General features: G+C 36.0%; 1 protein-coding gene across 2 annotated transcripts; it reads right to left on the reverse strand.

Moving 5' to 3' along the window:
- Positions 1–36,544: 36,544 nt before the first annotated feature.
- LOC129254266 (GPI ethanolamine phosphate transferase 1-like) lies at positions 36,545–95,786 on the reverse strand. 2 transcript variants are annotated; one of them, XM_064115714.1, is made up of 20 exons: positions 95,521–95,786; positions 89,873–90,106; positions 89,050–89,171; positions 88,540–88,638; positions 87,868–87,974; positions 86,657–86,912; positions 84,413–84,529; positions 82,340–82,533; positions 81,115–81,249; positions 78,438–78,517; positions 71,042–71,287; positions 63,681–63,876; positions 59,235–59,326; positions 54,504–54,821; positions 53,683–53,773; positions 53,144–53,292; positions 50,292–50,367; positions 49,326–49,495; positions 45,809–45,925; positions 36,545–36,970 (listed from the first exon to the last, which is right to left on the reverse strand). In XM_064115714.1, exons 2-20 carry the CDS (start codon positions 90,097–90,099, stop codon positions 36,961–36,963), a joined length of 2,802 nt encoding a protein of 933 aa, XP_063971784.1. In that variant the 5' UTR covers positions 90,100–90,106; positions 95,521–95,786; the 3' UTR covers positions 36,545–36,960. The 2 variants fall into 2 exon arrangements, with proteins under 2 accessions (XP_063971784.1, XP_063971785.1); XM_064115715.1 differs by lacking the exon at positions 36,545–36,970 and having other exon boundaries at positions 42,895–45,925.
- Between the last annotated feature and the right edge of the window lie 22,084 nt (positions 95,787–117,870).

The raw sequence follows: 117,870 nt of genomic DNA on the forward strand, positions 1-117,870 counted from the left end.
CTGCCCCCCCTGACGAGCCTGAAAGACCTTTTATGCCCCCCCTGACGAGCTTGAAGACCTTTTTTTTTTTTTTTTTTTTTTTTTTTTGCTTGTCAATTTTGTCTCTGGTACAATAACCTTTATTTTTGATTGAAGACCTTTTTTTTTTTTTTTTTTTTTTTTTTTTTTTTTTTGCTTGTCAAATTTTTTGGCGGCCGATTTTGCCCCCCCCTGTGGAAAATCCTAGGTACGCCACTGATACTGAGTTACACGTTGAGATTAGTCAACTCTTCAAAAACTGAAAAGTAAAAGTCTTTTTAACAAGGAAAATCAAAGGATCTCATTACACGCCAGTTGTTATAGAAATTGATTTTTGTTGTTTGTTGTTTCTCAAGTTGTTGAATAATTGTTTCTTTTTGTACGAAATAAAAAGTGGAATTATGGACGATCACCGTTATATGATCTGCAGTTTCAACATCAATTTCAAATCAGAACTTATTTCCGATTATTTAAAAACACAGCATAATATAAAGTAAGTCCATTGTGTCTTTCATTTGGCCATAAAAGCAGAGAAAAATATACCTAAAGCAATTACCTTTAGCAGATGACACAATATTAGAGAAAACACCTTTGACAAGCAAAAAAAGTCCTCACTTTCAAAGGGGGCGCACACTTGTGTTCAAACGGCATGTTTACATTAAATTTTAATCGTGCCTCTCAAAGGGGAGGGGGGCACGAGCCGGCTGTCCCCCCCCCCCCCGTGGATCCGCCAGAAATTGGATGTCAAGTTCCATGTAAAATCTGATCTTACGATGTTTTATACGGCATCCCAGGAGGCATGCTCCCCTTATAAACTTTCACGTGATGAATCAATAATGAAGAAAACATTGATGTTTTCCATGTAATATCTGATTTTTTACGATCTTTTCATATACGGTATCCCAGGATGCATGTTCCCCATTTTTCACGTGATGAATCAATAATGAAGAAAAATATTAGAACCCATGAGAAAGCATAGGGAAGGAAGAAAGTATTAGAAATAATGTGCTAGGTCGTGTAACTATCATCATAATACATTATTTTGTTCATTAAGAAAAAAGAAGGTCACGCTGCCATGTCCTTTATCAAAATACATTGGCTTCGTCACCGAATCAAATTAGTTCTTTTTGGGAAATCTTTCATCAAATTCACACTACATAATCAGCAATCTGACAAAAACTTTTACTAAAAAAAAAAAAAAATCAGAGGATGTTGTAATTTTTAAGAATTAAAACAAACAACCGTTGCTTTTTAACACCGGTAATAATCTTCATTTGTTCATTCCCTTGGGTTCATCTTTATACATTAATGATACATTGAAAATAAGAATTTTTATCGTGTTTCACGACACATTTGAAAAGTACCTCTGATCCCAGTTTATATCGGATACAGGAATCTGTACTTGGCTTTTGCACAGTTGGGCTTTTTAGTGTCAGCGAAACCGATTGGCCTACAACTCTGGCGTGTAGATGTGGGGAGCTTTGGGGCCATGGACCCCCCCCCCCCCCAAAAAAAAAAAAAAAAAAAAAAAAAAAAAATCCGCAAAAAAGCGAAGAGAAAGGGTAAAATGAGATATTTTCTAAATATTATGTCAAAATCTATTTTTGACAAATTTGATTTTTTTTTATTAAAAGTAACAAAAATTCCCTCGCTCGCAGGTAGGTTTTTAGCATTTTTTTTGCCTTGCCATGTCTGCAACCCATTTTTTTTTTTTGGGGGGGGGCTCATTACGCTAAACTGGTCTGCAACCACTTTCTCTATACTGCCTGTTTGGTCTCATTCCACTTATGCTAGATGGGCTATATACCATTTGTTTCTTCAACCTGTTCGCCTGTAACCTAAATTTGGTCTATTTACAACTTACTCTATTCACAATTTTGTCTAAATCCATTTTAGCCTCTATACGCATTTTGTCCAGTAATACCCACTTAGTTAAACACCATTTAGTCTATATTGATAGACGAACTGTCCATGAACATAATTTTAATTATGACAAAGTAAACATAAATTATAATAATTACACGAAGAGGAAATTAGACATAATTTATATAGACTAAATAAGAATAAGTGGGTATTCGACCCAGTGTATAGACCAAACGGTCATTATACCAAATTGATAGTAGACCAAATAGGTTTGGCTTATGTGGTATTGGACTATCTGGAAAATGGACCAACTGTTTGTAGCCTATATAGGGACCAAGTGAATATATATAGGCCTACACAAACCAGCGAAATCATATACCCACTGCATGCTGAAACCAGTAATGACATCGAACTTCTTCAGAGAACAAGTGTGAGATTACTATGAATGAACGGCCGTCAGATTGGAATGGTATGCTTCACCCTCGGAGTCCACATTGACACCATGATAGAAGAAATCCTGCACAAGGTCATGACTGAGGTGAAGGTCATTGGTAGGGCGAACAGAGAGACGTGTCTCAGTCAGGTCCAATTCCTCAAGCTCTTCAAGTCTTGATGAGAGGGCGCAAGTGTTTAGTCATGAGAAGAGTGTGTATAAAGGAACTCATGTCATACGGCTTTGCTTTACGGGGAAGTACTTCAACCCACCCAGGATTTCATTCATGCTTCATCTACTTGAAGTTCATATTTATTCATTTTATGGGGATATTTTTTCTCTCTCCCATTTAAAGTAAAATCACGAATATGGTAAAATAGACATGTAGCTTGTTTATTCTAAAGCAACACCCCCCCCCCCTCAACCGGAATTTATTCCCTTTATTAGAGAAAAGTGAACCTTTATTATTGTTGTATTTGCTTCATACCTGTGTAACTTATTTGTTTCTTTGTTTGATTTTGTTCATGCATGTCTAATGTATATTACACCAGTGGAAAACAAATTTCTTTGTAATAATGTTTGCGAAGACAAAATAAATATCTTGTATCTTGTATCTTGTATCTTGTATCTTGTATCTTGTATCTTGTATCTTGTATAGACAGGTAGACATATTTATGTTGACCCTAATCCCATGTGCAGAGTGCATATCCACCACACCACCATTCTTGGCTAATAAATCATAACAATAACGGTCAATAAATCATAACAAAACATAAGAACTGTGCTATCAAAATCATTTATTCAGAAATTGATCGAGGCTTATGCCTGCTTTTAAAGGCTTCTTCCACCCTAACAAAATTTTACTTGAATGACAAGAGAGAAAAAAAAACTTTCTTCAAAATTGGATGTAAAGTCTTATGACATTTGAAAGTTTCGCTTATTTAACTCTGTCTTATGCAAAAGATACGATGGTGTTACTCACTTGCTATTTCGTTTTGTATTTGATCGTTTGAATTACACAGTATTTCAACTTCACAGTTTGACATGAGTGAGACTTTTAATCATACCAAATACATACGATATAATATAATTTGATTTTATTCATTGGTTAACTTCATTTTCCATTGTTGATCATTTGAGTAATTCGGTAATTACAAATCACAATTGGTCACAACAATAATAATTCCAAATTAGGCCCTGGGGGAAATCAATTTTGCTTCGCTGTATAATAAGGAGAAAATCAAAATATTTCATAACACAAAGAAATGTGAGTGTGTGTCACCATCGGTTCCTATACATTGACACACTGTCCAGGATGTGCATATCATTGTTTGTTTTTGTAAATTTAAGCGAATTTTTGAGTAAAATGTCATGAATTAATTTTAAATCCGATATTTACGAAATGTCTATGTTCGAATCAACTTTGTGTTTGTTGTATTCTCCCTTTTAAAACTGTTTTCAACGTTCTAATCGATTTGATAATGTTACGCTTTTCAACCAAACACCCCAATACTAGAACATATACAACACCCACACACACCAAGTTACACAGTAAAACGCTGTTTAAGATTTTATACAACGCTGTTTACTATATGAACCTTACAGTATTTGTTTTACCGTTTAAACAATCATGTTTAATTTATTGAAGATTAGATATTGAAAATTAAACTTTGTTTCTCAAGATTTAAACACTTGTTTAAACTGTTTAAACAATTACTGTAAGGTTCATATAGTAAACAGCGTTGTATAATTTTTTTTTACTGTGTAGAATCAAGACAAGTATAACAACGTCTTGACAGGTGTATGTATATCTGACGTAACACTCCTACTGTCATAATATACAGAAACACACCCACTTGAAACAGTTTCCAATTCAAGTGGGATTGATTTAGGCTATCTATAAGATCACTTTGTCAGAATAATGAATTCAATCATCCAATTCGATTGTTCTTTGAGGGGAAGCTATTGTGACGTAGCATCAATTGAAACAATAGAAAAAAATGAATATTCTTCATTGTTTTCGACGGTATCAAATTAAATAATCTTTATGGAATAACAAATAAAAAAGCAGTTGCTGATAAATTGTGTTTTTGAGTAACGGGTAGTTATCGATTTTATCAAATTTCATAAATAAATTGTCAAATGATGTTATGTCGGAAATAGCCGTACATTAAAGGACAAGTCCACCCAAACAAAAAACTGATTTGAATAAACAGAGAAAAATCCAACAAGCATAACACTGAAAATTTCATCAAAATCGGATGTAAAATAAGAAAGTTATAACATTTTAAAGTTTCGCTTAATTTCTCAAAACAGTTATATGCACATCCTGTTTGGTATGCAAATGAGGGGACCGATGACATCACCCACTCGCTATTTCTTTTGTATTTTATTATATGACATATGAAATATTTTGATTTTCTCGTCATTGTCATGTGAAACAAAGTTTCATTCCTCCCTGAACACATGCAATTCCAATATTTTAACATTTTGTGGTTGCATCAAGGTGTTCCTAATTGTTCCTAATATTGTATAATTCAAACAATAACAAACAAAAAAAATAGTGAGTGACATCATCGACTCTCTAATTTGCATATCACTGAGTTGACCATAGAACTGTTTTGTGAAAAATAAGCGAAACTTTAAAATGTCATAACTTTCTTATTTTACATCCGATTTTGATAAAGTTTTCAGCGTTATTCATGTTTGATTTTTCTCTATTTATTTAAATCAACTTTTTTCGGGGGTGGACTTGACCTTTAAGTTACACTGCAAAAACGCCGGAGTTAATTTAACACCAGCCTGGTATCTATATCGATCCACACCAGAGAGGTATTGAAGCAATACCGGTTTGGCGTAAGGCTAACACCAATTTGGCATATAAGCAACACCAATAGGTATCGGTTTGATTCTTAATTGGTGTTGTTTCAACACCTCTCTTGAATTAATACCGGCGTTTTTGCAGCGTATGTTTTCATGACATGACTTGTTTTAAAAAGAAATACTGGCTGTAATTAATTAAAGTGGAAATGGTGTTTTATCATATTAAACAAGCTATAAACATGATAGACAGATCTATATTGACGTTTCAGGATCAGAAAAGAAAAAAATCCTTACTCTCCCCCCACTGCATCTATCTTTTCTTTTAAAGCTTCATTAAAAAAAAATCTTTTATCGAAGTATTCTTAAATATCACACCTGCACGTTCACCCACTTGCACACACACGCACACTTCATTTCCTGATGATTTGTGACGTAAGATTTTCTTCCAGACCTAGAACTATAAATTTGTCACATTACAATGTACTTTCATGTCATACTATGATTATGTTTATGTATTGTAAATTTATTTTGACTTTACAATAAATGCAGAAACTCCTGCAAAAAAAAAAAGAACATGAATGAATGAATAAATTCACTCATTTCTATAGTTAAATTAATCACTTAATAAACCAAACTGAAATGAAATAATTCTATATCTATAAATGAATGTAAATAAATGAAATAATTTAATCACAAACAACAGGCTGATTCCCGATTCCCCGAATGTCGAAATACAAAATAATAAAAAATGAGAAGCGCACTTTAATTTGAAAATGTGTGCTTCAGAGAGGCCTGTGTTGCGTTCATTGGTCAAGGTAAATTCGTCTGTGATCATAATTGTTCCTCTACTCGTCTACTTGCTACATTTGTCTAAATTTGGTCCGTCATAATTATGAACAGACTTTGGAGGAGAGAAACATCTATTTTGAAAGGTACAGACGTATTTCATGGAATCATCTTGGCGAGGCGACGGAAGCCCATCCGTAGCCGACATCGTGGGGGTAAAAGAGACCGGCATGTCCGCAACGCACCCTTCAGCGTTTGACTGGCTATCCGCACATCGTATGTCAGGATGAGATTAATCGCTTCCCGTTTCATAGGCCGTGAGGGAAAGTGCACTACTTCATAAATTACTCTAGACGACTGCTATGCCGTGTTTATGAGATTGCCTGAGGATACTCTATACATCTAACAAACACTCAATAATATCACCTTTTTTTACACCATGCACGAGAGGGCGAATACTTTTCTTGTGGATTGACGGGGGTGAATGACGATGGTATATCAGGGAATTAATTCATCATTAACGATGACGTGTTATTTTCTTGAACAAAGTTTACATATTTTGTAGAACTGTTTTAAGGGAAAACCTTCATGAATTATGGGCGTAACCGGAATGTTTATCCTGTAATCTTGAGTCATTTTAGGATTAATATTTCCGTTGGTTTTGGTTATTCAAGTAACACATAGACATACCTTTTTTTCACTGAAAAATTGGCAAACACCGTCCTTTATGCTTTGGATTACAACTTCTGCGCCTATAAATTTTAAATTCTCATAAAATCTGTTTTAACGAATAAACCATTTTTCAAATTTTATCAAACATTTTTGCCCGTCATCGTCAGATCGTGGGCTAGCGGTTAAGCCATTTTAATCGGCGAACCAAGCAAAAGGTGCGGCCACGTTCACTCTTTAAAAAACATGGTCAGATTGACCCTTTCTGTGTCACCATGGTCACATCTGATCTTATTCCGGATCATTAAAGTTCCGACCCGTCTTTTTTTTTAAAGAGAGAGACCGATTCTTAGCGGAGACATATTTGCAACTTTTACATTTTTAATGGCAGGACAGCTTATAGGCGTTCTTCGATATAGAAATATACACAAATATGAGATTTAACCTTTAAATGGGCAATTCCTTAAAGGACAAGTCCACCCCCAACAAAAAAGTTGATTTGAATAAAAAGAAAAAAAATCAAATAAAAAACATTACACTGTAAATTCCATCAAAATGGAATGTAAAAATGATAAGTTTTAAGTTTCGCTTAATCATGTTAATTGCACAGAACAGTTGCAAATCCTGGTCGGTATGCAAATGAGGGGACTGGTCACTTAACACTGTTTCTTTTGTGTTTTTTTTCCTGCTTGGACATGTGGAATTACCATTGTTTCAACACATTTGGTTCAGTACAGTGTTGGTGCTTATAATCAAATTTGTAAAATTGAAATATTGTATAATTCAAAATATAGTGAGTGCTTGGGGGACATCATTGACACTCTCATTTGTATGTCAATGAGTTGTGCATAATAACTGTTTTGTGAAAAAATAATCAGCGAAAATCTAAAATGTCATAACTTTCTTATTTTGCATCCGACTATGATGAAATTTTGAGTGTTATGTTTGATTTTCTCCGTTGATTCAAATCAACATTTTTCTGGGGTGGACTTGACCTTCAAAGTTATCCAACTTTTTATGCGCCCGTTTTTCTCAAAATATGAGAGTGTTGCACCTTTAATTATTTGATAAATAAAATCTGAGTGAAATCAGTTCAGGAAGGTTCTAGAATTGGACTTACCCAGATATAGTACTACGATGGATAGAAAAAAGGACGGATAGAAAGATGGTGTTCAGGTAGTCGGGGTGATCAATTATCACAGCTTTCGTTTCCTTCTTGAATAAATTTCTCAGAATATGAAAAGTTCTAAGCTTCTAAGGGAAATACATGAAACCAAATCATTTCCGTTTATAAATTTTCTATTGAGGAACGAATTATTGGTTGCACCTCCTGTATCGGGTTTAGTGTAACACATTTGCAAATACAGTTATAAGCTACTGAAATCCTTCAATCTGATTGGCTGATAGTAAATTTATTATAGTGCATGTGTTATTGTAACAAGTCTTTGTGAAACAGGACCCAGATGCCTCAGTCACATTGGCTGAACCGGTTTATTTCCAATTGGTCTAATGCCAATTCGACTAATTACCAACTCGTCTACTATCATTTGGTCTATCATCAATTCGTCCACTATCCACATGGTCTAATTGACACTCGTCCATTCACCACTTCGTCTAATAACCAATTGGTCCATTAGCCATTTAGTCCATAAACCATTTGGTCTAATTGGATAAGTGTTAACTGGGCGAAATTAATGAAAAGAAAATAGGCATTAGACCAACTGGTTATTAGCCGAAATGGTCATAGACGGACTGGTGATTAGACGAAGTGATTATTGGACCAAATGGTTATTGGACAAATGGATGTTAGACGAAATGTTGATTGACGGAATGGCATCGACTAAAGGAAGGTATACCATGTGATGAGTGGACGAATTGGCAATAGACGAATCGGCAGTTTACCGCTAAACCGACTCCAAACCGACCGATAATAGTTTGTCATTAAACACGGACCCTAGGGTCAATGTTAGAAATAACGCAATAATTTTGGTCGGTGGAGCATGTTGAGTCGTATTCGTTTGGTATGACTGCCATGACTGCATAGCATAAAGAAAGAAAAGAACTGAAGTAAAAGTGATGCAAGGAATGAAGAAATTGGAAATGAAAGAGGGTCCGAGAGATTCATGGAGAGAGAGAGAGAGAGGAAAAGAGAGAGATACACAGAAAATTACACCCCAAAAAATGAAACATAATTTTATACATACAACGAAATTCGAGATGAATCATGCAAATATCAACATTACTTGAAATAGTATGAGGTAGACATGACTATAGAGGGAAAAGGAGCTCCAGGAATTGTGTTGTATTATTTTGATTTGATTGTCATTTTATCAACATTTTATTTTGTTAGGGATTGTGTTCACTGTTGGGGAATCTATCATGTATATAGGCCTAATATAGGAAAGGGTCTGTCACACAAAAGAAATGATCTTTAAGAAATTATGAATAAGGTGGAACAAACAAGAAATACGAGCATTAAAACCGATTTTTTTTTTTAATAGTGTGATAAAGAGTTGAAAGTGAAATACAGATGGTTACTCTTCTCGGAATATACTTACGATACTTGAAACAAGAAAGTTATCTAGGTTTACCATATTTACAAGGATCACAGACAGAACTCGGTAACCTTTATACGGTTCTACCTGTTTACCAAACTTCCGCTTGAAGTTCATCTTAAATATCAATTATCTATCAACAACAAATTTTGTTTCTTTAACGATGTAACATCTTTAATAGATTTCGACTGTGTTTATTTATTGTATTATTGCCTTGCATTAGTTTCGAACATTATTATTATTAGTAGTAGTAGTAGTAGTAGTAGTATAGTAGTATTATTTGTAGTATTGGGTGACCATGGATGGACAATTATTTTAAACATGTTTAAGTTTTAAACAATGTAATTAATAGATGCGGATGTTGGATTCTCGAATAATAGTTTTCATAATAATTAACTTACCTATTCACTCCACTTGTTGTTTTAGAATAAATACTCATAAGATTTAACTCTTGACCAGTTAAAATCTGGATTTGATTTGAATCCTATAGATTATGCTTTAAAATCTTTCAGATTTGACGGAGTGTAAATCCAGTTTTCGGCTGGTCACTTCTACCACAGTATAGCTGATATGGACTTCTTTCAAATCCTTGAAATTCATGATGTTGCAAAGATTCAATTGGATATTTTTTTTATTTCAACAAGATCATAGTGTCATCACTCAAATATCAGCACGGACAGCATGCTTTTCGAAGTGACATTGTCTCCCTCACAAACATTCTGAAATGAAATTTGAAAGTCAAAAGTGTTACAACTTTGATTTACCGACAGGGCTATATTTTTTTTAATGTCAATGAAATGTTATATGCCGTGCAAAATAATATCTATCTTGAGGAAGGTATTTTGTTTTTTGTATCAAGATGTTCTCTTGTAAACTAAAATGGTCTTACGATGAAATCGTAGGATAAAAATTTCAACTGATTCAATTAATTATAATTGGTCTGATTATTATTAGTAGTAATATAATTATTAATATTATTATTATTTTTTATTATTATTATTATTATTGTTGTTGTTGTTGTTATTATTATTATTATTATTATTCTCATTATTCTCATTAATATTTCTATTATTATTATTATCATCACCATAATCACTTTTGAGAGAGGCAAATATTAGAGAGAGGACGAGGGGGAGGAGAGATGGGGAGAGAGGGGAGGTAGCCTGATTGATAGTGTGGGGGAAGTTCAGGCAGACTCGTCGATGAATATCCGCTCAGAAACAACTCTAACTCCCATTTCTTACGAGACAAGATGGGAGACGAGATAAAATGCTTTCTAGACTTCATTTCGTCATCAACTCATCACAAGGTACCCTGGTTACATCCTAGGGACATAACCCACTCAATATGTGACGTCATCCTTCTCTTTGTTGCCCGTGGTTATTGGGGAGAGAGAAGGTGTCAGGGGTTACCCCCTCCTTCCCAATTTATGCGTCGCCCTCGCCCCCTTTCCTGCACTGTCACCGTGAATCATAAATCAACTTCTTTATGATAAACCGTCGAAATCGTCATCCAAATAATGATTAATCAACGCGTACGTTGTGATAAGAAACCCCCTCATTCATTGCTTTGTTGATGAAGCAAAAGAAGGGGAATACCATTTTCAAAAATAAGAAGATGCCAAGTCATGATAGAGTAGGAAAGTTGATATATCTAGTGAGTGATTCATCCTAATCACTAAGTAGTCAAATCTTGTATTTTGTTTGTGCTCATTAGTTTGCGTTTCCATCTCACATTCGTGATCTGTGATTTCACGGTGTCATTGCATCAAGATTTCATTCACTATAGTTACTCAAACCCCTTTTCTTTGCATGTTTGAGCTGAACTGAATCTATTAACAAACTTCATTCACTTGACATGAACATTTTGTTCTACAATATAATGATAACATAAAAATATTTATAGCAGTATATCGTATAAATCAGTAATAATACATAATACATTTTCAATAGATTTCCAATAATTGAAATAAATATATATGCATACATATATACAAAGAGAAATAACGTATTGAAATTTAATATAGAGAAAGTATAGCATAATGCAATATAATGAAACATAAATATGTATATCTACTTATTGAACACAAATTAGAAATTAACTTAGAATTTCATGTGTAGTCTATGATAGAGATATATATTTGGTATACATTGGATTTCTTTGGGATGATCCTAGCACAATACATTTTTAATTATTTTACGACGTTATTCACTCAGTTATCGCTGCGTGATGATAATTTAAATGACTTCAAAAGAGTCATATGGATTAAATCATAAAAACAAACTTGTTTTCGACGACTCTGTGTTTGTTGTTAACTTAAATAATACTGCAAATTCGAATCCCCATCCATGATGCCTGAACCTATAGGTTATAATAATATGATTACGTTGTCCATTATAACGCACATACTCAAAATGATTTTGCCAATTTTGAATCCTCTTTAAAGGAGAATGAAACTCTTGGAGCAAGTTAGCTTTTGTGAAAGCAGAAAAATCAAAGAATAAGATCAACAAAACTTTGAGTAAAATAGGACCAGCAATAAAAGAGTTATGAGCATTTGAATGTCGAGATCACTAATGCTATGGAGATCCTCCCATCGGCAATGCGACCAAGATCTGTGATGTCACACACGTACAACTCTCCCATTTGGACACTGAAAATATACCCCAAAACATATCTTTTTGCTCATTCTAATCATATGACAAACAATTCATCAATGATATAATGTTGTGAAACCTCTGTACTTGTCATCTCATAAAGAGAACACCTCACCTTGTGATAGACTCTATAAAAGTGAGAATATACGTGAAATAAGTACTAAAGTAATGAGGGAGTTGTACGTGTGTGATATCACAGATCTTGGTCGCATTGCCGATGGGAGGATCTACATGGCACTAGTGATCTCAATATTCAAATGCTCATAACTTTCTTATTATTCATTCAATCTTCCTCAAACTTTCAACAATATGTTTCTTTGAATTTTCTCTTTGATATGGATTCAGCTGGTTTCAAGGGTTTCATTCTCCTTTAAAGCTTTGCAGATCAGGTTATACAAGTCAGTTATTGTGCAAATTTGTAACGGAAAATTGGTGATTAGAAAAGTGATTATATTAATTATCACTAAAGAGAGTACATGGCGGATGTTGCGATGCATAAACCGACATTTTAGGGATATAATAAAGGATTTTTGAAATGGTTAAGATGTTGGACTATGCTTATGGCGGATGGGTGATCGGATCCTGGTCTATGAAATAAAGGGAGATCACCAACTATGACTTGGCCAAAAAATTTGAATTGGATTACAATTTCAAGTACATCGTTGGTTAAGATTTAGTGAATTTGAATATTATATATTGAATGCTAGATGCTAATCTAGTTTCGCAATATTTAAACTATACCAAAGCTCAATACGCTTGGACAGCCTTGAACAAAAGCTCATGTGCAAAAGGCAATGATCACATATACAAACCATGCAAACGAAAGGAATACACTGAAAGTAGTTGCTTGTAGCATTTGAAGAGATGCGCTGCATGTTTTGTAGAGTACATGGACCAAAGTTATTCCACTGACAGATATAAATTTCCATCTCTGATTAATGTTTTTGAACAATTGAAAAAGAAATAGAAAGCGATATCTAAATTTATAAGGAAAATATTCATGTGTATAAGGATCTTCTAAAAATAAATCGAATATTAATGGCTACGGATAGTTCCTCTAATTATTCAAATGAGTTCCTCTTATTATTCAAATATTGCTGAATGATGCTAAATGGTGCATGTTGTATGGATGGAATATGCACGCACATGGGTCTAATTGGAATTCCCCTAACACATAATATCGATAGACGTTTTGCTACATGTTGTAGTAGCTGACAAGAATTGGAATGCCATCCCTCTTCCAATAAAAAAATGCAGTATTCTAATTGGCTTCAAATCTTCCCTATATAAGACAATACTTATTCCTCAATAATTCTTCTTTTACATTCTTTTATATTCATCTTGAACGACTGAACTGTGTTTATTAATGTAAATCATTATTAAAATCATTTCATACCTTGTAGTTTGTACTCGCTATTGTACTTCTTGTTTTAGCGCCTCTGAATATTCATAATTCATAATGCATTTCATTTTATTTCAAATAAAACATTTTGTCTTGACAATTTTGCAATTATAGAGAATTCTGTGAATCAATCGATTTTAGATGTTTCTTTTAATTTTCATTTCCATTCATAAAATATGGATGACTTAGACTATAATAAACATGATAAATAGGCCTATATTTCTTTACTTGATTATATACAGTATATCATAGCAAGTTTTGGCTTGTTAGATTTTGTTCTTCTCTTTTTTATATTTTACTTAATTGATACTTTAATAATTTGTTATTGTCCATTCTGCTCATAATATGATTATATGGTTAAAATATGTTTCGGTTTGTCATGTTTTTCAAGCATATTTTTGCTTACTATGGCAATCCATCTTCTGCTATTAATTTTATGCTAAATGGTTTATACCTGATTATATTAATTATAATGTATGAGTCTTGTAGTGTGATAGGTGTAACACCCATGTGGAAATTTACCGGAATAATTTCCCCAAACCATTTCTCGTCATTTCCCAGTAGATTTGGTTTGTCGATTCAGGAAATAAGTGACAATACTGTGAAGATATATAGATCACAAGATAGAAGGAAATAGAGGGGAATTTTTAAAACAGGAAAATTTCCAAGGATATACATACAACACTATCTTCATTGGAAAAGTGAAATATAGAAGAAAATAGGGATAACGCTTTGACAATGTTCTTGTGAAAACGACCTGCTTCTCCGTCATGTTCAATTATTATCATCAACTTCTATAAAAATGGGTTGAAATCTGAAAATGATTAATTTAAAATTTTGAATTCTTTGTCAAATAAAAGTGAGTTATCATATATTATACCGGGTGGTGTTCTCGAATTTATTCCGGAATTGAGTCCATGTGGTCTAGTGGTTAGAGCATTTGACTCATGATTGAAAGGTTGTGAGTTCAAATCCCAGCTCTGCCATTGTCTCCACTTAGAGCAAAAAAGGGCTTTAAAGGTAATTTCTGTCGTTTATAACGGTCAGCCTCTATGACTGATTAACCTAGATGTAAAATGTATAGGGAATTGGTGATACCAGCTTGGCGTTGATGCGGCGAAAAGTTTCTTTGTCATGTTTGTCGAGTTCCTTGACGGGAGTTACCTCGACAGTTAAGAATTCTAGTCCATTTTTATATGGAACAATCGGTATTATGTTATCAACAACAACAAATGTAATGTTGATACTCTTAATTATGATTTTGTTATATTATTTTGATTGTTAAATTTATTGTTGGCATACTGTTGACTATAGAGTGGTGTATAGGGTTAACCTAATTTATTAAAATTGATATGCTATGAGAATATAAAACATTTAAATACATTCAACCTTAACTGTAATGGGGAAAATTTACCATCAACGTAAAAGCAATTATTTTGGTATCCATAGAACCAGTTCTACGACATGGAATAATTTTCACGATATGATATTTGTATAACTTTCTGATATAGATATGTAAAATAAAGTTTTCAAGGAGCCTTTATAAGAGAAAATAGGGAAAATACTAAGTTCGTTTTAACAGCTAAATTCATGTAATTTTAAACAAACAAAAAATCAATCATTGAAATGTGATATAATGGTTACTTTTATCAGATTTAAATGTCAAAATAACTATTATACAGTTATTACAGTATAAGTAACATTATTGAATCTTTACCACAATATCAGAGAATGGAGAATAAGTTTATATAACATTGAAAATGTCACAATGACCACTGTAAAACTGAACATTTCAAAGTGCGGCTATAACTTTCAGAGTTTAAACAAATCAGAAATTATCACGTGAACCTATACCAACTGTTAAAAAAAAAAAAACGATTCCCCCCCCCCCCTAAACCATGGAATAGCTGGTAATCCAAAAGAGTAGGTTAGTTAAAACCTTTTGGAGAGTGAATAGTTCCTATTCGGCCGTTGGCTGCCACTATAAAACCAAATTATCTATTTTGAAATGTAAAATTCAAGTCATATTATGGGATTTTGGACTTGTTACATACAAGGCAAAATGAGTATTTTTTAGTGTCACCTGCGATCCAATTACCAACTAATTGTAGAGAAACTATCGGGGAAAAAAACAGCTCTCATATTTCGTTGAAATGAAGCTTAATAACATCTTATTATCAAAATTATTAAAGAACTTACATCCTGTTTTAAGAGTTTTAGAGAGTAAAGAAACGTTGTTATTATCGGCTAAAGCAAAGTATGACAAGCATTTTAGTCTGCTACCGCCTGTACCACGCCCTCACTTTGTCTTTGTGATGTCACAATATATTAAAACTGAACCATCTCTGTATAATCATCGTTGATCACGCAATGTCAGAAGCGAGAATAGGGGGTAAAAGATAAGGATCTCTTCTTTAATTATTCTTATTTCCCTCCTATATGATGTTGGCACTCACCGTCTACCCCTTTATCCAGCTCTCCCTCTCCTCGTTGCACAAATTTCTTTTTTTTTCTCACTTTGATAAAAAGCTTCCGATGTTAGTTTTTCGACGTCATAATAAAGCATTCCGAAGAGTCTTTGCCTCCCTTTTCCTCGAATTCGTAAAAATGAGTGACGAGGGTGTCAAAACAAATAAATCCTTGCCAATCTAATTACTCTTCCTATATTCAACAAAATATAAATTACTCTAAATTGTTTAATCTTCATCAAACGTGGATTCAATTAAGGGTCAAGAGAATGATGGATAATGATCATGGTTAAATTCATGAACTGATAAGTGATGGCAAGTTATATTTTCATCGATATTTGTCTCATTATAAACTCTCTTCACCTAGTTGCATTCGTATCATAGTTTGATTTTTGCATTATTATCATCATTAGCATAGAAGTAGTCAATAGAAGAAATAGTAGCAACTGTAGTAGTAGTGGTGGTAGCAGCAGCAGGAGCAGCAGCATTAGTAGTAGTAGGCCTAGTAGTAGTAGATGTAGTAGTGGTAGTAGTAGTAGTAGTAGTAGTAGTATAGTAGTAGTAGTAGTAGTAGTAGTAGTAGTATTAATGAGCATTATCATGATATTAATATCATCTCAATAATTATTCCATTGTGTTAATTTAAGGTTGAACCCTGTCTGGCTTCAAATAATTTGTAAAGTAAGAATATCTTTTAATGGAAACATCCTGCTCGTATCTTAGCCGACGTGGGAATGGAAATTTTAATCTTGAAAACATTTATCGTGAAAAATAATGGAATATGAATTTTTTATCGAAACCTTGTCTACGATATTTTTTAATTGTGATTACAATAAATTGTACTTATTTGGAGCCCAGTATATATTTGCAGTCCTTTTTACAAATAAAGTTAAGCTGTGTTTTTTTCTTTCTGCCTAATTATCCATCTATATATCTATTCAACCATCCGTCCATCATCCATCCAATGCATCTATCTGTTTATCTATCTGTCTGTCAGTCTATCTATCTTCTATCTATCTATTTATCTATCTATGTATCTATCTGTCTGTCTATATATCGATATATCCATCCATCCATCTATCTATCTATCTCTACATATATCTGTTTGTCTATCTATCTATATATCTATCTATCTATCTATCTATTTATATATCTATCTATCTATCTATCTGTCTGTCTGTCTGTCTGTCTGTCTGTATGTCTGTCTGTCTGTCTGTCTGTCTGTCTGTCTGTCTGTCTGTCTGTCTATCTACCTACCTACCTACCTACCTACCTACCTACCTATCTATCTATCTATCTATATATCTATCTGTCTGTCTACATGTCTTTCTTTCTTTCTGTCTGGTTGTATTTTTGTCTTTCTCTAAGTCTGTCTATTCTTCTAGTACTTTTTTATTCTGAGAGTGATATATATTTCATTTATGCCAATGATTAGGTTACTTATATTAAACCAGTCATCCACTTCCTGACATTGTAATGATCACCACCTTCATGTGAGAAATTCTTGTTATTAACTTGGTTAGATCTTTCATAGTATATTACCAAACTGGAAATGAATAAATATATTTGACTTAGCAAGCCAATCTATAATAAATTCTATTCCATTGTCCATTTAGTGTTTGTGGTGGATTCGGTGTTTGTATCCTTCCGTTTTCCGACATCCCTGCCAGAATAAAACAGAGGGATTTCATTAATTTCCTCTTTTTGCCTAAAATACCACTTTCATACAAGTCATGTTGAATTGAAGACTACGTCATCGATTGCGTGGAGAGAGACAGACGGGTGTATAGACAGAAAGGATGATATCATTTATTTTGTCCTCCCGATCCTTTAGAAAGTATCTGACCGGCAAATGTATCACGGAAATCACAATGCTCAACTCATTTTAAAAGATCAGGATAAATCCATTGATATATATCTTTGAGAGAAACACTGTTAAATGAGTGGGATGTGTAATCATATACATTGCCAAGTTGGGTGACCTCTTCACAAGACTTTTATAATTATTCCAAATCAGATTTTTTTTAATATATCAAATATGCAGGATTTACACAGTTGTCATGGCAACAAAATTACCAACAGAATTCAGTAATACATCTCATATCGTTCCATATCGAGGTAATCTCTGTTTTACAGAGGGCGATCAAGAGATGGTTGGAAACTAACCAGTAATGAAACCATGATTATTAATCGATATATGAATCACTATAGCTGTTGAAATGATAGGAAACCCCTGGAAGAATAGAAAGTATCACTGACTGTCGATACATAAATGGGATTTCCCCTATTTTGTTTCTCTTTTATCCACGTGTTATAAATAAACCTTTTACCCTTTCATGAGATAAGTTCTTCTTTATTTCAAGACATTTCCTCAATGAGCGGTTCCAAGGAACACGAATCAATAACAACTGATAAAGACATATATCATAAGATAGATATATATATAGGCATATAGTTTTGAAGTAAGGTATATTCAGGTCAAGGTCACCTTAACTATTGGGTGTACATAGTAAATTTCGCATGATTTACACGGTGTTTCAAATAATCAAGCTTTGTATATGTTTCAGCACCTTTGCATGTTCACAATGCACGTTCACATAATAATCTAATACATTGTATTCATATTGTGACACTGTGAACATGCATGAATAATAAATGAATGAATGAATAAATAGATTAATAAAATTGAATTAATAAATGAATAAAAAGATTAATATATTAATGAGATAAATGAAAAAAACAAATAAATACACAAATGAATAAATGAATAACTAAATAAAAATAAATAAATAGATGAATAAATAAATAAATAAATAAATAAATACTGTACTGCAGGTGATAAGTGGTAATTCTTACCGAGGGGTGGGGGGCTGGTGTACTACTTATTCGGCGAATCGTTGGTTTGAGTGGACAAGACAGCTACAAGTAGCAGGTATATAGCTATATAAGTGGTCAACATTATCTATAATAATAACCCGTTAAACCCCTATCTGACAAGGTGCGGTATGCCACAAACCCCTACTAGAGATTGTCAAACTCCCCTGACCCACATGCCGGCTTCCAGTCATGGTTGGTTAGGATGAGGTTAGCTCCATACTATCGCTGACAGACAATGAGGTTTAAACGCATTTCATTGTAATGCTGCAACGTGCTTGCACATAATTGTGATGATAATCGAGCTTTATACTTATTTCTCAATCGAATTTAGTGTGGTAAGTTCATGATCCATTAATGCTAAACCTATAAATAGTGTTCATTGTTAATCAGTTGCGTATACAGTGTATATGCATGCCTATGCCTATCTGGAAGCCTCCAAGCCTGTAAATTGTGCTTTTCATTGCTGTGACCTTGTAGGCTCTGTTTGGTTCTTCTTGTTGTTGTTGTTGTTGGCGTTATTATAATCAATCAATATCATTGTACCATCAATACTCTTTTTTTTCTGCACAACTTTACCATTCTTTTTCTCTTTTTTTTGGGCTACAATTTACTGCATGCATAATAATGAGAAACTATTTGGACTTCATTCCTGTTAAACCTCCGTTCATTTCTGATTCTTGTTTACATAACATTTACCCCCTATATGTATATCTATAACGAGACAAATTTCGGTACGTCTTGTCTTTGACAAGATATCTAGATAGACCTTCATCCTTGAAACTATGTTTTAATATACATGCCTATAAACATGATAAACCATCAATTGAACCGGATCCTCTCAGCACAACAACTCTAGACAAAATCCGCTAACGTTAAAGGGATGGTCCAGGCTGGAGATATTTCTATCTCACTAAATAGAGTAAAATTCACAGAGTAAAATGATGAAATTTTTTATCAAAATCGGATAACAAATAACAAAGTTATTGAATTTTAAATATTTGCATTATTCCGGTGAAACAGTTCTCGACATGTCGTCATGAATATTCATTAGGTGGGCTGATGATGTCATATCCCCACTTATTCTTTTGTATTTTATTATATGAAATTAGGTTTATTCAATTTTTCTACCAAGAAATAAAACAATTTGATTGACGACTGATTAAGTGCATTAGATATTTATTGCCGCAACTTATTTCATCATAACGGAGACACATCATTTACACCTGTATGAACAAATGAAACATTTATGATTTCATGTAATAACATAAGAAAAAAGAAAGTGGGGATGTGACATCATCAGCCCACCTAATGAATATTCATGACCATGTGCATATAACTGTTTTCACAAAATATTTACAAACTTTAAAATTTAATAACTTCGTTATTTGTTATCCGATTTTGATGAAATTTTCAGCATTTTGCTTTGTGAAATTTACTCTATCCATTTAGATATATATATTTTCAGCCCGGACCATCCCTTTCATAATATCCCTCAAGGTTGCCAGTCTGAATAATGTTAGATTTTTCAACAATTAAAAAAATGGGGAGGGGGTGGGTTCAATCATGGCGTCCTGTTGCACCCACTGTTCCAATTCCATAACAATATATCGATGGTATTGATTGTCATTGAATATTTTAGATTTTTTGCAATTATGGTATGGAGTCGTTAACTTAACAAGCATTATGTACACTGTTACTGGGCATGCTGGAATAGTGTTTTTAAAGTACTGAATGGTAAGGATGTAATGTAAGCCGGTTATATCCGGTTGATGATGAGCCGTTCAGATGAATGTAAAATCCGTTACTCTGTCCGGTTTTGTTGGTGTCGTTTTTGCTCCCTTGTTTGTTTTGATTTGATTTGTCATTTTTACGCAAAATCGGCGAAAATATCGAGGGGATATTAATAATTCCTCCTTAAAGGGGAATCCAGCCTTGGCCTTAAAATGTTGTGTTGGGAAGGAGAAAAATAAATTAAACAGAATGGTGAAAGTTTGAAAGAAATCGGACAAGCAATAAGAAAGTTATAGCTGCTTTAAAATTGAGATCACTAATACTATGTAGATTTCAAATTGGCAGCTGGGTAAGTAAATTATGACAAGGGCAAGGACAACTTTCCCATAGGCCATGTACTTTATTATCAGGGGTTTGTGGTTTTCTCCTAGGTACCAATTCCCCCGGGGCAGTAATCTAAATATAACCCAGGTAGTATATTGTCTTATGTCCTCATGAAAGAAAAATATAATTTGAAATAAAACTTTTGGGAAAAATGAAATTTTAGCCATAATATGTATTGGAGTACATGGAAGAGTAGTCCTTGCCTTACATCACTATGACATCCCATATATGCGGCCAATTTGAAGTCTCCATGGTTATAGCGATTACTAATATTTACAACTTTTAAAAATTCATAACTTTCTTGTTGTTTGTCCAATATTTTTCAAACTTTCTCTTATAAACTTGTCTGATTTTGCTTTTCCTTATAAAAACAAGTTTTCATTTGGGTTGGATTCCCCTTTAAGCTAACAAGGAGAAAATAATCTCGTGGATGACTTCAGGAAATGCACAAAGCTCAACAGAAAGATGGCCTTCGTAATTAATTGAAACATTACGAGGGACTTGCACTTCCATTAGGGGGTGCTATCACACTGTGATATTTTCATTGGGCGAAATGATACCCTTTTGAATGAAACCAACAATATTGCAGGGCGCTTTTATGACTACCATCCGCAAATACCCCCCCCCCCCCCGGCACATTCCCAAGCTTAATGACAATTTTTAAGCCAATATAGATATATCAATGATTTTTATCAAAGAAACGTTATGTACAATAGTACAAAATGGGTTAACTACACTCTTAAAATGTTGGGCAACATACTCAGATACTGGCCACACAACAATTGGTATAAAAAATGTACCCAACTCTGGCAATGTCTGGGTAGTTTTCAACCAATACTGTGTAGTTTTCACCCAAAAGCACACATTATTGGTTTAAAAGTACCCAGAATTGGATAAAGTTTTAACCAATTGTTGTGTGGACAGTATTGTTGCCATACATTTTTAAGAGTGTAGTAAGTCCATGATGTTATATACTCATAGACCTCCTGTTTTCTGAAGGCGATTTCATATTTATACTCTTGCTACATGACCCTTGAGAAAGCACTAAACAAACTTAACAAGCTATCGGACTTGTTTTTAAATGGCTGGGTAATTCATAATGACTTGGATCATCATGATTCACAGTAGGACCAGGGTTGAGGTCATTTAAAACTAGGTCTCACCTATTATTTTACTGATAATGAGAAAGAAAGTACATGATATATTCCTGACTATAATATCCCCAATACACTTTGGGCAACATGAGGACAAACAAACTAAATAAGACACAGCATCATTATAAACACGATAAAGGCCTATATGTGAATGAAATTTTCACGATGTTCTGAAACTTGTCAATTTTTTTTAGTGAGAGTGGTGAAATAATGGTATCTTGTCCATGTAAATCTGTGACGTCACAGATTTGATCATGCATTACTGTGTGTAATTTACAATTATGCTTATAACTCTTATTTCAGGGTAAAAAATACGCGAAGTTTTCTTCCGCGGAGGGGGGGGGGGGGCTTCCTTCGACGTCTGGTCCAAAATCAGAAAATGTTTTCTTCTTCTTCTTCTTCTTCTTCTTCTTCTCCTTCCTTTTTTTTAGATAAGCAGTCGACCCCAGACCATGTGAATGTGCATACAGGCCATATCGAAACGATTGTTTTTAATCTGTCTGGAATTTGAGTATTTCCGTGAAAAGGAGTGAAATTGATTCTGAAACGGGACAGATCAAGGGAAAGTCCGTTGGTCTTGGCGGTCAAGGGTATATACCGGGCAAAACCGCAATCTCGGCACCCTTCCCAAAATGTGTAATACACACAGACTTGTTTTCAAACGTGTAGTATAGGGGGATGCAACAACTTTGACTGGAATATTGATTGATGAGGGTGAAAGCAGGAGCGTATAGTTAAACAAAATACTGTAAACTTGCATATAAATTTTCAGGTTATGATTGGAAATAAAAACTAAGCAGAGCCTTTCATTATTGACTCATCAGCAATATAGCATTTTAACAGTGCTGTCCATGTATCTATACTATTTGGATTACCACGTATCCACTCTCAATGTTTTGTTGTTGGTATAGTTGTTTATGACCTTAAACAACGTGCTTAGAATTTTAAACGGCGTTTTTACAGTGTAAATAGATAAATAAGTAAATAAATAAAATTATAAAATGCGTTAGTGCGTGCAGAAAGAATCCACTGTCATGTATATCGACAATTCAATTTTTAATTTCTAACCTGCGTATGGATACCTATGAAATATACACTGTTAGAAAATTTATCCTTAAAATAAAAGAAATTCATGCAGCAGAGTCTCGAGAACACCTGTAATCTTACCAGATTGCGTAATCTTACAGGAAATTGGTATTGGTGTATTGAATCTTACAAATTTCCTTAAATAAAACACCCTTTTCCCCTTTTTAAACAGAACTGTTCTGTTAAATTGCAGAAAAATTCCTGTTTTATGAATTTACAGAATGATTCTGTTATTGCTTTCTGCAAAATCCTTTTTTCCCTGTAAAATCAGGATTTTATTAACAGTGTATGAACATGATGAATACATGGATAAGATAATATATGCATTGTACATGGACGGATAAATGAATATTTGAACATTATTAATATTATAAAATATGCAGCCTAATATATATAATGTGAATATTGATATAAATGTATAGGCCTATAAGAAAATATGAGTATATGAAATAGGAAACCAAATTTATTAATCAGTAGCCCTGTATGATACATATGAAATATAATTGACAGTTTTACATACCATGAAAAAAAAAACTGGCAATGTTGTTATAGGGTATAGGCCTAGATGTATTTCATTCTTTGATTGTGTACGCCCTGCTTCATTTTTTCCTTCATTATTTATATAAATTTTATCAAGTTGATTTAAGAGGATTGAAAGAAAAGGCTTACATGATTAACTCAAAAATTATTCTCATGACTAAGCCTTTTGTGATTATTTCATTTATTGCTTGGCTGCATATTGCTCTATAACTCTGTAGATGATACCACAAGCACTACCAATTAGAATGTGGTTTTTAAATTGCCTCGGAGAGGGGCAAAACATAAATAAAGTCACCATAGTCTATATAGTACAAGTTATCAATATATCCATGCAAAAGATGAATACAATCAAACAACGCGCATGCGCATGCGAATATGATGGTAACCCATGGCAACGAGAGTTGTAAATCTTGATAATCAGTTGGATTTTATCAAGCGGAATACGCTAGATACCCACTAATAATCCTACTCCGTGTTTCAGGCATACAGATTACTTAGTGTGTATCCTTTATTCTGGTAAAAATACAAAAATAGATGGAAATGATATATTGTTCATTGGATGAATATCGTACGTTAATGTTTTGCCGGTCTTGATGCTGCTGAAAGCAGTTCAATGCACTATTGATGTTAGTTGTGTTAGTGGGATGTTATACAGGGATCTTTTCTTTCAGGATTTGAACTTTATAAGTGCAACAATATCTGAAGTAGGATGAGAAAGTTTGGCAGACATCTATTAACCCTAACTCTCCCGGGGTATTTTGATTCTTGTCCTTCCCGGGGGGGGGCCATTATGGCCCCCCCTTAAGATCTCGGCCGCCGATCGCGCGAGCGATGCAAAAATTTGCACGCTGGTAGTGTGCGATGTAATCTACAAGGCTGTATGGTAAAATTTTCCAAAATAATGAGATTTTATTTTATATGAATTAATTATGCTAATTTATGCATAAATCATACTTTTTGCTCTAATTCACTAAATAAAGCTCCTAGAGTGCTAATTTTTGGTAAAAATATTCTTTGTAGCATTCTTAACAATCGCATTAAAAAAAACTTCAGTTTGGAAATCAATTTCTTATGTATTTTATTGTTTTATGAATTTCTTATGTATTTCTTTGTTTTTTTACTTTTTGTTTTTTATTGTTTTATCAATGGAAATTGTTCCAGACTTAATTCTGATCATAAACAAGGCAAAATAAATTAAGTTTAATCAGTAAAAGTAGAAATAATGATACATGTATGAATTTTGGCTAAATACACAATTTGCATTGGATTTGTACATGAATCACGTTTATGAGCAATTTTGGGTCTGACATGCACTTATATAATGTTGCGTAATGTCGTAACCGTGTACCCGGGCGTCACAAATTTGGGCTCAAAATTTGCGCGAGACTTGAAAGTAAAAAGTCAGTGAGCGGCGAGGTCAAAAAATTTTGCGCAGCAGATATATCGCGAAAATTGTCGAGGGGGGGCCATAATGGCCCCCCCCCGGGAGAATTAGGGTTAAAGTACATGTATGATGTACTGATTGTACTCAAAACAATCAGGGATTATCTTTCTTTTTTTTCTGGAAATCATGACGTTGAATATACTCGGTATTTTTTTTTTTTACAAAGTCATTGAAAATACTTTGTGATAGCTTATGCTTATGCCTCATAGTTATTATTATTATATATATATATATATATATATACATATATATTCTTCTACGGATCAGACATATTGTGCCTATATTTTCAAATAATAGAATCCCTCAATATTTGCAGAATCCATGAGCACAGAAAAAAATCCTGAATCAACAACAACAACAACAAAATAACCATCAATTTTGTCACATCCCCTATATTTCTTACCTTATTTTCGGACATTCTTGTTTTTTTTTCGATTGAAATATATCTAAAATCAAGAAAGGAGGGGGAAAGGGTCACATTTCGTCATTAAAAAGAAATATAGCACAACCGAAATAAATAGGGAGGTGTTTTACCCCCCCCCCCCTCCCTCTTCCCACACGTTACTCCTGTCAATAATCAGATTCGTTTACCCTAAGACTTTGGTAGGATACAATGAAGCATTGATGAAAATGACTTTGAGTTAGTGAAGCGAAGTTTAGTTCCATGCAATACCTTTAATAAACTTTGAATGACTGGAATACAATTAATTATTGATCTCCGGATATGATTTAGTATACAAATCAAACACAAACCACAATGGCGGATTGACGGCCGTTGTCATGAACATCGTACATTCATTGCCGGTTAATTGCTCAGGAAAGTAGTTCTTTTTAAACACTTTCTATCATGCCAATGCTGATGGCCGATTATTTTTTTCAAATAGGCGGAGGCGAAACTGATTGGGGCCAAAAAAGATACAAAGGTGAAGTCATTTGAATTATAGGTTATTTTTTAGTTAAACAACCCAAGCGCTTTTTTATGCATTTTTTTCCATTTTCCACCCCCTATTCTTTTAATTTTATTTCGCAATTTGAACAATCTTAAGGGTGGTTGCCCTCACCCGTGGCGCCACAACTGCTCACAGTACGGTAAACCGTGGAGTAACTACGGAAGGCACGGGGGCACACCACCCCCCTCAATTTGTTGGCCAAAAAAAAACCGGAGGAAAAGGAGAAAAGGAAGGAGAAAGACAGAGAAACGTAGTGGGGGAATAATGATAAATTATTGTGTATTTCATTATATTATATTGCGTTATATTATGTTACATGAGAAATATTTTTGCAGAACTTTATAAAACGTAATTTCCTTTCAGGGTCTATGCCTTCATCACTCCTGGTGCTCGCGTCTGTTTAATGAAATAAGTCCTAATCAAGGGGATTAAATGATACCAAAACATCCTGTTTTCAAGTCAATATACAATATATACCAAATACATTTCCTCGCATATCGAGTTTTTATTATTTTATGTAGTTACATATACTTCTTTTTTATGACTTCTAAAAGTGGTTGTCCCCTTTTAAGGCCTGAATATAAAACATTTCCTGTCTGTGCTAACGTTTGAATGAGTGGATTGGTAAAAACGGTCCTTAAAATGTCCCTTTTCCTGGTCTGAATATAACAAAATTTCAGCTCGCGCTTCGCGCTCGCATCACTTAGTTAGTGAAATACGTATGGTCTTAACGAATTTCTACAAACAAGCCTTAGAATGCCCCTCTTCAGGTCTTAATTTTAAAAATGTTCAGCTCGCGCTTCGCGCTCGCAATATTTCATTAGTAAGAAACGTAACATGTTCATGATTCCAATGACTACAAAAAGTGCTTCATGTGTTTAGGTGTAATTCTAAGAAAAATTCAGCAAGCTCTTTGGGCTTGCATTAGGTGACTATGGCAATCGTTATGCTCTTCATGAATTCCTGAAAACAGTCCTTAAATGTCGCTGTTTGGGGTCAATACTAAAATTTCATCTCGCGCTTCGCGCTCGCGTTATTTGATCAGTGAGATACATATCCGTTTAATGACACAGTCCTTAAAATGTCTCAACTATGTCAGGATACCTGGCTATTGAGCGCGCTACTCGCGCCCATTATTGACTCAAAAATTTTGCTGGTACCCCCCCCCATGCCGTGACCCACGGTACGCCACTGATGGTAAATCTTTTTGTTCTCCTTTTTGAAATTACCAAAGATGGAATAGTTTTGAAAACATTTCTTTTGGTTCGTCGTCGGTTTTGTTCCAGAGTTTGTATAATGTTCGGTGCGAAATATTATCAATCGTACTCGAATTTCATTAACTTTTTATACGAAAGACCGCCCATATTAATTTTGGCGCTGTCTTCATGATGTTTCATACACAGTACCATGATGGGTGACGCATTTGCTCGCCCGCGGTGCGTTCGGGTTGTAATGATCGTGACTTCCAACCACTCACAAGCAAGACGTGACCGTCTGTCCGGGCCGTCTGTCACATGACTTCTACACCGTTCATCGCAGACGACAAAAGCATAAAGGTCAATGTATGATATATGAGTGATCGATGGCGGGAATATTTTATTGCCGAGTCGTGTCATCGATATGGAGGGGTTACATGAGCACAGCTGTAGTGTTAGCTTGTCAGCTGGGGAGTGATAGCCGCCTAGGGGAGTTATAGAAGGGGAGAGAGGGTGGGGAGGCTGTGACTGTGATACAACTTAATAATCACCCAAAACTTTAGGAAATGATACAGAGTTTTAATTAGGAAAGTAACATTTCATATATTCTTATCCCCATTATTCAAATATAAGTCCCTTATTATCGTTAACCAAATTTTCAAAATACCACTCGGATGATCAGAGATACAAGTGTTAAGCATCAAATAATAGATTAAAAAGGTCAAGATTCGAGCCCAGTCCAGTGTGGCTATCGCGGTCATTGTTGATTTTGGACTATACGATTTCAATATCGAATGGTGTTCAAGTTTTCAGTTTATTTAAACAATCAATTATGTATGAAAATCAACAATTCTTCCACACACAACATGACAGATGGGAGATCGAGAAGAAGCCGAAATTGATCGATTCAATTCAAAATTTCACTAACAACGGAAAATGTACAAAACGCTCAAATCCGTTTTTTACGAAACAAAATGAAATTGAAGAGTGTACTCTTTCAAAGTATTCTTCTCTATTAAAACCAATAGAACATTTGCACTAGGCAAGGAACTATCTGATTAAAAACTTATCACTGATGAGTCTTCATGATCATAGCTATCAAACTAATCTCATAATGAAAGGAGGGGAGCCAGTTAAACTCCGAAGCATTTAGAAAGGGGGTAGCGCCCCCGACCCCTTCGATGAGAGACTACACCATTGAACGAGGGAGCCGACAACAGCGCACGGGTGTGGACCCGGGAAGGCTGTGAGTCGATGGTTGTAAATGGAGCCGAAAAGATTAAGGACACGTCGCCAAACCTGTTCATATAACGGGAATAATTAATGATCCGATAGATATAACATAGCCACATCCTGCCTTACTAATGTCGCTAGCAATGTACTGTCTGATGGAAAAATATCGGTAATTTGCTAAGTATTGTTTGGAGGATGCTGATATTTGGAATAAAAAAAAAAGGGGGGGGGGAGGTATAATAGCCAATTTACAGTCAAAGATTATGTTGACCTTTACAATACATTGAGACGTTGGCTCATTTAACATCTCATCAAGAGTGTAACCATGTCATTAACTAAAAAAGGGTTAATTAATTGCTTTACTTAAGAAGATTAGTTAACCTCGATTCAAAGACACAGGTTAACATGGATAATATAGGCAAGACATCACAACAATAAACGACTGTCCATGAAATATGATTATAACTTCAAAATGTTGAAAGCCAGCGACCCAAGTTATCAACTACAACAAACGTGTTAACTCACCGTTTACATGTTGGTGAAAAACCAATATATACCCATCTATGTCTGAATGACTACGATTAAAGAAAACAAAACTCATTTAACGACAAAATTGGTAATGGTTACACTCTAAAACAATTATCCACGGTTGAATTTTAATAGATCAGTGCGATTTCGTAAAACTTATGTGATAGTATAGGAAAAAATGACCACGTGAAGTAAACTGATGAAAATAACGTTCACATCACACTAGTCGAAATGACTCTCTGTCTAATTATCATGACTTTAGGCATACCATTTTAAAGGTAAGAAATAAAGTTACATTCATTTTTCATCTGAATTCATAAACTCTGTATGTTAATTTCATGAGTGTGAGCTGATTTAAAGACCCCCCCCCCCAGATTTTACGTTCCGGATGTATCCAAATTCATTGTCTAAATATGAAAAAAAAAAATAATTCACTCGTTCATGCATATCTTGCCATTAATCAGAGAAGCAGTGGCGTACCGTTGGTCACGGCATTGGGGGGTGGGGCACCAGCAAAAATTTTAAGTCACTGAGTGGGCGCGCGAAGAGCTCAATAGCCAGGTATACTGACCTATGAGAGACATTTTAAGGACTGTGCCATTAAAAGGATATGTATCTCACTGATCAAATAATGCGAGCGCGAACTGATTTTTTTTATATTCAGACCTTAAAAAAAAAAGACGTACCTGTCTCACTAAATAAACAATGCGAGCGCGAAGCGCGAGCTGAGATTTTTTTGTAAATACTGATCCAAAATAGGAATATTTCTTAGGAATTCATGAAGGATGTACATATCTCACCATAGTCATCTAATGCGAGGGCTAAGCCCGCGCTTATTTTTTTTTTAGAATTACACCTAAACACTTTTTATAGTCATTGTAAACGTATCTCACTACCGGTAATTAAATATTGCGATCGCGAAGCGCGAGCTGATTTTTTTTAATATTCAGACCTGAAAAGGGGCATTCCAATTAGACTTGTTTGTAGGAATTCATTAATACCAATCATATTTCACTAACAAAATGATGCGATCACGAAGCGCGAGCTTAATACTTTTACATTCAGACCTGAGAAAAGGGACATTTTAAGGACTGTTTTGGGAATCAATGATGAGCAGACATCACCAATCCACTCGTCGAACGTATGCACGGATTGGAAATTTTTTTATATTTAGACATTAAAAGGGGACAATCACTGTTAGTTGTCATTAAAAAAAGCATCAATACATAAAATGATAAAAGATCGAAGTGCGAGGAAATATATTTGGTGTATAAACGAAATGTTTTAGTACCATTTCATCCCTTTGAACGGGATTATTTATCTCATTGAACTGACAATGCGAGCACCAGGAGTGATGAACACATTGGCCCTAAGCAAATAATGTTTCATAAAGTTATGAAAAATAAATATAACATAATATAATATACTACAATGCAATATAATATAATATGCTATCATGCAATATAATAATTTATAATATAATATTGTTATAATAATTTCATCTTCTTCTCCCCCCACTACGTTTTCTCTTTCTTTTCCCCTCTTTTTTGCCAGCCGATGGGAGGGGGGGGCACATTCCCCGTAGTATTGGCACTGCAGAGAAGCATCATCATAATATTTCAGATTTGTATGGGTCACATGGGATATTTAGGGGTAAGGACTAGTCAAGATACTTTCTGAAATGTCGAAAAGGGAGAAAAAAAGGAGAAAATTGTCCTTAATCCAGAATAATGAAAGGAGATGATTTTAAGAAGACACTTCTTCTCGTGGCAGAATAGGTAAGAACAAGAATAAACGATGCAAATTTGTGAAATTATCTGGCAATCAAAATTAGATGAAATTCACATTTCCTGTTGGGATGGCCGCTTTGCCGACGGACCCGTGAGGTCTCCACTATATACCAGTATTCATGTTCATATGTATATGTATCCAGGCATACACATACTACCTTATCATTTATGGCGTTAACTCATTTTTGCACCCTAAATATCACGATTAGGAGTATACAGGCTAAGAAAAATATTGTGATAAGATGGGAACAAAGTATCTTTAGTTTGCTGTCAGAAACTATGCAAACTACCATCACATCTTTTTGTTTTACCCGTCGTGAGTATAGAAAACCATTTCACATTGTGAAATGGTTCTGTACACTCACGACGGGTAAATTCACATACTATTAACCACTGATACCGCTGCAATAAGTAACACAGCTTTTACTTTGAAATCATGAGAACAACTTTATGTGACGTTAACCATTTCCCCACGTGTTGAAAGGGGCAATGTCGAAATAAATCTCATTGAATCATTACGATCATGTGAGATTTTCTTCCCGACAGAAACACAGTATGTTTGCTTTTTTATTTTTTAGAATAAAAAAAAATCAAAAATGCATTTTATTCTATTTTTTCTATGACAATGGGGCTTCAGCTCGACACATTAACTTTGCTGAACGGTCTTTTCAAGGAGTGTTTACCGTGTGAGCGTAATCTGTTTTATGTCACATTACAAATCGTGTCATTAACATGAAAACAAGAAGCGTTTAATTAATCACTAAGGGCATGATCATTTGTCACTGTATATTTCCTGTACCCGTTAAGATATAACGGCAACGACGGTTACACTGTTCAGGAAGGTTTACACGTAATTCCCCGGTGGCCTTCACGATCGCATCCGGAAAATTCCCTGCATAATAATAAGAACGCCCTCGCATTGCTAGGACGGTAAAGTCAGTTTAGTTCAATTTGAATCGTGCGAAGAGGGAGTGGGTGGTGTTCGGATGAATTTGAGTCATTGTTTGGGCCATTATCTTAATTGTTCGAAAATAATCTAGAAATTTGATAATTTTTAGCCCATGTCTCAGCTTAATGCATAAAACCAGGCTTGATCAAGTCAAAGGGGGAAGTTCACCCTTTCGAAAAGTTTGTTGTAAAAATACCCTACAAATAATAAAAACTATTGAAGTTTTGAGAGAAATCCATCAAAGACTAAGTAGTAATTAGAATTTCAAGTTCTTGATTTCTGATCTCATATAAAAGAGCAGCTGCCCCATATGTAATAATTATAAAATGCATTTCAAACGTTTCAAATGATTTTAGTGATTCATAATGACTGATTTTTTTTCTTTCAGGAACTTGCGTGAAATGAAATGTTTGTTGATAAACTGAAGGTACAATAAAAACCATTTTCATTTTTTGAGAAAATTACATTTCATTGATTTTTTTAGAAGCTGCTCGCATATGGCGTCACAAATAAACATATAAAATTCTAATATTTCATGGATTTTCCTCAAACCTTCGTTGTCATTTACTGTGTTTATGTACTTTTCGTCAGGGTAAATTTCTCCTTGAACATGCAGTGTTGAATTCATCAACAACTCACATGGAACAAGTAGAATGCCTCTGGCTGTCTCGCCTGCATTACGCGATTCAATATAGCAACAGTGCTGACTTTGAATTATTCACAAAAAGCACCATTCATATATTATTAATATAAAATACTATGTCCATTGACCCTTAATAACCTTTGACCTTGATCATGTGAATTAAGACTCGTGCAAAACAGTCAGTGATACTTGATTACCCCACATGTATGTCCATGTTTCATGAACTAGATCCACAAAAAATTCAAAGTTATGATGGCAATTCAACACATACCTCCAATATTTGACCTTAAATGACCTTTGACCTTGGCCATGTGACCTGAAACTCATACAGGATTTTCAGTGATACTTGATTGCTCTTATGTCCAAGGGTCCAAGGTGCATGAACTAGATCCATAAATTTTCAGAGTTATTATGACAATTCTATAAATACCCTCAACATGGCCAAAGTTCATTGACCCTAAATGACCTTTGACCCTGATCATGTGACCTTAAACTTGCACAGAATGTTCAGTGATACTTGATTACCCTTATGTCTAAGATTTATGAACTAGGTCTATATACTTTCTAAGTTATTACGACATAACAAATTGATTTTTGTATGAATTGATGTTTAAGAAAAATGTAATGAAATGGAAGAAAACAAATGTTTATTTGAATTGAATTTCACAAACTTAACCTTCGGTTAATATTTTGATATTGATTCCCCAACATGGTCTAAGTTCATTGACCCTAAGTGACCTTTGACCTTGTTCATGTGACCTCAAACTCAGGAAGGATATTTAGTAATACTTGCTTACCATTATGTCCAGGTTTCATGAACTAGGTCCATGTACTTTCTAAGTTATGATGACATTTCAAAAACTTAAACTTGGGTTAACATTTGATGTTGACGACGCCGCCGCCGTCGTCGGAAAAGCGGCGCCTATGGTCTCGCTCAGCTATACAGGCGAGACAAAAATGGGAGGGGTTGAAATCTTTGCTCAGTAAGACAGTAACCCTCCCTCACAGAAACACACACACACAGTGGCATACATACATAATCTCTAAGGATATTTAAGACAATGAATATGATGATATGGAATTTGCCAATGCCTAAAGAATCAGAAAGAAGTGAAAAAAAAATCTATAAAGCTGTCCTTGTAAAATATAACGAATGAAATGTCACTAAATATCTTTATACTAATCCATCCATCCCAACAAATTAATGATGTGAAAGATTACAAATAAATTTCGAACAGGCATATCAATAAAATACATGTAATCGAAACACTTTCTGCTATGGTGTACTAATCATTATTTATAATTACAAATATTATTTTTTTGTAGATAAAAGCTCTTGATCGAAATACAAGTTACAGTAATTACAAAAGTGCATCTTCTAGAAATGAAACAGTTAATGTTATCTCAAACAGGAGAAAAAAAAAATCATTTTTTTTTCAAATACAAAGAAATAAGTGAGTGATGTTATCAGGATCATTTTGAAGATTGGTGACTTGTATCGATACAATCTCGGAAAACTCATGTATAGTTTAGATAAAAATGAACTTCCAAATATTTGTTATTCCATGTTTACTAAAAAATGTCGACATTCATCATTATCCTACTAGGTCCGCCGGGCTCTTTCATCCACCAAGAGCTAGAACCATCCTTTGGAATAAAACATTTATTTTTACAGGTATCAAACTTTGGAACTCCCTTATAGAATCATTACGTAACAAACTAACACATTTAAGTTTCAGTAGAGGGTTAAAGAAAATTCTTATCCTTGGGTATAAACCCCAGAACTCAAACGTTTCTGTGTAAGCAGCTACCACCTCTTTTGTTCTTCTTCCCTTCTTATTTTCTTCCTTCTTCTCTTCCCCCTCTCCTCTCACATTTCTTTTTCCTCTCTCTCTCTTCCTATCACCTTAATGTCTAGTTCTATTGTTTTTCTAATCTTCCTGTTTGTCTATGTTTGTAGTGTGTGTGTTTTGTTTTGTTTCTTTTCCTTTTCTTTTTCGCTGTCTTGTCCTGCTCTGTCCTGTTTTGTTTTTGTTTGTGTGTGTGTTCCTTTTTTGTTTTTGTTTTGTTTTTAGTTTTCGTCCTGTCTTCTCAAAGTGATTGTCTGTTCACACACTCCTGAACTCAGGGTTTGTTTGTTTTTATACAGCAGGGGTATGATATAATATTTTTTTGTTAATTGTAACATAGTGAGTAGGCATAAAAAGCTTGACCCCACTAGTATTCTTTTTCATTGTACAAACCTTTTTAATTTTCGATTTGAATTTCATTGATCAAAGATGTACTTTAACTATTTATTGCAGGGAACCCATACTAACAAGCTTTGCTTTCCAGTGGGTTCCCTTTTTTAATTTCTGTATATTATATTTTTTGTGTTTTGCTTTACATTGTAACTTTTGTTAAATTTTGGAATGAAAAAGAATAAATGCAATCAATCAATCAATTAATCATTATACCACCTGTGTTTGTTAAAGCAAATCACTGTTTTGTGAAATAAATCATTTTTTTATGTCATAACTTTCTTATTTGATATCAGATTTTCGTGAAACGGTTTACAGTTATGTTTTTTTTTTTATATTTTCTCTTTTTAATAATATCAAAATGTTAATATGGTGGTCTTGACCATGAATGGGGATTTATTTCATTTTCAAATTGCCCCTCCCTTTATTTGGGGTAGATACGCCCCTAATTAAGGGAATGTGCGACGGGGATAGTGGACAAAGAATACCCAGACGAACAGACGACATATAAAATCTTTCTTCATGAAGGTGTCACAGCTGATGTCTGAACCTTCGCGCCAAATTCTCAACACGTAACACAAACTCACCCTCACTATTTTCGACTTGGCACAGTCGACTGCGTGGGTCAGTCCTCACTATAACCCTTTTCCTCCCCCAAACCATCAAAGTATCATCAAAGCGAAGCGAACATGTTTGCGGTTTACAAGGTATCTTATACACCGTTCATCTAAAATAGTTTCGGACAAAGCACCATGATTCACCTGTAAGCTGTGACGTCAAATTACCTCATTTCTGCTAATACATAGCAAATTGATTAATGAGGGCCAACGACCGAGTCGGAGTCGAAAGCAAGCAAGTGGCTTCAATCCTATATATGCTTTCTTTGTTCGTGATTTCCAGACTACATTTTTGATCGTCCATGTCAAAACAAACTTTGAAAACTTTTGGCCTGTCAAGCCTCGTGACAGGAGGCGGGAAGTAATAGTTATTTTAAAAAATGAAATAACAAGCATGGGCAAGACACCTGTTACGCTCAGGCCAGAAGGAAATCTTTGTCTTACAGAAATTATTGATCAACACAAATTTCCTTCTCAAGTCCGAACTTTCATTCGGTAACCACAATTTTACGGTCCTTATCAATTGTGCATCAGTGATTCCCATCAATTACATCAATTACTATTTCCATGGATACGTAGATCGTTTTGAAATAATAGAAAAAAAAATCAAAGTACTTGTTCGGACACAATAATGGGGGAAATAGAAGGAAATTTCTTAATGATGCGGTAAATCCACTTCCTTTTTGCGATTTTTCCTGTGAAGGGGCCTTAAAATTACTCCATTTTCACTTACTAATTAAAGGTCAAGTCTACCCCGTGGAAAATTTATTTGAATAAATACAAAGAGAGATCGCTAAAAGTTTAACAAGGAAGATTTCATCGAAATCGAATGTAAAACGAGAAAGTTGTTACATTTGTAGTTCCATTTATGCAATTCAGTATGTGCATGGGCCTTAATTATCTATACAGCAATAAATGAAATTTCATCTAATAAATACACGAAAACATCTGAGGTTGTGGCATCATCGGCTACCTCATGTCCATACTGACCTTAATATGCATAGGCCTATACAGTAACTATTTCATAAAAATAATCAAAATTTGAAACTTTGTCATTTCATATCTGATTTTGTTGAAACTTTCAATACTATAGGCTTGACTGAATTTTCTCTACTTCTCTGAATTTTTGTAATGAACATGGTATAGGGTGGACTTGACCTTTAAAAACTTGTTCTTATAGTCAGTGTAATTGCTCGACGCGTTTTTTTAATTCCCCCCCCCCCCCCGTCACGCTCAGTAACGACGTTTATCTTAATATACTGATGGTGAAATAAGCTGAATCAGTGAGATGAGTGTAATTTTTTATTTCTGAGGTGAAATTGTAGATAATAATTCGTTCTTTGTGATTATTTTTAAACCTTTATCTTTAGGAATATCATTTGCTTTATAAACAAAGATAGATGTCATTTATTTTCCAAAGGTGATTGAGAAACTTATAACATGTGGAATAATTTGAGACAGAACGTGACATTGACATCTTAAAGACTCTAGAGTTTTTTTTTTTTTTTAAAGCAAGGTACTAAAGCTAAATGAATGAAACCACAGTGGGAATGTTATTCCCTAGATTGTATTAAGGGATGGTGACAGAGTTCTCGAGAAAGAAATCTAAAATAGACAAAGGAAGTAGAAAATAGATACAGGAGGGCAAGTGATCTATTCTGATCCGATTGGGTGCTAACTATATATGACAGGTGTATGGGGGGAGCAACAAGCAGCACGTGGGCTATCATAATAAAGGTTAAATACAGCCAGAGACACTGGTCATTCTAATAATGATCGGTGGTAATGAGAGATTATCTACAAATAACAAATTAATTACCTTGAAACGGTCACAGCACTAGAAAAGAATATACCGTTATCGAGGCCCCACACTCTTCTCGTCAATCTGTCAATAGAAACCACTTTGGAGGAGTTTCCGAAGAGTTCATACACAACTGTTTTGTTTAAAAAAAAAAACAATTGTGATGGACTGGTGAAGAATGCAAGCAGTACAAACCAGTTATTTGATTTTCGCTATTTTAGATGTAATTTTGGTTCCAGTGGCTTTTTATCTGATCATATACGCCTATTGCATCTGGGAACTTATCCGATTTCTTATGAATAATGAGTGCATTGATCAGTATTTTTGAGCAAACAGCAAAACCAAAGACTTGGAAATCATGACTATCATCAGGATCATAGGTTTTATAAATTGTTCGTTGGTTGAAATTTGTTTATTTTAACATGATATACGTCCATGCATAATTAAAAATTAAACATGGACAGTGAAAAAGTTACAATGGTCACTGGTTTATGTGTCTCAACTGAATATGTGTTTCAGATTCAGATGGGTTTCAAAAATAGGAATTGTCAAGACCGAATTTTCTCCAATGAAGTTTGACTTCAGGGTTATATTAATATCAGAGCCACACTGATTCAGTAAGTGCAGTTCATCGACTGAAATAAATAAAACTGATCTACAGAACTGCAATCACATTTCGATGCATAGATACCCATCCCTCATATCGTCTTATATCATCATAAAATACTATTTTTCGTTGGTATATTTGAAACTTGTGTTCCATATATAGAAATAGGTACAACTGATCAGACCTCATTTTGTCTCATCAGTCAGTAATACTAACACCAAGCATCGTGTGCATGAGCAATCAGTTAAGAATGAGTCTATTTCAAGCCGACTTGGGGTAGAGACGTTAGAATATCTAAAAAGTTTACTGTCTCGTTAATTTGAATATTATAGTGATCATTATTACATGGCTAAAAGTATTTACTACTAATTTACACCAACTATGAAATTACAATTACATTGTTTATATACATTTTTGCGGATGTGCAAATCATCGCAATATAATTATGGATGAGTGGCATTGAAACCTGAATCTACGAAAAGGGGGCATGTTAGCCCCCCTCCCCTCCCTGCCAACGCCCATGTGCACTACTCATTGACTTGTACAGGAGCCAAGAACATGTTCTCTTATTTAATGGAAGTTCGAAAGAATGAATGGCGACACTTGCGAGCCTTTAGACGTACATCTCTGAGCTGGTATTAATTAATCATCAAAAAATCTAAACCACTCACGGCTCCACCAAGATCAAAAAGCCACCCTGTATTACAAGCAACCTGAATATTTCTGTCTCCCCATGACAAATCCTTTTAATCTGTTTCCCAGGGTATGGGAAAAACCCCTCGCCAGTGGCGGTGTTGGCTGGGGCGGGGGCGGGGGGGGGGGCGTGTCATTTGCTTGCCCTTCTTTAGTTTTTATTTTTCTCTCATGTTATTATCCTCGCACCGGAGCCCTCGAAAGGGCCACCTCATATTGTAAAGAATACCAAATTTGATAAGAAAATTTATTACCATTTTTGCTGACCCTCGTCTATATTTTTGCGATTGTTTTTTTGTTGTCAATATTGTTTAATTTGCTTGTTTGTCTGGTATCGTCTCCGATATACCGCCACTATCCCATCTGATCCTATTACCCCCCCCCCCTCCCCTCCTAGTCTGTCTAAAACGATGCTGGGAATAACAGTTGAGAAACCAATGTGGTTTAACCGGTGGACGTGAAAGATCAAAGTGTTAGCTTAGACAATAAATAATTACACACTAAAGCTGGTTAAAATTCGTGTTGTCTGTTACACAACTATTACTCTCGGAAATATCAGGTGTCTCGGTAAATTGTATCGAATGCCAGGACGTTCATTTCACACCTCCCCCCCAAAAAAAAAAATTAATAAAATAACAATAATGATAGCAATTGAATAATAGTAATAATGATAATAAATGAAAATAAAAATAAACTTAAATAAAATTGAGAATATATTTTTTTTATTTAAAATAGAAACAAACTAATAACAAATAATTACTTTTAAGAGGGGTAGGGAGGGGATTGAATTTATGTTCTTTCAACCTGCACCTCTGCCCCGGGGGGGCCACTTCCATTCACAAGTGGATACCATGCGCGACCATGGGGTCTCGAAAAGCACCCTAAACACGTAATTTCCATATTCTGGAAATGCACCCCTTAACAAGTATTGGCATGTGAAACCCTACCCTTAACAAGTATTGGAAACAAAACGATACTCTTGGCAAATATTCCCTGAAATGAACCCCTAAACAAGTACATGAATGTTTTATTGTTACCGGGTCCTTCGGTCGTCGGCTTTACCTTATTTGGTTTAGTACGACCCCACCTTCTACACCTCGCGCAAATCGGACTCTAAACACGAAGTGTTGGGGCAAAATGGACATCCTTTATAAATCATTTCAATTTTGTTTTATCATTCCCGCAAATTCGACCCTAAACACGTAATTTTCCTAGCGAAATAGACACCCTTTTTTCATTATTTTTGTGTTTTTGACACCCTTATCACGTTACGTACGTAACGTGCCCTATCGTGAAAAGGACATCCCTTTTACGTGTTTTTTTGGTCGCGCATGGTATCCACTCGTCAATGTAAGTGGCCCCCCCGGGACCTCTGCCTTTCCTCAAGTAGAAGAGAAAGTGAAAGTAAGGTCGGTGATATCTTAAAATGGAGATAAGAGAACAGATTCGGCCTTCTGTGGACGCGATGTGTTATTATCCACTGACCCCAAAATAAAGAAATCAAATTGTTCGAAAAGGAAAGTAAAAAAAAAAGCGTCTGGAGGAAATTATAATAACCTACAATCCGAATGGGTCATAACTTAAAGGGGAAGTTCACCCTGAATAAAAATTTGTCGTAAAAATAGCAGAAATAATAATTAAAAAAAATATTGGTGAAGGTTTAAGAAAAATCAATTAAAGATTAAGAAAGTTATTACAATTTTGAGTTTTGGATTTGTAACGTCATAAACGAGCAGCTGCCCCATTATGTTGTGTAATGGAAAATGCAAAAAAAATAATTTTAAACGGTTCGTATAATGACTTATTTTTGTTTTCTTTTTCGGAACGGGTGTGAAATGGTTTGTCTATAGATATACTGAAGGTACAGTAAAATCCATTTTCAATTTTCTGAGAAAATGACATTTCATTTATTTTTTTTTACCACACGATATGTAGAAAATCTGCTCGCATATGACGTCACAAATCAAATAATTAAAATTCTAAAAACTTTTTTTTTTATTCTTTGATGGATTTTTATTAAACCTTCAGCAATATTTTTTCATTATTTTTTCTGCTATTTTAACAATAAACTTTTTGTCAGGGTGAATTTCCCCTTTAAAGACCCAGACCGGACCCAAAAGTGAAATTGACAAATTATATACCAATCAAAAGCTTTGTGCATTTTCACCGCTTTTTGAGTATCGTGCTGAAGAATAGCTCCAATTATCAGGCTCGAAAATAGGCTTGCTGCTAGTGCATTTTACCGGCCTCAAGATCGCGACGTCATTTTGTGTTAAAAGCGTTGTGATTCCATAAGTTTGTTCACAGAAATACTTGGAGAATTTTTCTGCATTTTAGATTAGGCATTATTTTTTAATTCTATCACATACAGATATCATAAATATATTTTACTGTAAGTTCAATGGATGAAATCTACAAATTTTGACTACTTTTTGGCATATTTTATTTCTCGCTTATTTGGCGCAGCTTTCCAATTGTATTTGCATTCAGATTAAGTGTAACAACTTTTCTTGACATAGCAATTAATACCTTGGTCACATTTGCTCTACGGCGGCCGTACGGCGAGTCAAAAACAGCCGTTTTAACATTTTTTGTTCCAACTATATATAGGTGGTTTGCATTAGAATTAATAAAACGGCTGTTTTCGACTCGCCGTACGGCCGCCGTAGAGCAAATGTGACCAAGGTATTAGGCCCAATAAGAGCCAAACACAGAAATCACAATAACTTTGTGAAGAATTGTAGGTTTCCATCTATTAGAGCAATGAATAATTGTAAATACCACATTCGTCTGCAATTTTTTTCTTATCGTAATCTGAAAAGCAGAAAAAATCACCCAGTTTTTCTGTGTAAAACCTACGGAACACGACATGACGTCACGGTCTTGAGGCCGGTGAAAGCACAAGAAATCCTATTGTCGAGTTGGGTTTTTCTTAAGCAAATTACTCAGTTGTTTAGCAGTGAATATGCACAAACTTACATTTGTGTACTATGTATGTTATATTTTTCCTATTTCAAATTTCACTTTTAGCTCCGGACTAGGTCTTTAAGGGGGAAGACTTTATGCTTACGTGCACTTAGAAGCACAAACCTTAACAACAAAAAAACTAGGAGTCATTATAATGGCAGTGTATTGGGAGGAAGAAGAAAAAAAAAACATCACTTAAATGCAAACATAAAGTAATTTGAAGAATATAAGACACCCATGGTAATTTGGACAGAAGAGCACGTTTGCTACATCACAGCATCTCAGATTTGAACATTTCAAATATTCATTAGTGCTTATAAAGCTTTCTAATAATAGGCTATAGTAAAATAATGATTATAATCAACATATACAGTGCGTCCCACAAAAAACGAAACCGAGATTTATCGATGATTTATCATAACTTAATCACAAATACAATAGACAAATGACCTACCATTGTAAAGCTTAGAATCTCCTCTTTCATCTGAAATGACTAAAATTATTTCTCATTCACGCATGAGTGAGCAAAAACAATTTGAAGAGGGGATACCAAAAAGTCATTTGGCGGGCTGTATCTGGGTTTCAAAAAGAAAACCACATTTTTAAAATGTTCAATATCTGCTCTTTAATTTGATACCTCAATTACAGAAAATGGTCAAGAAATAACAAAGTTCTGGTTATTTGAAATAAGGCTTAAATTTCAATAATTTCATAAAATTAAGAGGTTTTACAGGCTAGCGTTCAAACTCACTTGACACTCCGTTTAGTTGACGATCAGCCATGCATTAAGTCTTTTGTTAACCATGCGATAGCTTCTGTGGGAAACCGGTGAAAACACGTTTATTTAATGAAATTATGGAAATACAAGCATTGTTTCGAGGGTACATAACTTTTTCACTTCTTAACCATTTTTTGTGATTAAGGTATCAAATAAAAGAGCAGATATTGAACTTTTTAGGCATGTGATTTTCTTTATGAAATTCAGATACCCCCCACCGCCAAATGAGTTTTTGTTATCCTTTCTTCAAATTGTTTTTGCTCACTCATGCGTGAATGGGGAATAATCTAAGTAATATCAGATGAAAGAGGAGATTCTAAGCTTTACATTGGTAGGCCATTTGTCTATTGTATTTGTGATTAAGTTATGATAAATCATCGCTTAATCTCGGTTTCGTTTTTTCTGGGACGCACTGTATATTGGGGGAACTATTCTCCAGCAATATCTTCACAAACCGAGATTTTTCAGTCAACACATAGGCGACTGCTGTTTACCCCCGTTTGTTTTAAAATGCTATAATAATGAAGAGAACTGCATGTACACGAGAAGATACTAGTAATGAAGATAATTTTTTTCTGCATAGAGTCAATCAGCTACAGAAAACAAAAGATGTCCAATACTTTAAAAGTCTTTTCAATCATCCCATGGAGTTCAAGAGTATTGACTATCGACTATGGTGTTTCTATTAAACCTTCCTTTGAAAATTACTACTATTACATATAAAAATTGATTCTGATACGTAATTACCCCCCCCCCCCTCCTCTTATCTATCTCACTCTCTCTATTCCTGTCTATCTCGCTCCCCCCCCCCCCCCCCCATCTCGCACTTTTTACTGTCTTCCACACTGTATCCACAAGCGTCATTTTAGATTCATGTATTTCACCAAACTAATCTAGTTTGAACACAAGATGGAGCTCTTTACATATTTCTCCAGTGCAGGGCAACTGTACAGATCAAGCAGAAATCCATGAAACCAAATACGAAGTTACGAACCCAAGCAAAAACAATGTCTGGAATATAAAAAATGCTATTTAATCGTACAACACGATGCCAAGAATTTCATCACATTTAAAATTCTTGGTCATAACTTAAACTGACAGAAGCAATTCATGATATAAGGCACATTGGAATATGTAAATACATTCTCTCTCCAAGGTGATGAGACTGAAATAGTAGGTTACAAACCTGATGGAACTACTATCTCATTACCCAATGTCCAATTTATCATTCAGTCAATTTCAAAAGCTAACTTTTTTTTCAGAAATCTTGTATAAATTGACAATAACTTCGACTTCATGTGGAAAACAAACACCACTGAATGATACTTATGATATTATTGAGGTAAGAAAGGAGTTATTGTCATTGAGAGTCTTTCCCCTCCTTGTCAACAAAAAAAAAACAAATCAACAATTCAAAGTGATTTGTGGTTATTGTAATGGCTCTAGCCATTGTAACAATCCCCTATACATCAGACTATCTGCACCACACTAACAGCAGCCAATTGTTACATGCTTTCAGTCTTTCAATTGACTAAAATCATATAAAACCCCAAAGTCTTTAAAAACCTCTAATCAATCAACTATACAATGAGGTTCAAGATGACAAAGAGAAACTTTATTTCTTGGAAACCCATCTTTACAAGACCTAAAAATATACCTTTACTCACATTTCAATTGAATCCAGGATATATTGTATCTCTTTGCATATAAACAATATTTTGAATACATCACGGATTAATTCCTTATTTCTTTCTGCATTCATAAGCTAAGGTGTGATAAAAAAAATAACAGGTTATTTTGAACAGGAGAATTCACTTATTACTGATAGATGACGCAGAAGTTGTCCTCTCTTACATTTTACTACCCTCCCCCTCCCCTTTACTGACAATGAAGCTCTTTAGAAATCTGGACTTCTTGAGGTGTCAATAAACTTAAGGTACATAGATCATATTCGGACAAATAAATGAAGATACTATTTCACTAATGCTTCCACATTCCGTATCATAAACTTTATATATATATATGATAGGCTAACATTCTTGAATGTAAGCTAGCATGGTAATATTATCAAAAGGACAAATGCTTGAAAAATATTTATCAGGTCTACACATTTTCATCATCATGTATTTTTATTGCTATTTATCATAATTGAATTAACAATGAATTATAACATGATCAGCACCATACTACCATACTGAATTGACTTATTAGATTTAATTACGAAATGCAATACAAGTTGCAATCTATTACTAGTAACTTGACATTTTAGTAAATGAAAAGTGATATAAGGAAAGATGGGTGGGTGGATAAATTACTAAACAAATACAACAGAAATAAAAACTTTAACCACCTAGAGCACAACTTTTAACCACTGCACATATGCTTGGTATAAATACTGTTGAAAGCCAAATCAATACAAATGAAAGACTTATTCCAGTCACTAGTCTCCATTACTCTGGGATTCAGAGTCTTTTTGTTATAATAACATTACATTGTGCTTTGGTTAATCACGGTACAATGCCGAAAGAGTTTTAACTGGAATGTATTGTAAATGATGTATCATGAATATATAAGCTGTTGTACCATAATTTTTTTCACAAGACATCTTGACTGAAAAACATACAGGCAAACACATACATTAGAATACATCTTTTTTGACAAGTAACTATTTTCTATAACTAAATAATTGAAATATATTTCCTTCAGGTTTTTTGGTCTTTATCAAGTAGTGTTCCTTAAAGGAGAATGAAACCCTTGAAACCAGCTGAATCCATATCAAAGAGAAAAATCAAAGAAACATATTGTTGAAAGTTTGAGGAAGATTGAATGAATAATAAGAAAGTTATGAGCATTTGAATATTGAGATCACTAATGCCATGTAGATCCTCCCATTGGCAATGCGACCAAGATCTGTGATGTCACACACGTACAACTCCCTCATTACTTTAGTACTTATTTCACTTATATTCTCATTTTTATAGTCTATCACAAGGTGAGGTGTTCTCTTTATGAGAGGACAAGTACAGAGGTTTCACAACATTATATCATTGATGAATCGTTTGTCATATGATTAGAATGAGCAAAAAGAGATGTTTTGTGGTATATTTTCAGTGTCCAAAAGGGGAGAGTTGTTCATCTGTGACATCATAGATCTTGGTCGCATTGCCAATGGGAGGATCTCCATAGCATTAGTGATCTCGACATTCAAATGCTCATAACTCTTCTATTGCTAGTCCTATTTTACTCAAACTTTTGTTGATCTTATTCTTTTATTTTTCTGCTTTCACAAAAGCTAACTTGCTCCAAGAGTTTCATTCTCCTTTAAACTAGAATAATTTCCAGAAGTTCCAAAACCAGTTTGAAACTTTTCCTGCATCAACAAAACAGAATTGCCACCAGAATATACCTAACATCTCAACTTAAGTACTAGACTGTCAATAACTGAGCATGAGGTACCACTAATCGAGAGCTTAGCATCACATATCAAAAAAATGTATATACTAAGCTATTACTGGCACTTCTGAAAGGACAAAACATAAATAATATTTTATGTGAAAACAATCAAATTACTATCAGGTAGGAACATAACGTACACAATATCTTGTGATTACACACATTTCCCTTGCTTGTGATATTGCAATATACCCGAAGAGTAATTTCAGTGATAGTAACATAACATAAATAAGGAAAATTGCAAAATGTCTAGTTTGTAATAGCAGATGTTTCAAGCTTCGAGTCAAACTTTGACTCGACAATACACCAAACCTTAACTCTAAGCTTGGAATTAAACAATCGTAGCACCCTAGTCTGAATGATAGACTACAGTTGCATGAAATATTTGGATTTCCATGATTTACAGCAGCGCTCTTGCAGCATCAAATGTTTCTGAACTAGAATACATTTCATTGAGGATGTTTGTCATTCACCTGGTGTGATGTTTCTTGGAAGATCGTTTCCATGACAATGTAGTGATGAGCCTGGCTAGGAGCAGGAGTAGCATGATGAAGAGAATCATAGACATCACTATTACATAGTGACTTATACTAGTAGGAGAATGGAGAAGAAAGACAGAGAAAGGGGAAAGGTAGAGAAAGAGAGGGGGCAATGAAAAAGAGAAGAAGGAAGGACAAAGAGAAGAAGAAGAAGAAGCAGAAGAAGAGGACGAAGAAGGAAAAACAAGGAAGAAGGAGGAGAAGAAGAAGAGGAAGAAGGAGGAGGAGGAAGAGGAGGAGGAGGAAAAAGAAGGAAGAAAGTAGGGGGAGGAAGAGGAAGAGAAGGAGGAGGAGGAAAAGGAGGAGGAAGAGGGGGAGGATGAAAAGAATATTTAAACAAAAAATTAATAAAATAATGAGGCAATTACATCTGTTCCTCTTTATATGTTAAGGTCCGAAACCAATGCAAAAATTAGACAAATATATCTTACTTGACAGTTGATGGCACATATTTCATTAAGATAACGTTCTGATGACAAGGAAAGTCTTCATACCACACACGCAGATAAAACAAACAATAAACTCAATTTCCCATAACTGCCAAACCTGCTGGTACCAATACGTCCATTTGTGTAATGTTGATATTATTGACAGGTGTTATAAAACATATATACCTGAGAGACAGAGCCAAGCAGGTTGTAGCCTAAGGCATCTTGGCTAGAAAAAGGCTTGCATCTGTTTCATACACACGCATCACATGTAAACAAAATCTAATGCTCAACCATGGAAACATCATGTTTGGTAAATGATCATTTCCTAGCAACAGATACCATTGGAGCTGCTCACATCCACTAATAAAGGTCAAAATGTGAATACTTCACTATTTCTTTGCATTTTTTCTACTTTTTACGTGATCTTTATTCTATATGTCATTGTTGAATGAAATATCATTGAAGTAACATCCATCACATTTATATAAAAGAACATTAATCACATATAGAAATGTGTATGTTTTATTCAAAACAAGTGATGTGAAGAGCACATTGGCCTATAACTTGGTCATAACAGCCGTCATAATAGAAGATACAATGTACCTTCTTTGTGATGGCAAGTCGCATAGTGTTTTACCTCGTAGCACTAGTACAATACTCTCCATGTTAGTATTTATCTTTTTGTCTATGGGAAATTCGAAGAAAGAGAGATCAAGCCTCTTACATTGATGATTCAAACATATTTTTGCTGAGCAAGAAGTGTACTAAAACAGGAATTTATTGCAATGATGGCATTCACGTCAAACACTCTTATACATATCAATTCCAGGTTCTGCACTCGGACTCAGCATGAACTGAACGGCAGTGGGCCATGCTGAATCACATACACGTCGGGGGGGGGGGGGGGGGAATACTCACAGGCTGGGGTGATTTTTCCCCTGAAATGTTCAAAAGAGCCCTGGGATTTAACCTCCCCCCAAAAAAACTCCCCATTCACTGCAATGTTATATCAAATATCGGTTGTGAAAAGTTGCCCACGGAAATCTTTTTTTGCCCAATACATGTACTTCAGAGAGTGAACAATCTTGCTACGCTTCGCAGTGCTCTTATCTACATGCAGGTTCAAATGATCTGTATTATACCAAAAGAATAATGACATGGGAATATACATACACCAATAAAACATTAAAAAGATATCTTGGCATGGTGTGTGATCATGATCGCCATCGGTGAGGGCGAGATTAATGGGTGCCTTCTTCAACAGTATTCAAGAAATCAAATCAGCAAATGCTGAATCATGCATCCATCCGAATCCATCCATCCCAGGGTTCCATCAGTTATCATCACACCTTCAGGCACAGTTCAACTTGAACATAAGGTGCCAAGAACACAATAAATGAGGACGAGTTGGCTGGGCTGGATTATCGTGTCAAACAATATGACTGAATTTAACAGGTATTTAATATGTGAGACAATGAGAGGGGCGGATGGATGATGGAGGCGGATCAACAGCTGAGTGTCTAACACCTCCAGGCTAAAATGCTTATAACAATCAATAAACAGCTGATGAACATTATGATACTCCACACCACATGGCTTCACATTCATCCAATCAAACTTTGCTGATTAACATCCGGTGTTTATGTAACAAAAAACAGTTCAAGAAACCCAACCAAAGGCACCTTCTAAATAATGCTGCAATAAAATAAATCACAGGTTCCTTGGAAGCTGAAACCTTTCACAGGTCAGATCACTTTAACCGGATTTTAAAACCCCGGTGAAATCATACGATGGTAAAAGCAGCAGCCAATCCAGAATTTACCAAAAAAGGTCGGCCGACTTTGAAAAAAATATAAACACTCATTGGGAGCATTTTAAAGGGAGGAATGTGCCCCATTTGCTTGCACAGTTTACACTAACAGTTCATTGTATTAATACACAACCCCCTCGCAAGGTATTCCAATCTGATCAACAAGAAAACTACAATCTTGGGAAAGCTTAGGAGCTGCTTGAGGATTTCTATTGTAGGTTCAATGATTGCAATTTGTAACCAGCCACCTCAAAGACCAACAATAATACCCCTTTCATAAACCCATCCTCCAATTAGCCGCCTAAGAGTAATGCGGATAATTCAATAAAAATTGCGTTCACAAACTCCGAAAATAATCCGCACTATTTTTACGAGCGCCCGTCCTGAAAAAGGCGGATAATCGTCATGGCAACCGCACAAACCCCCTCCGATGCGGTTGTGTTGGAAAAGGGTGACCTTGTGACCGCACCATGGCAATTATCCGCATTACTTTGAAATGCGTTCATAAAGTCAAAATCTGGTCCCCATGCCGCTATTATGCGGATAATTGCAGCATCAAAATAATGCGGATAACTCTGGTCCTCCTCCGATTTTACGACCAAATTATGCTGCTATTAGCCGCATAATTGGGTTTATGAAAGGGGTATAAGTTGCCCAAAATGAATTGTGAGATTTTTATTGGAAATGAAATTGCACATGCTAAGCTTTAAAATGACGTATAATTTTTTTTTCAAAATTGATCAACAATAACCAACTAAAGTACTTGATTGAATGCAGAAAAATCCAGTGAGAGCTTCAAAAAGGCATAGGGAGAAACAAGGTTTGAAGTTTGCGATTCACTCAGGCATGACATGAGCACAATGTGCCATATCAGTGAAAATTCCAAGCAGTCCAGAAGAGAAATGTTGTCATGGAAACTCTTGTATCTCGTCTTTTATTGAATTCAACAACTTCAAATTTTGACAGTAGGAAGAAGAATTACTCTTTCAGATAAGCTAATAATCTAATTTTTTCTTTTGAAGACCAAATAACTATTTCGGCTTTTTACAGAGAATCTTCCCTGGTGATTTATTGTTGGTTTCGGGACGGCTTGTCACATATATGGTAGCAATACATAGAATGCTTTGGTCGCCAATGTCAAGAACAGATAAATCAAATCTAAACAGTGTACCCAGCCGGCAAGCCAGTTTTTACAGAGCATATAACCTACCTCGTCCCTATCTCCAACCAGCTGCCCGAGTCCCTGACCAGAAAGAAGAAATGTAATGCCATCGCGTCAGAGAGGAGCAGAACGACGAGATAGAGTGAGGATGTAGGTAGCCGTAGTAGTATATGTATAGCTTGGAAGGCACATGCTACTAGTAGGAACAAGATCACATTCTGTCAAGTGAAAATATCAATTATGGAAGTGAAAAGAGATGGCTCAATTACATTTGGTACAGAGGGTTAGAAGATTACAAGTGAGGATACATAGGCATTTATCAAGTCAAGAGCAGGAACAATTTCATTTTAAGTATGATACAAACTGTTGAATCAGAATAAATTGCAATCAAAAGTGATTAACTCTAATTCATAGCATTTTATTATTTTATAAGCTCTATATTCTTATTTTTTCTTCCATTTCTGTTGTTGTTGTTTTTTAATTGAAAAACAAAACAAGGGGGGTGGGCATTTCATATACATGTAGCTGTTTGTAAGTTCACACATGACTTCATGCAAGACTGATTACACTTTCATTTCTTAAATCAGATACTCCAAATATTCTGTTTAAACGTAATGGGAGTGGACTGTCTATAATTCTATTAAAATTTTGACAAATAATACATTTTGTATTGAAAGGCTTGTTAACAATATAAATTTAAATATAAAAAAATAATCTGGTTCAAGTGAAGCTGAAGGGAATACAAATCATTAAGAATTCATGCATAATTTTTTTGTGACTTTCTGCCAGCTTTATAAAACACTACCCAGGTAAAAAAAAATAGGTGAATATTTTTAGCTGTTTTCAATGAAACTGGATTAAAATGATGAATTATTCTATTTCTGCATCATGGTTGTGGGATGACGTAAAAAGGCTAAAGAGAGACAAAAGTGTGAATTTCAATCATGTGAATATCAAAATGGAAACTTCCTAGACAAAGCACTGTATATATTGAATATGTCATGGTATATTTACCTTCATAAGAAGTAATGATCCCATGATGAATGGATTGAAAACTGTCAGGAAACAATACACTGCTGATGGATCAAAGCTGTAAGTTTGAATGATACAATATAATTAACTTGATTACAAATCACTTTCCAATATTAAAAAGTCTAAGTAATAATAATAATAATGGTATTCATAAAGCGATGTCTATCTAATTTTCTATTCAAAGGCGCACCACATATCACCAAGCTTCAACCCAGCTCTGTTTCCAGTGCTTGGTGCATTCAAGAAAATAAGCCTACCACATGCATGTTTCATAAAGCTGTCCGAAAGTTACGAACAACTTTATGCACAACTAGTGATTTATTTTCTTTTGGAGCCAACTCAACAACAAGGTAAATTGTGGGTTTTTCATTTACAACAAGAAAGGATCACCGGTCATTTGTAAAGTCTTTCTTAACTTACAATTGCTGACTTTGAAAACAACTATTGAATAATTATTTATAAAAAAAAACATTCATATGATAATAAAACACTATTTTCATTTACTGTAAATGAACTTTGACCTTAATCATGTGACCTAAGACTCAAGCAAACAATAAGTGATACTTGATTACACTTATCTCCTTGTATCATGAACTAGATCCATAAATTTTCAAAGTTATAGCAATTCAGCATACCCGCAACATGGCCAGAGTTCATTGACCTTAAATGACCTATGACATTGGACATGTGACCTGAAACTCACGCAGGATATTCAATGATACTTGATTACTCTTGTGTCTCAGTTTCATGATTAGATCCATAAACTTTCAAGGTTATGATAGCGATTCAACAAATACTCCCAATGTGACCAAAGTTCATTGACCCTAAATGACCTTTGACCTTGGTCATGTGAACTGAAACGCAGGATATTCAATGATACTTGATTACTCTCATGTCTCAGTTTCATGAATTAGATCCATAAACTTTCAAGGTTATGAGAGCAATTGAACAAAAACTCCCAACATGACAATAGTTCATTGACCCTAAATGACCTTTGACCTTGGTCATGTGAGCTAAAACTCAGGCAGGATATTCAACAATACACCATTACCCTTGTGTCCATGTTTCATGGACTAGATCCATAAACTTTCAGAGTTATGATATTTCAAGAACTTAACCTTGGTTAAGATTTCGATGTTGATTCCCCCAACATGGTTCTTAAGTCTATTGACCCTAAATGACTTTGAACTTGGTCATGTGACCTGAAATTCAGACAGGATGTTCAGTAATACTCCATTACCCTCATGTCCAAGTTTCATGAACTATACTTTGTAAGTCATGAAGAGATTTTTTTAAATTCCCCCCTAAACAATTTCTTTTGCTCTCCACTTTCCACCTCTCCCTTACTTTAAAATCCTGGTGCTGTCATCGTACACAGGTGGCAATAGTCTATTGCCATGTATTTCATGGTCTCGGAATAAAATTGGACTACTGTAGTCACGGGAATTCGATTGTTACTAGACATTGGATGGTAGGTGTGAAAACAGGACTTGTAGTCTGGGTCCAGAACACAGTTCAAAGTAGTCTTCGCAGAATCCGATCAGTCATGGTGAAGAAATGTATTTTTTTAACATTGATTGTCAGGTTGAATAAGAGTATATCATATTGTCCTCTGAAGTCTAAGAATGACATACGATCAGTCATGTTAATAGAATGCATACCTTCTAAACTTTGATTGCATATGGTTTGAACATAGACAGTGAAGGGAAGGAATTTGTAGTCTATCGTACTGTCATCTGTCAAATCTGTACTATAACTGAAAGGTAATTAGAATGGAAAGTATATCGTACATCATGACCTTCTCATTGTTGGATATTTGAATGGAAACTGTAGGAGAATGGATTCTACAACTGAATGGTACAAGTCTATCACAAAGAATACTATTTGACAGACCTGAAACCACAAAATAAACTTAATCAAAGTTAATAATCTGTTGATAATAACAATAAATTATACAACTAAGAATATCTTATTTACCCAGGGTAGTCACTTCACTTCTTACGACCTGTTCTCCCAGCGCATGACATATAATCATATATTATTATAACCCTTCTCCATTCTAAAATGCAGAGCACCTGGCTAGACGGCTGGGGATGCCATTTCTAAAGTCTATGGTATGACTCTGCCAGGGATAGAACTCACAGCTTCTCATTCATGAGGCAGACAGTCGACCAATTGAGCAAATACGCCTGGTTGCTGATGCAAGCAATACCACCACTCCAAAGAAAAGTGTTGTCACATATACATGGGCGTCCCATTATGTTACCCTGTATAAATTATTTTGACAGCATTTTGATATCATAATTATAGTTTTTGTTACAAATCTCTTATCTCTTGACATTTTCTATCTTGTAACTTCGTGCTCCCCCCGTTATTTTATCAATCTATTTGTCTATCTATCTATCTATTTTTTTTTTTTTATACCTACTTTTTTTATACCTCCTTTTTTTTCCAACCTATCCATTATTATTCTTTAAATAGTTTTTAACCACATATGTATCCTTGTATAACCTTAGTACAACCTATTTCTTCTTTTTTTAGTATTATCAACCAGTTTAACTAGAATCAAGTTTTGCTTTAAACAAACAAATAACGTATTGTTTCAATACTGAGGGACCGTATAACAAGCCTGGCTTCCAAAGGTCTCCTCGTCTTCCTTGTCTTTATATTACTTTCCTTTAATAATCAATATTTGTTGCTTTTAAACGTTTTCGACATATGCGTTAGCATATAATTGTACATGTATCTTGTTATATGTTACTTTTTCAAGGAGGATCAATAAAGTTCATTCATTCATTCATATCACAGAAGTAGACTTTGAGAGAAGCCATTACCTGTTTATACTGGCTATGTTGCCTGTTCCAAAGAAAGCAGTAAGGATGAAGAAGACAAAGATCCAGGCACAGCGTAGATCAGTCATAGCTAGCTTTCTAGGTGGAGACTTCTCAAGGTTAGCCTCTTCATTAAAAGATACTTGGTGGATCTATGAAAAGATAAATACAATACAATATCGGAGAATCAAATCAAGGCTGAATATTCTGTGCACTCATTGCAGATGTCACCATCCCCAGTGAATATAAAACTTCTGTAGAATATAAAGATTGGAGATTGAGCCTGCTGCTATGAGGGTAAGGTCTATGGAAATCAGGTTTCAAGCTCAAAATTACACAATATGCACATAGAGTGCATTTCATTCAGTGGTTTCTATATGTAAAAAGTATTATGGAATATGCTCATTCATTTTCAAATGGGTAAAAAAAATACAATCACCTCCACCCCCACATACAACCTACCAATAACTAGAATAATAAATGAATAATTGAAATGTATATAACTAAAAAAAATAAATAAATAATACAGTATAGTGTCCTACCTTATGAGTCACCTGCTGATTGAGATTAGATTCACATAGGATCCAGAAGAACATTACATAACACAAACATAAACAAAACAAACCTTCATGTCTGGAGGACGTCGTTAAGAAAAACTTTCTCACATTTACCACTGATTAATAGACAGTTTGCAAAAGAACACCTCTTCGTACTAATCATGTTAAATTATGTTATTTTCTTAGTATTTGGCCTAGTCACAAAATATTGTAGAGCCTAACATAAAGAATAAAGCACAACATTAGCAAGGGGAAACAAGAATGTTATTTGATTTCACTTTTCTTCATTCAATAATTTCCACACATCTTGCTGATTTGCCCTTCTCTATTTTCTTTATGTATTATTACAGGCTTCACTTAAAGCACAAATCTGGTGGTAATCGGAGTGAGTAGTATTCAATATTCATCATTCATATCATTCATTTTAAAATTCATAAAATTAAATAAACAGAAAATCAATGTTTCTTGTCACCATAACATCATGGGTCTAAATCATGTAAGTTCTGACTAAGTTTACAACTAAAATAAATCAAACATTGTGATATTACAAAATATAGAATGATAACCATACATGCTAACATTCACCATCAGAGATACCTAGATGGAAGCATGCATCCTTTTTGCCTTTTAATATTTTTTACCAGGATAAACTAACAAAAACAAATCATTTATACATAAAAACACCAGATTGGTAATTTCGTTGGATTTTGATTTAATTATTTGATTGTTAGCACTTCTGCTGTTTGTATTTCATTTCATTTTCCATATCAGAACATATCTAAAACTACTCAATCTGGAAAGGATACGAGGTACTGAGGAGCATGTAAACTGTCGACAGCGAGAGGGCCACGCCCAATAAACGATGACCAATCATCACACTGCTAAACGATGGTAAAACAAACGCAGCCAATAGCATTGTCCAGCTAAATATCTTGTTTGGAAGTGGGACGCCCTCTTTGTTGGTGATACGTATCCATGTGATGTAGACCACCATGACTGATATTAGAAGGAAAGCAATCTGTAGCCATGTTAAGAGAGGATTAATTGATGTTGATGACTGCTGTCTTAAGAGATGTCTGAACAAGATATATGCGCTGATTGCTGACAGTATTCCAGCTAGTACCCTGAAAACAAAATAAATGACAACAAAAATGAATTTAGAAATAAAGCTGTCATATGAATAAAAATCAAAGCATTTCACAGCCAGGCGCGGATCCAGGAGGGGGCCGAGCCGGCCCCGGCCCCCCTATTTTTTGACAACCTGCAGAAAAGTGTACTCTTTAACTTGATAGAAACTACGAAAAACAGAAAGAAAAGAAGGAAAGAAGTATTATACCCATGATGTGTAATTTACAGCCTCGTAACGGCCGGCCCTACCCCGAAAGGAAACAAGAAAAAGGTGAGGGGAAGAATTGGAAAATAGACTTTATATAAAAAATTTCGCTCGCGCTCGCATTGCCTTTGTAATGAATCCCATTCAAGAGGAGTAAATGACACTTAATATATCCAGTTCTGAAATCAATTTGCACACAATATTTTAGCTCGCACATCAAGCTTTCATTATTTTGTTTGATTTACACAAATTGTTATATCAAAATTTTCAGCTCGCGCTGCGCGCTCGCATTGTTTAATTTGTGAGATACCTATCCTCTTTGGAAATTCTTTCCAAAATTTGTCAAAATGCTCCTTTATCATGTGAGTATATCAAAAAATTTGAGCTCGCGCTTCGCACTCTCATTATTTAATTGGTGATATTTGTATCCTCTTCATTAATCACTAAAAACAATCCTAATTGAGTCCCTTTTTTCGTTACTATAATAAAATTTCGGCTCGCGCTTTGCGCTCGCATTGTTTAGTTGGATACTTATCTTTGTTCATGATTATAAAAAAATGCTCAGAATCTTCAGTTCTAAGGACATAAAATATCAAAGAATTTTAGCTCGCACATCGCGCTCGCATTATATATTAAGACCACATGAGATACCTTATCTTGTTTATAACAATAAAAACTAACATATACTTAAAACTTCAGTCTATTGTTAGGACTACCCCCTGAAAAACCAACAAAAAAATCAGATTATAGCGGCCAATCGGGAAAAATGTTGATGAAAATATTTTTCGGCCCCCCCTATTGGCGAAAGCTGGATCCGCCCCTGACAGCAGTTATAGTTGTGTCAACTACTTAATCAAAATGCTCACCGACAGTAAGATAGCACCAGCTAGCACCCTGTTAAACATAAAAAAAAAAGAATGAAAGCTATCTACTAGTAAATATAAAGCATTACACAAGAGTAATTGACTGTGTCAACTATTCCTTTAAATCAAATGAGTATATTTACAAAAAAATCAGCAAAAACAGTGATAATAATTCTTTAACATAAGTCCAACACTTTAATATTTAATACCGGTAATTCAAAAAAAAATTCAATTGTCTATAGTTCTGGTAAAGATGCAATACTGTAAAAAGTAAGCCCTATGCTTTGATGCACTTTCCATAAGCCAACTATTACCAAGAAAAAAAATAAAAAAGATACAATAACATATTCCAAGAAATGGTTGGATCATATATCGACCATAAACCAGACATGACCCTTCTTTGCTTGGAATTCATCATTAAATCACCACGTTCACATGTTCATTGCCAATATCTCTTTTTGTAAAAGGCAACACATTTCGCACAAAGCATTAAAAATGGTCAGTTACAAGTCTATGACCTGGAAAAACCTGTAATTTTGCAAATCATTCTGATAGTTCAATACAGCCCTTGTTATAACAGACATAATGCAGTTTCAAGGCAATCCTTCGCTACATCCTACTGGAGAGCAAGAAACCACTAAATTAAAACATCTAAGTTGGTCTAACCCTATTTGGCTGGTTCCAGGGAGTAGCAAGTAAATACAAAATTATTTAACATATGATCATAGGAAATGTATGCTTGTATGTATTTGCATACGCACAATGTGTAATTAACTTTTGTTCTACATACATATACACACATATATTTCAATACGTCTGTGTGTATGTAAATACCCTGCAGGTTGCTTGTCTCTATGAATTTATATTTTTTTCTTCTTTGTTTTTGTGCTCATTGTTTGTATTTATACATGTATGTATTTTTTACTTGTTTGCAGGGCCTCCAAGAAAAACAGTGCTTAGTCCACTGACGGGGTTACCATGGGTAAAAAAATGAAAAAAATGAATAAGTAAATAAATAAATACACAGGTCATATTTCATACAAGTGTGTCATGAAAATTAAAAACAAATAAGTGTAGCCTATATCAATAAGCTTGCCTAAAATAACTGTATCAAATTCCCATCAATGATATCCACCCTATATCCTTAATCATATACAAACTACACTACTATTTTGCAAAATGTCACCCCAATATGTCAACCCAAACTTAATCAGAAAATTCTATGAAAACCCAACCACTGCTATTTCAAAAAATATAAGGATTCAGACTTTCAGGATATTGGGCAAACCATATAAAACTACTTTCACTCTTCACAATGGAAATTTGAGGAAGAAATACCCTTTTTTTCAGATGGAATTATGTACATCTGTAACAACAAACCCCTCAAAACTAGGAATAATTATTCACTAAATCAATGCCATATTGGTTGCATGGAAATCGATTGTAAGGACTGCAGTATGAGAGATTTGTTTGAAGAAGGGTTAGGATTTACTAGTATTGCTCAGTATTGCTCTTATGAAGTGATTATTGTCTGGAGGAAGAAGTGTAATTTAAGTATGACTTTGGTCCAATTAGAATATATTAAATATAACTTATGCATAATTCAAGTATTATTTTTAATGTCTCTAAATTCAGAATTCAATTCAACAGTATATCAGCATGCAAGTAATATTGGAAAGCCACTGATCCCAAACTATCTTGAGAAGAATTTAGAGGTATCTTTCCTCATTGCTTTTAAGATAATACCCGTCAGACAAATAACATATTTTTATTTTTATCTAGACCAGTGTTTCCTCCCTTCCCAAAATTCTGGAAATTTCTACTTTTTCCAGGAAAGGTTCGGGAAATGAAAAAATTCCAGGAAATTCAGGGAAACACGAAAATTAAACAACAATTAAATGTAGCAACTTTTAATACTCCTGTTATATTTGAAGAATTATTTACCTCCAGACATAGTTCAAAATTTTCCGCTCGCACTCCAAATTCGTACTTTTGTTCATATTTTTAAAGAGGGTGTGAACAAAAAATTCCTTGATTTTGGTCACTTGGTCAAATTTAGGCTCACTGTATTATTGCCCGATTTTCGTTAAAAATCAAAATTGAAAATTCCAGGAAATGTCTATGAATTTAGGAAAATGTGGGATTCATTTTGGGGGAAATTTGTTTTGGATCTGAGCAAACACTGACCTAGGCTTCCATCATTCTTCCCTCTAGTTCTGATAGATGTACATTATTCCATTTTAACATACCCTGTAATTCTAATAAATTACATCACAAGCTGAATCATTTCCATCAAATATGACTGTTTTTCTTCAAATCGTTGTGATAAAGAACTGATACATACATTCAAACAGCTGCTTGGCACTGTTAACATTTTAGAGCGAGGTTATTAATTATTAATGCAAGGAACGTCTGGTTCGCTACCACATAGAAGGCCATAAACTGATTTATGATTTCACATTGAAGCATCATTAATGCTTCATAAGTCATTCACTTCAACATTAAAGGCTATTTTTGCAAGTTGCAATAGACGTCTTCCACTTATGGAAGATTCAAAGATTTCCGTAAAAAAAACTTGAAAATTTGAAATAAAATAAGAAAATGGGATGTTCAAATAGCGCTATGTAATGTCCATGTATTAATAGGAAGTATTTACGAATATGGCACATTGATATTCTGCATACCAGTGAATGTCAGTCTTTAGAATACTAAGCTTTTCTTAATACATTGTCTGTGTTTACTGAATTAAACACTAAGCTGAAATAGTGGTTTTGGTGTTTGTCATTTTAATACCAGTGTTTGACAGATGTTCGTTTAAAGTTTGCATTTTTTTTTCTTTGACAACACTTCATCCTGGACCTATGATTAAATCAAAATGAGAAGAAAAATGAATGATGTACTTTAACCATCACAACCATCTCATAATGTAACTAGTTTCACTTTTCAACAGACACAATTGATAACCTAATCCTGTTTAGTGTTTATATCATGGTCAATGCAATTCAAACACATCCTCCTTCGCATTCATGTGATTCTTTCATTCTAGTTTCAAACACTTCAATGCAAATGAAAATTAAAACACTTCTAAGCAACTTCCGTTAAAACATATTTAAAAAAAACAACTTAGAAATGCTCCACAGCCTCATTACAACTAATTAACTTGGAAATAGTTCTCTATCTTGCTACAGCCAAAGAAATTCGACGTTGTTCACACGTTTCGCTCAACCTTAATTACCCATATGAATTTCTTTGTAATATTTACAACAGACTGTAAATCTTTGTGTTATTGTGTCCAAATTAGATGAAAGTAAGATTGAAAGAGATTTTTGTTTAATACTTACACAAGAGGTATGTTTGGATCCCTCCCAACGACAGGTAACATTGGAAAGATAGCCAAAACAAGACAGGACATCAACCAACCAGCACCATACAGCTTTATGAATAAACAAGAACAAAATCAATAAACAGAGTAAATACTTGATTCCTTTTATCGCATGATGTAAAGTGAAATAAAATAATTGTTGCTCCAGTAGAATCCACATGGTCAATCAGGGGAGTGTTTCAAAAAATAATTTTGTCATCAAAGAACAAAATCTGTTTTACAAACAATTACTATGGTAACAGTCAGTCACCTATGCTTCTCGTTGAGGCGCGATAGCTCAGTCGGTAGCGCGGGGGTGTCGGATTCCGGTGACCCGGGTTTGATTCCCACTTCGTGCGCTAGTGCCCTTTGGTATGGCATTCATCCTCATTACCAGGTCCCTCAAAGAGGACCTTAAGCCATCAGTCCTCTGGTTGCTTGCATACAAGCATTCATGCTTTCTTAGCAATCAGGTAAAACAAAAATCACCACCATTACCATTACCATTCTCAGTCAATCAAAATCATGGATAATTGTCAGATCTGACAACTTCTCAGACAAAAAAGTGTTGATGAAACATCTCCAAGTCACTAATTATTTCAAAAGTTGTTGCCCAAGTGAGCTTATTATGAATATAGTGATCTTTTTGAGCCTCTGATCTCATGAATCCAATATCTTCATGTCGTATGCATGGCCAATCAAGAATGCCGAAATGTGCAATTTGATCTGACAAGATTATATTAAGAATGAATCACATTATCTGAAATTCATCAATTGTACATAATTTATAGTAATTATCGTTGATATATATATGTTTATAATAATAATAATAATAATAATAATAGGCATTTATATAGCGCCATCTATCTAGAAATATTCTATTCCGAGGCGCGTTGTTATTATTATTTATAAATAATGTCATTGTGTTATAATTTGTATTTTCCCCTTTTATGTTCAATGTTTATATCTGGTATTCAGTATTTATGACATCATGTATTTTACAATATCATATATAGGCCTATATATATTCAGTTTCCAGATTTTGTAAAGGTGGCTGCGCTAATAAGGCTTTCCCTTTCTAGTTGCCTCCTCATTCATTTATAAATCATGTACTTTATTCAACTGTTTCCCAGATTTTATCATTGTAATATCTGCAATTTTCCCATGTAATTTATGTAAACTTTGTATGTGCCTTGTATTTGTTTTTATGATGAATGGAATAAATGCTATCAAATCAAATTTTAAAAAAAATCAAATCAAAGTGCATAATCAACTAATTTCCATGTACAGTACTATCTCTATGACATTTGACCTTTGAACTGATGCAACTTATCAGACCATTCACATTTTAGTTCTAATAAAGTGTGCCAATAAATATATTGCTTTGTTTGAAATTACATTTTTTTTTAAACCAGCACTTGACATTTGATCTTTGACTCCCTGATCCAAAGTTGAACCAAATAATGCCTATTGCACCATTTCTGGTGAAACAGATTTTTTTCTCTTCAATTTCACTTTAATCAGAGAGGACGTTGTTGGGTTGTGCATGATTCGTAATAAACCCAAGAGATACAAGGACGTACTGCCTAGAATAGCTTGACATAAACTTCTTCATACTTAATCACAGTATTCTTTCTAAGAATTACAAGTATGTTCATAATCATTTCATACAACTACTTCCTGCCAACACTATATTATGTGTTCATCCTTATTCAACTGAGTATAGTGTCCCCTAAATGGTACTTTCCCTTATGTTTGATATCACCTCGAAATTACTTGAAGTCAATTGTTTCTTCACATTGATAATTACAACATAATATTAGCTGAAAGTATCATGTGAAACATTTAATTCAATAGAAACCCTCTCCTAGTGCAATAAACAATTTGACTTTCTATAAAAAAAAAAGACATTACTAATGAGAACAAGGCAAAAGCGATTTTGTGTCTCGGCTACTTATGAAAATAGCCAGAAATATCGTGATTTGCAAGGGCGCGCAACAGAATTGTATCAAAACTTCATTGTGAAATGACTGGGATGGAATAACACTTGTCAAAAGAGCCTTGCACGTAAACTTTAACGTTGACCTGAAAATGACCTTTGACCTTACCATGTGACCTCTGACTGCAGCATAACATGCAGGTTGCCTAAGTACATCTACCATCCAAGTTTGGTTGAAAAGTGACTTACGGTTGCGGAGTTAGGTGTCATAAGAGTCTTGCATGTTGACTTTAACGTTGACCTGAAAATGACCTTTGACCTTACCATGTGACCTCTGACTGCAGCCTAACATGCAGGTCCCCAAGTCCATCTACCATACAAGTTTGGTTGAAAAGTGACTTACGGTTGCGGAGTTAGGTGTCATAAAAGAGTCTTGCATGTAAACTTTAACATTGACCTGAAAATGACCTTTGACCTTATCATGTGACCTCCGACTGCAGCATAACATGCAGGTCCCCCAAGTCCATCTACCATCCAAGTTTGGTTGAAAAGCGACTTACGGTTGTGGAGTTATGTGTCATTAGGTTTGTGACGGACGGACGAAGGACGACATTTGGATCCCTAAGTTTCGCCTTCACCTCTGGTGGGCGAGACAAAAATAAATAAAACAAATGACAACACTCATGGTACTCCATAAAGATTTTTAAGCATAAAAAATACTGCAGTAAAAACATTTCCTTTACAACAGTTTTTACATAGGTCAATCTATATCATCCACACACTCTGCACACTCTCAGCTAAATAACCTAGCAATATTTAAAATCAAGTGGATCAGTATTAAAGTGGAGGGGTATCAAACTTTGGACATGTCTCACTAACTCATTAAACAAGTCAACTTGGATAAAATCTACATGGAAAAGACTGCCCTAGTTATATTTCAGCGGTCAGTCTGTGACCTTGAACTGAACTGTTTGTCTGAAGGTCAAATTACTCATAGGATGCGTGTTTCTATATGATGCATACCATGGATAAGCTTGGCTAAACAGAAGCTAAATTGATACAGAAAGTGTATTTTGGCATGGATATGTATGCCACAGGTGGGTGAAGGTCAATTGACCATTGAGGAGTATAATAGAAAAGGTCCTGATTACAGTCACCGAACGAACATGATCATCTGGAAATGATTTAACACAGAAGGTGCCGAATCTTCTCAAGTTTGTACAAGCAGCTGAATAAATTTCGAAGAGCTTTTCTTTAGATGGACGACTGATATCTATGAGACACTGCAAGATACATACAATTCCACATGGATGCAAAGCAGAGCACTTCTAATTGAATACTGATGTTAACTGAACAAATTTTACCAATATTTATTGTGATGGTTCCTTTCTTAAAATATTGCATAAGAAAAGACTCTTTAATTTTGAATTCCCCGAATTTTCCATGGGAGTACCAATACAAAAAATATATATATATCATTTATTTATGTTTTTAACATAATCAAAATCAGCGTAGCCTAACTGGATATTAGATAAAATTGCAAACTGGATAAGTGGTAATTAGTCCAAATAGCTATTAAATTAAGACTGTGTTCAGACCAAACATCATTACTAAACCTAGTGGCAACTCATCCTTTTACTTCAACTCAAAACAAACGCCATCGAACAATATCACAATTATAATATGTTTCGCAATTCAGGGTGTATATGGTAGAAAATGCAAAGAGAGAATTCTTTGTTAATATGATGTATTTCAATTACCGTTAAATTAACCTAGGTTAGACTGGAGGAAAGAGAAAAATATGACAACAGGGAGGGGGCAATGAGGACAGATAGGGACAAAGGAAGAGAGAAAAGAGGAAGAAAGAAGAGCTGGAAGAGAAGAACATGAGGAATGTTCAATAAATGGCATGAAAGCAAGATACAAAGACATTCAAATGCCTTGATGGGACGATGCAAGAGGGAGAAAACCCCTCTCAATTTGGACAAATTGATGGTGGTAGATGTTGGCCAAAAGTGCCACTCTCAATTACCACCGGGGGTTGGTCCATAGAGGCAATGTCCTGGCATGTAGTCAAATATCATCTCGATTCAAATGACTCATTCAAACACAGTTGTCCATGTCCATCTCACCTACATATTACCTACACTCATCCGAAACATTTATAGAGAAAAATAGATATATAAAACTCAAGAGTGATATCAGAGCATCTAATGCTGGTCATATGCATGGTTGGAAGTCTACCAGAATCACTTCAGCACCTATCACTAACCTTGAGAACTATACCCATGCTTTTTTGTAAATCCATTATATGTTGTACCGAGAAATCATACTCTTTATAGAACACCATTTGTCCTTTAAAACACTGTCATTGCTCTTTTCAAATCAAATAAAAGATAGTTGAAAGTGGTATAAAATCACTGGATACATATACCAACATAGTGACTGTGTACCAGAGGTTGGTGTGATAAGTGCTATCAGACTTACCTTGTTCTTGTGTTTGACTCCACTGCACAGGGGCCAAAGAGCCACGCCCATCAGCCCGACAGAGATCACCATCCGGTAGAAGAGACTCAGTACCAGTGTTTCTATGGCAACCACACCCAGTATCCCGTATCCTGCAATCTCCAGCGAGGAATGCCTGGTGGCGATGTGGATGAGAGACCTATAGAATACTTCCCACCTGCCAATCAATTCATAAACAGAGAAATAGAGAGAGATAGAGAGAAAAGGAGAGAGGGGAAGAGAGAGAGAAACTCTTCTATTAATGTGAGATTCACACTGTCTCCCGCTTACCGGGGGGCGGATAATCTTTTTTACAATGAAGTGTCCACACATCCCCTGATCTCACATTTTGCTCATGTGTACTCATGATGAAAACAGCTGTGCCCCATTGGAATGTCACACTGAATGGTTAATGTTCAGAGGAATGTCGCCCATTTAAAAAAAAAACAGGAGGAAAAAAACGGGAGACGGAATTTTTCTCGAGCGTTCAGACCACTTGTTTTCCAGGGGATCTCCTGGTAAGCAGGGGATAATCTGAACAGGGTGAATGAGACAATGACCATCGCTTGGCTCAAAGCCTAAATAAAAGGTTCAGTTGTGGTTATCACTATGGAGATTCATGCATTATACAACCAGACTGATCTATTTAGGATTGATAAACATCAATAAAATTAGAAAGAATGAGAAAAAGAAAGAGATGGACCATGACACACAGAGAGAGAGAGAGAGGGCCAACTAGAAAAAGAAAGTGAGAGAAAGAGGAGAAAGATAAAATGAAATGCATTTGTCACACTCAACAGAGTAACTGAAAGTTGTTTCAAGGAATCAAGAGAAAGACCAAATGGGCAAAACTTGATCAGAAATGATACACAGTGAAACATGAAACTTTAACAGGAAAATATGATGACAAAAAGATAGAGGTACATGTAGAAAGTCAGAAAGAAAATTAGAAAGGGTGAATAAGAAGGCAGATATAACAAGCTGAGGTGAGAAACACCCTAAGCTAATATATATTCATAGGCCAACAGACAGACAACACATTCAGGAGGATCCCGAGGTTGATTGTAAGAAACTTCTCTGTTTCATGCTCCTAAAATCAAATACCAAAATTGTGAAAGATTTGTTAAAAATGATTTCATTTGTATCATGGAGCTGAATGCCCACAAACAAACACCATTAGCACAACCGCTGAAACATAATGCATCCTTGAAAAACTTTACAATCTCTCCCTCAAAGATAAAATGTCACGGTTCTAATGTCTTTTAATCTCTTAGCAGTGAAAAATACTCTTTTTCTTTTCTTAACCAAAATCCCCTAAAACCAGATCTAATGCTTCTTGGCACAGCTACCGAATAGCTTTCACACTCGTTCCACATCATGACTAATCTCTCACATTGACAATAACATTTTTTCGCCTGGGGGAGGGCATCATATTATCTTGGAAGCTAGAAATGTTTGCCCTACATTTACCTGGAAACCATTAATACAAGTATATGAGTACACTTCAAGATTATCTTTCATAATGGAGAGGTATAGAGAATATCACCAACCATGACGAGAGAACATACGTCCCCTCATCCCCGCCCCAATCCACCGCCAGCCATGATGCCTTCATTTTAGATTCCGCTTGCGTGCAGACAGTTGCTAATGCTGGTATGCAAAGTACATCATAATGCAAGGTCAGCGTCGCAACTGAATAACGCACTTGAAATATCATGACCATATATGGTGCGACATCAAGTGAGTATCGGATAGCGACCCGGAGTGATAAAAAGTGCATCTCTCGGTGGTATGAGGTGGGTGAGGATGAATAAAGCCTGGTAAATATCACCGGAAGCACAACACATGTGTTACATTCAATGAGATAACTGTCAATCTGTGTTAGCCTTATTATCACCAAGCCAACATCATTAGGCTTTAGGCAACTGATACCACTTTGACTGTTTCATACAAGTAGCACAGATCATCCCCATCTTACACTTGTCTCAGATGTCTTCAAAATAGATTTGATCTCTCTTCAAACCTCAGCATTTCTCACAGATCCCTGAAAAGGGAATTTAGATGACAAAAACTGCATTTAAGCAAGAAACTGCCAACTTGTATGACCAATATAGGAGCCAAGAGGCAAGACACACTGGTTTTAAAACCATGCAAAAACAAATGTGTGATGGCTTGACCAAATGATTTTGATATATATTCCGCTATTTGAAATACAGGATACACAAATCAGCAGGTGTGGCACTGATCAATCAAATGCATATTTCAGTTATCATATCATGGTGCAGGATACATAAAATCTTAATCTGTATCAACACAGGAACTGAACTGACCATTAAGTGAAAGAGAAATTAAGATTTCCCCAATTAAGGGAACATTTTGGCTAGAATCCTGTTTGTGCGTCATACCGGAAATAATATTAATGGCATGTTCAAAATGTGACGAACAACATGACATGCAAGTATTATTGGGCTATCTAAACACTTCTCCCTAAGTTTGATTTGGTGGAGCGTTGTGGCCCAGTGGATTAGTCTCCGGACTTTGAAACAGAGGGTCGTGGGTTCAAATCCCAGCCATGGCGTAGTTTCCTTCAGCAAGAAATTAATCCACATTGTGCTGCACTCAACCCAGGTGAAGTGAATGGGTACCTGGCAGGAATTTATTCCTTGAAACGCCAAGCGCGTAAAAGCTGCTTGAGCTACAGCCAGGGTAATAATATCCAAGTCCTTTGAAAGCGCATAGAGACGTTATTCATAATGTGTTATGCGCTATACAAGAACTGACTATTATTATTATTATTAGTTTTTTTAATATTGGGGCCAATTACCGACACCATAAAACAATATGGAGCCATTTTAAAGGGGTACTGTTTAATTAATTTCAAGGAATGTTCAATCTAAATCAATGTCAACAATACACCAGATGGGGTCCTATTCATCCCCAAACTAGACTTACCAATGAATGAAGATTGTCAACATGAATTAATAATTTTCTCAGCTCTAAATATGGAATTATACTTCAATAAGATAAGAATAAAAAATCAAAGCAAATATTGTTACATATACAAAACAAGTGGAATGCCTCTGGCCGTCTCACCTGCATCACGCGATTCAATATAGCAGCAGTGCTGATTTTGAAAACTACTATAACTCGCACAAGATGTTCAGTGATACTTGGTTACTCTTATTTCCACGTTTTATGAACTAGACCAATACACTTATAGAGATGTGATGGCAATTCAACAAATACCCCCAACGTGGCCAAAGTTCTTTGACCTTACATGACCTTTGACCTTGATCATGTGACCTGAAACTCGCACAGGATGTTCAGTGATACTGGATTACTATTATGTCCAAGTTTTATGAACTAGACCAACACACTTTCAAATTTATGGCTGTAATTCAACAAATACCCCAATTTGGCCAAAGTTCATTGACCCTAAATGACCTTTGACCTTGATCATGTGACCTGAAACTTGCACAGGATGTTCAGTAATACTTGATTACTATTATGTCCAAGTTTCATGAATCAGATCCATAAACTTTCACAAAGTTATGATGGTAATTCAACAGATACCCCCAATTCGGCCAAAGTTCATTGACCCTAAATGACCTTTGACCTTGGTCATGTGATGTGAAACTCATGCAGGATGTTCAGTGATACTTGATTAACCTTATGTATAAGTTTCATGAACTAGGTCCATATATTTTCTAAGTTATGATGACATTTCAAAAACTTAACCTTAGGTTAAGATTTTGATGTTGATTCCCCCAACATGGTCTAAGTTCATTGACCCTAAATGACCTTTGACCTTGGTCATGTGACATGAAACTCAGGCAGGATGTTCAGTAATACTTGATTAACCTTATGGCCAAGTTTCATGAACTAGGTCCATATACTTTCTAAGTTATACTGTCATTTCAAAAACTTAACCTCAGGTTAAGATTTGGTGTTGACGCCGCCGTCGCCGCCGCCGCCGCCGCCGTCGCCGCCGCCGCCGCCGTCGGAAAAGCGGCGCCTATAGTCTCACTCTGCTATGCAGGTGAGACAAAAAACTCATGAAATACATAAACAAGCCAGCCCTTCTTTCTTTTGTTCTGTCTGATATGAAAGTGTATGATTTCATCTTTGCACATAATGAGTAATGTCTGGGAAGCATTCCAACATTAGAATAGGGAGCAAATTCACTTACTGGAAATTGAAATGTCATTGGTTTTTATCAGAGGATACATCTACCACAATTAAAACTGCTCTACTAAAACCATGATGGGTTGTTTGGTTTGATATTTTAAAAAGAAAGTGATGTCTGTTCATTAATTTGAAATGTAACATAAATGAGATATCCTGATAAAATATCAACTCTAACTCTTAACAAACCAAAGTAATAATAAATAAATAAATCATAAGGGGTTGCAATCTTTCCAGCATGTTGAAATATAGTGATGAATAAGAACATTTATAAACCCTATTTTTCCCAACCATTGAATTATTTTTCCTCAACAGATTGATTAGCTTTTCCAACAAACTCTCTTCAAAAGGCCTGAAAATAACCTGAAATTTGATCAATTTATCATCACTTTCCCCAATAACATAATTTTACCACTACCAATATATCTGAAATCACACTTTCTTTCAACAAAAATAACTGGTCAGGATGTAAGGTATGTGATAATCTTTACATCTCAATTGGTATGAAAAATACGACTCACAACTGGCTAATATAATCATAGCTTTGTGGCATTTGTCCTGTTTTAAAAACAGAAGTGTCATGATACTTCATATACCTATCTGTTGCTCAAAATCCCTAACTCTACACCATATGTAATGTCATTTTAATCCAGATGAAGTTCTCTTCTTTATAATTCACTGAATATAGCAGCCAAAATATAAACAATCAAGATTGACAGTCTATTGGGGTCAACTGATTAGAGAAGTAGGGTAGATTTTAATGATTACTAAGGTAGAAAGTACAAGAGATGATGCATGGATCTGGAACACTTTCTGGTGGAATATGAACGACCCTAATATCAAAATGAGCAATCAACAATTACCACAACTTCATCAAATAAATCTCATTATTTCTCAAGTGAAGAGAGATGAATCTCCTTTGTGACATTGCAAATCAGACAAACTAAATCAGGGAAGTTCAATAAAAAAGAAAAGGTTGCAAAAACAGTTTCCAACTCTTTGACCCATTTCTGTCAGATTTCAGAGGTGTTTGGAGATGACACCTTCATAGTGGGGTCTGGCAGTGATGGCATAATGCAATGGATATTGAATAGGATGTTAAAGAATAAGGGAAAAAATGAGAGTGAATAATATGATAGATTCTAAATTTAGATGATGTTTGAAGGTTTGCATGGTAATATGAACAATCGTGGAAGTGCTTTATGGCACACAATATGTAAAGTCATGGAAGGACTGATAAAAAAGTGGAAAGAGGTAGAAGTGAAAAGGTGAGAAAGTGGAGGTTAGAAAGTAGGATATCATTCGGAAATGAATGTAGTCCTTAAAAGGACTGTAAACCAGAAGGAGTGGAAAGCATAAATAGTAGGCAGGATGAGATGCTTGAGTAGAAGGCTGGTTGAGTTGGAGAGAGGCTTGAGTAGATGAGAGAAGGAAGATGGGGATGTAACATTCATAGGAGGGTCTGCTTTGCAATGTTACAAAGGAGATTCATCTCTCTTCCCTTGTGAAATAATGAGATTTATTTAATCACTCCTAAAGACCACCATTCAACCTGCCGAAACGTTGAGTCTTCTCTCCCACTCCTGCTATACAACTCTGCTCGCCGACTCAAGCCAGCCTTCTCTCAACTACCCAAGCCAGTGTTCTCTCATCTACTCAAGCCTCTCTCATCTCTCCAACTTGACCAGGCTTCTGCTCAAGCCTCTCATCCTGCCTACTACTCAAGCTTCCACTCCTTCTGGTGTACAGTCTTTTTAGTCCTTTTAATGACTACATTAATTTCCAAAAGATACTCTTCCTCACTTTCTCACTTCCACTTTCCTCTCCATTTTACTTCTACCCCTATCCACCTTTATCTCAATCGTTTACAGGACTTTAAACATGATGTACCACAAACCACTTCCATGATTAAAAATTGAATTGTCAATTTTACAATGAAGAAGTACCTAAAAACTATGAATTTGAGGGTGAAATAAAGGGGAAAAAATATAATTACAAAGTTAACATCCCTTACAGAATTCCGAAGAAATATTGCAGTTTTGCACCGTGATGATGGAGGCAGTTTTTTAAAACAACATCACGATTCATTCGATTTAATATTAAAACATTCTTTTGGCCCACAACCGCACACCCACGCATGGTCTCTATGACATTCTATCAAGACAAAAATGTGAATAAAATACAGTGCATCCACGCTAGCTGGCTAGCAATTTCACGACCCAGATATAAACAAGTGCATAAAGCCTGGCACACAATACACCATCCATGCGATCCGATTTTCAAAGACATCATAACAGCATTAATGTATGAACATTCTAACCTACAAAACTTCACAATCAAAGTTCTGAATTGTGGTATGAATACTAAACTCAAAATCCCAGTCTATTTTGAGCCTCCCTGTAGGATAAATGCAAAATAAATTAAAAATCGTAATGGCTTCATTATCAGCTGCAACTTGAAGCCGACTTGGACTTTACTCCGACCACAAGGCTTGCAGCAATGCTGAATTCTGATTCAAGTATTGCAGCATAATGCCAACCTTTAAATAAAATAATTGTACTTCTTGCAACTTTCATTAACACAGAATGCGATTTGTTTGCTAATTGCATCACAAAGTGTGCAGCGGGCTTTATGGATGTTAACAAACTAATTTGTCTATTCATTCATTGCTGGCCTTCAAAGCACTGATGCAGTGTGCACCCCATCCATCCATGTAAAAGTCCCAACAAAAATTCAATGAAACCAAAAAAAGGGTGCAAAGTTACAAGCCAAAATATGGTTGAGACAATGAATTGTAATGTATCAAGACAATGACCTTGTATCTCGTTTATTGACAGTTTTCATGAGTAAAACCATAAAACCGGTGTGTTGGCTCAGTTGGTAGAGCATCCGTCTCACAACCAGGAGGTCGGGGGTTCAAACCCCGGCCACGTCAGTCCAAAAGACGTTAAAAGACGGGAGTTGCTGCTACCTTGTTTGGCATTCAACGATTCAAGGGATAGAGCCTCGTCGATCTGGCACTGCACAGCGGCTGCCGGGCCCACAATCGATTGGGCAAAGCAAATTTTCAGAGTATTTCATTTCATGTCTATTTCGAACTATAAAATATGGATTTTCATCTTTTCATCATCTTTCACAACACTGCCTTGAAGACTCACCTGTTGATGACTGCATACCAAAGAGGGACCGGTGTAAGAGCATAGATGTAGTAATTAACAGGGGATGATTGTAAAGCTAGCAGGACGACGATCAATCCAGCTATCAGACAGAATGCAGGCAGTAGAGCAGGATGAGTGTTACCATGGTTACAAGGCTTGGTGGGCTTGGTGAGGTTGGTGTGGTACATGAGAAGGATATGAAGAATGTAAGCCATCCATCCAAGGTAGCTCAAAGTCACGCTAGATCTGGACATTGCGAAATAAAGACCATTAGGGCCCGAATTCACAAAGGTGGTTTTGAAAACCAACGGTTCAGTCCATGGTTTATGCAGATTTCCTATATACATTACGCTTAATTTAGCGCGCATCGGGCGCGTGTATAAAAAATGTCCAATGCTGATGTGCGCTTTTGTCACAGTGCGCCAAATTGACGCCTGTTGCCGTGGCTATCCACGCTATTTTATTCATGAGTCCATTGTTTATATTCATGAGTCCACTCTTCAAACAGTGGACTCATGAATAAAATAGCGTATCTAACCATGGTAACAGGCATAAATTTGGCGCAAAGTGACAAAAGCGCGCATCAGCATTGGACATTTTTTATACACGAGCCCGATACGCGCTAAATTAAGCGTAATTCATACAGGAAATCTGCATAAACCATGGATTCAACCGTGGGTTTTCAAAACCACCTTTGTGAATTCGGGCCTAGGAGTCACAGCTTGATAATCTTCAGCAAATTTCTCTCCAGAATAATGTGAAAGGCCATTTGGTGTAACTATTATTTTTTTACTCAAATTGTAAAAACAAAACTCCTAACAAATCAAAAGATTAACATAGAACCCAGGCATCAAGCCTTTTCTCTCATTACCAAAAATTGTGTGGAAACACCCCTTCAAGAACACTTAGCAAGGTTTGTGATACCTTGGATGTTGTCTCGTAGAACCTTGCGATGAGTAGCGATCAAAAGAGATGTTATATTTAAATAGTACAGTCTTGATTATGAATCATATATTCCAAATAATGTCGCTGTATCATTTACATCATTTCTTTCCATCATCAGGGGGGCGTTTCATGAAAGGACTTGTCGGACGTTTTATCCGACAAGTCCCATTTTATCCGACAGTTACCATAGTAACAGTACCTCTCAGCCAATCAACATCAGAGAAAGATGTCAGATCTGACAACTTGTCGGATGAAAATGTTGATGAAACACTCCCCAGGTCTTTGAGAGAGAACCTAAAGCCAATGTTTGTGTCATTACACGCATTTTACCTGAACGGATGGGGAAACTAATCAATTTTACACTAATATTCCTATAGCACCTAGATTATCCATAATACAACATCCTTATGACAAGAAGAATCTATCATAGGTCCGGTAATAACCCAAGTCATCTAGATTACTCATATACACACTCCTTACCCTAAGAAGAATCTATCATAGGTCTGGTAATACCCCCCCAAGTCATCTAGATTACTCATATACACACTCCTTATCCCAAGAAGAATCTATCATAGGTCTGGTAATACCCCCCAAGTTATCTAGATTACCCATATACACACTCTTTACCCCAAGAAGAATCTATCATAGGTCCGGTAATACCCCCAAGTCATCTAGATTACCCATATACACACTCCTTATCCCAAGAAGAATCTATCATAGGTCTGGTAATACCCCACAAGTTATCTAGATTACCCATATACACACTCCTTACCCCAAGAAGAATCTATCATAGGTCTGGTAATACCCCCCAAGTTATCTAGATTACCCATATACACACTCCTTACCCCAAGAAGAATCTATCATAGGTCTGGTAATACCCCCAAGTCATCTAGATTACCCATATACACACTCCTTATCCTAAGAAGAATCTATCATAGGTCTGGTAATACCCCAAGTCATCTAGATTACCCATATACACACTCCTTACCCCAAGAAGAATCTATCATAGGACTGGTAATACCCCCAAGTCATCTAGATTACCCATATACACACTCCTTACCCTAAGAAGAATCTATCATAGGTCTGGTAATACCCCCAAGTCATCTAGATTACTCATATACACACTCCTTACCCCAAGAAGAATCTATCATAGGTCTGGTAATACCCCAAGTCATCTAGATTACCCATATACACACTCCTTATCCCAAGAAGAATCTATCATAGGTCTGGTAATACCCCAAGTCATCTAGATTACCCATATACACACTCCTTACCCTAAGAAGAATCTATCATAGGTCTGGTAATACCCCAAGTCATCTAGATTACCCATATACACACTCCTTACCCTAAGAAGAATCTATCATAGGTCTGGTAATACCCCAAGTCATCTAGATTACCCATATACACACTCCTTACCCCAAGAAGAATCTATCATAGGTCTGGTAATACCCCAAGTCATCTAGATTACCCATATACACACTCCTTACCCCAAGAAGAATCTATCATAGGACTGGTAATACCCCCAAGTCATCTAGATTACCCATATACACACTCCTTACCCTAAGAAGAATCTATCATAGGTCTGGTAATACCCCCAAGTCATCTAGATTACCCATATACACACTCCTTATCCCAAGAAGAATCTATCATAGGTCTGGTAATACCCCCAAGTCATCTAGATTACCCATATACACAATCCCTATCCCAAGAAGAATCTATCATAGGTCTGGTAATACCCCAAGTCATCTAGATTACCCATATACACACTCCTTACCCCAAGAAGAATCTATCATAGGTCTGGTAATACCCCCTAAGTCATCTAGATTACCCATATACACACTCCCTATCCCAAGAAGAATCTATCATAGGTCTGGTAATACCACAAGTCATCTAGATTACCCATATACACACTCCTTATCCCAAGAAGAATCTATCATAGGTCTGGTAATACCCCAAGCCATCTAGATTACCCATATACACACTCCTTATCCCAAGAAGAATCTATCATAGGTCTGGTAATACCCCCAAGTCATCTAGATTACCCATATACACAATCCCTATCCCAAGAAGAATCTATCATAGGTCTGGTAATACCCCCCAAATCATCTAGATTACCCATTTACACACTCCATATCCAAGGAAGAATCTATCATAGGTCTGGTAATACCCCCAAGTCATCTAGATTACCCATATACACACTCCATATCCCAGGAAGAATCTATCATAGGTCTGGTAATACCCCAAGTCATCTAGATTACCCATTTACACACTCCTTACCCCAAGAAGAATCTATCATAGGTCTGGTAATACCCCAAGTCATCTAGATTACCCATATACACACTCCTCACCCCAAGAAGAATCTATCATAGGTCTGGTAATACCCCAAGTCATCTAGATTACCCATATACACACTCCTTATCCCAAGAAGAGTCTATCATAGGTCTGGTAATACCCCCCAAGTCATCTAGATCACCCATATACACACTCCTTACCCCAAGAAGAATCTATCATAGGTCTGGTAATACCCCCCAAGTCATCTAGATCACCCATTTACACACTCCTTACCCCAAGAAGAATCTATCATAGGTCTGGTAATACCCCAAGTCATCTAGATTACCCATTTACACACTCCTTACCCCAAGAAGAGTCTATCATAGGTCTGGTAATACCCCAAGTCATCTAGATTACCCATATACACACTCCTTATCCCAAGAAGAGTCTATCATAGGTCTGGTAATACCCCCCAAGTCATCTAGATTACCCATATACACACTCCTTATCCCAAGAAGAATCTATCATAGGTCTGGTAATACCCCAAGTCATCTAGATTACCCATATACACACTCCTTATCCCAAGAAGAGTCTATCATAGGTCTGGTAATACCCCCCAAGTCATCTAGATCACCCATTTACACACTCCTTACCCCAAGAAGAATCTATCATAGGTCTGGTAATACCCCAAGTCATCTAGATTACCCATATACACACTCCTCACCCCAAGAAGAATCTATCATAGGTCTGGTAATACCCCAAAGCCATCTAGATTACCCATATACACACTCCTTATCCCAAGAAGAATCTACATGTATCATAGGTCTGGTAATACCCCCAAGTCATCTAGATTACCCATATACACACTCCACATCACAGGAAGAATCTATCATAGGTCTGGTAATACCCCAAGTCATCTAGATTACCCATTTACACACTCCTTATCCCAAGAAGAATCTATCATAGGTCTGGTAATACCCCAAGTCATCTAGATTACCCATTTACACACTCCTTACCCCAAGAAGAATCTATCATAGGTCTGGTAATACCCCAAGTCATCTAGATTACCCATATACACACTCCTCACCCCAAGAAGAATCTATCATAGGTCTGGTAATACCCCAAGTCATCTAGATTACCCATATACACACTCCTTATCCCAAGAAGAATTTATCATAGGTCTGGTAATACCCCAAAGCCATCTAGATTACCCATATACACACTCCTCACCCCAAGAAGAATCTATCATAGGTCTGGTAATACCACAAGTCATCTAGATTACCCATATACACACTCCTTACCCCAAGAAGAATCTATCATAGGTCTGGTAATACCCCCCCAAGCCATCTAGATTACCCATATACACACTCCTTATCCCAAGAAGAATCTATCATAGGTCTGGTAATACCCCCTAAGTCATCTAGATTACCCATATACACACTCCTCACCCCAAGAAGAATCTATCATAGGTCTGGTAATACCCCAAATCATCTAGATTACCCATATACACACTCCTTATCCCAAGAAGAATCTATCATAGGTCTGGTAATACCCCAAGTCATCTAGATTACCCATATACACACTCCTTACCCCAAGAAGAATCTATCATAGGTCTGGTAATACCCCCCCCCCCCAAGCCATCTAGATTACCCATATACACACTCCTCACCCCAAGAAGAATCTATCATAGGTCTGGTAATACCCCAAGTCATCTAGATTACCCATATACACACTCCTTATCCCAAGAAGAATCTATCATAGGTCTGGCAATACCCCCTAAGTCATCTAGATTACCCATATACACACTCCTCACCCCAAGAAGAATCTATCATAGGTCTGGTAATACCCCAAGTCATCTAGATTACCCATATACACACTCCTTACCCCAAGAAGAATCTATCATAGGTCTGGTAATACCCCCCAAGTCATCTAGATTACCCATATACACACTCCTTATCCCAAGAAGAATCTATCATAGGTCTGGTAATACCCCAAGTCATCTAGATTACCCATATACACACTCCTTACCCCAAGAAGAATCTATCATAGGTCTGGTAATACCCCCAAGTCATCTAGATTACCCATATACACACTCCTTACCCTAAGAAGAATCTATCATAGGTCTGGTAATACCCCCCAAGTCATCTAGATTACCCATATACACACTCCTTACCCCAAGAAGAATCTACCATAGGTCTGGTAATACCCCCAAGTCATCTAGATTACCCATATACACACTCCTTATCCCAAGTAGAATCTATCATAGGTCTGGTAATACCCCCTAGTCATCTAGATTACCCATATACACACTCCTTACCCCAAGAAGAATCTATCATAGGTCTGGTAATACCCCCTAGTCATCTAGATTACCCATATACACACCCGTTATCCCAAGAAGAATCTATCATAGGTCTGGTAATACCCCCTAAGTCATCTAGATTACCCATATACACACTCCTTATCCCAAGTAGAATCTATTATAGATCTGGTAATACCCTCTAAGTCATCTAGATTACCCATATACACACTCCTTATCCCAAGTAGAATCTATCATAGGTCTGGTAATACCCCCTAGTCATCTAGATTACCCATATACACACTCCTTACCCCAAGAAGAATCTATCATAGGTCTGGTAATACCCCCTAGTCATCTAGATTACCCATATACACACCCCTTATCCCAAGAAGAATCTATCATAGGTCTGGTAATACCCCAAGTCATCTAGATTACCCACGTACACACTCCTTACCCCAAGAAGAATATATCATAGGTCTGGTAATACCCCAAGTCATCTAGATTACCCATATACACACTCCTTACCCCAAGAAGAATATATCATAGGTCTGGTAATACCCCCCAAGCCATCTAGATTACCCATATACACACTCCTTATCCCAAGAAGAATCTATCATAGGTCTGGTAATACCCCAAGTCATCTAGATTACCCATATACACACTCCTTATCCTAAGAAGAATCTATCATAGGTCTGGTAATACCCCAAGCCATCTAGATTATCCATATACACACTCCTTACCCCAAGTAGAATATATCATAGGTCTGGTAATACCCCCCAAGCCATCTAGATTACCCATATACACACTCCTTACCCCAGGAAGAATATATCATAGGTCTGGTAATACCCCAAGTCATCTAGATTACCCATATACACACTCCTTATCCCAAGAAGAATCTATCATAGGTCTGGTAATACCCCAAGCCATCTAGATTACCCATATACACCCTCCTTATCCCAAGAAGAATCTCTCATAGGTCTGGTAATACCCCCAAGTCATCTAGATTACCCATATACACACTCCTTACCCAAAGAAGAATCTATCATAGGTCTGGTAATACCCCAAGTCATCTAGATTACCCATATACACACTCCTTATCCCAAGAGGAATCTATCATAGGTCTGGTAATACCCCCCAAGTCATCTAGATTACCCATATACACACACCTTATCCCAAGAAGAATCTATCATAGGTCTGGTAATACCCCCAAGCCAACTAGATTACCCATATACACACTCCTTACCCCAAGAAGAATCTATCATAGGTCTGGTAATACCCCAAGTCATCTAGATTACCCATATACACACTCCTTACCCTAAGAAGAATCTATCATAGGTCTGGTAATACCCCAAGTCATCTAGATTACCCATATACACACTCCTTATCCCAAGAAGAATCTATCATAGGTCTGGTAATACCCCAAGTCATCTAGATTACCCATATACACACTCATTACCCAAAGAAGAATCTATCATAGGTCTGGTAATACCCCCTAGTCATCTAGATTACCCATATACACACTCCTTATCCCAAGAAGAATCTATCATAGGTCTGGTAATACCCCAAGTCATCTAGATTACCCATATACACACTCATTACCCAAAGAAGAATCTATCACAGGTCTGGTAATACCCCCAAGTCATCTAGATTACCCATATACACACTCCTTATCCCAAGAAGAATCTATCATAGGTCTGGTAATACCCCAAGTCATCTAGATTACCCATATACACACTCCTTATCCCAAGAAGAATCTATCATAGGTCTGGTAATACCCCAAGTCATCTAGATTACCCATATACACACTCATTACCCTAGGAAGAATCTATCATAGGTCTGGTAATACCCCAAGTCATCTAGATTACCCATATACACACTCCTTACCCCAGGAAGAATCTATCATAAGTCTGGTAATACCCCAAGCCATCTAGCCCTAAGGATATCAGCTTCTCTGTCTCAGTTATCTGTAGTGGAAATTAAAATGAGTATCACTTAAGTTTTTTACAAACTTTGGCCCATTTCATGGAAATATAATATATATATATATACATATATAGCAAACTCCTCCTGTAAAGTTATTGTTGCATGCAGCTATTTATATAATCAAGCTTTACCAATAAAGTTGAAGGTAATCATAAAACCCCACTCTTTCAAGATTTATTGATATGCAGGTAGATATCACGAAAGTCAAAATTTGTCTGTTACAGTCAAAGCTTTTTCCTTTTTTTACAAAAGAAAAAATATCTTTTTGTAGGTACTATGAAGGCCCGTTTTGTGAAGAACAAGTACAGAGAGTGTAGATCTTTATTTTTAAACAAAACTGAATTGGTCCTAATCATCATCCAGCAAATATTTCATTATAATAATAATAATGTCCATTTATATAGTGCAGTTACTATGTGCATATACTCAACTGCGATTTGATACATGGTATCATATTATTAGCCCGGCTGTAGCTGAGCCGCCATATTAATAGGCGCTAAAGCATTCAAGGAATAAATCCTACCGGGTACCCATTCACCTCACCTGGGTCTAGTGCAGCACAATGTGGATAAATTTCTTGCCGAAGGAAATTACGCCATGGCTGGGATTCAACCCACAACCCTCTGTTTCAAAGTCTGGAGACTAATCCACTGGGCCACAATGCTCCACACCAAAACTGATCCACATTGTGAAACTTTTATTTGAAGGTATCAAAAGTGAAGTGTTCATTACAAAAGGCAATTCCATAACTAAACAGTATTTTTGTATGTCTGAACCCTATATTATCCATTCTTACAATACTCCGAGAACTCCTCAAGCCATGATAATTTAACCCCAAACGGCCCAGGAAGGAGGCCCCCCTCAATATATTTTGTGATAAATCTGCCATGTGAAATTTTTTGACTGTGCTGTTCACAGACTTTGTACTTCCAAGTCTCACACAACTTTTGAGACGAAATTTGCAACGCCCAGGTACAAGGTTACAAAATTACGCAGCATTATGTATGTGCACGTCAGACCCAAAATTGCTAAAAAACATGAATTCATGTACAAATCCAATGCACACTGTGTTTTTAGTCAAAATTTATAAATGTAACATGATTTCTATTTATACTGATTAAACTCAAATAATTTTTTGTTTATGATCAGAATTAAGTCGGCAATGATTTCCAACTAAAAAAAAATAGTAAAATAGATAGATAGAAAAACTTGTGATACTGATTTGTTTTAGAAGTACATTGAATGGTTGCATTGTGGTCTAGTGGTTATGACTCTCATCTGTCAGTCTGAGGGGCGTGGGTTGTATTCCAAGCCATGGTGTGTTTTCCTTCAGCAAGAAATTTACACGTATTGTGCTGCACTCAACCAAGATAAGGTGAATGGGTACCCGGTAGGAAGAAATTTCTTGAACGCTTGAGCGCCCGATCAAGGTAGCCGTGCTAAAGTTGGGGTAATATTAACATTATCATTTTAAAGCAGGGCCCGCTAAGAGAACAGTTTTCGGAACTGAAGTGGCTACCCTGGGTAAAATATGACATTATCGTTGGAATCCGTCAGAGAGTCTGTGTATAGAAAATTAACTGTTTTGGGGCCGTATTTGTTAATTAGAGCCAGTTTTATAATGCATAAATTAGCATAATTAATTCATATACAAAAACACCTTAGCATTTCTTAAAAATTAACCATACAGGCTTGTAGATTTCATCACACACTACCCCTCTGCAAATTTTTGCGACGCTCACATGATCGGCGGCTGAGATTTCAAGGGGGGACGAAATCTGCCCCCTATCGGCTGTGAGATGGGTCTAAATAACTGAAAACGGAGAAAAATAATTTCAGGAATGTCCCATGTACAACTGAGGCCAGAAGTTTACATACACCCAGGATATTCAAAGAAAAGTTAACACTTGCCAAACATCATAATATTTACTGTATCTTATAAAATATTTGTGCTATCATGACAAATTTGATATCAAACAAATGAGGATGTAATGCCCCTTAATCACATTGCTTTGTCATCAGGAGCTGAAAAATATTTAGGCGTCATTTTTTCCCAAAAACCTTCATATTTTAGACAAATTAAAAATAAAAACTTGAAAAAAACATTTCATATTTGTGCTAGTTACTTCTCAACACAAACATTTCAGATCACGCTTTTTTCAGTGGTGACATATCATGATAGAAAATGTAATATAGATCGTAGACTTGACATTTATATACTTCTATGAAATGATGTTTGAAAATATAATAACAAACAATAGAATACATTTTGCACGAATATTACTTTTTTTTCTTCGAAGAAAATTCTACCTGAAATATTCTTTGATCCTAACGGTATCCCAATCATGTGAAAGAGCTTAATATGCTCTTCCATTTGATACCAAAATCGTCATGGTAGTATTTATATTTCTGAAGATATAGTTAATTTTCCGATGTTTGGCAAGCGAAAAAATTTCACTGAATTCCATGGGTGTATGTAAACTTTTGGCCTCAACTGTAGGCCTATGTAAGTAGAATATAAATCAAATTGTTTTACTTAGTCTGTATATTTTCTGATTCCACAGTTCTTGTGACTTACTGCTTGTTTGAATTGAGACCTCATCATGAGACTATGAATATTCTTGAATAGAAGCTCTTTTTGACCTGAGCTAAGAGGCTTGAAGGGCCTGAAGAGAGCTCTCAAGGTGGTATCAAACTTCTGATTCTCCTTCACCTGAATTAGAAAATAACATATGATTAAGGTTGAACTCTGGTATTGGTAGCAACAGAATATATAATGTTCACAGAATGGAGCAAAACTATAAATAAATGATACCTACCACACAATTTTTCAGGAAAATTTATAATTATAGAGTAATGAGCAAGAGAAGATAAGAAAAGTTACTGAAAAAAATCCTGTTTACTGGTCCCACTCATTGTTTCCTGTGTTGGCTAAACTAGGAAAAGTGTGTGGTAATGAAATGAATATAATTTCAAGCAAGCCTGAATTGTTTCATTAAACTCTGATGTTCTGAATAAGCATATGATAAACACTGAAGGATTTCTTCTAACTATTTACCGTTTAAATTAGATTTCTATAAAAGAACTCAAACTTAATTAGCTTTAAGCACATTTAAAACAATAATAGTAATAATAATAAATATAGGTTATAATAAATCTTGTATAGTGAATATCATATTAATATCTAACATCTGTTTGCACCTCTAAAGGAATTGGGGTATTACTATTATGGCTTTAGCCCGGTTGCCCTTTACAGCACATAAGCATTTCAAGGAATATGACTATTCGAGAGCCAGACATCTATTTACCTCATCTGGGTTGAGTGTAGCAAATGCAGATTAATGTCTCATCAAAGGACAACAGTGCTGGAGCAGAGATTTGAACCCGTACCCTTATGCTTAAAGTCCACTAGACCACACCCCCCATAAGCAGGAGATGTTCACTCAGTAAGAAATGTCTTTGAAGGATTTTAATACATTTTTAAACATAATATAGTCCAAAACCTATTATATTAAACATTACAGTAGACTAAAATCTCCAAAAAATAAAGGAAATTCTGCAAGCCTATGAAGTGATCATCCCAATTCAACTATATTTAAGCTATATAATATGCCAAAAAATAACAAACACATTACATTGCATTGCATGACAATATGTGTTACATGTTATTGCAGTAAAAAAAAAAATCATCCCTCCCTTTGTATGAATAAATGGAAAATGTTACCACATAAAGAAAGAAAATTGCTTCACTTGGAGATTGTATTGAAAAATGTCATTACCATATGGAAAGCTTAACATCATACCTCATACTGTGCTATAATCTGTTTAGCGTTGGTGAGTAGTGATCTAGCCTTATATTCCTCTGTTCCATTGAGGTAGTCTAATGGTAGTACACCTACTGAGTTGAGAGGGAATGGTACACCTATCAAAGACGACATCAAAGGGGCTATGTCGGCTTGGTTGACATCATGGCGTTCTACATCTTCAAGATCCCAATCTGTATAATAGATCACCATCAAAAGGAAAGTGAAATATGAACTTTGAACCCTGAATTATTTGGGACGGTCTTGACCCTCACCATGAATTATTGGCAGATATCAAGCTTATTAGCAAAATGAAGAAAGACATGGCATTTGAAATGAATAATCTATTATTATAATGATTTGAGCCCAGCCATGCCAGCGGCACCTTACTCCGCTGGTAAACAGCCTGGCCCAGCTGAATGTTCTGTAGTTTCCCGTACTAATGATAATCTCAAATTTTGTCTCAAAATCACTGCTTTGATGAAAGTAAAATCTCGCCGTGTATTATCGCACGAGCCTCCTTGGTAGGGTAGTAAATTTTGGCAATATTTTATTCTAAAACCTTACAAATGAAAACCATTTATTGATGAAAGTTATCGACTAAATATATCCAAGATGACTTCATTTTTAAAAGGTCACCTGACATCTAAAACCTTGCTTTTTGAGTCACATGACTTAAATGAGTTCTTCCTTCTAATCCATCGAACAGCATTAGCCAGCGACTGGGTCATCCATAACTCTTTTAACTACAATAAGAGAACTGCAATAAACTGAATGTGGCACATAAATGAACAAAGACTCTAGAAATTATGTTTTAAAAATAAATAAATAATAAAGAATATGAACTTTGAAAAGTAAGCAAGTTTATAAATAAAACCATTTGAAAAATTAAAGGGGTGTCCCATATGTAGTGGATTTGCCCACCAGTTTATTTACTATAGTTAGAACCAAGGAAGTACTTCCTTTGATGAATTCACTATCAAAACACAAAGTGGAAATTTATACATGGTTTTTAAGAGTGAAAAAATAAATCATCAATACAACCTTGTGATATAGTGCCCAGGGGCCGATTGCACGAAAGGGTCTTTGCAAGGACCGTCTTTCGTGTCGCCCATTTTTTATGATGTGCCATGTGAAACTCATTTCAAAAAAATTATCTGCAAACATATTTTATTCGTCCGTTATAATAAACGAAATATTTGTTTATAAAATGATGTGATATCTCATGAAATTGTATAAAATTTGATTTAAAAACAAGCTTACGAATTTAATTTGTTTATCATAAATTTCGACACGAAAGACGGTCCTTGGAAAGACCCTTTGGTGCAATCGGCCCCAGGAATTCAATTGAAAAAGAAGATGGGGAAAAAATCAATACACCCTCATGATGAGAGAATGCCCAGGAAGTCATGTCTATCTTTTGAAGCTATGACTCCTAGTATCTTTGTGAATGAAGAGCTTTTAGGCACTCTATTCTTTCATTCTTTTGTATACCCTGTTCGTGTTGGATTATCAAGGTGTTGACATCACAGGTTAACATATGAATATCATGCCACGCTGACACAGGGACAAAAATATCAATGGCTGACATTTTGTTGGAGAGGTCAGAAAATATGTTTAGAAAAAAGAAAGAATTTGATGACATAATAATTCATGATTAAAAAGTCTATAAACACTCTAAAACTTATTTCCATGGTTTATGCAGATTTTACGCAACTCTTCATTTGGTGCATATAATGAGAAAGGGTCCAGACAAGGAATGAACACTGAAGTCACAGGGTACTCATTTGACCCTTTGCTTAGTAGTCCAATGTTTATGTAAAATAATTTACATAAACAATGGAATCATTAATTTCAATAAAGTGGGCTCAAACCATAACCTGAAATCAGCGCCCTGAGACAAAAGTGTGATATATTTATAATACACTTTCCCAATGTTTTAGATTATTTTAAAAAGCATTGATCAAAGCTTAAAATCTGCATAAATCATACTTTTAAACCAAAGATTCTAAACCACCTTGGAAAAGTCTGGTCCATGAGTGCAAATATTTAAAGAGATTTGAAATGAAATACCTTGCAAGAAAGTGTCTTGAAAATGTTGATCTGTAGCATATCTTGCATCTCTGATACCAGCACCCCAGGCTAGGAGAGGTGTAAGGGTCTCATCTGGGTGACTTGCTCCATGAGATCCTGATAAAAGTAATAAAATAACAACAATAATCGTTACAAGCATATGGCAAATGTAACTTGTCTGTCTCCTGTTAAATAATCAGCAATGAACATTTCATGGATGTATATCATTTACCACAAGAAAGGATCACCAGTCGTTCTTAAAGTCACTCTTAACTTACGAACAGCTTTATGAAACAGGCCCCAGGAGCCGTGCAATGAGGGTGCCACACCCAAGTTCAAATCTCTTTTACTTCTAGCAATGAATGTCTGCTGGAGAACATGGGAGTGTTCTGTTCATCTTCATTTTTAGGATTAATTAATTTTACTCAGAAGACTTCGAGTTCAATAGATATATAAATCGTTTAGACTGATGAATCCCTGTATGGCCTGGGCATGCTCATCCTTTGAGGAATAGTAAGTACTCCAAAGTAATTTGGTTAAAAAGGGATTTGACTATTGTGTACCTTTATGCTATTCAAATTTACAGAGTACCTGATACATGATTCTGTGTTGGAATACGCATCAGGAAGGACATGAAGCCTGAATAATGTGGATCCAATTCTCGCAGTGTGCGGAATGAAGGACTTGACAGAAACTAAAGGAAGTACAATTCTTTGAACTATAGTTGATATTGGTGATTATTTCGTCTGTATTTGAGTAATATGTGGATACCTCCGTTTCCATATTCGATATAGTGGAAGTTCAAAGCTGCATTGTTAAACAACTAAATAGTTGCTAGAGGGTATTCATTTGTCTCGCAATCTACTATGGTCAACAAGGAGGTATATGCAAATATACGAACCATAGATGCGAACCATCCGACAGCACAATACCCCCTTACCTGGCAGTGCACGCCGACCCGATCGTTCCCGGCCCCGATCGAGGGACCGCTCAGCTAGTCAACCCCCACCCACGGGAAACTAGCAAGCCCGCCAATTTTGTCTTATTTGCATATTGCCGACTCACGGCGTATTTGCATATACCTAAGAGTGATCACAAATTCCTAGAAAGCTAGTGAACACTTTTTGCGAGAGTGATCACTAATTTCCTTGTTGACCATAGTAGATTGCGAGACAAATGAATACCCTTTAGCGATTATTTCAGTCCACAATAATGAACCTATTTAGTATAACTAAATAGTTGTCTGTGTGACAAATCCACTGATATACACAGTTGAATGAAATTCATGAATGAAATTCATCTCCTTCAATCACTTGATGATGAGTTTCCTGTAACTGAGTGCATTTTGTTCGATTATATAATCATCATTTGTAATAAGGGGTGGAGTATAGGACTGACTGTAATTCTGCATAATTCCCATCCATATTTCTTATTGTGTGTTATGTAGATCTTCATAGCCTTAATTTTGATTATAGGAGCTTGTGTGAAATGAGACCATACTTGTATGACAAAGGTCTTTGATAAGTGATAAAAGGTCGTTTGCCTCTCACTGTAGCCTAGGGGACCAGAAGTAAGATATGTTGATTAAATGATTCGTTAAAATTCTTTCTAACTTTATCTAAGCAGAAGTGATCAATTACTCCTAGAATGTTTTTAAAAACTGTTTGAGGTAAAGTGGTTTGTTTTCTAAATCTACCATAGTCATAATCTCAGTTTCTTTACTGATAAAAGAGTTGACACTTTGTAGATCCGGATAAAAGTTTCCACATTATAATCATGTAATGACCTTGATCTTGTAGATCCGAGCGGTAATTTTCTGTTTTGTGTTTCATCTTAATGAAGGTCTTGAAAACAGTGGAATGGATATTCAAATTATTAATCCAGTTTTGTTGATTTGATGGAATCAGCATAATATATTCTTGATTTTCTTATATATTCAATAGCTTGTTTTCCGGTGATTTATTCAATGAATCTAACTCTGACAAAATCAATGTCTTTGAAAGTATATACACCAATGATGCTTTCTTCTACTGCTACTTTGCACCAAGAATAAGGGTAGTGACAGATAGCAGGGATGTTCTGCCTAGCTAGTTTCTCTGTATAACAATACGAGTTACATAATCAAACAAAGTTTTGTAAAAAAAAAAGATATGCAGAATCTACCAGAACAGAGACTAATGATATTCACTGTGGAAGTTTTTAAAATCCATGTATAAATAGAAAACAAACAATGCACATACATACCCCAATCAGTCATGCCATGATCAGATGTTAAGAGGTATGCAGTCTTTCCGTCATGATCAAAGGTATCTTCAAGCAGACCTACAATCTCCTTTATCCCTGAATCTACTAAGGCAATGTTCTCTAGGTATTCTGTTGAGTACGGTTTGTGGGCATGGCCATTGGTATCAATACCAAGCAGATGAAGGAAGAGAATGACACGATTGGAGTTGAGTTTGGATCTCAGAGAAGGGTCTTCTTTGGATTCGGTGAGGAATTCCTGTTCAGTGATTGTAACATAACATTTAAATCTCAACTTGATGGTCTGTCATAAACTTGAGAATATAATGATGATGATGAAGGTGATGATGACGATGATGGTGACGATGATGCTGATGATGGTGATGGTGATGATGATGATGATGATAATCCATATTTTATTGCTTCAAATAGAAATCAGAAATAAAAATCCTCTGAAAATTCATTTTGCCCAATTGATCATGGGCCTGGCAGCCACTGGACCAGCCTCAGATCAAGGTTGCTCTGTCTTTTAAATTGTTGAATGCCAAACAAGGTAACAGCAACTCACATCATTTAAGGTATTTGGTCCGGCGCGACTGGAGCTTGAACTCCCGATCGTGACAAGGACACTCTACAAACTGAGCCAACACACCTGTATGCTCAAGTAACATTCACTCATTGACAATAAACTTTTAAGGAATATTGATAAGCCAGTGAGTGCATTTGTAAACTTATCAAATTTCACTATAAAATGTACCATTTGAAAAATATTGTGGAAGATGATATATTGTCTTCTAAATTTTCATTGAAGATGCAATGTCACAATATTTTGATAGTATTATATCCCGCATCATCATCAAAATAATCATCAATAATAATTAGTCAACATGATTTAATATCCTTGCTTCATTTTTTCACCAAACCCATGCATCCTTATTCAGAAATTCTGATTCTATCATTTGTGTAGAAAGGATCATCGTGATTAGCTTTATTATCAATCATTATCATTTGCGGAAGAAGAAATCAATAAAATCAATACTTCTTATCCTTTTTTAAAAGTTTTTCTCCCTCTTCTTCTCCTATTTTGTGCTTACTTTAATTTTTAAGCTGAACTTTAATCTATTGGCTTTAGTACTTAAGATGATTTTGATGATAAGAGAAACAAGGACAATACCTGTCTTCCTTTCATTTATGAAACTATTAGAAAGTCTTACCTTAACTTTATCGAAGACCCATGTATCTAATTTGGAAGCATCAGAATCAGCAAAATCTTCACTCTCAGGTGGGTAGGTATGGATGAAAACATGATCTCCAGAGGCTCCTATTAAAGGTCAAGTTTATAAATGGTTTGTCTAATACCGATATATATATTAACCTACTGACCTTCCTGTTTTTCAAACTCAGTTACTAAACTCAAATTACTTTTTATTGAGGTTTACGAGAAGATATTTGTCTGAACGGTACAGAGTTTAATTCAGATTCTAGTACAAACAAGAGAAATTACAAGAGAAATACAAATATAAATGGTCAAGTCAAAGCTCGATTCTATATCAAAGAGATTTTCATAAAAATATGATAAAGTAAGAACTTTAGGTATTGTTTGAAATGGTAATAAATTTTCTTGAAACTTTTTGGTACAATATATCAATTTGGGAGTGACTGTGTACAAGCATTTGACACTTATATGGCATGGGCTATGATTTGGAAGAATATTTGAACATGCAAAAACCATTTGAAACTTGACGAGTCAATGGTAATAATTCTAAACTCACTCATAATAATACATGAAAGAATTTTTCTCAAGGGTGTAACCATGTAAGACAAAAAGAGTTAAATTTTTACTTACTCTGAAATACGATAAATTCTTTAATAGCACGCTTACATACCTTTAGCAAACATTGGCAGTATATCTGGACTTCCCCATGACCAAGTAAATCTACTTTCATTGAATACAGAATCAAACTCAACTGGATTTTCTTGCCAACCTGAAAAAAAAAATCATACATGTCTAATATCTTACAACGCAAAATACCACATAGTACGCTTGACAAAATCTCATTATTTTTTTTCAATTCCTACAAATTAAACTAAAGTCTTTGTTTATAAAACTAAAACATAACTAAGAATGTTCATTTAAAAATGATAAATCATTTTCAACCTAAATCGTTATTTTGTTTATTGCTTTTATTTAATCAAATCACCTGACACAAGTGCTCTTTTTAAACAAGGCAAACAACTTATGAAGACATTTTTTTTCTTCAAATTTGGTCAGAGACGCATCCAACAATCAAGCTCGAAAATGCAGTATTTATTAAAATGCAATATGGTTACCAACTTTTCAGGATTTTACTTAAATGATCAAGTAACAAATTATAAAGAACCCATTGAAATCGAACCTTTAGTAACGGCACTGACATCTTCATAGAAGCCTGCTATGATAGCAACATGACCCGGCCTAGACTCGGTCGGAACGCGTGTATGAGAGACACCCCATGCACCTTTACTCCGCAAGATACTCCTGCGAAATGCAATACCATCAAGAAAAAAATCACAGGAAAATACTATAAGATTTGTTCCTAAATATGGATTACATTTAAATAATAATAATAGTATGTTGACACATTTCCTATATTGCTTACAGTCCTGGTAGGTGTTTCATAAAGTTACGCACAACTTTACGAACGACTGGAACATGTTCTGATAAATGTCATAAATGAATGACATAGGGATGTATCATCTAGCACAAGAAGGGGTCACCAGTCGTGCGTAAAGTTATTTGTATCTTACGAACAGCTTTATGAAACACCCTCCTGGTTTACTGGATTTGATGGTTGACAGAAGAATGAGACTGATCTTTTTTTTTCAATCGTTCATGTTGATACTTCTTTAGTAATATTTCTATCTTTCAAAGCTAATGCAACCTGAAATCAAAGGTCATTACATTTATAATATCTAAAACGAAAACAAACAAGTTATGAATGGCTCAACTTTGTAATCATACTCAATTTTTTCTGAATAATGTTTGAAAAAAGTGGAGGACAATTTCTCTGTTTAGTCCAGTTTGAAAATCATAAGTGAATATGCTATCGATTGAGAATCTGTATTAGTCTATGATTCAGAAAATACTGTAATTATTTTTTTGCACAAGTATACATGTAGACCCAGTCCAAGATGGCATTATGAATCACTTTTAAGCAAATGATGTAAGCAAAATGGCACCTGAGATATGGTGCTCTGCTGGTTCCATCTTCTTTGAGTTCATAAAACTTATCAGCTCTGAGACCATCACCGACAAAGAGAACAAGACGTTTGGCTGGAGGTTCATGTGGTGTGGAGTGAGGAGACATACCATGGACAAGGGGAGAGGTGAAATAGATGTCAAAGATGGAAGCGAATAGGATTAGATGAAGGATGAATCCAACAACCACCAGGTAAATATCCATCATGAAGAATCTGTATTTGAAATTAAAAAAACATGGCAAAGTAGAATCAGTGTCAATGTTGCTTCTCTCTCTTTTTTGTGTGTGTATTCTAGTCTGGGGCAGTGTTTCACATTCAAAATTAGATAGAATTTTTCAACTACCAAACTGTGCAACAAGACTTACAAATAATTTAACGTTTTATTCTCAACCAAAATTGAAACCATGCAGTGTTTCGATTGTCCGGCTGGGTAATTGGCCCACTGAAATGGCAAAACTACTGTCTGTGACAAAAGCCAAGATGGTGGCGTAACTATCACCAATTTTTTTTTTCATAGTTCCTAAAACAAATTCTGGTCTCGAATTTTGTGAAGGAAAGTCAGATTATGATAATCATTTTGTAAAAAAAATGCAGAATTACTAAATTATATTATTTTTTACAGTTCTTACTTCTATGATGTATGACTGACCGGGGGGGGGGCATTCAAATTATATTTTGATGGGGGTGTGCCTCATGAAAACCTTAAATGGGGGTCTGAGGAACTGACCACAAGGGTAAAATATGGGGTCTTGGGAACTATATAAGGTAAAGTATACGGTGCACGCTAACACTGCTGTGCATGTATATGTGCAGCAGGAAGATAAGAACATGCAATTTAAGATTGACCAGTGGCAGAACCAGGTAGGGGTACATCCAACTCCTAACCTCCCCCTCTTTGAGAATCGTAAAAAAATATTTTTGAGAATTATACAGTGCGTCCCACAAAAAACGAAACCGAGATTTATCGATGATTTATCACAATTTAATCACAAATACAATAGACAAATGACCTACAGTTGTAAAGCTTAGAATCTCCTCTTTCATCTGAAATTCCTTAGACTATTTCTCATTCACGCATGAGTGAGCAAAAAAAATTTGAAGAGGGGATACCAAAAAGTCATTTGGCGGGCTGTATCTGGGTTTCAAAAAGAAAACCACATTTTTTAAAAGTTCAATATCTGCTCTTTAATTTGATACCTCAATTACAGAAAATGGTCAAGAAATAACAAAGTTCTGGTTATTTGAAATAAGGCTTGAATTTCATAAAATTAAGAGGTTCTACATTGTTCAAACTCACTTGACACTCCGTTTGGTTGACGATCAGCCATGCATTAAGTCTTTTGTTAACCATGCGATAGCTTCTGTGGGTAACCGGTGAAAACACGTTTATTTAATGAAATTATGGAAATACAAGCATTGTTTCGAGGTAAAATAACTTTTTTACTTCTTGACCATTTCTTGTGATTAAGGTATTAAATAAAAGAGCAGATATTGAACTTTTTAGGCATGTGATTTTCTTTTTGAAATTCAGATACCCCCCGCCAAATGAGTTTTTGGTATCCTTTCTTCAAATTGTTTATGCTCATTTATGCGTGAATGGGGAATAATCTTTTACTTCTTGACCATTTCTTGTGATTAAGGTATTAAATAAAAGAGCAGATATTGAACTTTTTAGGCATGTGATTTTCTTTTTGAAATTCAGATACCCCCCGCCAAATGAGTTTTTGGTATCCTTTCTTCAAATTGTTTATGCCCATTTATGCGTGAATGGGGAATAATCTAAGTAATATCAGATGAAAGAGGAGATTCTAAGCTGTACACTGGTAGGTAATTTGTCTATTGTATTTGTGATTAAGTTATGATAAATCATCGCTTAATCTCGGTTTTGTTTTTTCTTGGACGCACTGTACATTGTGCATACACACGTGAGCCTGAGAAGTGAGAGGACCTTTTTTTTGCCATTTCGCCTTGGGCTTGGCTCCCGGGGGGGCCACTTCCATTGACGAGTGGATACCATGAGTGACCATAAAACACATACCGGGTAAAAAGGATCTCTTTTTCAAGATAGGGCAAGTTGTATATATGTAACATAATAAGGGTGTTAAAAACACTAAAATAATGAGAAAAGGGTATATATTCCGCTAGGAAAACTATGTGTTTACGGTCCAATTTGCGAGGGTATAAAGAGTCTAAAATACTTTGTATGTGCTTTTTGCCCCACACTACGTGTTTAGTTAGGGTCCAATTTGAGCGAGGCGTGTTTGGTGACCAGTACTATACCCAATTAAAGGTAGAGCCGACATCCGTGATCACGTCCATGACATAATATCGTACTTGTTTGGGAGGTCAATTCACGGAATGTTTGTCAAGGGTAGGCTAGGCAATGGCACTAGATTTGTGCTGTAGTCATTTGTCCAAAAAGTCAGTAGATGAGTTGGCCTCAAATGTTATTTCTTTATTTTGAGTGAACAAAGTAGTTAAACTCAGCGACATCTTCACATTTTCTGGCAGCCAAGTTGATTATCTATTGATGTGACATGTTTCCACGTCTCCTCTCAGAGGCTCAAACAGTCCTAGGTCAGCATAAAGACTTTAAAATGCCTGTTTTTAGCCACTAGCCAACACAGTATAGCATATAGGGATGGACCATTGTGCATACATGATTTTATTGAATATTTAAGCCTTATCTTTCACTATTTAGGAAATTTTGAGGTAAGTTTTGAGCAATGTCTGTGATAATAATGCTAATAAAGAATATATTAAGGTAATGCTTTTTAGTAGAAATGCTGTTTCGTTTTTTGTTTTTTTTTGTTGTTGTCCTACCTATCAAGGGAAGATCTACCGTTTTGTTTCCAATACTTGTTAAGGGCACTCATTCAATGAACAAGGTTACGATATAACCTTGTTCTCTGTTAGTAATCCATGTGTACGTGGCAAAATAAGGTTGGCAATGTTTGGCTTATTTTCTTTTTCTTTGGAACAAATGCTTGATTGTTTGACACTGTCAGATTCCATTACAGCTAATCATCATATAACTTGGCTCTTAAGTAAATTTGATTCTTTTAATTATTTTCACTAAATTAAAAATAGAGATTGAAAATGAAAAAGTTCTTGCCCTATTACCTTCCACCAATAGAGGGCGTACACAAAAATATGCCCAAAATTCAAGTTTTTGAGCGCTCCGGTGAATACAAAATTTTTCCAAAGTTACTAATGAAAATAAATTGCAACTGTATGGAAATGAGTAATTTGGGTCACAAAAGCGATATTTTAATGAAGTTACAAGACGCACATCCTCGATGTGCGTCTTGTAAATTGGCGAAAGACAAAAGAGAACAAGATGGTGACGTAAACATCGCGGCAAGTCTTCCCCGTCTTTTCAACATTTTTTTTTTTTCTTTGTTTAAAAATGGAATCAATATCGTATAAATGTCAGAAATGAAGTTGGATCCCATTTACTGTACATGATGTAGGGCTAGATCTTTTAGAAGTAGAAATCTCAGAGGCAAAAATTTCAGTTTTTTTTCGCGGTACACGCACATGAATGGGACGCAATCCCTGGCTCCGTAGAAAGTAAGCAAATGTTAGTGAAAGTTTTTACTCTCTAGACTAGGAGACTCCTGGCTAGGTCTAATGACCATTAGGCCCTAATTGGGAAAAGTTTGGGGGGGCTTGTTGATTTTTTGTACATAAATGCCCCCCCCCCCTGGATAATCCTGGATCCGCCCACTCTAGGCGATACCCCTATACTTACCTTTGTTGAGATAGTGGGACTCCACTCACAAGCATTTGGGCCGCTCTAGCTTAGAACTAAGCATTAATAATAATATCACAAAATAAAATTTATATTGAATAAATTAATAACGTTTAATCGGTACTCATCGGTTCTTTTGTAACATTTTCTGCCAAATTCCCACGGTTTTGTCCCAACTCTTGCGACAAGCCTTGTCGCGGTAGACAGCTGCACAATCTTTTTTATTTATAAATATATCACGATATGTGTGCTGTAGCCTTGGCGAAAAACAAAGAAATCAAGATGGCGACGTAAACACAGAGGCAAGTTTTCCCCAGATTTTCACAATATTTTTCTTGTTTTTTTAATGAATTCTTGTTTAAAAATGAAATAAATATTGTAGTCGTAGAAATGTCGAAAATTAAGTTGTATCCCATTTAATCTACAGGGCTAAAGTCTTTTAGAAGTAGAAATCTCGGGGGCGAAAGTTTCAGTTTTTTCACAGTACACGCACATGAATAGGACACAATCCCTGGCTCTGTGGAGAGTAAGCATACGTTAGTAAATGATTTTTACTCTCTAGGAGCCTCATGGCTAGTCCAGCTCCAGCGAGTCCCCAAAATGCAACATTAAACTTTAAGACAGCTGGCAGCCGTCTGTTTCGAGGAGTTTTTAAACATTTTTAAAATTTTATTTCTCCTCATACACAGATGGCTCGCGATCGTGCAGCCGCCATTAGGGGGTTAACAATGGCAATGCAAAATCCCCTTGACGGGGCTCATCGATTTTCGTCTTTATTTCATAAAGAACTGGACCAACAGTAGAGGCGCATGGCCAATATTGGAGACTATCTCAAATGTGGGAGATTATCTCCAATATCAGAGACTTTTGTAAAGAATTTTGGTATCCAATTTTAGAGACAGTCTCCAGTTTTGGAGTCCAATTTCCTTTGTTTACATTTGCTGCAAAAGGATTACCTTGGCGGCAAATAAAAATGTGATAAGCAGATTCCTCATGAAAAATTACCCCTTTTCAATGTCTACTTTAAAAATTCACTGTCTACTTTTGTTTTGATAAGGATTTTTGTTGTCAATCACACACAAAACAAATGGGCTTCTGACCCCAGTGAGACAAAATTTTGGGTGGAAAAAATCATGCTTTTGTTGGTGTTGTTTCTTTTGTCCTTTTGCAAAGCAAGTCTCCAATGTGGGAGATTGTCTCCCCTATTGGAGAGAGTCTCCCATATTGGCCGTGCGCCTCTACTGACCAAGATAAAGATTTTAGGCCTAGGCCTATTCCGTTTTGGCCTGAAGCGAGTGAAGGTACCTCGAGCAATGTTCGTGCAGCCTCCACTCCACTTCACTACCACTACTACGAACACCTTCCCGAACATGTCATAGAGACGGTGAACCAGTTCGGATATATCGAGTCGAAAAGGAAGGTGGGATGGAAATCATGTTTATCGTAAAAATTAAAGAAAAAAAATATAACGAGAAAGATAAATAACTTAATATCTTACTCTACACCCGTATTTCACTCCGTGTCCATCCTCCGGTTATCCTCAAAATTTGTGATTTTGGGCGAGTATCTTTTTCCTCACACGTATTATTCACGGCTGATTTCAAAACATCGCATGCGATCGCGATCGGTCGCAGGTCAAAGAGTACGTGTCGAGGTCCGCGCGGGCAAGGTCTACATTAAACTCAACATGTGGGGCACACTGTCGCCTGCCTGTGTCGGGTGATTGAAATTGAAGTCCGGAAAACTCATCGATATAGACTACCACAAGAAAAAATAATTATAAAGAATTGGCATTTCAAACACGCATCCCAGAGAAGAATTCATTTTTCGATTTTCATACATCAAAAATAAATGCAATACCAATTTTACTTACATCCTTCACCAGAGCAGAAGTCTGCAGAGACTGGAGCACTATACGATCGAGCAAGCGCAGCCGCAGGATAGGTAATTCATAGCTAGCTAGCTAGCTAGCTAGGCAGCGCAGTACAGTGCATGCAGCGCAGCGCAGCGTAGGTACAGGTACCGTATATACGGTAGGTAGTTTCCCCAGTTTTACACGAACGCTGATTGGCCTAATATTCCGGGAATATTCCGCGTATTGGAGCACAGGAACGGAAAAGTTGAGGAGCATAAAATACTAGTACCGGTACGGTAATATATCTCTATGTACTATGATAAGGATTACAATCGAAAAGCACAGACAGTAGAAACATAATTTTGGAATGTTTGCCATATTGTAGCTTTGTGGATCGTGTTCCTCATATTTTTAACTTGAAATTTTGTAGACTGATGAAATATGCAGAAAGTTTTGATCCATGTAATATTTCTCAAGGAGAGAGTCACACAATTCCCCTCTCTTTTGACAACAAATGCTCTCAATTTAGGGGCCGCGGAAGCGAGGGGGAACCGTGTACAAAAACGTAAAAACGACCGTATGATTGTGATTTTTTGCATGGTCAGCTCCCCACTTTTGGCTCACCCCCCCCCCCCCCCAGGCGCGGATCCAGGATTTCGTAGGGAGGGGGACCCAAATTCGACCTGATTTTGGCGCCCCTGTGTACTTTTCTGAAAAAAATGGCGGCCCCTCCCTCCCCAGGCAATCATAAGTGCCTTAAATGCATGTTAAATTATCTTATTTCATAGACACATGAAGAAGAGGCAATTGAATAATGGTTTTATAATGATGTGTTCATGAATAAATGTAATATCACTTTTTAAAAAAAGAATCAATGCGAGCGCGAAGCGCGAGCGATTTCTATTTTAATATTTTGATGCTTTCAATCTCGTTTAACTTCTCATCAGAGTAGGCCCTGCTAGAATTATGTGAGCGGGAGCCAGGCGCGGATCCAGGATTTCTTAGGGGGCCCTAATTTCAATTTAAGTAATAATCGTGCCAAAATATTGACTCCCATTACCGAATGGGTAATGTCTAGTTACTTTACACAGAAACATCTCTTGCATTGTATAGGCATACTCCGTTCTTCTGGGTACTCCCATTTTTTTCTTTTCTACTTTTTGTTTCAGGGCTTGAAAAATCTTACGGGGATGACGCCCCTATATCGCCGCGTATGAACACTGGTTGTGCAATAACTAAATTGCATATTCTGCTTGAAAGAAAATTAATGTTTCATTTTGGGTAATATATTTTTGAAAAGATATACATGCTTTTTATTATAGAGTTGAGGTAGACTCAGTAGTCAGCACTCAGCATTTACTAATTGGGAGTGCACTGCCTACTTAGATCTGTAAGTGTTTGGATATATTATTTAATTTTTTTGTTATTCGCTTGAAATTTATTCAAAACAGTGAGTTGTCTCGTCAATCCTATTAAACAAACATTGGCTCTTCCGCTCTTGTAACAGTCATATCAAGTATCAAAAGGTTATGTATCTTATAATCTTGCTCAAATTGTATATACTCCAAATAGATTTTTAAAAAGAAACAGAATGCGTGTAAACGGTGTAAATAAAACAAATATAAGATACTAAAGATAAATATGCTGTAAAAATATACTTTATTGGCAATGTCTATATAATTATGAAAACAATGCTCTTACGTTCGCATCATTTTGGACGATAAGTTCTTATCTCTCTCTTTCATACAATACAAGTGAAACATGAATTCCAAGGTCCCTTGTATCTTGTATACATCAACCAGTGGCGTACCGTGGGCCACGGCATTGGGGGGGCACCAGCAAAAATTTTGAGTCACTTAGGGAGCGCGCGAAGCGCGCTCAGTTGTCAGGTATACTGACCTAATAGAGATATTTTAAGGACATGCAGTGCCATTAAACGGATATGTACTTCACTGATTAGATAATGCGAGCGCGAAGCGCGAGCTGAAAATTTTTGATATTCAGAGCTAAAATGGGACATTATAAGCAAATTTTTTGTAATCATGATACGTAACTGTCTCGCTAAACAACAATGCGAGTGCGAAGCGCGAGCTAAAATTTTTGTATATATTGACCCTAAACTGGGAAATTTTAAGGACTATATTTTAGAATCCATTAAGAGTATAAATATCTCACCATAGTCATCTAATGCTAGTGCCATCCTTTGCTGATTTTGTTAGAATTACATCTAAGCACAGTCATGAAGCACCTTTTGTAGCTATTGTAATTATGATTGTCATACGCATCTCACTAATCAAATGCTGCGAGCGCGAAGCGCGAGCTGAAAATTTAGGAAATTCAGACCTGAAGAGGGGCATTCTAAGGCTTGTTTGTAGGAATTCCCTAAGACCGTACGTATTTCACTAACCAAATGATGCGGGCGCGAAACGCGAGTTTAAATTTTTTTTATATATTGACCCCAAACATGGATATTTTAAGGACTATGTTTTTTAGGAATCCATTAAGAGTATACATATCTCACCATAGTCATCTAATACGAGTGCCAAGCGCTTGCTGATTTTGTTAGAATTACATCTAAACACGTGAAGCAATTTTTGAAGTCATTGTAATCATGATTATCATACGCATCTCACTAATCAAATGCTGCGAGCGCGAAGCGCGAGCTGAAAATTTTTGATATTCAGATCTGAAAAATTGACATTTTAGGGACCGATTTTAGGAGTTCATGAAGAGCAGAAATCCCACCAATCCACTAATGCAAACGTTAGCACGGGCAGGAAATGTTTTATATTAAGACCTTATAATAGGGCAATCACTTTAAGTAGTCATGAAAAAGAAGTATATGTCACTACATAAAACAATAATAACTCGAATTGCGAGGAAATATATTTGTTGTATATTGATTTGAAAACGGGAGGTTTTAGTAAAACATTATTATATATCTCGTTAAACAGTCTATGCGAGCACCAGGGGGGCGTTTCATGAAAGGACTTGTCGGACGTTTTATCCGACAGTTACCATAGAAACAATGCCTTTCAGCCAATCAACATGCAGGGAAAGATGTCAGGGGGGTGTTTCATGAAAGGACTTGTCGGACGTTTTATCTGACAAGTCCAATTTTATCCGACAGTTACCATAAGAACAGTGCCTCTCAGCCAATCAAAATCATGAAAAGATGTCAGATCTGACAACTTGTCGGATGAAAATATTGATGAAATGCTCCCCGGATCTGACAACTTGTCGGATGAAAATGTTGATGAAACACTCCCCTGGGGAGCGTTTTATGAAAGGACTTGTCGGACGTTTTACCCGACAAGTCCTGTTTAATCCGACAGTTACCATAGTAACACTGCCTCTCAGCCAATCAAAATCAAGGAAAGATGTCAGATCTGACAACTTTTCGGACAGACATGTTGATGAAACGCTCCCCAGGAACAATGAAGACACAATGAAGCAAATAATGTTTCATAAAGTTATGAAAAAATGCTTCTTATGTTTTTCTCATTATTTATTTCAATAATTTCTTCTTTCCCCACTACGTTTCTCTTCCTTTTTCCCTCTTTTTCTCCTTTTCACCGTTTTTTTTTTTTGGCCAGCCGATTGGGGGGGGGGGGGCACGTGCCCCCCATGCCCCCCGTAGTTACGCCACTGACATCAACTATTTCAAGATGTAACAATAAATGTAAATGATAGCAATACAGTTTAGGCCTAAATAAATAAACGTAATAGTTTCAGTGGAATTCGTTTTAAAAAAATACATGATTTCCCACTGTAGGTTGGTAACGAAAAGGTGTCGTATCATCAACTGTATCTAGCTGTCTTTTTATTACTACATGAAACAAAAATATAGGAACGATATAAACATGTAAACCATAGAGTTATTTCAGTTATTTGAGTATTTGACGATTCGTCAAAAAAAAAAAAAAACGCATCCGAAACTTTCACCATTACAATAAAAGTTTCATTTATTCCTTTACATATTGCAAGTAAACTTCAACATTTCTGTAAATAATATATATTAATATATCTATACACAATTAAGTTCACATGGTGGTATACTACACATCCTATTTCAGAATATGATATGCGTTGTGGTATGAATGTCTACCCACCTAGAACATGCAAAACGTTTACTAGTAACTAGTGACTATACTACTAGACCGATTTTTACTCAAACGACTTTCCAATAGAGAAATAACAAGAAAACATTCAGCTAAGAATAGAAATCCTCATTTGTTCTGATAAATATCAAGAGTATCAGTACAAAATGTAAACAGTGTCAGTATAAAATGTAACTTGAAATTAACAGAAATGTCAAAGAAAATCGGTTAGGCCTATTTAATCTGCTCAGATTAAAGAATAACATATAATGTTATGCAGGGCCCGCTGGTAACTGAAGTGGCTACCCTGGGTAATAAAACGTTATTATTATTATTAAGAATAATACTCTCACTACTGCTAAAGTTATATAATTGTTGGCCGTGTACTCCATTCACCGTCCAATTGAAACATAGGACATATATATAATATTATATTCCACTTGTTAACATTATATTTTCCAATCCGTTTGGGATTAGTGGCTTAAGTGTTGCAAGCAATATAAAAACAACAGTTAAAATCACACGCTTCTCATACATTTGTCAAAGTGTAGAGTGCTTCCCTTCATGCAAGAAGAATTCACAACTCTTATTCATATTTTGTTTCTTAGCCTTTAATAAACAAGAGCGACTTTTGTTAGGAATAGAGTTATGGAGTGCTCAGCTCGTGAAGCTCACGAATTACTCATGAAAATATTGACGAATTGTATACGTGCCCCCTACTAAAACATGTTACAAAAGTCGCTAGGACAGAACATAATGTTTGTCTCGCCTACATAGCAGAGCGAGACAATAATTGGCGCCTCTTTTTGACGATGGGGACGGCGTCAACACTGAAATCTTAACCAAATTTAAGAAATTTTATAGTCCATGAAACTTGGAAACAAGGGTAATAAAGTATAGCGGAATATCCTGACTACGTTTGTTTAAGGTAACATGACCAAGATCAAAGGTAATTTAGGGTCAATGCAGGCCTGGCCGCCTGGGTCAATGAACTTAGAAAATGTTGGGAGAATCAACATCGAAATCTTACCAAAATTAATTTTTTGAAATGTCGACATAAATTAGGTTATGGATTTACTAGTAATTTATGAAATTTAGACATAAAAGCAATCAAATATCCGCTTGTTATACGTTACGCGTTTCACTTGTTATACATCGTTAGGATCATCAATGACACAGGAAAGCCTCATCTTTCGAGGATGGGAAGTGGCGAAATCCTTGACAACTTTGTCACTGTCGACTTCAAGGTCTCTATGTAGCAACATCATTGCCAGTCCATTCAGTCTCACCCATGCGCGGAAATCTGTCCCCAAAGGTAGGGGGGGGGGACCACAGGGGCGGATCCAGCCTTCGCCAATGGGGGGGTGGGGCAAAAAAAAAATTTAATCCCCGATCGGCCGCTAGAAGATGATTTTTGTTTGTTTCATTGAAGGGGTAGTCCTCATGGTCACTTCTAAGCTTTATTCTTATAAATCAACATAAATATATAATATCATAATCCTTATTTATATAATGCGAGCGCGAAGCGCGAGCTAAATTTTTTTGGGGAAATTTTATGTATTTTTTCCTAAAATCTGAACAATCTGGGCAATGTTTGTTATCCTGAAAAAGATGTGTATGCAACTAAATAATTACTTTGAACGCGAAGTGCGAGCAGAAATGAACTGATGGAAAAGGTACCTGTTAAAGACTGCTTGCAGTTAGCCATGAAGACGTTACATATTTCAACAATCAAATAATACGAGCGCAAAGCGCGAGCTGAAATTTTTGGAAATTTTTACCTCAAGAATGGAAATTCTAAGCACTTTTTGCAACTTAAACAGAATAGGTATATAACTAAACAATTGATGGAAAATGAAAAATTTTGAGATTTAAACATAAGAACGAGACACTCTATTCATGTTTTGTAAATCATGAAAAGGATGAGTAATATGGGGTCTTTCTACATTAATGAAGCGAGCACAAAGCGCGAGCAGAATTTTTTGATATTGTGATCTAAAACTGGATGATTTAAATAGAGAACAAGTTGAATATCTGAACAAACATGCGCGCACGTGTTTCAGATTTAGACCTAGAATCTAGGCATTCTACACATCTTTTATCATGAAAAATCAAAGCGAGCGCGAAGTTCGAGCTTAAACTATTTGATATTCCGATCTGAAAAAAAAGTCAATTTCAGCTCTATATTTCAAGCACTTTGTAGGAAAATAGTGAGGTGGATATGGATCGCACTTCATAAGGAGCTGATATTTTTCACTATTATTTGAGTTTTTACATAGGAGCGGGACATCCTTAGGACATGTCATCATATGAAAATTATGACTATCTTCATATTCTTCTTGCTAAGTGCGAGATTAAACAAAAGGGACAATTTAATAATTAAATCAATATCTTATTTATTAATGCCTAATGAGGGCGAGAAAATCTGATGATATTTTGGCCTGAAAACTGGACATTTCAAGCACTATTGTAATTATGAATAGGATGCATCAGTTAAAATATTTTTTAACCAATAATGCGAGCGCAAATCGCGAGCCAAAATCTTGATAAGCTGAAAATCAATGTTGAGACATACATAACTCGCCAATCAAATCTGATACGTTTTGACAATCAAGACTTGAAATGGGATATTTTCAAAACAAAATGGAATACACGAAAATAATAGGTACTTGATAAATCGAAATTTGCGAGCGCGTAGCGCGAGCAGAAAATGTTAATATTCAGGCCATAAAGCTGTCATTTTTAGAAAGCACTCTTTAAAAATCAGTTTTTAAATCAAACAAAAATACGAAAGTTCGATTTACGAGGTGAAATGTGTAATGTGAAATGGTGAAATGTGATAATGTGTAATGCCCATCCAGGAGGGCCCATCGGGCCCTCCTGGATCGGCCTATGGGACCAGGGGCTTGAAAATTTGACAAGTAAAAAAAAAAAAAGGTTTTCACCCATTTAAAATGTAAGGTCATTTTAATAGTTCTAAATACATGTATTATTTCGAATGTGAATGATGTATTGTTCTCCATCATAAAAGACCAAAATAGTAGGGGGGAGATTTGATATTGTGTCTCCCCTACTATTTTTGGTAGGGGGGACACGTCCCCCCTGTCCCCCTGTGATTTCCGCCCATGGCGCCCCCTAGTTCAAACATCAATGTGGTGCCCCTAGTTGGAACATAAATTCGGCGCCCCCCCCCTAGTTCGAGTATCAATTCGGCGCCCTTACATGTAGGTCCAACATCAATTTGGCGCCCCTAGTTCGAACATCAATTCGGCGCCCCCCCCCCCCAGTTCGAGTATCAATTCGGCGCCCCTACATGTAGGTCCAACATCAATTTGGCGCCCCTAGTTCGAATATCAATTCGGCGCCCCTACATGTAGGTCGATCATCAATTCGCTCCCCCCCCCCCCCCATTCGAACATCAATTCGAACATTATTTTGGCATCCCTTCGAACTCAATTTGCCTTCCCTTGTTTGAATATCATTTCGCCCCCCCCCTAGCTCGAGTATCAATTTGGCGCCCCCCCCCCTAGTTCGAACATCAATTCGGCGCCCCCCTAGTTTGAGTATCAATTTGGCGCCCCCTAGCTAGAACATCGATTCGCCCCCCCCCCCCTTCAGTTCGAGTATCAATTTGGCGCCCCCAGTTCGAACATCATTTTAACATCCCTTCGAACATCATTTCGGCGCCCTCCTAGTTCGAATATAAATTCGGCGCCCATGCATGTAGGTCCAACATCAATTTGGCGCCCCTAGTTCGAATATTGATTCGGCGCCCCTACATGTAGGTCGTTCATCAATTCGGCCCACAGTTCGAACATCATTTTGGCATCCCTTCGAACTCAATGTGCCTTCCCTAGTTCGAATATCATTTGGCCCCCCCCCCTATAAGCTCGAGTATCAAATTGGCGCCCCCCTAGTTCGAACATCAATTCGGCGCCCCCTAGTTTGAGTATCGATTTGGCGCCCCCCCCCCCCCTAGCTCTAACATCGATTCGGTCCCCCCCCCCCGTTCGAGTATCAATTTGGCGCCCCAGTTCGAACATCATTTTAACATCCCTTCGAACATCAATTCGGCGCCCCCTAGTTTGAGTATCGATTTGGCGCCCCCCCCCCCTAGCTCTAACATCGATTCGACCCCCCCCCCCCCAGTTCGAGTATCAATTTGGCGCCCCAGTTCGAACATCATTTTAACATCCCTTCGAACATCATTTCGGCGCCCTCCTAGATCGAATATCAATTCGGCGCCCCTACATGTAGGTCCAACATCAATTTGGCGCCCCATAGTTCGAGTATCAATTTGGCGCCCCCTAGTTCAAACATCAATCCTGAGCCCCCCTAGTTCGAGTATCAATCTGGCGCCCCCAGTTCGAACATCATTTTAACATCTCTTCGAACATCATTTCGGCGCCCTCCTAGTTCGAATATCAATTCGGCGCCCCTACATGTAGGTCCAACATCAATTTGGCGCCCCTAGTTCGAATATCATTTCACCCCCCCCCTCCTAGCTCGAGTATCAATTGGCGCCCCCTAGTTCGAACATCAATTTGGCGCCCCTACGTCGAACATCAATCCCCCCCCCCCCCCGTTCAAACATCAATTCGGCCCCCAGTTCGAACATCATTTTGACATTCCTTCGAACATCATTTCGGCGCCCTTTTGGTTCGAACATCATTTTCTTTCCTCCTCTTCCTCTTTTTTTTCTTCTCGTCCTTCCCCCTCTTCCTCTCCCCTTTTCTTCTTTTCTTTCCCCTTTCTCTCTCTTTTTTCTTCTCTTCTTTCTTCCCTCTTCCTCTCTCTTCCCCCCTCTTCTTTCCCCTCTTCCTCTTTTTTCTCCCCCTCCCCCTGTCTTTTCTTCTCTTCCTTCCCCCTCTTCCTCTTTTTTCTCTTTCTTTCCCATCTTCTTCGCCTTTTTTCTTCTTTTCTTTCCCCTCTTTTTTTCCTTTTCTTTCCCCTCTCTTTTTTTTTCTCTTCTTTCATCCCCTTCCTCTCTTTCCTTTTCTTTCCCCTCTTCCTCTTTTTTCTCCCCTCCCTTTTCGTCTCTTCCTTTCCCCTTTTCTTTTCTCCCCCTTCTCTCTTTTTTCCCTCTTCTTTCTTCCCTCTTCCTCTCTCTCCTTTTCCTTTTCCCCTCTTCCTCCCCCCTCTTCTTTCCCCCCTCCCCCTCCCTTTTTCTTCTCTTCCTTCCCCCTCTTCCTCTTTTTTCTCTTTATTTGCCCTCTTCTTCTCCTTTTTTCTTTCCCCTCTTCTTTTTTCTTCTTTTCTTTCCCCTCTCTTTTTTCTTCTCTTCTTTCCTCCCTCCTTTTCTTTTCCCCTCTTCCTCTTTTTCTTCCCCCTCTCCCTCCCCTCCCTTTTCTTCTCTTCCTCTTTTTTCTCCTTTTCTTTCCTCTTTATCCTCTCTCTCTCTTTTTTTCTCCTTTCCCTCTCTTTTCCCTTCTCTTTCTTTCCCCTTTTCCTCTCCCTTTTCCTTCCCTTCCTTCCCCCTCTTCCCTTTTTCTTCTTTTCTTTCCCCTTTTCCTCTCTCTTTTTTCTCCTCTTCTTCCTTCCCCCTTTTCCTCTCTTTTCCCCTCTTCTTTTCCCCTTTCTCTCTCTTCTCTTCTTTCCTCCTTCCTCTTTTTTTTCCTCCTTTTTCTTTCCTCCTCTCCCCTCTCTCCTTTCCTCTTTTTTCTCCCCCTTTTCCTCTCTCTTTTTTCTTCCCTTCTTCCCCCTCTTCCTTTCTTCTTTTTCTTCTTTTCTCTCCCCTCTTCCCCTCTTTTTCCTCTTTCTTTCCTCTTTTTTTTTTTTGCCGAAGGGGGGGGGGGGGGCCAAGGCCCCCTCGGCCCCCCCCCATGGATCCGCGCCTGCCCCCCCCCACTTTGAAAACCTTTCCGCGGCCCCTGCAAGTAGCCCGGTCAAGTAGTTTCAACTTTTTGTATGGAGATATATGTTTTTACAAATTGGAGATATAATACTCCGGGAATTTCGTAAAACACAATGACATATCACTGGGATTCCCAATAGAGCAATAAGCAACCGCGTACCCAGGATTTAATTTTGGAGGGGCGGTAGTGCCAACACGCACGGCCAACAGTTACAGAGCGCGCGAAGCGCTCCCTATAGGGGGAGGGTGCAGGTATAGGGGGCCCGGAGAGGGGGTTAAAAAAACAACTATAACTTGTTTTTTAAAGAAACTGTGAGCACCCTAAATATGGGGAAAGATTGAGGAATTTGAAATAATTTCTCTCAGTTACAGAAACTAAAATGTTTAATAAAAATTGAGAACAGAAGTGATATAAAATGCTTTCCTTGGTCAGATCAGATTTGATAGCCACATTACACTCGCACGTATGTAGGGAGGAAATTCCGCAAATGGCGTTGATGCTCTGAAAAATTCTCTGAAAACTATATCTGCTCTAATTTATAGCTCGATTACGAAGAAAAATGAGCTCAAAAGAGGAGGGATTTTTCCTGTGCCATGCGCACGACGCACGGAGACCTCTGTGATTTATTTATTTAAAAAAAGAGATGTAATTTCGCTCATAAGCGCTTCCTTTTGTATATGATTAAGAAACTTCAGAAATATTCGTAGTTTCAAATTAATGGCGCAAACAAAGACACTGAAGACGGATGTGCAGCGATGTAGAAAATATCCCGGGGGGCAGTCAAAATAATATATTGCTGCACACACGCCGTGACCAAGTAATTTCCAAACACCCCCTAAACGAGTTTTTCTCTGTGTGCAAAGTATCCCCTAAACAAGTTTTTCGCGGGCTTTATTTACACATTTTGGCCCCTTAACAAGTTGTCGCCAAAATATGACCTCAGGGAAAAAAACATTCCCTAAACACGTTTGGCTAGTCTTAAAAAAAAGCTTTGGGGAAAAAAATATACCCTAAATACGCTTGACCCCGCGATTGACCAGTCTTTTAAGACCACCCTTTTTCTTGAAAACCGGTGTTTTTGATACCCTTAACGAGTCCACGCGCGGACCGCGTCCAAAACTGAAAAAATACCCCTTTAAACGCGTTCTTGGGGTCACGCGTGTGTACAGCAATATATTTGACTGCCCCCCCTCCCCCCGGGGGGGAAGTTTCATCGCATATACTTTTGCATAAAGCAAGGCGCGAATTTAATTCTTGCCCCCTTGAGCAGACTATACTTGCCAATATTGCTTGCTGAAAAGCAAAAATAGCAGAGGCAGACCCGGGGAGTGGTGGCAGTGTTTACCCGCTCTAATCAGAAGAGATGAAATTTCGTGTCAATGCATTGTAAAAAATTACTTTTCATATTTTAATGTATACTTTGAATTTCTGACAAGAAATACACAATTCCCATAGCCGGGAGGGGAAAATCGGAGTAGAAAAAAAGGTGTGGGAAATAAAGGGGGTCCGGGGATCGAAGGCACTTTCGATATTTATACCGTGCGGAGCGCGGAAGAAAAAAATTGTATGGAGAGAGAAGCACGTCTCGTTTCGGTTGTCACTTACTTATTTTTCATGTTATTATTACTGTTTTATTACCATGTTATGGCGGCTTGTCATTGTTAAAAAACCCACATATACCCGACAAAGGAAATTATAACCTTGTTTTCCCCCAGTGATTATACCGTAAATATTATGATCATGTTTGTGATTGTAAAACCAAAAAAAAAACCTCATAAATAAAAAATATAAATAAGCTACACCCTTCTTTCCTTTTTCTCCCTTCGCATTTTCTTTTTCTACCTTTCGCACCCCCCCTTTTTTTTTGGGGGGGGGGCGTTTGGGGGCAAACGCCCCCACCGCCCCCTGGCTATGCGCCTGGCATTAAGCCAATAAGAAGTCAGCAGTCGAGAAAAAAAACTCAGAAAAAAGTAATTAATCTTTGCCCTAAAAATGTCCTTCCTTCATTTGATTCGTTCAAAGTCAAATAAACGATTTGCATTACATTTTACATGCTTAGCTGATTACAGAAATAAAAAGAGTAAAATGGTTATTTATTTTGACTTTTATTTTAAAGAGTTCGGGGTGGAATAGAGCTCAGTGGCGTACAGATGAGGGGGGCTCTTCTCCATCTCCAAAAAAATCACCACCAAGACAAAAAAAAAAGAGAAAAGAAAGAAAGAAGGATGAAAAATGACATTATTTTCTTATTATTATGGCAAAATCTATCAAAAAATTGTATTTTTGTTATGAAAAATGTCAATTTTTTTGCTCGCTTGCTCACAACTTGATATTGATTTTACACCAGTCGATATATCTAGCCCCCTCAAAATTGTTGGCTCATTGCGCCATTCATTTTCCATTTCGAACAAAGGGCATTTTTTCCTATGGGGAAAGTCGGTTCTGGTTCCGCTGCCCTGAAAGAGTACATCTTTGCGATAGAATTAATGCATTAAGTTCGAACAAAAATTTGTATCCAATGTATGGCCTATATTCCGAATTTTCGACGCAACCCCAGGTCTTCTTCGGGGATACTTAACTTACAATAAAAACTTGTATTTTTTTTATGTACCATTCCTATCATGGTGTATCGATTCATTGTCTTTCTTTGCTGTAGGCCCGGTGATTAAAAAGTTTTATTTTATATTGATACAAGTAATGAATCAAAATTTAGATGGGTCTATTAAGTAAACATGGACAACAATAAATAGTTAAAATGTTGCAAGCGAAGCGACCAAGGAGAAATCTTGACACTCTAAATTCAAGAAGCTAATTTCTCAATAGGCTTTTCCAGTATATTTAGTAAATAATATGTCACCATGCAGTTTCCCTAACTTTTCTCAATTTTCTTGGTAGTAATTTTTTCTCAGGGGTGGGGGTGGGGAGTGTCATCATTATTAGTATCATTATTATTATTTTGTTATTGATGCTATTATTATCATATTTATTATTAGATCGTTTCCCCCTTTCTTCTGTTTTGCATAAGAAGTAAAAATGTTTTTCAAAGACGCCACCCATTTAAAGGAATTGTATAATGAAAATTAAGTTAATTGCTGTTGTTCATTTTTTTTAAATACTGTTTTTATTCTGATTTCACGAACAAATAGTTACATAACATTTCAATTTAACATTTCAAATCACATAATACTTTACATTTCATATTTTCACTTTTTTCACTAACTTAATATAATCATGAATCATATATATCTTAAAAGAAAACAATAAAATCAGTTATTATTATTCATTATCATCATTCATTATCCCCCCCCCACACACACACACACACACACCCTCACACACACAACTCAATACACTTGGGAACTCCGATATTAAGTCTGTAGTTAGGTAGGATTTTTTTTCTACAATCTGCAAGAAAAAAAAAGCCCATGAAACACATGCCTGACATATTTTTCCTTTCGGCATCAAACATGACTTTAAATGAAATGAGTGAAATGGTTCTCCTTCCTTTTTAACTTCAATGATCTGCACAATTTATTTCTCAACATTTATTTTAGTTTGATTAGAATTTACAGCATTTGATTAAGGGGATGCGTTTTTTGTTTGTTTTTTTTTTTTCTTTTTTTTTTGGTTGAGTAATATTATATATAATTATGATAAACGAGTCAAATCGATGTCAGGACCCTCTAACACAAATGTTAGCTAATTTTAATCTCTAATTAACGGTCTATATCAAAATCATCGTCGCATGGGCATTTTGCTCAGTAGACTGGCGCAGAACCAATCAGAATTGTCCTTTCAAAATAAGCGATTAATTGCTAACCTTTGTGTTACGGGGCCCGCTGCAGAAAGAGTAACAATCAAAAGCAACTCTTAAAATCACACGCAACTTAATGTTTAACCAATCAAACGCGTGCATTCGGGACTCGCTCTTGACGAGCGTTTCCCGGGGAGCATTTAAACGTAACTCTTTCTGCAAAAGGCCCGAGTTCTGACAACCTTCCTTGATCTTGATTGACTGAGGACAGTTCCCACAGTAATTACTGTCGATCTGATAAAACATATACTTTGTCGGATTAACAACCGACGAGTCCTTTTTTGAAACTGCTCAGATCGTCATCGAGCTAGGTCTTTTACTCCCAAGACCGACCACAGAGGTTGTCACTTAAACAATGTCGCCACGCCTCAAGAGACAATTTCCTCGCTTCTGAATTTGTCACTAGGTAAATGATGGGCTGTACCCAAGTGGTGCTTAGAGACACCTTGTCCAGAACAACTAAGACGGATGGATGCATATGTATCATGAACATCATAACGTAAGGTACCCATACTGCGCAAAATGAGCCTGTAAGAAGGAATATCGTGAGCAAACCCTTGAAACGGCTGTCGTGTTTTCGAGAAAGATTCCGATCTCTTAAGACACCAGTATAAAGATCTGACGTCGGCTGATCTTCAGCGTGCGCACCAAGAGTACGTTGATCTCTTTCAACAGTTTGGCGAGTCTTGTTCGCTGGAATTGGTGCAGTAGCTCTCATGCGTCTTGCAATGATGAGCAATTTCATATATATAATCGTCGTGAAAATTGCCGTCGCAATTACGGGCGAGACCGAGAACATCGTATGCGCTATGGAGGCCCACTGATCTTGTACACTGAGGTTGGTGGTCAAGCAACGGTTTACCACGACTTTGATGAACGGTGACGCTGGGATCGGTAGATACGGTGCGCAAAGTATCATAATCAAGAGGAAAATGACACTTAGAGTGGTATAGAAACGTGTTCGAGTTACTATGGTGAAATATCGAAGTGGTCTGGTGACAAGAAGATAAAGATTGAGACTGATTCCACAAAGACAACACATGACGGACATGAAGGAGACAAAATATGCATAAGCAAAAACCAAGCTTATGGTAGTACACGACTCTTTGTTAAGCACGAACCAAAATAAAAGCCACATGCTCCAATCGCAGCCCATAACCATGTTGGATACTGCTAAAATCTGATAAAGAAGTCGCATGTATTCTTGTAAATCTCGTTGCTGTCTGATGACCATCAGAACAGTTGTATTCAAGATGACACAGAGAGAAAGCAGACTGATGTACAACACAATAACCGGTTCAGTTCGTTCCTGATTCCATGTTGCTTCTTGGTTTGTATCATTACCGTCGCTATAAGCTGTGGTGGTCGCCATGGTGCCTTTTATCACTTTGCACAAGTATATTTATCTATGAAACAATGATTATCTTTGGTTGTTTTATGCTTTAGAATATAGACATGGCATTTTATGGTTAAGACTGCCAATAACCAATTATAAAGAATTAGAGACCTTAAATACCCAGCTATGTACAGCAAGTGTATACCTGCAATTATGCCAGTAAGAAATGTTGCCGAGATCTTATAAACGACGACACCTCCCTATTTTTTCACCAAGAGCAGCAAAAAAGCAAGATCACTCTCGTCCTTCTGGAGAGAAAAAAAAAGTAATGGAGCTTGATCTTATCATCTAATCAGGATTCACAATTACCCAAGTCAGCGATCGTCAGCAATCACATATAGGACAATGTCAAGAAATGCAATTACAAATTTTTAGTCTACATCAAAGCTTGCAGGAAAAATCGATAGGCATTTAGGGAAGTTACAGCGTAAATTAGCTACAAGGATCACCATAGATACTAATGGATGGTTTCACCAAAAACGTGACTTTAGTGACATGCATATTTTGGTAGACTAATAAAGCTAAGCGATGGTCGGCGATTAAAAGAAGGCAAACAAAGAGAAAGGTGAAGGGGAAGTCAAGATAGTGATGTTGAAAAAGGATGGAGAAGTTAAGTTTAGAATAAATACATCTGGCAGAAAAGAAATTATGTTATGTTATGGTAAAGAAACGGCGGCGGTAGGGGAGGGGATGATTAAGAAAATAAAGTGAGGAAAAAGATCGAGTAGCCTATATGTACTTTTTTAATATAAAAATCTTAATCATAATCTTAATCAGAAAAGTCAGTCTTGCCCTGATCTGTAACTAAGAATAGTGTGACAATTAAGGCGGGCGGGGGTGTAGGGTTGGGTGGAGGGCATGTTTCGGGAGGAGTGAGGGTTTCTTACAAAGTTTTCTTTTTCTATTATTGTTTTTCTTTATTTTTGTTTATATCTTGCTTGGATTTGTAATCATGCTTTTCTTTTTGTCATGTACAGTATCTTTTGTTATGTATGCTCTGGACCCCAGGGAAGAACAACGCGTTGTTACGGGCTTATCTAGCAATTTCACTAGCTATACCTTTCATTTTTATTATGTACATACATTTACCTTGTATTGGTTTTTTAATGTTGTGATATGGAAAATAGATACCAATACCCAAAAGATGAAATGGGGGGAATGAGGAAAAAAGGACGCAAACGCGGATGGAAACTACAACGTGGGCGGATTGGTAACAAACATATAAGCTTGGGCAGACACCTCAAGATCGTGTGTCAACATCAAAGTGGGCCAATGAGCTTTTGAGTATAGAAACCCTTTTAAGCTTCCATTTAATTCGGCCGAACAAAACGACATTGGTTGCCCATATCATGTCTACGGAGCTCAATACAGTCTTTCCAAGGAGGAAGCGTTTTATTTATTTTTTATTGACAAATGAAAGGAACGCGGCCGTGATTTGTTATATAGAACTTTAAAATGACATTGATTTGATATGAATTGAATGAATTAGGTGAAAACAAATGGAACGCCTCTGGCAGTCTCGCCTGCATTACGCGATTCAATATAGAAATTCTATTATAGAAATAGAAAGTTTACTTCCAGGTTATAATATCCTTTATCTGATTATGAAATTCAAGAAGTACGTTCACTTAAAATAATGATGAAGTAAAGATTAGGGAATAGTGTCGACGAGATTTTATTCACTTATTTTCTATATCATAACATAACAAGAACGCTAAACTTGATTGGAGAATAACTTCTATCCGATAAATGGACTTTACTTAGTCGTGTATTTATGATTAATGTCCAATAATCATTCAGGGGTTTGATAGTCCTACCTGCCGTAGTATCACTATCGGTGTAATCGTCATTTTGACATGTCTGTTAGTAATGATAGAATGCTGATCGGGCTCTGATTAATATAAAAAAAACCAATAAAATGTGAAATAAACATCATTTTATCTAGAAAAATGGCAAGGAAGCTAAAATTATACCATCGCTCTTTTTTCTTCCATGCTTTCAACTCAGAGCAATAAAGAAAAATATCCTTTTCTGACTGGGTGACTGCATAATGTATAGGCCTTTATATACTCCAACTGTATATATATATTGTCATTTAGAAAATGGATCAGACAAACGGGTTTTAGTAGCTTCAACATGAATCTGATGAATGTCAATAAAATATATCTTCTAACTTTTGTTTTTACCTGATAATGTAATTAATGTTTATTCATCTATTTCAGTTTGTTACGCAGATGCTAGGGTAGCCCTTTCAGTTATGAAACTGATTTACAAAGGGGCCCCACAGCAGCTATATATTGTAGATATAATATGCTTCATTCATTGTTTCTTCTGACGAAACAACCAACTCGTGTCACGTATAGCATTCCGTTTCTGTACTCGTCAATATAGGAATCTTCTTACTATGTTCATAAACACAGAAATAAAATCCCACTGACTTATCTTCTTCTTCACCTATAAACTTGTTTAAAAATATTATTTATCTAATTCTCTTCCGTTAGCTATTAAAGGGGAATGAAACATTTGGAACAACTAGGCTTGTGTCGAAACAGAAAAATCAAAGAATAAGAACAAAGAAAGTTTGTGAAAAATTGGACAAATAATGAGAAAGTTATGAGCATTTGAATATTGCAATCACTAATGCTATGGAGATCCTCCTATTGGCAATGCGACAAGGATGTGTGATGTCACATGTGAACAACTTTCCCTTTGATGGACTATAATATACCCTCAAAATGTCTCTCTTTGCTTTTTCTTATGGTGATACAAACTCTTTATCCATGATGTATTCTTTAAAAATCTGTATTACATGCCCTCCTATAGAAAGAACACATGATCTACTGATAGATGTGATAAAAGAGGCAATTTAAGTGCCCTAAAGTAATGGGGAGAGTTGTTCTCAAGTGACATCATACATCTTTGTCGCATTGCCAATTTGAGGATCTCCCTAGCATTAGTGATATCAATATTCAAATTCTCAGAACTTTCTCATTATTTGTCCGATTTTTCTCAAAACCTTCGTTGATCTGTTTCTTTGATTTTTCTGTTTTCACGCAAGCCATCTTGTTCCAAAGGTTTCATTCTTAAAGGAGTTTAAAGGACAAGTCCACCCCAACAAAAAGTTGATTTGAATAAAAAGGGAAAAATCCAACAAGCATAAAAATGAAAATTTCATCGAAATTGGATGTAAAATAAGAAAGTTGTGACATTTTAAAGTTTCGCTTAATTTCAAACAGTTGTATGCACATCCCGGGCGGGAACTATGAACATTATGTTATACTCTTGTGGGTAAAGGGAAATGTCAGACAAGTATGGAATATAGTTGCATATCTCTATCATACCCCATTCATATACACTACCTATCGCCCAAAGAGAAAAAAAATTAATAAATGTTTGTGTTTTGAGGCAGGTATCATGGAGAGGGGGGTTGAAAGTGTTTATTGATGGGCATCTATGATTACTGTAATATGAACATGGTATCTCTGTCTCCACCCCCCTCCACCTCTCTCCCTGTCTCAATCTGCCCTCTCTCTCCCTCCCTCCCTTGATCTCATGCCCCCCTCTCTCTCTTTCCCTTTCTCCATCCAATGAACACAACAAATCAGGATAAAATGGAAGTTAACAAAATGAAGTTCAAGAAAAAAAACCCATAAAGATAAATGGTTGTTCTCTTTCCCTTTAATAAACTACTCCAATAGAAAATTGACTTTTTGATTTACCACCTTGCTCAATATCAATAACCTTAATCACATGGTATTATACACGTATCTCATTTTATGAAAATATTTGTCATTCCACTTTAATCTTTTTAAGTCCATACATATAGTAGAAGCACACAGTCTGCATAAAAGCTATTAAAGGGACCATAGGACTGCATCCTAGTATTTCAGCAAACTTATCAAATAACATGAATATTCAGGAACACATCATTTGAGTATCACAATTTCAATTTCAATCAAGTTTTAATATTATGGGGGAGACTCAAACGGCTTTCAGCAAAAGTCGCTTCGAAGTATAACTAGCACTTTAGTGTGCTTTAAACATATAATGCAAATGTTTACAAATTAATAATCTCAAACAGTTAATATATGAGGAAAGGATATGACATAATAACATAATACTTTATTAACATAATTGTGGTAAAAGAGAGGTATTAAACCATAGGTCAATGATTTAAATAGCCTGAGAATGATGACTGCAAAGATCTGGTAGTCAAACAAAAACAGTGTTGTTAAAGTACAAGTCCACCCCAACAAAAAGTTGATTTGAAAAAAGGAGAAAAATCCAACAAGCAAAACACTGAAAATTTCATCAAAATCGGATGTAAAATAAGTTATGACATTTTAAAGTTTCGCTTAATTTCACAAAACAGTTATATGCACATCCTGGTCGGTATGCAAATTGGCAGACTGATAACGTCACCCACTCACTATTTCTTTTGTATTCTATTATAATGAAATATGAAATATTCTAATTTTCTCCTCCTTGTCAAGTGAAACAAAGTTTTATTTCTCCCTGAACATGTGGAATTACCATTATTTTAACAGTTTATGGTTAAGTTAAGTTGGTCCTTATTGTAAAATCCGTAAAAATTGAAATATTGTATAATTCAAACAATGAAAAACAAAAGAAATAGTGATTGATGGACATCATCGACTCTCTCATTTGCATATTGCTGAATTGTGCACTTACCCGTTTTGTGAAAAATAAGCGAAACTTAAAAATGACATAACTTTCTTATTTTACATCCGATTTCGATGAAATTTGCAGCATTATATTTGTTGATATTTCTCTATCTATTCAAATCAACAATTTTGAGGTGGACTTGACCTTTAATATATCAATCTAGCACATCAGCTCGCCCCATCCCAATATCATATCAGGAGAACTATCGAAAGGGGAAAAGACAAAATAACAATACGGTTTTAAGGGAATAAAGATGATATGGAAACAATATAGTGTGTGTAAATGGGGATAAATAAAACAATGGTAAGAAATAGGGACCGACAGAAGAGTGGAATTTACTTGAAGACATCATGACAAAAAACATTACATGGAGATAAAATTTTTATTTAGGAGTGATGAAATTCGAAATGACATGTGTTGAATACCATGCTTATGACTATCAAAATTTGAAAGATTTTTTGAAAGAATTGTGAAAACAAAATCAAATGAATTAATAAGGAATAGATAAAATATTGAATGGAAATCAAGATGTAATGCCCTTATTAAGGTGTACCATCTCAAATTTACAATTCAAGAAGTCAACTGGCCTATGTACTCTGAAAAATCAATACCGAGCATTTCTTTAAATTAAAAAAGATTGAATGGGACATAAAAAACCTATGTTTCATAATGGAAATTTAATTATTTTATAAAGAAGAAAGAATTACACAATCCAGCTCATTGCAAAAAGTTAAATTCTCTGCTTTCTGTATTCTCAATAAAGCCCACTTTTAGCTCAAACATTTCTAAGGGGGAAATATATATTGTGCATCAAGGTATTGATATGTGTTTTGAAAGGAATCCCCTGATACGAATTTTGCAAAACATGGAACAAATTTTAAGTATATCAATTAAGAATATTTTGGTTTCTACTTGAATGTCACAAATACTTATCCTCTAATACTTGTAATGTTACAGTATGATTTTGAATTTTAGATTTGACAGTGTGCAAAAAAAAAGCTCATCTGTAGAACTAAGCAGGACTTTTAGTGAGACAAATCGCCCCAAGATATCACACTCAGATTTTAAGGCTTGGTCCCACTGCACTTACGGATGCAGAGAGGATGTAAAACGGACAAGAATCTTGCCATCCAACGTATCCGTTGTGTACTCGTTGCATGCGTGTTTCATACGCTCTACATCCATCGTGCATCCGTCCACTATGATTTCATTGTTCGCCCATTTTGTCCATTGTCTGGAGTGGATGAAAACAGAAATTTTGCTTGTCCGCTGTATCCGTTGAGTACGTTTTGAGTCCGTCGGCCAGTGGGACCAGGCCTTAACTTTTTGAAGTATTTGATTGATCTACCCATTTTCTTTGCAACAAGACAAAATAAAATATATCTTGCTCCTGTGACATCTTTCTTCCTTGCTACCTCATATCCTATTGTTGCCGTGATTTGCTGCTTAGCTGTATCTTGACATGTCTAAACAGATTTTGACTTTCAGAATATATATCTCTGAAATGAGACCATTGACAGAGCCTACTGGAGAGTTGCAAAAGAACACAAAACAGACACACAAACACAATCAAGACACCTTATCTGCTTTTCTTTGCTCATCTTACAAGTTCAAAATACTTTGCTCAAAAATAGAAACATATTTTTTTACAAAACTGGCCAACAAAAGGCCTGAAAATACAAATTGTGATCAGCATTTTCAGGTTAAGTTGAACAGATATGTCATAAATACAAAAAAAACAAAGGAAAATATAGATATATTGTTTTGATAACTTTTCATAGTTATATACAAATGTAACAATATAAGACATCCATACTGAAATAATACACATTTCCAAAAATTAAATAGCAGTTGGCATCTTCTACTGACCGAGATGAAAGTAGGTATTCACTAATTCAAAGAATAAATTTATTATCCAAACATAACTTGGTGAATAAATTATTGGTAACTTTGCCAAAGTCAAAGCTTTTGAGACCACAGAAATAAAAGAGGTATGCAATATAAGAGATGCCAACCTTATCAAGAACATTTCAGTATTTCAAAGGCTGAAAATCTGTATTTTGGAGAAAAAAAATCAATATTTTCACAGAAATACCATGGGTCGGTCAACACATAAACTTTAGAAATAGGTAATTTGCATGAAACCACCAGTATTCTATCTCATTTTCAATAACTACTGGAAACCTACACTACTTGGCAGCTCTGCAATATGTTTTGCAGAATCTGGTCTGAAAAATTGCTTTGACTTACACGATTAGTGGACAGCCGACTTGATGCCAGTTTACACGTATTTAACCCTTACTATAGAATACTGCAATATCTAAGGTTTAAAACTGAAAGACAGAATCCTTTCAGGTACCATAAGAAATTGGGTAATCAGGATTCAATTTTTATTTTGAAAGAGTTCATTCTGCTTTTAAAAGATAAAACGAAACTTCATATATCTTTAACATTTCCAAACAGAGAAAGTAGAAACATTTCCATGATACAGTATGTATGTCTGCACAATTGCAACCA

Source organism: Lytechinus pictus, chromosome 2 (assembly GCF_037042905.1).
Source record: "Lytechinus pictus isolate F3 Inbred chromosome 2, Lp3.0, whole genome shotgun sequence".
In the NCBI taxonomy this organism is placed as follows: domain Eukaryota; kingdom Metazoa; phylum Echinodermata; class Echinoidea; order Temnopleuroida; family Toxopneustidae; genus Lytechinus; species Lytechinus pictus.

Coding starts and splice junctions, on each gene's coding strand:
- LOC129254266 (XM_064115714.1), bottom strand. CDS start 90,099: ATGATGGATATTTACCTGGTGGTTGTTGGATTCATCCTTCATCTAATC. Junction 54,822..59,234: donor GATCCAAACATACCTCTTGT/GTAAGTATTAAA, acceptor TTTTGTTTTCAG/GGTACTAGCTGGAATACTGT. Junction 53,293..53,682: donor ATCAGCAGGTGACTCATAAG/GTAGGACACTAT, acceptor ATCTTTTCATAG/ATCCACCAAGTATCTTTTAA.